This window comes from Cebus imitator, unplaced genomic scaffold (assembly GCF_001604975.1).
Source record: "Cebus imitator isolate Cc_AM_T3 unplaced genomic scaffold, Cebus_imitator-1.0 Scaffold51, whole genome shotgun sequence".
Classification (NCBI taxonomy): Eukaryota; Metazoa; Chordata; class Mammalia; order Primates; family Cebidae; genus Cebus; species Cebus imitator.
The window spans coordinates 9,163,285-9,273,441 of NW_016107366.1; the positions used below are offsets into that span (position 1 = coordinate 9,163,285).

The following is a 110,157-nucleotide window of genomic DNA, read 5'->3' on the forward strand; positions in this document are numbered from 1 at the left end:
CCTCGGCCTCCCAAAGTGCTGGGATTACAGGCGTGAGCCACCGCGCCGAAAGATTTTTAAATGGTACACCCGTATAGGGCACTTGGTATGAGTGAAGCTTGCAGAACCGGAAGCTGCTTGAGCGTCAGTGAGTGGAGAGTGAATGTGAAGGCCTAGCACAGTACCACCCACTACTGTAGACTTCATAAACTGTACACTTAGGCTACACTACATTTATTTTAAATTTTTTCTTTAATAACAAATTAACCTTAGCTTCAGTAACTCTTTTATTTTATAAAAACTTTTTAATTTTTAAAAACTTTTTGCCAGGCATGGTGGCTGACGCCTGTAATTTTAGGGAGGCCGAGGCAGGAGGAGACCAACCCAGACCCTTAGCTGGCACAGTAATGTGTATGCTGGCAGAAGACTTGAGAGTCGGGTCAGAGACAAAGGACTTTATCACTCATGGCCCAGGAAGCAGCATCAGTTTCATATCTAAGTCAGTAGTTTTACGTGCCCCTCAAAACCCACAGTGACGTCGAGGGCAGTGGGGGTGGTGCAGACGGATGACGCACATGCGGTGAGTTTGCATAATAGCAGAGGGACCCTGAGTTTAGGGAAATGAAATCCCTGATCTTTGCTGCTGTAAAAGTTATCAGAATCAAAATGGAGTCACTTATGTTAAAAGTGACAAATAGAGCTGGAGAAGGTCATGAAGAGACAGCTCGCATGCATAAGTTCCCTGATCACAAGAACTATCCCAATTAGCCAGGCATGGTGGTGCCTGCCTGTAGTTCCAGATACCTGGGAGGCCGAGGTGAAAGGATCACTTGAGCTCGGGAGGCAGAGGTTGCAGTGTGAGCTGTGATTAAGCCACTTCACTTCAGCCTGGGCAACAGAGGGATACCAGGATATACCGTCTTTTAAACAAACAAACAAACAAACAAACAAACAAAAAAAACTCTACCCTAAAAGACTGCAACAACCATCACAATCTACTGCAAGGCTATCTGCCCAGAAATTGCCTGTCCAACCTCAGACTAGTGACATCCTTATTATTGATCTTCGTAGCCAAGGATAATTACCTTGGAACAAGCATGGAATCCTCATTTTTCCCTTAAAATCTTTTGCTTTCCTTTACCTCCACGAATATGCAGATAGTTTACTATGGCATTGCAATGCCTCTTCCAGAATAGATAGCATTTTCTTTTAGAGAGCCTCTTTCTCTGTTTTTTCAGGTTGACATAAAAAAGGGAGACATTATTAGGCTGGACAGTAATCAGTCTCCTGTTCAAGACAGAGACACTAACTTCATGTTCCAAAGATGGTTGATATACCAACATCCCTGAAGAGACAGTCCAGAACAGAAGAGCAGCCAGTGCCTCTGTGTGCAGGGCATCCAGAAACACACCAGAGCCACGGAAAAGTCTCTCTCAACACAAACCTTCTCAACAGTGTTAATAGTTTGCCTATAGAATTGCTCGGATTTTCTATGTAGACAATCACATGGTCTATAAATATAGAAGGACCACTTTATCTCTTCCTTTCCAATGGTTTATACCATTTATTTATTTATTTATTTATTTATTTATTTATTTTAGATGGAAGCTTGCTCTGTCACCCAGGCTGGAGTGCAGTGGTACAATCTCGGCTCACTGCAATCTCTGTCTCCTAGGTTCAAGCAATTCTCCTGCCTCAGCCTCCCGAGTAACTGGGATTACAGGTACACGCCACCACTCCCGGCTAATTTTGTATTTTTAGTAGAGACAGGGTTTGCTATGTTAGTTAGGCTGGTCTCGAACTCCTGACCTCAAGCAATCCACCTGCCTCAGCCTCCCAAAGTGCTGGGATTACAGGTAAGAGCCACTGCACCCTTCTGATGACCAAGGTTTTCTGGGCCATGCTCTCAGGGTCCTGCTCCTTGGTCCATAAGAAAAATTCTCTCTTCCAGGAGGCTCTTCACCTCCTGCAAAAACTCAGGACACTCCATCAATGAGGCCGGACACACCAGGACGCCAAGAGAGGGCAGGAGAGGCATGACTGAGGCTGTGAGCCCATGACGTGGGATGTGGGGTTGTCATGCTTGTTAGTAGGTAGTGAGGTTGTGATGAGGTTCAGCTGGGAGGACTCTTTAGCTCTTGCCCTCCGCTAAGGCCTCCCACTGTATATCATCAACAATAAAAGGGATATTGTGCTTCCATAATTAGTCTTTTGCCTTATTCCCCAGCATGTTAGAATCTGGGTGAGGAAGAAAAGGACCATTTAAAGGAGACCTCCTTGAAAGCTGGATATCCGTATGCAGAAGAATGAAACTGGACCCCTATCTCTCACTATATACAAAAATCCAATCAAATGGGTTAAAAACTTAAAACTAAGACCTCAAACTATGAAACTGCTACAAGAAAACTCCCCAGGACATTGGACTAGGAAAAGATTTCTTGAATTATATCCCACAAGCACTGGCAACCAAAGAAAAAATGGGCAAATGGGAATACATCAATTTAAAACGGTTCTGCACAGCAAGGGAAACCATCAACAAAGTGAAGAGACAAGCCACAGAATGGAAGAAAACATCTGCAAACTCCGCATTCAACAAGGGATTAATAACCAGAATATATAAGCAGCTTGGCCAGGTGCAGTGGCACACGCCTGTAAGCCCAGCAATTTGGGAGGCCGAGGCAGGTGGATTGCCTGAGCTCAGGAGTTCGAGACCAGCTTGGGCAACATGGTGAAACCCGGTCTCTACTAAAATACAAAAGAAATTAGCTGGGCATGGCAGCGTGCTCCTATAGTCCCAGCTACTCAGGAGGCTGAGGCAGGAGAATTGCTTGAACCTGGGAGGCAGAGATTGCAGTGAGCCAAGATTGCGCCACTGCACTCCAGTCTGGGCGACAGAGCGAGACTCTGTCTCTACAGGAAAAAAAAATAAAAGAATATATAAGGAACTCAAGGAACTCTATACATCTAGTAATCTGATTAAAAATGGACAGAAGACCTGAATAGACATTTCTCAAAAGAAGACATACAAGTGGCAAGCAGGCATATGAAAAGCTGCTCACCCATCAGCACGCAAAGTGATCCTACCTTCATTCCACCTGCCTCGTTCCAGCAGCTGGCAGTTGAAAGGGTGGCATCCACCCACATTGAGGGTGGGTCTTCCTCTCCCCCTGTCCACTGATTCAAATATCAATCTCCTCTGCCCACATCCTCACAAACACATCTGAAACAACCTCAGCCATCTAGGTATCTGTCTATCCAATCAAGTTGACACCTAATATTAACCATCATACATACATAAGCAAATAACAATAAAGTAGCAAGAAGATGCCACAAAAATTGAGACATGGCATGAGAATAACAGAAGTTTACCAAATACTCAAGTAAAAGCCTATTAGTGAGTAACAAGCTAGTGTTTACTATCAACACCCCACCCCCTTACAAATGCAGACATCTGGAACATACAGGAAGGGGAGAGATTTTTAAAGAGAGGGAACTGCTTTCTAAAAAATTCAGTGATCTTGGCCAGGCTTGATGGCTCACACCTGTAATCCCAGCACTTTGGGAGGCTGAGGCAGGCCGATCACCTGAGGTCAGGAGCTGAGATCCAGTTTGGCTAACATGGCAAAACCCCGTCTCTACTAAAAATGCAAAAAATAGCCGAGTGTGGTGGCATGGGCCTGTACTCAGGAGGCTGAGGCAGGAGAATTGCTTGAACCCGGGAGGCAGAGGTTGCAGTAAGCTGAGATTGCATCACTACAGTACAGCTTGGGTGACAGAGCGAGACTCTGTCTCAAAAAAAAAAAAAAGAAAAAGAAAATGAGTGATCCTTTTCATAAGGACTAGAGTGCCTACAGGGAGTGTTGATGTTTAGAGTAAACCCTTCCTAATGTGGCCCAGGGTGGAGGCTGGAGTGTCTGCCTATCTCTACCCTAAGCCTGCTGGTTCATCCTCCCCCACTCAGTAAATGAAAGGGCAACCTAAAGACATCTTCAGACATGCAAAGATCAGAGAGCTTTCCTTCCATGCACCCCCTTTTAAAAGGTTATTTGAAAACATACTCCAGATAAAGGGAAATACGCAAGAAAGAGAGAGATAATGGATTCACAAAACAGTGGAATTAACCCAGTACCACAATGAATGGAAATACCAGAGGTCCATAAAGCCATCCATCAAAATTAGAATAGGAAGTCAGAGGGTTGGAGAAGAACGTCTTAAGAAGAAAAAGGGTTTCATTCAACAAATAATGTAATTAAGAAGCTGGAAGATTTTAATGACTTAACTTAAAAGGCATATGTTTCTTCTCTCAAGTAGAGAAGAGAAAAGCAATTAGAAACCCCAGGAGAACAAAAAGTTGTGTAAGGAAGTCATGGTCCAAATATGAAGTGAATTAAAATGTCATATGACTGAGAATAGCTGAGGGAGTGGAGGAGATACACTTGAGCTTGAAGCCTGGAGCATTTACCTTTGAGCAGCACTTAAACCGTAAGATTGTAGTTCCTTCTCGATGTGTCCCAGGATGCTACTTGGCTCTGTAGAGAATAATGTTTATATAATCATAATATTGTTTAAGAACACTTTATTGATTTTCAATACTTGAAATTCAGAGATAGACAATACTAGAACATTTTAATTATGGATATAGAACTATAAGCAAATGTCGCGGTTTAGCGAGAGGAATTAGGAGAGGAAGCGAGAGTGATAAAGGATGTCTCATCTTACACAGTGGGGAGTCAACAGATAGCACATGAAATTAACGACACAAGAAAAAAGAGCTGGAAATATCTATGTCTAACCAAACTCTGCAGGGAAGTGTTACCTTTGCTAAACTCATCTTTTTTTTTTTTTCTTTTTGAGACAGAGTCTCGCATTGTCACTCTGGCTGGAGTAGAGTGGCACCATCTTGGCTCACTACAACCTCCACCTCCCGGGTTCAAGTGATTCTCCTGCCTCAGCCTCCCAAGTAGCTGGAATTACAGGCAGCTGACACCGCACCCAGCTAATTTTTTGTATTTTTAGTAGAGACAGGGGTTTCACCATGTTGGCCAAGCTGGTCTCAAACTCCTGACCTCGTGACTTGCCCACCTCAGCCTCCCAAAGTCCTGGAATTACAGGTGTAAGCCACTGCACCCAGCTTGGCACCCAGCTTAAACTCATCTTTCTTTTCCATTATTTTCCCTTTCTTTTTTTTTTTTTTTTTGACAGAGTCTTGCTCTGATGTCCAGGCCAGAGTGCAGTGGCACAATCACAGATCACTGCAACCTTGATCTCCTGGGCTCAGATGATCCTCCCACCTCAGCCTCTCAGGTAGCTGGGACTATAGGTACCTGCCACCAAGCCCAGCTAATTTTTTGTGTTTTTTGTACAGATGGGGTTTTTCCATGTTTCCCAGACTGGTCTAGAACTTTTGGACTCGAGTGATCTGCCAGCCTCGGCCTCCCAAAGTGCTGGGGCTATAGGCATGGGTATTACAGGTATTAGCCACCACACCCGGCCATAAACTCATATTTCATAGTAGAAATTGTTTCAGACGCTGTTAGTTCTTCAATAACCACCCCTTCCTCTACCTTTAGTCATAGAACCCTTACAACTCAGCTGGGCACCAGCTGACATAGCTACCCAGACAAAAATTATATTTCCCAGCCTCCCTTGCAGCTACATGTGATTGGGTGACTGAATTGAGGTCAACCTGATGTTAGCAGAAGTGATGTCCCTTTCTGCTAGTTAGATTATGGGCATGACCATCTCTGACCTAGGCTGAGAGTTTTTTTCTTTTTGGGACAAAGTCTTGCTCTGTCACCGAGGCTGGAGTGCAGTGGCGTGATATCAGCTGACTACAATCCTGCCTCCCAGGTTCAAGCAATTCTCATGCCTCAGCTTCCTAAATAACTGGTCTTACAGGCACGTATCACCACATCTGGCTAATTTTTGTATTTCTAATAGAGACAGGGTTTCACCATGTTGGCCAGGCTGGTCTCGAACTCCTGACCTCAAGTGATCCACCTACCTCAGCCTCCCAAAGTGCTGAGATTACAGGTGTCAGCCACTGCACCCAGCCCAGGCCAAGAGTTTTGTCATAAATATTATAATGGTAGCTAACAGTTATATACATGATAACTACCCATCAGGCACCTTTCAAAGTGTTTTGCATGTATGAACTCTTTTAACCCAATGGGGATGTGTAGTCACTTCCTATTGCTGCTGTAACAAATTAACCACAAACTTAGTGGCTTAAAGCAACACAAAGTTGTTCTCCTACAGTTCAGACATCTAAAATCAGTGTGTCTTTCCTCCTGGAGACTCAAGAAAATCCATTTCCTTCCCTTTTTCAGCTTCTATAGGTCACCTGCATTCCTTTGCTCGTGGGCCTTTCCTGCTCCCACCATGACTGCTTGCTTCCATCCTCCCATCTCCTATCACTGCTCTAACCTCCTGCCTCCCTCTTATAAGGACCCTTGGATTTCATGGAGTCCACCTGGATAATCCAGGATAATACCATCAACTCAAAACGTTTAACTCAACCACTTCTGCAAAGTTCTTTTTGCCGCATAAGGTAACATTCAAAGATTCTAGCGATTAGGACTCAGACATCTTTGGGGAAATATTATTTTCCCTACCACAGATGGGTACTATGTCATCCTCTTTTAGAGATGATGAAACTCAGCATGGAGAAGCTAAATAGAATGCCCAGGACACACAGCTGGTAAGTGGCAGATCCGTGATTTAAACCCATACAATATGGTCCTAGAATCTGTTCATATAGCCAGCATATTCTTCCTTCCTGGCAGAATTCTGGCTTTCTGATGACCGTGGACTTGTCTGACCAGCCCTGGATAGCCTGCAGAGAGAAAGACACTTTTTATTTTTATTTATTTTTGAGACCAAGTCTCACTCTGTCACCCAGATAGAGTGCAGTGGCACCATCTCAGCTCACTGCAAACTCTGTGCCCCAGGTTCAAGTGATTCTCCTGCCTCAGCCTTCCAAGTAGCTGGGCTTACAGGCACATACCACCACTCCCAGCTAATTCTTTTAGTATTTTTAGCAGAAAAATTTAGTGGCATTTTAGAATTTTTGTACTTTTAGTTTCACTATGTTGAGACCAGGCTGGTCTCAAACTCCTGACCTCAAGTGATTCGCCTGCCTTGGTCTCCCAGAGTGCTGGGATTACAGGCACAAGACACCTCTCCCAGCCAAGAAAAACACTTTCAACTTTCAAAGCCACTGTCATTTGATGGAGTTCTTGGTTATCGTCGCTGTATTCAAATACAGGAGTCGATAGATATCCACAGAAGTAAAAATAATGCTTTCCTTTTCTTCTGAGTGGTTTGAATATTTTACAAGAAAAATGTGTTATTAATTTCAAATCTGCTTAAGTTGCAGGACAAAACTGCGGACCTGTCTATGTTGCACCTGGCTTAAACCCTCCCACTACCTTTGGGACAGATTGAGTTCAAAAGCCTCAGCCTGCCCTGGAAGCCAGCATTTCACTCATTTTTCGGTTGTTTGTTTGTTTTTGCTCCACTTCATGGGAACACTCTCAGACTGAACTAGTATTTGTTGCATACTAGTTTGCAACAGGACTTTCACCATGCCCACCCCTCACCTGTGCTCATGCCGTCCCCTCTACCTGAAATACTGCCGCTTCTTCCTCTCCCACTCATGCCTAGCTGTGAACTCCTATTCATCCCTCAATACCTAGCCCAAATTGTCTCTGGAATTTTTTTCTATTTATCTTGGTCTTTCTCTGTCCTGTTAAATATTTTCCTCAAATGTCTGGTGATCCAGGTTATAGTTTGAAACTCCCAGTTCCCACCTTTCCCACCATACGCACACACACATGCACACGCACACACCCCTCCTCCAGGAAGAACAGGCCCCTCCTTCTTTTCCTTCCCCCATTTCTGTGTCCCTGTGTCAAAATAATCACATCAGCACACATTTACTATAGCCATTGTTTATGACTAATATTACTTATTATTTTAGGATTTAGATCTTTAGCAGCCCCCAGCACCAATACGTGGCTCACAACAATACCAAATGTCCACTTAAGTGTCACGATGTCTGACAAAATCCTGATTCCTCTCACGATGACCACTTTGACTTCTTAAAGATGTGCATGTGTATGATTATGTCTGTCTCTGCCCTGCTGGTGCCCCAGCTCCTGATGCCCTGCACACATATCTGGTCTTAGGGAATCCTTACAAATTCTGTATGGCAAAGGTCCTTGTTAGTTTCATCTCATAACCAGTGAAGTGAGGCACAGAGAGCCTGTTAGTTTTCTATTGCTGCCATAACAGATTGCCACAGATTTAGCAGCTTCAAACAGCACAAAGCCGGGCGCGGTGGCTCGTGCCTGTAATCCCAACACTTTGGAAGATCAAGGAAGGTGGATGGTTTGAGCTCAGGAGTTCGAGATCAGCCTGGGCAACATGACAAAACCCCGTCTCTACAAAAAATACGGAAATTAGACGGATGTGGTGGTGTGTGCCTGTGGTCCTAGCTACTTGGGAGGCTGAAGCAGGAGGATTGCTTGAGCCAGGGAAGTCCAGGCTACAGTAAGCTGTGATTGAGCCACTGCTTTCCAGCCTGGGTGACAGAGCAAGACTGTAGCCCAGGCTTAATTGATTAAGCCTGGACCTGAGGTCCCTGGGGCCCTCCCTTGGACATGGGCATTTTGCCTGACAGAGGCTACTATAAGGTTCAAAATATGATTGATAGGTAGATAGATAGATAGATAGATAGATAAATAAATAGATACAAGTACAAATAAAAACGACACAAGTTTATTCTCTCGTGGCACTAGAAGTCAAAAGTCCAAAATGAATCTCATGGGGCTAAAATCCAGGGCGTGGCGGGACTGCATTCCCTCTTCCATGATCGCGTCTTCTCTTTCTGACCCCTGGGGCTCCCTCTTATGAGGACCATGTGATCGCACCGGGCCCACCTGCACAGTCCAGGATAAGCTCCTCATCTCAAGATCTTTAATTTAGCCACATCTGCAAAGCCCCTTTTGCCATGGAACATAGCCACAGGTTCTGGGGGTTAGGACGTGGACATCTTTGGGGTCATTATTCAGCCTATCCCGGAGGTGAAGGAAGTGACCAGCCCAAGATCACCCAGTAGTAAGCAGCAGAGTGGTGTCTAATCCCCATCTTCCTGACCCCAAAGCCTTGCTCCTGACCTCCCCTCAACACCAGGGGCGAGGCGGGGGTGGGAGGGAGGGGATGTGTTTTCAGTGGTTCTTGTGCTCTGTTTTGGCGCTGTCCCATTCTGCCCCCAGCCTGCCTCCACAGGCTCCATCCTGATGCATTTGATATCACGCTGTCTACTCTTCTCCATGAGGGTCTCCCCAGCCTAACCAGGAGGACCCCCATCTCTGCAGCTTACCTGGCCTCCGTGTTTGTTTGTTGAGTGAGTATGTGAGTGAGTGGAGAGACAGAAGGCTGCTGGCTTCAGCCCCTTCTCCCTGGCTCCTGCCACTGGCTTGAAGATGCACACTTGGCCGGGAGTAGTGGCTCAAGCTTGTAATCCCAGCACTTTGGGAGGCCAAGGCAGGAGGATCGCTTAAGCAGGAGGTGGAGGTTGCAGTGAGTCATGATCCTGCCATTGCACTCCAGTTTGGGCAACAGAGCAAGACTGTCTCAAAAAACAAAACAAAACAAAAAAGGAAGATGCTCTAGCTCTTAGAGTCACAGAGAATGCCTGACTCTGGGTTCTGGGCTCCTCCTCTCCTGGTGGCTGCCTGCCCCCTTCAAGCCACACAGACCCTGAAGGAGGAGGCCCATCCAGAGGAGAAGAGGCACACAGGCTGAGGACCTGGATATGGGGAACAGGTCTCTGGGTCCCTCCCTGGGCGTAAGCTCCCAGAGGCCATTGCTGTTGGCCCAAAGACCAAAACACCACAGCTGCTCAGTGGCCTCCCTAGGCACTGCCCTGAGAAGCCCCCTTTCCTCCACACAGCCCATCTCTGCTGGCCCTCCCCTCACCCAATCCCATACCTCAGCCTGCTGCCTGATCTCTGTTCTTCTACGAAGCACCTCTGCCCTGCCCAGAGTTTTCCTATCCACGTTCCCAGGTCTGTAGCGGCATTAGCAAGAGGAAACCCAATTATATTTCAGTTACTCTAGTCTTAGCCAGACAGAGGTTACTGCAAGTCACACCAGAACTGGGAGGGAAGAGGAGGTAGCAACTGGGGCCAGTGCCTAGGGTGACACTTGAAGATGGATATGACAGGGACCTGTGGCTCAGAGGCTCAGGATTAGATCAACAAGGCTGGGGCTGGCTGGTTCCAGGAAAGAGGTCATGTGGGCCCCTGTTGACAGACAGCTCAAGCACAGCAAAGGCTTGAGACCAGCCCTCCCTGGGCAGAGGAGGCGCCAGGGCTGGGAGCCCAGCCTGGACATGGAGGACCTGAGGTCCCTGGGGCCCTCCATTGGACATGGGCATTTTGCCAGGGGTTACCAGAGGCCAGTGCTGTTGTGCCCGAGGACCAAAAGCCTGCAGCTCCTTGTAGGCCTTCTAGAGCACTGCTGGTTCCTACCACCCCGCCCCCAGGATTTTCTCAGCATATACCCACTCTCTCCCATGCCCATCTAGGCCAAATAACTGGCCTCTCCCACCCTCAGGCTGTGGCTAAATAGGCCAGATTCATGACCAGAGAGGCTGCGAGGTCTAGTGCCTCTAGGCCAGAGCCCTGGCTCCTGCGCTGGCTTGAAACTACCTGGCCAGAGTCTGATAGGGGAGACAGAGAGATCTGTTGCTTGTGTGTGGCAGGAATCTCTCAGGACCCCTTGACCTGGGGAGCAATCATCTTTGGGGAACCAAAGGATAAAGGGTTGGGGAAGGTTGGCAATTGAGAGTCCTCTTGAGTGGAGCTGGGACTGGCTCTGTGAAACTGTGTCCTGGGGGAGCTCTCAGTCATGAGCTCCTCCCTACACAGACATGCACCAACCTGCATCATGACTGGTGAGCCCAGTGCCCACTCCGACCCAGGGTATCTGGAAGGCCCTGAATTATGGAGATCTGCATTCTGGGTTAGGTTCTAAGCCTGGGCTGTGCTGGGCTCGGCTGGTGCCTACTGCCCACACAGACAAACATGGAGCTGTACCTTCCACATCGCTGGCTGCACCTTGTTTGCCACAGCTGTCATTGGAGTGTCCCTGCACGATCTGCCTCCCATCCCCCCCACATGATGCATCCCCCTCCTCAGCCTGAACATAGCAAACAGTCACAGCTCCAGGTTGGGGAGAGAATGCAGGGGGGGTAAGATGAGTTATTGCTGTAGGAACAGATATACCAAGTTCCACATACGCACACTCACAGAGCTTTGCACACAAAGGCATGTCCACACTCACAAGCACTAGTCAAAGCCACAGTTGAGCATTCAGATCCACACTGAGAAACAGACACCCCCCACACATACACGTTCCTCATAGACAAAAAGCCCAAAGCACAGGGACAGACCAAAACCCAGACAGACACATCCCACCCAGGGTGATGCCAGTCATTAACCCAGAGCACATACCCTGCTCATATGCACAGTCAGACACACACACACACACACACACACACACACACACTGGATTCCCTAGACACACACCACAGCCCTTACTTGAATTCAAGACTCAAACACAAATACACACACATGCACACATATGCAGACACACATGCACACACACACACATCAGCCCCTCTTCTGAGTTCCTTCACTCCATCTTCTATCTCAGCCAGCACCTAGGGCAGACAGGACATCACCCACCATGCAGATGCCGTATCTGCCCAAGGACAAAGTTCTGCTTTGGGTTTAGCTTCAGTCCATCCTCCTGCTCTGCAGAGGTGAAGGTCACCGGCCCCGCCCCTTGTGCTGCTCCAGTTCCTCTTCCACACCTTCTATGCCTAATGGTGCATCTCCAGAGCCTTTGAAAAGGGCTTTGGCTGCAACGGGAAAGACCGTGGTTACATCCCAGGAATCGCCTCCCAGGAGGGAAAGAGTGTGAGTTTCAGAGGGTGACGTGTTAGGAAGGTCCTATCCCGAGGTAGGGAATGGCCAAGGTGACTGCTCGATGCTCAGGCAGTCACCCTTCACCTACCCTTGAGTGAGTGATTTCCAGAAGCCCCAACCTTCAAGCCTTTGCACTTACTGTTTCCTGACCTTGATTTGAATACCTTGCCTCGAATACCACAATCCCCCTTGCAGGGTTACCTTCTTATTCTTCAGGTCTCCATGGAGATGCTCCTGCTCCAGGAAGCCTGTTCTAGTGCCCTGGCTGAGTCGTCTGTCCTCCTGTGCCCCACAGTCCCCAGGTCCCTCGCACTCTCCCCACACCAAGGGAAAATTGCCTGGCTGTGCACCTGCCTCCTCCAGCAGCCAGAGAGACTTTGCAGGGCAGGGAGCCTCCATCTGGTGAGAGGCTGGTAGACCTGAGAGAGGCACAGGCTTGAAGCCCAGCTCTGCCTCTGCTGTGCGACCTTGGGCAAGTCATGGCACCATGTGGGTCCAGTGTCCTCATCTGTAAAATGGGAACAATAATAACTACCTCACCAGGTTGATGTGAAAATTAAACGAGATCAGGTATCATGTAGCTTTATTAATATAACTCATTGCTTGGCACATAACTTAATAAATCGTTATTTGTGGAATTAGTGAACCTCCACTCCTGCCCCCGCCAGCCTCCCTGTTTTGGGAGGGGAGCAGTAGGTATAACAAAAAGAATAATTGGGGGCAGATAGGATGGGGGAGGGGCTGGGAGATGGGAGAGCAGGGCTCTCTGGCATCGTTGGGAGCTTGCTGTTCCAGCAGCATCCGGCGCTGGGCTGGGCTGGAGGCGGTGCCGGCATCCTCTCTGTCTCACCCCTGTGATCCGCCTGTGCCATCCTCCTCCTCAGTTAAGTGAGGCAGCAAGGAGAGGCGGGGCTGGGCTCCACCTCTGCACTGTGACCCTCAGTAGCTGCCAGGTCCGCCGGCACACACTAAGTGCGCCCAGAATGCGGGGTGGCCAGGGCCATAAATGTGGAGTGAATGAGGATGGAGTGAATGAACGGATGGACGCATGAATGAAGGTGGGATGGAAGCGTGAAGTGGGAGGCGAGAAGGAACGAGCGTCTCCCTCCGCCCTGCGGGTCTCGGGGCTGGAAAACACGGAGCTGAGACCTGCTGGGGGCTCCCACCCCGCCCTGCCTCTCCCACCGGCCCCCCTCCCCGCAGCGCGCAGCCCGGCTGGGCCCGCGCCGAGCCACAGCCCGCGCAGTAGCCCGGGCTCGCGCTCAGCCCCTAGAGCCGAGGCAGCGCAGCCTAGGGAGGGGGCTGCCCCGGTCCCCTCCCGCAGCCCCGGACCCCAGAGGTCCGGCCTTCCCCGCAGGAAGGCGAAGTTCCCGGTGCCAGGTCCGGGCACCAGCAGCCGAGAACGCCTGGGTCCCGGAGTCAACAGGTGCGGGGTGTGGGGGACCCCCCAGGCCCGGGATGGGGTTCCAAAGGACCTGCGGCGAGGGATGGGGGGAGCCAAGATTCTTGGGTGGTAATCGGGGTGCTGGGAGACTCGCTCCCCGGCCGGCGCTGCTCTCCTCCAGGCAGGCTCCCGCGGAACGCCGAGTGCCCTCGCTCCCCCCGCCTCCCCGGAGCCCCCGCAGCCCCTGAGGTGCAGGGAGGTCCCGCGGACGGAGCCGGCCTGCCGGCGTTCAGTGGGGTACGAAGGCGTCCCCTCTCCCTCCCCAGGGGTCTCCGCAACCCTCCGGCACCCGGCAGGGGTCTTCCCAGGCCAGCCGGGTGAAGGAGGGGCTGAGTGCAGGAGGAGAGGCAGGGAGCTGGGCTGGCTAGATTTATGAATGGAGAGCTGCCAGCGCGCCGGAACAGCGGCTCCTGGCGGCCGTCGGGGAGCGTCGCGGCCCTGGAGACCCAAGGGGGGCCCCGCAGGGGGCCTGGACGCCCCCGTTGCTCCCAAGGGGTCGTCAGTCCCTCCCCGAACCACCCCCACTGTGGTGTGTGAGTGTGTGCGCGCGCGCGCGCGCGCGTGCCCACCGGAGGGTCTGGCAGGTCTGGCGGGTGGGATTTGGGTCTCTAACACCTCCATTGACCCTGTTTCCCAGCCTAAAATTAAAGCCTGTGAACTGGCTCAAAAAACATTTGAAATCGGGATGGCTTTTCCACTTAAATCTATGGTGTTTGGTTGGTTCGGACAGACCTGGCTTAGGAGCTTTGTGACCTTGAGCAAGGGACTCAATCTCTCTGAGCTTCCCTCTCATCTGCAAAGCAGCATACCCTAATAAGAGTAGCTGGAAACTTCCCCCAAACCACCTTCTCGTGCCAGGTTCTTGGTGAGGCATTTGGCATGCATCAGAGCTCATTACTCCTCATCTCGGCCCTGTAAGGTAGGTAGGGTTATCACCCCATTAGATGGATGGGGAAACCGAGGCTGAAAGAGGTCAGGTAAGTTACCTAAGGCGACTGGTGTGGAATTGGGATGCAACCCAGGTCTGCCTTCCTCCATCAATTTCATGACTGTGAGAATTAAGAGGAAACTTATATGCAAAGTGCCTGCCACACTCCCTAACATTTCCTTCCTTCCCTCTTTCCCCACTCTTTTCTTTCCTTCCTCCCTTCAGGACGTTTGGGGCTGAGACTCCAAAAGACCTGGGTGCAAGCTTCCAGATACCCTGAGGGGAGTGGACTGAGGGCTGGCCCAGGGTTCCCTCCTCTCCCTCCACAGAGCCTAGGATGCCCCTCTGCTGCCGCGCCTCCTGAGCTCATGGAGCCCTCAGCCACCCCAGTGGCCCAGATGGGGGTCCCCCCTGGCAGCAGGGAACCGTCCCCTGTGCCTCCAGACTATGAAGATGAGTTTCTCCGCTATCTGTGGCACGATTATCTGTACCCAAAGCAGTACGAGTGGGTCCTCATCGCAGCCTATGTAGCTGTGTTCCTCGTGGCCCTGGTGGGCAACACACTGGGTAGGTCCGGAGCTTGCCCTGCAGTGCTGCTTGGCATTCCCTGGGGACTGAAGGAGGGGTGTGTGGGGAGGGGCTTGCTGATTGGGCAGAACTAGGATGGGCGTGGCTCTGCCACCAGCTTCACCTTACCCTGCTGCACCCTGCAGTCTGCCTGGCCGTGTGGCGGAACCACCAGATGAGGACAGTCACCAACTACTTCATCGTGAACCTGTCTCTGGCTGATGTCCTGGTGACGGCCATCTGCCTGCCGGCCAGCCTGCTAGTAGACATCACTGAGTCCTGGCTCTTTGGCCATGCCCTCTGCAAGGTCATCCCCTATCTACAGGTGAGCTCTGCCCAGGCGCCCCTCACTACTCCTTGTCACACCTGCACAAAACCTACGGCCTTGCATAGGCCTCCATGACCCTCAGACTTGCCTTTCAGACAGGTCAGTGGCTCGCAACCCCTGAAGTGTCATCCTCTACTGCAATCAAGGGCAAGCCACCAGATCAGACACTCAAGGACACAGACACAACCCCACACACTCACAAAGATCCCCTCCTGGTCACAGTCACAGACATATACATAGATACGCGTGGACACATGTAGTCATCTCCAGGTACACAGGCACACAGTAGAGGAGAGGCACAAGCCCACAGAGACACTTACACAACACCCTGGGCCTGCTCCCCAGTCCCAAAGGGGCAGACATGAGGGGGCCTGACGGAAACAGCCTTCTCCTCTCCCTCCCGCACCGGCCAGGAGAAGCCCCAGTGATGGAAACCAGGATGTCCAGATGGTGTTAGTGGGGTGGAAGAAAGACTTCTCTCAGTTTGTACCCTTCAATCCACTTTCTGCACTCCAGAGGGCAGGATCCACCCCTGGAGGCAATGCCCGCACACCTCTGGCCCAGACTCATCTCTGCCTCCCAGAATGAGGATTTTTTTCCAAACAGCCTGGGGAAGGGATGGCATTCCAGGGCAGAGAAATGCCTGTTGGATTTCCCACTGTTTTGAAGTTTCCCACTCAACTAGTTAACTCTGGTGACCCTGAGCATAAAGACAGAAGGATGAGGGAATTCTGTGCCTCAGTTTCCTCATCTGCAACAGGGGGGTAAGAGCACCTACTTTGTAGGGTTGTTGTGAGGATGTTAAGAACAGTGGCCAGCACATAGTAAGTTCTGTAGGTGCAAGTTATTATTCACAGTAGGGGTGCTCCTACCATGTGCCAGGTCTGAAGCTGGACATTGTTTATACATGATTTCACTTGAATCCTGCCAGGTAGATGGTATATTCCTATTCTGCAGACAAGGCTCAGAAAGGATGAGTGACTTGCCTACATTTACAAAGCCAGTAAGTGGTGGAGTCAGGATTTGCCCTGCACTGCACCTGCCGTCAGCCTCCTCACTCACCTACTCTCCCACCTCTGAGTGGCCCCCAAAATGACTGACGTTGTGTCCCCATGGGCCAGGCTGTGTCCGTGTCAGTGGCAGTGCTGACTCTCAGCTTCATCGCCCTGGACCGCTGGTATGCCATCTGCCACCCACTATTGTTCAAGAGCACAGCCCGGCGGGCCCGTGGCTCCATCCTGGGCATCTGGGCTGTGTCACTGGCTGTCATGGTGCCCCAGGCTGCAGTCATGGAATGCAGCAGTGTGCTGCCCGAGCTAGCCAACCGAACGTGGCTCTTCTCTGTCTGTGATGAACACTGGGCAGGTAATGGTGGAAGCCTCAAGCAGGCATCCCCTCAGGTGGGCACTTCGGGAGCACATACCCCTAGGGCAGGCATCTAGCAGGGACCCTTCCAGGGTGGGAAATCCCAGGGCAGGTATCTCCCTAGAGGACACCCTAGGCTGGCACCTACCAGGGATATCCCAGGGTGGGTACCTCCTCTTATGTAGACATCTGCTCTAGTGTAGACGTCCTTCCAGGATGGACACCCCCACGTTGGACAACTCCAGGGTCTCTGTCATGCTGGCTGCATGGGGTCCAGCTGCTCCTAGGCCTTGCTTTGGACCTAGTCAGGACAGGGTGGCATTGTTAACCAGGGCAGGGTGGGGCTTGCAGACAGGGCCTGACTTTGAACCTTTTGACCCCTGCAGATGACCTCTATCCCAAAATCTACCACAGCTGCTTCTTTGTTGTCACCTACCTGGCCCCACTGGGCCTCATGGCCATGGCCTATTTCCAGATATTCCGCAAGCTCTGGGGCCGCCAGGTAAGGCCCACTCTGGTGTCCCCGTGTGGGCTGGAGTGGAGGGTAGGGGGCTACTGGCCTAATGGAGTAGACAGTCCTCTGCCATCAGCACATGCCATCTTGGCTGCAACCAAAGAGAGGGGAAGCCCAGAGACACGTCGAACTCAAGGCGAAAAGCGCTAGTGGCCACCCTGGAATGCAGTAGTGTAACACATCCTTCTAATAGTAGTGGCTGCCATGTATTGAACCATCCGATCCCAGATAGTCTCACATCCTCTTAACCATCATTTGTTGCCCCCATTAAATATATGAGAAAAACGAGACCCAGAAGATCAACATAACTTCCCCCAAACTACTCAGTGAGTAGATCAGGAAGTAAAACCCAGATCTGTGAGCCCCCACTGCTCAGTTTAGTACCACTGCAACAATAAGAATAGCAACTCCGTCTTGCTTGCCGAACTAGGCACTTTGCATCCAATGTCTTAACAACTATCTAACAAAAGAAGCAATGTTACCCACATCACAAATGGCAAATAAGGGCACCCACTTGCCAGAGCCGACAGCGGCAGAGCCTTCCGTTTCCAGGGTCTGTCTTCTTTCCTGCATTGCAGACTGACCCACAGTGGGTTTCCTAGGTTTTTGGGGGCAGGGGTGTTCAGAGGGCCTTGGCCTAGCGAGTGGGAGTCCTGGGTTGGTGTCTGGGAAGTGAGAAAATGCAGCCCAGAACAGGACCAGGCTCAGGAAGGGACTCTCACACTTGGGGATGTCACCTACATTTCACAGACAGTACTGGCTTGCACCCAGGCCATGCCGGGCAGTGGGTGGGGACACAGACTGGCTGAGACCCAAGTCCTGCTTGGGAGGAGCACGCAGTCCAGTAGGGCTCTTCCTGGGTAGCCAGCCCTGCAGTCCACCCACACTGATCATCTGCTCCCACAACCCCCCAGCCAAGCAGGGCACAGGCACAATCCTCCTCATTTGACAGACATGAAAGCCAGGCTGAGAAAGGAAAGTGAGGTGGCCAAGGTCACATAGCTCACAAACGTCTGAGCTGGCTCTAGACACATGTTTCCGGAACTATAGCACCATACCCCTCTGTTGTGGGTGACTCAACCGTCCAGTGGTAGGAGAGGCTTCTCCAGGGGCCCAGAAACACCCAGGGTTATGGGCAGTGGCCCAGGCCATTCCATGCTGCCCACCTGCTCACCCCTTGCCAAGGCCTCCCCACAGTCTGGTATGACCCAGAGGAGGCACAAGTCACCCCCACCCCTACCCTCAAAGATAGTGTTGGAGATTTAGAGAGGATGGATGGGCAGCTGAGAGGATGTGGGCTGGGGCCTTGTCAAGGGTCCCCACCTCTCTGAGTCTTAGTTGCTTCATCTATACCTAAGGGCCAATAACATCTTTCCACAAGGCATGTTGCAGGGGGTTTCACAATGAGCTAACGGAAAATCAAAGTCTAGGGCAGGCGCAGTGGCTCACACCTGTAATCCTAGCACTTTGGGAGGCTGAGGCAGGGGGATTACCTAAGGTCAGGAGTTCAAGACCAGCCTGGCCAACATGGTGAAACCCCATCTCTACTAAAAATACAAAAATTAGCTGGGCATGGGGGCACACACCTGTAGTCCCAGCTACTCAGGAGGCTGAGGTTGCAGTAAGCCAAGATCGCACCATTGCACTCCAGCCTGGGTGACAAGAGTGAAATTGTATCTCAAAAAAAAAAAAAAAAAAAAAAAGATACTTTATAGAAGTCTAGATGTTTATTTTTCCATCTTCTCTTTCCAGTGACAAGAATCTGAGAGGAGGCCTTTGGGGGGCAGAGCACCAGGGGCTGCCCGAGCCTTGTTCTGCCTCTGGAGCAGTGCCGGCTGGCTCCACAGCAGACTGGAGCTGCCAGTCTGAGTGCAGGGAACAGGAAACTGGCCAGCTGCAGATGGGGGCGCGGGGGTCTTTAAAATCCTTCTCTGGGACTGAGGCCCCCCGCCAAGCCCCAGGGACAGCCCTCACCCTAGGCAGTACCCTCCTCACGCTTCCCAGCTCTTCTGGGGGTCCTGCTACCCATGGCCAGCCTTCTGGGGGTGCTTAAGCCTCTCCCTGGACTCCTATATTATTTGGCGTCCCTGTCATTATAGCAAGGGGATTAGGTCCTGAAGAAGCAAAGCCGGTGTTGGGTAGGGTCGGGGATGGCCTGCCTGTGCTCATGTGCATATGTGATTATGCGTACATATGTGAGAATGGGTGCACACGTGTGTGTAGGGGNAAAAAAAAAAAAAAAAAGGAAAAGAAAAGAAAAAGAAAATCTATTGTTCACTCTCAAGTCCAGAGTGTCTTTATCATAAACATTAGGTTCCTTCCTCTTGCAAGGGCTTGTTCCCTTTGCCCATCTCCACCCTGCCTAGGGTCCAGCCTGGAGTGGGCCTCACAAAAGGCAACCACCCTCTCAAGGCGCTATACCCACCACTGCTATCTCTATGTGTGCTGGACAGATCCCTGGCGCCACCTCAGCACTGGTGCGGAACTGGAAGCAGCCCTCAGACCAGCTGGGGGACCCGAGTGCAGAGCCCCAGCCCCGGGCCCGCGCCTTCCTGGCTGAAGTGAAGCAGATGCGTGCGCGGAGGAAGACAGCCAAGATGCTGATGGTGGTGCTGCTGGTCTTCGCCCTCTGCTACCTGCCCATCAGTGTACTCAATGTCCTTAAGAGGTGAGAGCATGGGGTATGGTTGGGGTGGGGAGAAGTTTGAGGTTAGGTGAAGGAGCTCTCCTTGCTTGGGAGAAAGACCTGGCTCTATCCCTTCTCCACTGTGTGACCTTGGGCAGGCCAATTTCTCTTCTCTGAACCTCTGTCTCCTAGGGCTATCATGAAAATTCACACATTCATTCACTCAATCATGACATTTTAGGGGGCTGGAAATACAGTGAACAAGTGCACAAGACAGACCAAGCCCCTGCCTAATGGAGGCTGCATTCTAATAGGAGAGAAGGGAAGTACATAGAAAACTCAATGTATACGATAATGTCAGGCAGTGATCACTGCTGGAAGATAAACAAAATAGGATGGAGAGTGCCAGTGACAAGGGTTGGTGGGTTTTTGCTTTCGCTTTAGATATAATAGTTTAAAAAAAAGCAGTGGGCCAGGTGCAGTGGCTCACGCCTGTAATCCCAACATGTTGGGAGGCCAAAGAGGGAGGATCGCTTGAGGCCAGGAATTCAAGATCAGCCTGGGCAACATAGTGAGACTTTGTCTCTACTAAAATTCAAAAAATTATCCAGCCATGGTGGCATGTGCCTGTAGTTCTAGCTACACAGACTGAGGCAGAAGAATCGCTTGAGCCCAGGAGGTCGAGGCTGCAGTGAGCCATGATTGCACCACTGCACTCTAGCCTGGGCGACAGAGCAAGACCTTGTCTCAAAAAAAAAAAAAAGCCTTTCCAAGGAAATGACATTTGGGCAGAGACTTGAAGGAAGTGAGAGAGCAAACCATGTATGTGTCTGGAGGGACAGCCAATGAGGGCCACAGGGTGCCGGGGAGAGAATGCGGGCTACTGGACAGAAGACAGTCTCACTTGGAGATTGTGTTTGGCCACTTCCTGGCTGTGTGATCTTCAGCATGTCGGTTTACTTCTCTGAGCCTCAGTTTCCTTAATGGAAAGATGGATGATGTTTATGACTCACCATGTTGCTGTGAGGATGGATGAGAAAGCGGATGGGAAGACACAGGGAATCTGATGGTCAGGAGACTGGAGATGCCCACCGCAGAGCCTGACACCCTCCATGCTTAGAACCCCAAACCCTGGCCAAGACCTCAGATACAGAAGGCCAGAAAACTTGGATGGAAGTGGGCAGTAGGAACTCCTGCCCTTTACAGCTCAGGTTCTGTGAGCGGCACTCCCCCAACACGTGCACACACAGCTACCCCATTTCTGACACTCCTCAACCCTGGGCCTAGGGTGTTCGGGATGTTCCGCCAAGCCAGCAACCGCGAAGCTGTCTACGCCTGCTTCACCTTCTCCCACTGGCTGGTGTACGCCAACAGCGCTGCCAACCCCATCATCTACAACTTCCTCAGCGGTGAGCAGGCTGGGGAGGCAGCGACTGAGGGTGGCCAACAGTCCACGTGACAAGTCTCCCCATCCCCAAGCCAGGGCCCAAATAAAGGACGGTAGGCGAGGACGTGCCTGCTGTGGGCACAGTGATCCTGCTCTGGGAGGACCCACCCCAAGGAGCCCTGGCCTGAGTGGGAGACAGGCCACACTCCCCACAGTGGCCGGCACCTAGGATCCAGTTTTGCGATTCTGCAGACCAGTGAGTGAGTGGAAGGGCAGGGGCTAGGCCAGCTCGACCCCACTCCCATCCGGGTGCAGGCACAGAAGGACCTCCAATCAGCCCAGGCAGAGGAGTCCATCTTGCCCGGAGGGAGTCACACCTGTGGGAGGAAGGCGCTGGAGCCCTGCCTGAGGAAGGATCGCACAGTCCAGGTGTCAGGTTAAAGGAGGGTTGCCAGCAAAGACGGGCTAGACCTGGGGAAAGGGCTTCCCCTGCTCAGCTAGACACACACTGGCAGAGTGACCAGAATCTCAGGGGTTGTCCCCTCTGGAAGTCTTCCTTCCCAGCCGACCCACTCCCACTCCAGGGCTCCCCTTTCTGCTGTCCCACCGTGCCCACGCTCTCCCTCTACCTCCCAGTCTCGGGGTGGTAATGGCCCTGACGCTGAACTCAGCAGAAGTGTGACTCACCAGCCCTCTGATTTTGGGACTAGGCTTCTAAAGAACTGGTCCAGATGACTGTTCAAGCCTGGACAGAAATAATCTTTGAGGAACTATTAAAAGGTTAAAGAAGGGATCAGGAGTCAATAGTATAACCCTCAATGAGACTCAAGAATTACTCAGCAAGGCTGGCTGCAGGTTTCCAGCTCAGAAAAGAGAACAGAAGAGATGAGCCCTTTGGGGAGGGGAGGGCAGAGAGACTTCCTGACACATATGCCTTGGTTTGGTCTATGTTTACTAAGCACTTACTGTGTGCTCAGCCCTGTGCTGGGCACCAGAGAGGCTGGCAGGCTAATGACACATGATCAAAGGGGCTTCATGCTGACAAAATCTGTTTCCCCGGTATACTTGGGCTGAACAAGGTGGTATGGGTCGTATGGTGGTCCCTCCTTCCCTTCCTCACTCCCCCGCCTGCTTAAGAGAAGGGCTTTAGAATTCAAATTGGGTTTAGCTTCTGGCTGGGTGGCCTGGGGCAAGCCACTGTACCTCTGTGTATCTCATCTGTAAAGTGAGGATAAAGGACTCCAGCCTCTCTAGGTGCTGGGATGCTCTGGGGGACAGAGGCTGAGGCACCTGGCACAGCGTGACTGCCATATGCAAAAGGGTTGCTGCTGCCATCATTTTCATGATCAAAGGGCAGAGAGGGGACAAGCCTAGCAACAGATAGTGAGCCCACATACACACCAAGGAAGGCAGAGGTGACCTAAGGCCCCTGAGCCAGACACCACGTTTGAGCCAGCCTCTGAGCCAGAGCGCAGTCAAGGAATCAGATTGTCTCTTTGGGAACCCGCTCCAGGGCCTCTGTCCTAACTCTCCCTGGCTGCGGCAGCAGTGCTGAGGTGGCCTCAGGGCTCTCCCTCCCAGCTCTGTCCCTCCCTCCCCACCCCTCACAGGCAGCTTGGCTGGAGCTGCGTGGGTGTCCCTGAGCTCAAGGCCCCTTCCTGCTGCATCTGTCTCCTTATGGCTGTGTCTTTTGTCTCCCAACCAAGGCAAATTCCGGGAGCAGTTTAAGGCTGCCTTCTCCTGCTGCCTGCCTGGCCGGGGTCACTGCGGCTCTCTGAAGGCCCCTAGTCCCCGCTCCTCTGTTAGCCACAAGTCCTTGTCCTTGCAGAGCCGATGCTCCGTCTCCAGAATCTCTGAGCATGTGGTGCTCACCAGCGTCACCACAGTGCTGCACTGAGCGAGGGCTGCCCTGGGGGCTCCAGCTTGGGGGATCTGCCACTACCCCTCATGGAAAGACAACTGGGTGTGGCAAAAGGCTGGAGCTTCTGTCCTGGGTTTCTGCCTGTGTGACTCTGAGCCTGTGTCCCCTAAGCAGGGTTGATGTGAGGATTAAGCATGCTGAGGCAAGTGGAACGCTCCTTGTAAACTGTGAAGTGTTGCGGACATGATTATTGTTGTACTTCTCTCATTTGGCCATACCCCACCGTATAGTCTGTCCCCATCATCCTTCCAGAGCTTGGCCATCCTCCCAAAAAGCCCTTTCCTACCCAATTACAGGCCTTCCCTGGAGGCTGCTCTAAAGGTCCCAACAGGCATTTCCATCTGGTCCAGTGACTCCCTGAAGCCCAGGGCTGCACTTGGCTGGCTGTTTTGATGCCTGTGTGAACTAATCTGGGCCCAGCCTTTCTCCAGTGGGCCACAAGCACAGCCCCACCCTCACGAGGTGCCAAGGGCACACACCACAGACCCAACCTTGTTGGCTTTGTGGTGGATAAAACACTCTCCATGGCCACTTGGCACAGAGGCCAGCAACCCGAAGCAACTGTAATTAAAAGCCTGGCACTGAATGTTCCCTTTCCTTGTCATTGCACAAAATCTGTGCTGCTTAGGTTAGGAGCAGAAGAAGGTGGGGAAGCTGGGGGGAGGGAAGACAAGAAGGCACTAGAATGCTCTTATCTGCTGACCTCCCGCTACCACCACACAGGATCCCAGATGGACTCAGCCAGGCCTCGGCACACATGGTGCTGCCTCCTCATGCGGTGCCAATCCTGTGACGCCGGGACCTCGCTTAACAAAACTGTCTGCTCACAGGCCCAATGGCCTAGGGAAGGTAAGGGCGGCAGGGTAGGCAGACAGCAGGTTAACAGGCTGATTTACTGTTACCTTCTTCTTGGAAACCAGGACTTGCGTCTATTTTCTATGAACTCACAGGATAAAAAGACAAAGCCACAGACTTGGCCAGACACGCTCCGTCTGCCACCGAGATGACTTTAAGGCTGCCAAAGGCCCTGAGCCTTGTTGCCAGAGCAGGATGTGGAACACAGTCTGAAGCGCCACTCTGCTGAGGAACAGGGACATCTGGCAGGGGCCAGCTCTGCTATGCACACCACCAGGTCTGCTTACCTTGATTAATGGAGCTGTGGGCTCCCTCTGACCTCCCCCGTCAAGAAGGTAGGCAGAGCCTTGGTGCTGCCAGGGGCCCAGCTCAGGAGTGCTGAAGCACTGCTCTCCTAGGCACGCTGCTTTACCCAGAGCAGGTGAAATGTGTGGTCTAAGTACTTCACCTGCTCTCCACATGACTCACCAGCCCAGCTCTCTGTGGAGAGGACAGAGCCCCAGCAGCTGCCAGGAGGATGGGCTCTCCTGCCCATTCCACACTTCCACTGGCCTTAGGATCCAAAGCTGCTGGCACAGTGCATAGGTAGGCTTGGAGGTGAGTGTGCAGGATGAGGTGTGAGGGCTGACCCCCAAGCTCAGAACCAACCATCATGCTCACAAGATCAATGCAGGTCTTGGGCTCGTCAGCCTCAGCTGAGCACAAAGATGAGAGACTACAATTGGCAGCATCGGTTGCAGCAGACACTTGGTTCAGTGGGAACAAAGAAACAACAGGCGCTGCTTCCGATGGCTGCAGTTCTAACCACGCTCTGCTGGCTGAACCCAGCACCATGGAGGCCTCCGCCCTCCACTCTGGGGGACTTGAATAAACTGAAGAAAACTCAGGTGACCAGGATGCTGAGGGGGGAGATGCTCAGCAAGGGAATGCTCAAGAGCCCAGGGCTCTCTGGCCTAGGGAAGGGAGGACTTGGGAAATGTGGCATATAGGGTAGGCTCCACTATGTAGAGGGTTAGCGTGCAGAAAGGGTGATGTATGTCCTGGGTGGCCCCCAGAGAAAACCACAGCCAATGGTGGGGTTTTCAAGATGGCAGGATTTAGAATCCACATCAGGAAGATGTTTCTGCCAGTCATGGAGGAAATGGGCTGCCTGGAAAGGCACTGAGTTCTCTGCCACTGGAGGTTGGCAAGCAGAGGCCAGACTCACAGGGAGGGGGTATGAAGGGGATTTTAGCTCTGGATGGGGGCTGGCCTCTGGGAACTGGATTCCATCTAATGCTGGGATTCTAGCACTACAGCAGCCCAGAGAATGCAGCTGACCTGGCTAAGCCTGACACACCTGCTGGGCCTCACTGACCTGCAAAACAGTCATAGTTACTTCCAACTATCCACTGCAGGGAGGAGAGCCCTGCGCAGGGCCTCAGAGCTCTTACCTTTATCTCAAAAAGCCAAAAGATAATCACCATTACCCAGTATAAAGCCCCCTGGCAAACTAGAATGTCTGATGTCTTTGGCTTTTGACTGAAATGTGGTCAGCTCATTACAGACACCCGGTGTAGACTGGGTATTATGCTGATCTAAAGATCCGACTTTCAAGTACAGATGTCTGTGCTTAATAAAAATGGGGGAAAGTTATGACTTAATAAATGGAGTTTGTCTGGAAGATAAAACTGGGGCCTGAGAAAATAGAAAAGGCCAAGCTATGAAGTTTGAGGTAGCTGCTTTCAGCCCACAATGCCAGCCCTAAAACTGCCATGAAACAGCTTCCTGAATAGACCTCCAGGCCAGACTGAACTGAACCCGGCAGGCCCCCCCAGCTGGCTGTCCTACACTTAACTTCACTCTGGCAAATGAGAGGAGCCCCACACAGGCCATGCGCCCCCGAGCTGCTGCTTCCTGCATGGCTTGGTATACAGGATGTACTTACATAGTCACTGGAAGAATGAGTGGATGAACCTGTAGCTGAGAAATCATGGTGGAAAACATGGAACCCCAGAGTTTCAGCCTTTTATTGAAGCTTACAATTTCACTGGACTTTTGGCCCCAAATTAAAAAATGCAAATTAAGAAAAGTATTGGCAGGGAGAGGTGACCACTGTACCCTGGAGACCAAAGTTAGGCAGAGCATGGCAGGCAAGTGAGGGGTCCCAGCTGCAGCTGGCAGTACCTTGGCCAAAGATGCCCAGGGAGCAGATTTGTCTGAGCTCCCTGAGCAGGGACAGCCCCAGGCAGCTAGAAGTTAACACACAACTTAACTTTATGGGTGTGGTGGAATCCAAGCCACTGGTCCCATGGGCAAATCTCTCTCATGCTTGGTCAGATTCCACTTTGGAGAAAATGAGCTCACGTGACAGGATGGCCTGAGGGGTGGTGAGGGAACACAGGTGCTAATGGTAACAGGCCGATGAACACTCACCACTGGCACCAGGGTGGAGCTCAGCTGACTGGACACTAACTCCATTATCAGGACTGGTATCTCCTGCTCCTGGGGCCAGGCTGTGCCATTCAACTGCTCATGGCCATCAGGACATTCAGCCTCCATCCTCTCCTCCATCAGGCCCCTACCTGTGGCGTCAGGCCTGGTCCTCACTATTTGGTGGCTATGATGCAGGACTCTCAACCCTCTTTTGGAACAGTGTTGCATCAAGCAAGGGAGAATGTTCTTCTAGAGGGGCAGGAAAGGAAGAGAGGTCCACATGCTTCTCTCACTCTAAGATGGCAGGAAAGGTCCATGGTGCACTCCACTCTCCACAGATGGGTTGGGTCATAGCATCCGAGAAGCTGTCATGGTGACGAAGTCCTCGAAGCTGAGCCGAATGTTGCCTTGTACAGCTGTGTCCTTCTCCCGGAAGGCCTCTGTCAGCACCTGCAGCTGGGTGCACACCTGGATGAAGCGGTCAAGCTGCATGGCAGGATTGGCAGAGCGTGGGCAGTAGCGGGAGACCAGAAGCTGGGTGAACTGGGGGCTCAGGTTGTAGCCCATTTGGGACAGAGCTGGAGAAGAGGGGCACACAGACCAGACACACAAAAACCTACCATAAGCACCTCCATCAATCAGCAATACTGAAGCACGGCAGTTCAGGGGACTTCGAGAGGATGGGCACAGAAGCATAAAAAGGGCAGACACGTCCCAAGGGTCTGTCCAAGATGTCAGGTGCACAAGGGCCCTGTCTGGATGCTCCCCTTAGCTGGAAGCCCCTCATCCCTCTTTCCCCAAATCCCCATTATTGTCTCTTCGACTGAGGCTCATGGGATTCCAGAGATGACAACAGACTACCTGCAATCATCTCTGAGCCCCCAGACCACCTTGCCTAGGGCAGACATCAGACGCTGCACAGCAGAGGTAGGAGGACCCGCTCTGGAGTCGGTCCCTGGGCAAGTTGCTTAGCCTCACTATCCCTGTTTCATCATCTCTAAAATGGGGCTAATACTTAACTTGTAGGTTCTAGTAAGGATTAAAAGGGTGATCATGTAAAGCACGTAGCACAGTGACTAGCATGTAAAAAGCACTCGGTAAGTGCTATTTTGATAAAGTCACCACCACTCTGAGGTCTCTTAGAGCATGCTGTCTCTCCACTGGGATGCTTCCTTGCTTCCTCTGCTCAGAACTTACCAGGCCAGGCTAAAACCTCAGCTCTCCATTTGCTATGCAGGCCCTTGAGCAGGTTACCTACACTAAACCTCAGTTTTCTCATCTTTAAAAGAGAGAAAACAAGGGATTCTTCATCAAAAGGTGTGGAATTATAAATTGCACATGGGAAGAATGAATCACATAAACGTACTACAAATAGCAAGCATTTAGTAAGTAACAGTTTTGTTGTGGTTAGTATCACCCCTACCAACATCTATGACAAAAGCCGCGGAGAGCAGGTGATCAGTATCGGTCATCTCCCCTCCCCTCTACTGGGGGCAGATGTGGTGCGCTCACTCCTGCCCACAGTCCTCCTTAGTCTAACTGAAATCCATAGCCTGGGCAAAGGATTAGACTCTCCAGGGAGCGCTTCCTCCCTCCTGGGTGGCAAGGCTCCCTCTCGGGTCCTCCCCCCAACATCTTACTAACCTGCCTGAGCCCAAGCTGCAGCCTCCAGCCCTACAAAGTCAGTTTAGAACTAGGCCTGGGGCTCTGGCCTCAGGTCATCTTCCCCAACTGCAACTTTTAAAGTGCTCAGGGTCTTTTAAAGTACAACTTTTAAAGTTGGAAAAGAAACTGCCCACTAGCAGAGGTGGCAACAGACCCATCTTTCTGAGCCCTGTTCAGGGCTCTTTCCATTCAACATGCTAGGAACTGGAGAGGAAAGAGCCACCCAAGCAACACGCACTGGTCCTGTAGTCCTTAAGGTGCCAAGTTTCTGTTCTTAAAGGTCCCTGTGGCTGGGGCCATCTCATCCGGAATTCTGGGAGTCCTATCACCAGGGGGTGCAGCCCTGATTTTGGCCTCAGATGTTTCCTTGCCCTGGATCTTGGCTCAGTGCCCCAGCTGGGTCACAGAAGGGGTGAGGGATGCAGGCCTGCACTGAGATCAGCATTCTGTAGTGCAGGTGGACATTCAGTAACAAGAGGGGAACCCCTTGTTGTACCTTAGGGTGTAAACAGAATAGTCTAGCTCTGCCCCGCCCATCATGCCCCAGCCATGGCCCGCACCTTGCTGCAGCTCTGTGTAGCTAATGGAGCCCGAGCGGTCCCGGTCATACTGCTGGAAGAGGTTCTTCCACTGCTGGATGAATTTCCACAGGGCTGAGAAGCCGTAGACATCGATGCGGCCTGACTTAGTCTTGTCAAACATGTCTGAAGGTGAGAAGGGGAAGGAAGGGAGGAAGGCTTCAAGACTGAAGCAAGGGCCCCAAGCAGGCCTCACTGAGGCAGCCCTTCTCCCCACGCTGGAGTAGGCGACTTCACAGAACCAAGGCCTAAGGCCCAGATGCCTGCACCTGAGACACTCACATCAAGCGTTGCACTGGCCTCCTCCCCTGGCCACCATTAGCCCCACCCCATCCAGAACTGCATTTTCTCTGCAGGCTTGGCACCTGGCCCTCCCTGCTATTTTCTACCAGGAGAGGGAGTGCCATTCTGCAGAAGAGGAAACTGGTTAGCCTGTAACTAGGCAGGGTCTAGAACATAAGTAAGATCTTAGCAAAACAGCTCTCAGTCTAGAGAATCCCACCCTGAACCCAGCTTCCTCCTCGCAGTCCTTCCTGGTCAATGGATTTCTCCTCAGAATGTCTACCCGCCCACCTACTGCCCACTATCAGGTAGCTCTGCCCCAGCTCGGGCCCATGGGCAAGGCGGAGACTCACTTATCATCATGAGGCAGGTCTCATCATTGAACGAGGACCAATTGCAGTTGACCAGGGCTTGCTTCAGCTCCTTCATGGAGATATAGCCACTGTGATCGGAGTCCACTGACTGGAACCAGGAGTAAGCCTCAGGATCCACATTGGGAGGGGCGCCACCTGGAGGAAGGGGTGTGAAGGCCATCAACAGAAAGGCTGGGAAGGGCCAGCCTGGGTAAATTCCTGGCTCAGGTTTTTCCTACCCACAAAGCCTCACAAATTCACTTACCCTGCCTTTCATCAAGTTGACATTCTTACTCTGATGGAAGAGGAACTTCAGTGAAAATTCATGAGTATTTGCAGTTGACTGTTCCATGAGTCCTCTGGAGTTCTTGTATAGTGTTCCAGCCACTACTCTAAATGATTTTATGTTTTTAAGGAACAGGGACCCATATCCCTGTAGCATTTCAAGAATTCTCTGGAAAAGGTGAGCTGAGAGATGGGGGAATGGGAGGTAGACAGAAGTGTAGAAGCTGGTAAGTCTACCTTAGGACACTGAGTTGACTGGCCACAACAGGGGCCCCTTCACACAAGGACAGCCATGGGTAGTTGTGGAGGATGGAGACCACTGCCTAGTACCAAAGCCCAGTAAGAACAGAGGGGAAAGATGTGCCTGACTTAGGGATTAGACTGACCTCCTTGGATGGGAAAAATCCGGGCAGATTCTACCCATCTTCCTAAAACATCAGTGTCACAGGGGAGCAAGGGCCACAGACCCGAGGCAGAAGAGTTTCTATAACATGTTTGATCTGTGCAGTTTGTATAGAAGAGCTCAGGCTTTGGAATCAAAGTAGACCTAGATTTAAACACTGGATCTGATCCTTACTAGCTTATGTGACTTATGGCAAAATGTGTAATCTTCCGAGTAATGATTTCCACATTTCTAAAACAAGAGCATTTCCTCAGGATTGTTGTGATGATTAAATGAGGTAACAGCAAAATAAAATCCTTAGCAAAGAGCCTGGAATGTGTGCATGCCGAGATATCTGCACAGAGAAACGGATATTTAAACTGAGTTTCTCCCCATGGTAGGCTACATTATCATCTCCTGGCCAATAATCTACAGCAGGAGACACAGTCTGCACACCCACAGACGTATCAATATGGTACAAAATGGCTTAAAAGGCCAGTTCAATAATCTAATTATTGCTAGATTATTTGCTAATCTCCCCTTCCCTGTAAGAGCATTGTACATCCTCTCCCACTGCCTGGTGGCTTGCAGAGGGGCATCCATTCCCATCCTGCTGATGTCAGGCTTGATCGGGGGTGCTCTGGCCGAAAGAATGCGAGTGGACAAGACATACAGTATTTCAGAGAAGAAGCTTTAAGAGGCATTGTGCTTTACTACTGGCTCACCTGCTCTTTCTCTCTGCCACAAAGATAACATATCCCAAACAGGAGCTGCTCCTTCAGCATGGATGCCAGAATGAAAAGACACACAAACAGAAACTCAAGAGCCAACTAACAGCTGCTGGCATATAAGCAAAAGTAAGTAAGCGTGAGCAAGCAATACAGATAAATGCTTGCCACAAAACTAACTGACAGAATTCTCATTTTGAGGACACACACTGAAGCTGGAAGCAAGATGCTAAGGTGCCAGAGACCAGGCTGCCTGCCCATCCACAGGGAGGACAAGGGCTGGTCATGGATAACTCAGAACCACGTCAGATGTACCCAGGGCCCAAGATCACTACTTACCCTGTCCATAAGGCCCGGGCTGCTGGGCACCGTAGGAATTTGGAGGTGGCTGACCATAGGGGCCCCCTGGAGCTGCACCACCATATGGTCCTCCTGGAGTTCCAGAGGGGAACATCCCAGGATTGGGGTGTCCATAGGGCCCTCCACCAGCTGGTGGTCCATAAGGTCCTCCAGGGGCAGGACCCTCATAGCCACCACCAGGGGGTAGCCCGCTGCCATACTGCCCTCCACTACTGGGGGGTCCAGGGTAGTAGCTACCCGGAGGGGCTCCTGGCGCTTGTCCTGCAGCTCCTGGGCAGCCCTGCAGGAAGAGCAAGATATCAGTCAGAATGACGAGGCCAGAAACTATGCAGAGTATGGCACTTTACAGCCCTAAAGCACTTCTACCACTACCCTTTCAACTGATCCTATAGGTAGGAATGGAATTAAGATCTCACTTCAGATATGGGCAAACTGAGGCTCCCAGAGGAGGAACAGGTTACCCAAAGTCACACCGCCAATAACCTGCAGAGTCAGGGTGGAATCCTGCTCTCCTAGCTCTCCTTTCCTGCACACCAACGGGCTCCACAAGGGCTGGGATCATGTCTGGTTTGTCACTTTATCCCCAGCTCCTAGTGTATAATGGATGCTCAGTAAATATTTCCTGTAGGAATGAATAGGCAGGTGAATCAAAAAGAATTCTAAATGCCCATCCTGTGGTACCCCCATCTCTATTTGCTCTATCTGCAGAACTCACAAGGCAAATGCAGTCTCTAACACACACCCCCGACCCTCATCAGTCACCAACAACGTATCTATAGCATGGATTCATTCACAGCATGTCTTCCTTACCCAGTGGTAGATCCTGATGTAAAAACATTTCCCTATCCTCACTCACAACTCCGTGAGGCAGGCAGGGGAGACCCATTTCCTAAGGTAATACGATACAATGGTTTAAAAGGCCAGTTCAACAGCCAGGCATGGTGGCTCACACCTGTAATCCCGGCACTTTGGAAGGCTGAGGCGGGCAGATCACCTGAGTCCAGGAGTTGAAGACAAGCCTGGGCAACATGGCAAAATACCATCTCTACTAAAAAAATAAAATAAAATAAAAAATTGAGGCTGGGCACAATGGCTCACGCCTGTAATCCCAGCACTTTGGGAGGCCAAGGCAGGTGGATCATGAGGTCAAGAGATCGAGACCATCCTGGCCAACACAGTGAAACTCCATCTCTACTAAAAATACAAAAAAAAAAAAATTAGCTGGGCATAGTGACGTGCGCCTGTAGTCCCAGCTACTAGGGGGGCTAAGGCAGAAGAATCACTTGAACCAGGGAGGCAGAGGTTGCAGTGAGCTGAGATTTTGCCACCACTCCAGCCTAGTGACAGAGCAAGACTCAAAAAAACAAACAAAACAAACAAAAATTATCTGGGCGTGGTGGCGTATATCTATAGTCCCAGTGACTCGAGAAGCAAAGGTGGGAGGATCACCTGAGCCTGGCGGGGGGTCGAGACTTACAGTGAGCCATGATCGTACCACTGTACTCCAGCCTGGGTGACAGAGTAAGACCCGGTCTCAAGGATTAAAACCCAAAAGCTCATAGAAATGTACACTAAAAAGAGTGAACTTTACTATACTCAAAAAAAAAAAAAAGAAAGAAAAAGGAAAAAAAAAAAACAACAATCAGTTCACAACAATCAGTTCAAGAGTTCAAGTTCAGTGTCTGCCACTTACTAACTGGACTGACTTAATCCTCTCTAAGCCTCAATATTTTCTGCTGTAAAATGGGAATAATAATAGTAGCTACCTCTCAGGGTGGTATGTGAATGAAATGAGGCCAGCTATGTGAAGCACTCTGACACAGGGCCTGGCACAGAGTAAGCACTCAATAAACATTAACTACTAATAACAGCCTCCTACAGAGGACAAGACTCAAGGAAAGTCACACACAGGCTGTGTGGAAGGGCTGGGACCAGAACCTGGATCTCTTGGCTCTAAGTCCAGGGCATCTGTGCATTAGAGCATACATGGGGGCATTCCCTCTTATCCATCTTCCCACACCAATAGCCAAGGATCCCTGAGGCTTGGCATGTTCCGCTCCATCTCCTTAAATGGCTAGCACAGGACCCAGCAGAGCAGAGCCCCAATACATCTGCAGACAAGCTGAGCTCAAGGGCACAGAGGGCAGCTGGGAAGAGCTCTGAAGACAGAACCATCTAGACATGTTCTAAATCAACCTATAAGTGTAACAGTGGCCAACCCACTGAGGGCCTGGGCTTTCTCTTTTTATTGTGTTTGATAGCTTCTAAGACAATTACTCTTAAGGCTAATTGGAGGCATGGGGTTTTTTGGGAGGAGAACAGGAAGCAGGCCCTGCCACCTCCCCCAATCAGCACTCCTTGGGAGCTTCTCCCTAGAAGCCGTCAAAGCTGCTAGCAAGACTCCTTCACAGACAAGAATGGCTCAGACAGATCTCAATTTAAAACTCTGCTCCCATCAGCTGAGTTCATGACTGTGGGCCTGAGGCTTCATCTCTCTGAGCCTGCTTCCTCACAAATAGAACAATCCCTTCTTCGTTGGACTGTTCTGCAGATTACAAGAAATAAATGCAGCAAAATTCTGTTAGTTTAATTTTTAACTAAAGAATCAAATCTTTTTATAACCAACCTGGGCAACACAGTAAGATCCTGCCTCTACAAAAAATTTTTAAAAATCAGCTGGGCGTCGTGGTCCACCTGTAGTCCCTGCTACTCAGGAGGCTAAAGTCGGAGGATCACTTGAGCCCCAGAGCTGGAGGCTACAGTGAGCTGTGATGGTGCCACAACACTCCAGCCTGAGTAACAGAGCGAGACCCTGTCACAAAAAGAGAGAGAGAGACAGAGAGAGAAAGAAAGAATCCTTTGATAAAATAAAACTAATACAAGAAAGTTGCTCTGGCTGAAGTAAGGTGGGGCTCTAGAGCCCCAACCATATGAAGCCCCCTCCCTTGCTAGATTCTGAGGGGCTCTGAAGAACCCTCATAGTGACTGAAAAGACAGTCGGAAAACCACTCACCTAAGAAAAATAGTTTTTACAACAGTGCTTGGCATAAAGCAAATGACCAATAAGTCACAGCTGCTATTGTTACAACTATATTCAAGACTATCATCAGCAAAGTCCTGGGCCAGGTCCATTGTGGGCAGTGGGGTATAAAGGAGAGTGAAGCAATCTGAAGGAGCTCACAGTTAACAGGACTTAATATGGAGACACTGTGTCATGTCTAACAAAACAGCACAAGGAAAACAGGTGTTTGAGATGGAGACACAAGTCATGTGCCATAGGACTGCAAAGGAAGGAGGAGAAATCAGGGTGTGTTTCCTTGAGAGCGGCATTTGAGCTAGGACTTAAAGAATGAACAAGATTCCCAAGGGGTTGGAGAGGTGTGACAAAAGAAACATCCAGAAGACCAGGCATTTAACCTAACACCCTCATTTTACAGGTGGGGGAGGGAGCATACCAAGTCATGCCATGAGCTGGCAGCAGAGACAAGGCTGGACTGCTCTCTTGCACCCAATGACTCCCTATGCCTCCTGCTACAATGCTCCTTCCTTAAGTAGTAGGGCTCAGGATGCTGGCATAGGATGGAAAGGGAGTGGGGACTCTGCAGAATCTGGGCACACCCAAAGAACAGGCCAGAAGTAGCTGCCTCACTGTAAGTCCTGTGAGCAAAGCTATAAACTGTACTTGGCGCCTAGGAAAACCCACCTAGAAAACCAGCTAGGAAGCACCCCCAAGCTAACAAAGCAGGTGCTGCCAGGCAGGTTTTCTGCCCTTCTTGCTATCACATTCCAGATGCCCACTGCAGTCTGGAGACAATTAAACCCTTTCTTTTCTGTCCTGCATTAAAGACCTCCTGTGTAGTTTAGAAAGCACTCAAACACACAAACACTACTGGCAGAATCTTGCCAACAGCCTCCTAACAGAAAAAAGGAAGATGTTAGTTGGCCTCTTTTTCAGATGAAGAAACTGAGGCACAGAGCTGTTAAATGACTTCATTCAGCACATATTTTCAGAGTAATGATATTGTACTAGGCTCTGTGGTAGGCCGGAGGTCATAACTAAATGGGGTCCTGCACTTGAGGAGCCCACAGATAATTACGATACAATCTGATCAGTGTCATCAGAAAAATCTACTTATGTGATATAAAGGAAGCTTAGATGGAGGAATTTGTGCTGTGTGTAGAATGAATAAATGAACATGTGAAGTAGGTCAAGGAAGGTTTCCTGGAGGAAGTGGCAGTGATACTGGAATTAGTCCTGGAAGGATGCATAGACATTCTCCAAAAGGCAGGCAGGGAAGGACACTCCAGACAGGAGAAAAAAGACAAAGGCACAGACTTATGAATGAGCATAGTGCATTCAGGGAATGAGTTAAACTGCAGAGGCAAGAATGCAGTGCGAGCCCAGAAAGGCAGGCCCTTTATACACTCCTTGACCAAGCACCTCTCCCACTCCAGTTCAGTTAGCTGTGAGTTATCAGTGTCTCAGAGCAGTTTCAATCTGATCTGTCTAGCATCTCCCCCACCCAACAGTAAGCCCCCCAGGGGCAGAAACTGGGCCTCATTCCTCATGGTACCCCAGGGCCCAGGACAGTGCCTGGCACCTGCAAGCCTCCGTAAATATTTGAACAAATGAACATCACTCTAAAGAGTTTGGTTTGGGCTTTATGCTGCAGAAAACAGAGCACCACAGAAGGGTTTCCAATAGGAGAGGAGCGTGATCAGAGCCTTGTTGAGAGAAGTAAGCAGTGGCGGTGTGGAGGATGAGCTAGTGAGGGAGGCAGCAGCTCTGGTGCTGGGCAGGCAGGGCAGGAACCAGACGGCACACTTGGGGATGAAGAGAATGGAATGGATTCTGAAGCTATTTGAGAGACAGACCAGACATGACTTGGTGACTAATTAGATTAGCAAAGGGATGGAGAGGGTGTTAGGAAAGTGTTTAGAATGACTCAGGTTTCTAGCTTACACAAGATGAAGGAGGTGGAGCCAACTGAGAGAATCCAGGCTACACAGGAAGTTTGGGGAAGATGAGTTGGTCCCTGCCTCACAGAGGGTCACCAAGTGTCACTGAGCTGTTAGCAAAGGTCTGAACCAGAAATGAAAAACAGAGTCCCTGACTCCATGTTCTTTTACACTACTCCCTGCTGCCAGCCCTTTTTTAGCATTTTTCCCAGAGTATTTCAAACTGATAAACACAAGTTTGTGAAGGGGGTAAAACAGGAAGAGTTCAGTAACTGCAGCTTCTGAAGCAACACAGAAAAAAGGCTACACCTGATGCCCTGGGGGACTGGGGGCAATGAACATTTATTGAGGCTCTGCTAGGTGCTTCCAGTTCAATCAGCTCTCACTGACCCTCAGTCTTGTGAGGTAAGCACCATCATCTCCATTTTGCAGATGAGAACATTAAGGGGCAGAAAGCTGAATGACATGCCCGAGATCATGCAGCTAGAATGGGCGAGGTGGGATTCAAGTCAGGGTCTGCGTGACTCTACACTACCCCCTTTCTGTTTGTTCACTCGATACACGAGTGAGTGCATAGCATGTGTCTGTGCGACGGACTGTGCTAAATGTCTTTGTCAAATATAATGAATTTCTACCGTGGACAGAGGTAGAGAGGGAAGGCTGGCTTAGGTGATCTCTCAGAACTTTCAAGCCCAGAAATCAAGGAGTCTCAGAAAAATGTCATTCTTTTTCGTCCCAGCACCTCAACCCAGTTTGAGAGCCACGGTTTGGAAGATACCCAAAAGGCTCTCCAGTCCAACCTCTCAGTTCATAATGGAGTCTCTGTGGCACCACCGGGAATGTCTACTTGCACTCCCACAAGCAGTAGGGGGCTCACCTCCTCCCAGACAACCCACTCAGAAAGTCCTGTATCTTTTTTTCCAGTTCTGAGGACTCACTCTTCTACCCTCAAGACCCTTGTGAAGTTCAAAGATATCAAAGGCTGTTCCAAGCTGAGCCCTGATGACAAACAGGGGAGGGACCATTGCAAAGACAGGTTTGCACCCCAGAACTACCCTACAAGTATCCACGGGAGGAGGCAGGAAGCCCAAACTAAGGGGTGAAACAATCACAAGACAAAGGGAATGGTTCAAGCATTCACCAGCAGAGCCACTGCAAATAGGAGAGAAGCATGCAGCCAATAAACAATGAGCAAGGACTGTCCCCAGCCTTCAGTTACCACCTCTGTGCTCACACTTCCAAATCTTTCTCTCCAGCTTCATCACTCCTGAGCTACAGACCCACATATCTAGCAGCCTCCCGGACCTTCCCTCCAAACCTACGCCTCCCTGTGTTCTCATCGCAGTGAATGGAGCTCCATTCCACCTCATCATCCAAACTGAAAGCCTTAGTGCCCTCCCGGGAACCTCCTCTTTCCTCCCCTCTGTCACCTCACTTAGGCACCAGGTTTTTTCAACTCTACCTCCCAAGTGTTTCTCCGGTCTTCTCTACCAGGTCACAGTTCTCGTTAGCCTAGATTACTCAATAGCTTCACAACTGGTATACATGCCTCCTGTCTCTCCTGCTTCAATCCTTTCTCACAGCACCCCGAGGTAAACGCTCCAAAGCACAAATGGGACAACACTTCGCTGGCTCCCTCACTACTCTCAGAATGAAGTCACACTCCCCGGAAAGGCATACAAGGCCCTTTGGGATCTGGCCCTTGCTTACCTTTCTAGTCTATTTCTTACCCCTTTCCCCCACATCACTACAACTACACTGAACTTCTTCAAGTCCCTACAGAATACTATGCAGTCTTACTTGCTTCCTGGGCTTTGTGCAGCTATTTCCTCTGCTGGAATCATTCCTTTCTTCACTCAGCTAACTTCTACCAGTGATTCCGTTTTTGGCTTAAATATCACCTCTTTTAAAAAGTCTTGATGCACCCCTAGACTGAGTTAGGTATCTCACTCTCCCACGCTGTCCTAGTACCGAACACTTACTCCCATTTCATACTTATCACATTGCCTCTTCAACCTACATAACTGCATTACTCCTCCACTTGGGAGTATTTCACATGCCCAACACCATACCAAGCACTTTAAAATACAAAAAATTAGCTGGGCGTGGTGGTGTGTGCCTGTAATCCCAGTTACTTGGGAGGCTGAGGCAGGAGAATCTCATGAACCTGGAAGGCGGAGGTTGCAGTGAGCCAAGATGGTGCCATTGCACTCCAGCCTGGGTGATAGAGCGAGACTCCGTCTCAAAAAAAAAAAAATTGTCTTAAAAAAAAAAATTAAAAGATAGAAATAAAAAAAAAAGAAGGAAAAACTGAGTCTCAGACTTTTGCAACAAACTTCTGCAAGGGAGTGGCAAAGCAGGGATTTGAAGCCAAATCTCTGTGGCCTCAGAGACTAAGCTCTTAAGCACTGAAATCCACCAGCAGGTGCCCCCACAGGACCCAAGGGTGCTTGAATTTTACCACTCCAACACCCAGTCCCGGTCTGGGTACCCTGGACTGGAATCAGTGGAAAATTACAGGAATTTGGACTCCTAACACTAGGCTGGAATCCTCCAAAGCTATGTAGTGGGTGGAGGGGAGGCAGCACTGACTGAGATGCTTTAAACAACCCGTTTCCTTTCTTAGAACACCTGAGACCAGGAGGCGGCCAAGGGTATGGTAGGAAAAAAAGCACCATTTCTTTTTCTATTCCAGATTCCTCTCCCTGTGTTCCTTTTCAGTATTTCACTCCAAGAATAGCCCAGGCAGCAAGGCATGATGAGAGCAGTCACGGCAGCAGGAGCTGCCACCAGACACTGGCATGTACCAGGCACTAGCAACGTGCCAGGCTCCCTGCATTTCAACCTCATTTTAGCCCTTTTCACAGATATTATTTCTCCTTATAAAGGTGAGAAAGGTGAGGCTCGGAGCCCTTAGTTTGTCTAAGGGTATATAACTAAGTAATACAGCTAGAATTCTAGCACAGTTCTGTCTAACTTGTCATTGCTTTTAGAATGCAAACAAATCGTCCCTAATGCTTATTAGCTTATTAACATGTAGATTCCTGGGTACAGAACAGGTCTGAAGTGGGACCCAAAAGTGCGCTTTCTTTTTTTTTTGAGACGGAGTTTCGCTCTTGTTACCCAGGCTGGAGTGCAATGGTGCGATCTCGGCTCACCGCAACCTCCACCTCCTGGGTTCAGGCAATTCTCCTGCCTCAGCCTCCTAAGTAGCTGGGATTACAGGCACGCGCCACCATGCCCAGCTAATTTTTTGTAGTTTTAGTAGAGACGGGGTTTCACCCTGTTGACCAGGATGGTCTCGATCTCTTGACCTAGTGATCCACCCGCCTCGGCCTCCCAAAGTGCTGGGATTACAGGCGTGAGCCACCGCGCCCGGCCAAGTGCACTTTCTTAAACAAACTCTCAGGTGACTCTGAGGCAGAAGACCAACCACTGGGAAACAAGGCACTATGGATGTTTTCTCAGCCTGTGTTCCTCAGAAATACCAGAGTCACAAAAAGTGACCAGACATCTGAAAAGAAAGAGGGGACAGGGAGTTTCTGTGGTTAAACACGTTTAAGAAATACTGCCTATTATATTCCTTTCTGGAAGATTTACAATGTACATTAGCAAATTAGAATTTTTGAGCTGGGCACGGTGGCTCAAGCCTGTAATCCCAGCACTTTGGGAGGCCGAGGCGGGTAGATCACAAGGTCAGGAGTTCGAGACCAGCCTGGCCAACACAGTGAACCCTCGTCTCTACTAAAAATAAAACAATTAGCCAGGCGTTGTAGCGCATGCATGTAGTCCTAGCTACTCGGGAGGCTGAGGCAGGAGAATCCCTTGAACCCAGGAGGTGGAGGTTGTGGTGGGCCAAGATCGTGCCATGGCACTCCAGCCTGAGCAGCAGGGCAAAACTCCATCTCAAAAAAAAGAATTTTGAAAATGACTTGTGGTCACCATTATTCAGCTATACTTAACAAGAGTATTTCCAAAACTTTAGTTAACTACAGACTCCTCCTATATTAACAGTATCTATTAACATCTCACAAGACTCAGCAAGTGGAACGGAGTTTAGAACACAACGGCTATGTTACAATGCCTCCTAACTCCAGCCCGCACAGGCCTCTCTTTCCTATCTCTCTCTAAGAATGCAATGAGAGAAGCCCTAGGCCCTGGTCATGACCTCACCCTCACTTACTACGTATGACCTTTGAGAAGCCACTTAATCTCTTTGGGTTTGTTCCTTAGCAGTAAATGAGGGATAATAATACCTGCATGCCAATAGGGCCTTCATGATAAGGATAATGGAGGTCCAAATACTGTGTAACCGGTACAAGACTGCACTTCCTGGAAGGGCTGTTACATCTTTTGGCATGTGACTATACTCATTTGAGCACTATGTAATATACCAATAGAACTTGTTTTCCCACTTTTTCTGCATGGGTTTCATCTTCTAAATACCTGTATGGTGGCAGGCCTCTGTGGGCTTCATTTCCTCCTCTGTAAAATGAGGTTTCATCTTCTAAATACCTGTGTGATGGCAGGCCTCTGTGGGCTTCATTTCCACCTCTGTAAAACGAGGGGACTATTTTGAGGACCCTCTGGGCACTGGCCTTTTAGAAGTCTAGGAAAATCAAAATGCTGAAGGGCAACACATGTTACACCTTATCATATACCAAATGCTTCATAAGCCTCACCTCCTTCCTCTCCACAGCAGCTTTATAAGGCAGCCCCTATTATTCGGCCCTATTTTACAGGAAGAAACTTGGACTCAGAACGGCAAAATATTCAAGGGCTCACAACTATTTAGAGCCAAGATGTGAACCTACCTCTGACTCCAAACTGCACTTAAACACCCTACTATCACCCAACAAAGAATTCTGGCCACAGAATCACCTTGCTGTGGTATTCCTGGCTGAATCAAGATGGGCTGGGGAATAGGCATCTAAAGACAGCCCGGGTTCTGACCTTGGCCCTGCTGGCTAACTGCCTGGTGACTTCAGGTAAGTTCTGTGTCTTCTCGGGGTTCACTTTCCTAAAAGCGACATGGAGATGTTGAACTAAGTCAGCAGTCAAACCAGCTCACTTGTGGCGCCTGCTACAACCAGAGTTTCCTGATGAATGTGATGCAGTGTTGGGGTGGGTCAGGAAGCCTGGAATTTTATCCGACGCCCCAAATGAGAGCGATGGAACCAGAACTCTAAACGTCTGGTCACGGCTGATGGCCCCGCACAAGGCCCCCGTAGGAGCCTTGGGAAAGGCTGTGGAGCCCAGGCCAGGACCAGCCCGGACCTGTGGGGTCCAAGGTCCCCAAATCCTCGCGTGAGCGACGTCAAAGGGGGCGCGACACGACCTCCTAAATGTGCGGTCCTTCATGACGTGAGCCGGGCGCGACCGACGGTTCCTGTTCGGTTCTCTACAGCGCGAGGCCTCGCTGAAGCGAACCCATCGTGAGAATGGCGCAGAGAAAACGGGGAGAAAGAGTCGGGAGGCGCAGGGCCTGCGTTGGGCACGGCCCCTACCTGGATTCGCGGACCCCTCACACACTCACCTGCCGGTAGGGATAGCTGGCCATGGCGATTCTGTCGTCACACGCAGGCAAGGGGTGGGGCTTTCCGCTCTCAAACCCGCCCCTCCCCTCGGCTTTGGGGCTGGACCCGATCTGACTGGACGTCCCAGCCTGTCAATCTTGGCCGACGGAAGTGACGATAGGGGCGGTGGGAGGGTGCCTACCCGAGAGATTAGGAGAGTTAAGTGCCTGATGGAGTTTCCGGAAGTTTTGGTGGCTGTACCGGCGCTAGTGTTACTACCTTTCCTGATCTGGAGTGGGCCTAAGCCGTGGTTAGGTTTGGATAGGGTGTTGCTGTGGTAGCCATGTTATAACCTGGCAAATGGGACGCATGATAGTGACGTAGAGTGGCGTCTCCCCCGTTTCCGCAAAGGAGAGCAGGGGTGGGGGGAGGAGAGGAGAGGCGGCGGCCAGGCGGTTGCCCTGACAACGGGGATAATGTTTGTTTTATCACTTTCTAACTGTATCACCTTAGGCATGATTTTTTTTTTTTTTTTAATTTCCAACTTTTAAGATCAGGATATATGTGCAGGATGTGGTTTGTGACGTAGGTAAATGTGTGCCAGGGTGGTTTGTTGCACAGATCATCCCATCTTCTATTTATTAAGCCCAGCATCCATTAGCTATCCTTCCTGATGCTCTCCCTCCTCCCACCTCCCCGCACCCCAGTGTGTGTCTGTGTGCTCTCCTCATTCAGCTCCCACTTGTAAGTGAGAACATGCAGTGTTTGGTTTTCTGTTTCTGTGTTAGTTTGCTGAGGATAATGGCTTCCAATTCCATCCATGTCCCTGCATAGGACATGATCTTGTTCCTTTTTATGGCTGCATAGTATTCCATGGCATATATGCACCATATTTTACTTAGGCAAGTTATTTAACCTCTCTGGGTTTCAGTTTTCTTAGCTGACAGTAACAAATATGTAAATTTGAAAATTAGCTTACCGTACCTGCTCATACCCCAAACTTAGGTTCAAACCACTCCTTTCACCTGGACCAGCAGCCCTCCCATCTCCAGTCCTGCAAGGCTCAGTTCCACTTCCATTCTCCACCTAACCTTCCCACATTCTCCTTAGCTCCAGTTAGCCACTCTCTCTTGCCACTCTCCCTTTGCACTTGGTACTGTCACTGTGCTATATTCCAGCCTACCGTGTATAGGAGTTTTCTTCTGATGTTTTCCCCAAAACCCATTGCTCTCTCTCTCAGAAAATCCACCCAGTCTCTCAGGACAAAAACCAAAGATCATTCCTGTATGTCCTTTTTTTCTTCACACACTCCCCCACCTCTCTTATCTCCATATGCTCTAATTTAAAAATGTACACATCTGCTCTCTTCTTCCTGTTCACACTGTCACTGTAGTCCAAAACACTATCATCCATGCCTGGATCATTACAATAGCTGATTGACCAATGTTCCTGCTGTTACATGTAAATTTTCTTTTTTCTTTTCTTCTTTTTTTGAGAAAGAATCTCACTCTGTTGCCCAGGTTGGAGTGCAGTGGTGCAATCTCTGCTCATTGTAATCTCCACCTCCCAGACTCAAGCGATTCTTCTGCCTCAGCCTCCCAACTCTCTGGGATTACAGGCACACACCACCATGGCCAACTAATTTTTTTGTATTTCTAGTAGAGAGGGGGTTTCACCATATTGGTCAGGCTGGTCTCGAACTCCTGACCTCAGCTAATCCATCCACCTCAGCCCCCCAAAGTGCTGGGATTACAGGCTTGAGCCACTGCTCCCAGCCTGTTATATGTAAATTTTCAGTGCCGCAAGAGAAGTAGCACTCAAATGTAAATTTTCTCAGCAAGGCAATTTACTTCTATAGAAGGGTGCATCTTACAGATGGAGCAATGGCAAGCGCACACCTAAATACCTGAGTCAGGGGTTCTTATCCCTGACTTAAGTAGTCCCTACTGCTGTGTCATTGCCCTAGTGGCTAGGGTTGGACTGCAAAGTCTAAGCTAATTCCGATTGGCTGTCTTAAAGAGAGCAGGGGTATGAACCAGAGTGGCGGGGTGAGCAGTTTGTTGGGAAAAACGATTATGGAACAGGTAACTAAAGGTAACTCAGGTCAGAGCAGGTGACTGGGGGTGACTCAGGTCAAAGCAGGTGACCAGGGTGAGTCAGGACAGAGAAGGAGACCAGGGGAACAGATGTGAACTACTGATTAGAACTGATGGAAAAGGCGTTTACTGAAAGTACGAGGAAGTTAAACTTTAAAATGGAGGACAAAAAACTGAACATACTGACATGCTGATTATTTGAAGAGAAACTTAGAACTGATTGTATCCAATGCTGCTTTCACTCTTCTCTCCACACTCCATTTACTCCACAGGCAGCCAGAGTGATTATCTTATTCCTCAGCTTCAACTCCCATGGGGGCTTCCCATTACTCTTATAATAAAAGCTAAACTCATCCTAATGACCTTCATGGCCAAACATTCCAGCATCTCCAGCCTCACTTCTTGCTGTTGCTGTCCTCCTTGCCTCATTCCAGCCATGCTGGCCTGGTTGTGCCATTCTTGGAATGTACAGAGCTCATTCCTGGATGTTGGCTTTGGCTGGTCTCTGCCTGCTCATTCCTGCCCCCAGGTCTTTGGATTAGCTCTTCCCTCTATCTGGGACATTCTTCCCTTGACTTTGCACTGGTTGGCTTATTTTCCCTATCATCCAGATTTCAGTTCATGTGTCACCTGGGGTGGGGGGCATTTCTTGACACTGCTTGCCTCCAATGTTCCCATCATCTATCTTATTTTTTCATAATATGTGTCAGTACTTGAATTGTCCAATTTGCTTACATGTGTATTGTAGAATTGTCATTTTCTTTTGTATTCCTCTAACCTCAGCACCTAGAATAGTGCCTAGCATGAATTCAATGTTAGTGGTTTATTATCATCATGTACTGAGCCCTTACTGGGTGCCAGACATTGTGCTGAGTACTATGTGTTGTTTAATTTTCACCACAGTCTTTTGAGGTACATACTATTACCCATTTATAATAAGGAGCTGAGGCTCAGAGAGGTTAAGTGACCTTCCTATTATCAGAAAGATAAATGTGGCCAAACCCAGTGACTTATGCCTGTAATCCCAACACTTTGGGAGGCAGGGAGGAAGATCGCTTGAGCCTAGGAGTTCAAAACCAGCCTGGACAACATGGTGATACCCTGTCTCTACAAAAAATAATTAAAAAAAAAATCAGCCAGGTGTGATGCATGTGTCTGGATCCCAGCCACTCCAGAGGCCACAGTGGGAGGATTGCTTGAGCCCAGGAGATCAAAGCTGCAATGATCTGTGTTTGCACCACTGCACTCCAGCCTGGGCAACAGAGAGATTCTGGGGGTTGGGGGGAAGATAAATGGAGAAATAGGACTGGATCCCAGGTCTGCATTTTTTTTTAACTACTCAGTATTTAATAGTTAGTAGGTCGTGTCTTTATTACCTTTCTAACCCCCTAGTTCAAAAAATATTGGTGGAGTTGAACTTCAAAATTTCAGAAAGGAAGGTGGAGGGTCAAGGGGGTATTTGCTTAGAGAGGGAACAGGGACACTTGGCCTGCAAACTGGAGTCGTGTGACATACACTCATTTATTCCACCAACATATCAGCCCATTGAGTTCCCACCTCTTGCTAGGCGCTGTCCTAGGTGATGAGAATCCAACTCCTGTGAGAGTTATTTGCCCCCATTTCCTTATGCCCAGGAAAGGACTTAGGAGAACTATCTGTGGGAGGTCTGTGCTATTTGGGGGGATAGAGCATCCAAGTCTTTTCTTAGGCAGTCAGGGACTCGCCAAAGCCAACAACCAGGACTATGCCTCTGAGGAGCCACACAGGCCCAGGTATGTTTGTTTTGGAGGGGGCTGGATAAAAGAGAGACCAGGATCTTCCAAAGACTGAAAAACAATCAACTCCTTTCTAAAACCTCAACTACCTTAGGCAGACAGAGGTGGGTGGAGAAGTTCCTGTTATTGTTTCAGTTTCAGCCCCGGGGGAAAGCATGGATTCCAGCCTTTTTTTAGAGCACAGAGCACTTTCCTGAGTTCGTGGAAGCCCTGTGGTTGACCCATTAGAGGTGAGGTAGAGCTTGGTAATGAAAGGCCCATCCACTGAAAAATACTGCCTCCCCTGGAGACACAACCTCCCAGCGGCCACTTGGCTCTGTGCCAAGCTTCTGTATGGCTTACTGAGAAGGAATACCAACACCCACCTAATTATTATGGAATTAATTCTCTTTGATTCCAACTAGATCTAGTTCTGAAATTTAAATTCCAGTTGGATGCTGTGGATCAGAGGATGATTTGCAACTGTCCGCAGAAGCGACTGAGGAATGAGAACAGCAGATGTGGCAATTTGGCCACACTCCCTTCCATTATGGGATCATAAGGAGAGTACATTGACATTGTCTATTCCCATAAACTATTCAGGACAGCCACAAAAAAAGATCTAGTCCTTTGGGATCTCCAGCAAAAAAAAAAAAAAAAAAAAAAAAAATCCGTGGCCTGGCATACTGGCTCACACCTGTGATCCCAGCACTTTGAGAGGCCGAGGCAGGCGGATCACCTGAGGCTAAGAGTTCAAGACCTGACCAACATGGTGAAACTCCGTCTCTACTAAAAATACAAAACTTAGCTGGGCATGGTGGCTTGCGCCTAGTCCCAGCTACTCTGGAGGCTGAGGCAGGAGAATCACTTGAACCCGAGGGGCAGAGGTTGCATTGAGCCGAGATTGTGCCACTGCACTCCAGCCTGGGCAACAGAGCGAGACTCCATCCCCCACCTTCAAAAAAAAAGAGAAAAATCTAGTCATGTAAAGTGGTTAACAGACCCCAGATGAAGGAAGAGTCTAATTAGGTTCTGTCGAATTTGAGTGACAGAGGAAAATATTATGACAAAAAGGAAGATTTAAATTCCAGAAGCATCAAAGTTTAGATTTCTCTCTGCATAATAAATACGCAGCAGCCTTTTCTCCATCTTACTGAGCAGAGGGGTTTCTCAAATTAAGGACCCTCCAGTCCATCCTTCACACTGCCATCAGCGAACTCCCCACTCAGCAAACCTGACTTGACACTCCTTTGTGAGAAACACACTAGTGGTTTCCCACTGTGTCTCCCCTATTCATGCTCCAAAATCCAACCGCACTGTCCTGTCTCCCATCACTCAGCCTGCTGCACCCAGTCATTTCTGGGCCTTGGCACGTGCTGTTCCCTCTGCCTGAATCCATCTCTTTGTCTAGGTATGGTCAGTTTCCCCAGCTGTGCACTCCCCTGGTACCTGGCACTGTCCTATCCTACTTTACTAAGTGCTTGTTTAACTGTCTGCTCTCCCCGTGGATGCTGTAGGGGCAGGGACCATATCTGTCCAGTTTGCCTTGGGATCCCCAGAGCCTAGTACAGTCCCTGGGACAAAGTAGGAGGGGGAAATGGACTCATCAAGTTAGACTTTTCCAATCTGAGTGATCTGTATGCTGCCTTAAAAGCCTGGAGTAAGATAAGAAATGAAGACAGAAGGATAGCAGGGTTGGAACATGCAAAAGCTGCCTAAGAGGAGTGGAAGACACGTGCCCCTCCTTCCTTTCTCTTCAGCTTACCCGGCTCCTGAACTGATGAGCAAGATCCATGGATTTTTTGCTGACCACAGTAACAGAAGAGACTATAAAATTCAGCTTTCCATCTGGTTCTTCATGGTTCATGAAAATACAGCAATTTCAAACTCCAGGGAGACATGCATTCAAATCATGAAAGCTTAAACCTAGCCTGTCGTAGAATCCCCTAAGAGTAGCATGAATTTGACTCAGGAAGAAAAGTGAAGAAGGCATCATTTACTCTATAAGGATCGATTCCCTGGTGACCCTGACAGAGGATGAGTTTGATGTTTCCTCATAGCGGTTTTCCCCCTCTGGCCTTCAAAGCCAACCTGCTCAATTCCACAGCTGCTCCTTGCTTCTCTTTCTTTCTGCTGGCGCCAACATGCCCCTCATCATAAGGCTCATCATCGGCTAGTACTCGGCAGACGAGGCTGCAAGAGGAAGCTGGCCTTCCAATGGGAGTGCTTTCACATCTGTCCTCGACAATGGTCCAAACCCTGGCCGCCACTTCAATGCAAAAATGATGCCTTTGCTTTTTAATGTTTTATGTGAGAACCGGGGTTAACTGAGAATAGCTGGGGAGGGATGAAAAAAGAATCAGCTCCTCCTTTATCTAAAAACATCACATGAGACCTCGGGTGTGCTCAGGAGTCTGTCTGATTTCATTCTTCTGGCCACCAGCCCACCTTTGCTCCTGGCAGGAAAAAAAAAATAGGGCAAAGGTTCAGAAAAGCCATCAATAGGCTGGTCTCCTGGTATTTGGGACCCAACTAGAGAAGGGAATTTTCAGAATGTGCTAGAAATACCAGCTCTGCAGAGATTTGACAGCCGGTTTGAAGGCTTCAGGCAGTTTGGATAAGCATCTAGATTTTGGGTACATTTCTGAGCCTGCTCTGTGAGTCCTTTGAAGTGTATCCAACTTGAATAAACCTTCCAGATAGCTGGGGCCAGTGAAAAAGCTTTCTTTGGAAATCCCCCTGGAAGTGCCTTGTTGCTTTCTCACAGGGCAGCCAGCCCATCAGGACAAGGGATCTAAAAAGGAGAAAAGGAAGAAGCTCAAGAGAGAATGTTTCTGTAATGTTCAATTCACTGTCTTTTTTTTTTTCCTTCCTACGCTTTTTTTACATAGGGAGAAGGAGACAGCAGAGAGACCACCAAACTCCCAGTAGACTTTGAGGATCATGAGCTTAGATCTGTTCATGGCTTGCCTATGACCCCTTTGTACTGATACAGCCTGGCTATTTCTAAAGGCCTAGGCTAAGATGTACAGGAAAAGCACCACATATGTTAGAATAACGAAGAATAACAGGAGAAGTCATTTGCCCTCCAGAAATTCATTGCTGGAAGCCCTTATGGAGAGCTAGTGACGGGGCCATGCATTGATTCAGGCAGAAGGTTCCATCTCATTTCCCAGAGAAGCATTCCCTGGCCGCCTAGGCCAGAGCTGGAGTCTATCTTCTCTCCCGTTTGCACAGGTTTTCTAATCACAGAATTACTGGAGCATCAAGAAGCGCCTGCATGCTTAAAAGGGCTTCCAGGCAGATGAACACACCTCCGCACCGGGTGGCGTTTTCCCAGGGTGCAACCCGGACCAGCTCTGGGTCACACCGACGAGGTGAAGTGGATGGGCAAAGAGTGGGTGGGGTGCCGAACAATGGTTTACTTAGGGAATCAAATAGGCAGGAGCCTTTATAAGCTGGAAGCAGGGCCATCCAACCTGCGTTCGTTCATTCGAGAGGAAGGGCTGAATGATGCTTCTTCTCTAACTCAAGAGAAGTGAGCATAAGGACAGGGAACAAGGTTCCAAGGAGCAGCGGATCACCAGCCGCCCCCACGCAGATCATCCAGCAGCATCCTACAGCACCACTGGCTGACCACGAGCCAGGAGGGAAATGCCCTTTATTTTTTAACCTTTATTTTTTGGATACTGAGTCTCATCATGTTGCCCAGGCTGGTCTCAAAGTTCTGGCTCAGGCGATCCCCCCGCCTCAGCCCCTTCAATAACTGGGATTACAGGTGTATGCCCCTGTACCCACAATGCCCTTTTTTGATCCTGGAACTAAATGAGAAAAGTGGGGTGACAAGGAGCTCTGGCTGCAGGGGAACCCGCTGGAAGGAAAAAGGCAGATCGTTTTGTTTCTTTATTATTTAAAAAATATTAACAGCAATTAAAAACAACAACAAAAACATTCACAACCTTTCACAGAGTCCTATAAGCTTTGGCCATTTATTCCCAACGGAGTCCTTCATCCAAAGGCAGGTGGCGATTTCAGCCAAAAGGCCCCTTCATGGTTTTCATGGGTGGGTACTGCTGCTCCATCGGCATGGCCCCAAAGCAGTCAGAGGGGTTACACTGGCCAGCCTTGCCTGGCTGGCCCATGGGACCCGGGGGCCCAGGGATGCCAGGGATGCCTTGCTGGCCCATCGGTCCTGTTGCGCCCATCTTGCCATAGCCTGGAGGACCTTGAGGACCTAGGGAGGGAATGGCCACAAAGGGACAATCAGAGGACCCAGATCATGAGGGAAAAAAGCCATAATGCCATCAAATAACACCTTCCATTTGGTGACTGTTTCTCAAGTTACCACGTATTTACATGAAGACCTAGTCTGACCCTCACATTATTTTAACACTAACAATACCGCTGGCAAGTTTTATTTAGAGCTTCCGTGTGCCAGGCACAGGGCTGAGTGCTTCTGATGCATTATTCATTGAATCTGCACAATTTCCTGAGAAAGGAGCTATTGCCTAATTTTGTAGATGAGGACACACGCTCAGAGAGGTTGCACATCTGGTAAGCTGTGATGCTGGGTCTCAGAGCCAGGTCATCAGGCTTTGGCCACTCTCTTTCAGGCTAGATAGCCAAGACGCATCTTAGAGAGCACCTCCAGAGGGCTTCAAAGGCCTCCTTGAGGTGCGCAGCCAGTGAGGTGCTGAGTAGAACCTGAACTCGAGTTCCTCAGCCCCAGCTCCATGTGGCTGCCTCCCACTGCGTCATGCTAGCCCAGTTTAGGACTTAAGGACAGGCTCTGAGTCTTCCGCCCCCACATCCCCACAGGCCCTGGCAGAGCGTCTTGCACGCAGTGGCATTACTATAAATGGTGGTTGCTTGGCCTGCCGTTATTTGGAGCTTGACACAGCTGTGTCATCGGAGGATCAGAAAGAAAAGGGGTCTCTGCTGCTCTGGATTCATGGTCTCAAGTGGTGGCTTTTCCTACCTGGGGGTCCAGGAAGACCATTTTCTCCTGCAATGCCAACACCAGTGTCCCCCTTTTCACCTTTGGTGCCAGGCAGTCCTGGAACAAAAGAAATAAAATAAGTCCTATCCCTGAGCAGAAAAATGACACAGCCAGTCAGATTACTTGAAAGACACACACACATCCCTCGTATTCACAAGACACCTCATGGAATACTTTGGCCTGCCCCAAAGAACTACGTGTGTCCCTTGGGAACTGTAGGGCAGAGCTACCTCTCATTCCTGGCAAGCCCTGCCGTCCTTCTCTGCCAATCTGACCAGGGAGCCCAGGTGATCCGGGAGCGCCTGGCCTGCCCGGAGCACCATCCTTCCCTGGGGGCCCTGGTCGTCCCGGAGCTGCCGCCATCTCCATGGGGAACTGCATCCTGGAGGTGTAGTAAGCCATTCTCTCTGTAAAAAAAGACAAAGACAGGTCAGAGGGTCCCCCAGGGACTCAGAATGACTGCAGATGCTGCATACTGGTCGCTAGCATGGAGCCCACAGCAGCCTGCCCTCACAGGGCTGTCAGGGAAAGGAGTATGGGGGTAGGTCTCCCAAGTGGGGTCCCATGTCCTGGCCTCCACATCGCTCCCTATGGAGATCCTTCCAAAGCGCAGATATGACTATGGCATCTCTCTGTTCCAACACCCCTCATTAGTTCACCACTGGCTTCAGAATAAAGTCCAGATGCCTTGCTTGGCATTCAAGGTCTGCTTCCCAAGCAAGACGTCCAGCCCCTTTAGGACAGGGCCCGTGTTTTCCCCAGTCCCTGGCATATCAATGTTGGAAGAACAAATGAACAGAAAAAAACACTTCAAATAAACCACCCCAGCCATCTTACAGTGCCGCTTGCCCCTGTATTTAGAGCTCACTTCAGGCAGACTCGTTTGATACCAATTTTCTTGTCTGTCTCCTTTGCTCAAGTCAGGGCACAGGGAAGGCGGGAGGGAATCATTTTATCTCTGAACAGAGCAGGTGACAAGGAAGGTCTGAAGGATAACTGAACATATGCCTGTCAACCCCAGGCCTGTGAGTGTGTGGAGGGCAAGAGCAGGACATGGAGCTTTAAGGAAAAGGAGGCCCAGGCAGGGCAGAGAAGTCGCAGGGAAAGGCAGGCAGCACCCACTGCCACCCAGCTGGCTGCCAGTTACCATCAAACATTTTAATGATCTCTTGTCTGATGAACCTCTTGATTTCATCATAATTCACCATGTCTCCCTGAAAAAAGAGAAGAAAACCTGCCTCAATTATACTTCCAAACCTAGCACTTTCCCCTATGGAAATAAAGGATGGGGAGGAAGGCAGAGGTCCCAGGAGCCTCCCACAGATTTTTTTTTTTTTTTTTTGAGACAGAGTTTCACTTTGTTACCCAGACTGGAGTGCAGTGGTGCCATCTCAGCTCACAGCAACCTCCGTAGATTCTTAATCCAAAGTCCTAACCACCCAGAAATGGTACAAAACATCTTGTGCTTAAGCACATTTTTCTGGGGAGAGGGTCCTATCATCCCCACCTTTAGTTAAGAACCACCCTCTGGGAGCCATGCTCTTTCCCACAGAATGTTAACAAGAGCTTGGAAGATGATCCGTGCTCCACCCCACATGCCTGCTCTATGGGACAGAGCCGATGGCTGCCAGCCTTCCCCCTTACCATGGAGCCAGGCACACCAGGCAATCCAGGGCTCCCCGAGGGCCCTGGAGATCCAGGGTGGCCTCTCTCTCCTGCAGGGCCCGGTGGCCCAACAGGCCCCATGGAACCACTCTTGCCCGGCCCACCAGGCATGCCGGCTCTGCCCTTCTCTCCTGGCTGGCCCTTCTGTCCGGCAGCTCCTGGATCACCCTACAAGGTAGACACAAAGTCCTGTCAAATTGCATAGTGATGTCTCACCAGTCTGCCCTTTTCTCTCCATCCTCCCACCAGACCCCAGCATCTCCCTCTGGACTGTGGCCACAGCCTCCTGACAAGTCACTGGTCCTCCTAGAAGACAGTTCTCTGGTTGTTACTCCCTGCTTAGAAATTCTGATGGCTCCTAGGCCAGGCGTGGTGACTCACGCCTGTAATCCCAGCACTTTGGGAGGCCAAGGTAGGTGGATCACGAGGTCAGGAGTTCAAGACAAGCCTGACCGAGATGGTGAAGCCCCGTCTCTACTAAAAATACAAAAATTAGCCAGGCATGGTGGAACACATTTGTAATTCCAGCTACTTAGGAGGCTCAGGTAGAGTTGCTTGAACCCAGGAGGCGGAGGTTGCGGTAAGTCAAAAGATCGCGCCACTGCACTCCAGCCTGGGTGACAGAGCAAGACTCGTCTCAAAAAAAAAAAAAAAAAAAAAAGGAAATTCTGATGGCTCCCAAATGCCCTCAGGATAAAGCACTCACTCCTGGGCCAGGCATACAAGGCCATTCGTGATGTGGTTCTGATCCTTCCTTCCTCAGCCTCCTCTCCTTGCCCTCCGCCTCCTGCCAGACCTCACTGGTTAGATTCTCTGTTGTGGTCCTCCCAGCCTGGAATGCCCTTCCCTTCATCTCTTTCTACCCAGTGCACCCCTCCTGAGCTGAGGCCTCCTCGACTCCCCAGGCTGGGTTGGGTGCTTCTGCCTTTCGCCCACAGCGCTGTATCTCTTCGGCTTCTGGAAACTTACTATTCCCCTGTGTAAGTGGGACTGGTCTATTGTGAGCATCTATTGTTCAGGGACCTCGGTTTACCTGAGGCCAGGACAAGGGCCTGGAATGTGAGCAGGAGCAAGGGGATGCTCAGGAAATGAAAACAATGAATGAATGAATCAGTCAATCAGTAAGTAAATGAACTGGAGATTTCCTTTCCCCCAGCCACAGCTAATGACCCCAAGTGGGAAATTTTCAGACACTCTGCTGCTCCCAGTTCTGCCATTTTTTCCCATGCCCACTGGCCTTCCTGTGTCTCCTCTCTGTGGCTAAAGTGGTAACTTGGAGCTGGGCTGCATCAACTCTCCAGCTTCTCCTCCCACACCCGGCCAGTGCCCACTCACCTTGGGCCCAGGAGGTCCATAGAATCCCTGCTTTCCAGGGGGTCCCTAGAGGAAAGCAAGAGTCAGAGGTGAAGTCCGGGCAGCATCTCTGAGGTGCCCTGGGGAGGGAGAAGCAGTGAAGAGGCCCCTTCCACAGCCCGAGGCCCCAGGTGTGTCCAGCCGGGCTCTGGGTGAGAAAGGACCACAGCCTTTCTGCCCACAGAGGGGCTGACAGCTGGAAAGGAAAATGATGTCCCCAGGGCATGGCCTTGTTTAAGCATGTTGGCTGGACCCCCATCACAGATGAAGAGAGGTGAGAAGAAGTCGGAATGAGATGGCCAGTCTGTGGCATACCGGGGGGACTGGAAAGACCTGGTGCCCAAGAGATGTTTGTTTGGAATTTATTATTATTATTATTATTATTATTATTATGTTGTTGTTGTTGTTGTTTTGTTGTTATGGTTGTTGTCTCTTTTTGACCAGGTACGAGGTTTTTAAAAAGTAAAACAAATCTCACTCCCATCCTTGGCCCCAATTCTCGAATTCCTCTCCCCAGGACAACAAGGGTTAACAGTTTCCTGTATATCTGTCCAGAGATAGTCTGTAAACATTCAAAGGGAATGTTTACTGAATAAATGAGGGGTCAGGGCAAGGTGAGGAGCGGGAAGCATCCCCAAGGAAACAGAGAAGACCAGTACAACTGTACCTCTTTGCCAGCTGCGCCATCTGCACCAGGTTCACCCTGGGGAGTAGAGAGCAATGGAGACGTGATGAGCTCCAACCCAGTTTGGTGTCAGATGCCTCACATCGCACATGGGGCATGCCCAGCCCCCTGTTCCACCCAGAGGCCATGATCCTCCAGCCCTCACCCTCTGACGCCCTGGGTGCAGGCGGTGGAAATTTAGACCCCCCACCCCATACTCCAGCCTGATCCCAGAGCCCCAACAGCTCCCAGCCCCTGTCTACAAGAGCTCTATAAGGGAAGATCAGACCATGCCTGCCTTGCTGTGTGCTTGGATCCCGGCACCTTGCACATTCCCTGGTTCTGAATCTATGTTAAACGTTTGCTGAATGAACACATGAACAGCCTGAGCCTGCCCCCTCCCTGCAACCAGCAAGGCTGCCTCCCTGGGCCAGCCCCCTTCTGGGGGCTGCTGGGGAAGAGGACTTGGTGATTGCTAGGCAAGTGGGAGATTCATCCAGGGACCCTGGAGGCTCCTGAGCCTGCAAGGAGGGAGGCAGAGTCCTTGGTAAGAATCAGAGCCAATCGGCGTGGTAAGACTGAGCCCACCTGGCAGATGGGCCAATGGGAGTCAAATACCCCAGCCCAGGCTAGCAGCCCCACGGTCACTGCTGCTGCCCCCCAGCAAAAGTCTGCGTTGGTGGAAAGCATCCTGCTGAGTCCCAGGAGACCTGGGTCCCTGCCTCTGCTCTCCCAGGAGACTTCATCCCTGAGCCTGGCAATCAGTTGCACCTGATGGGGTTCACCTGTCTGGAACTTTTGAGAGAGGCAGATTTGCAGAGTGGCTAAGGACACAAGTTCTGGAATCAGGCAGGTTGGGATCAAGTCAGAGCTCTTCCACTTACGAGCTGTGTGACTCCAAGCAACCTACCTAACCTTTTGGAGCCCCAGATTCCTCATCTGTAAAACGTGGACAGTCAGATCCACTAAATGGGGCTGCAGCACAGATTAAGACAAAATGCAAGGCTGGGCGCGATGGCTCACACCTGTAATCCCAGCACTTTGGGAGGCCGAGGCAGGTGGATCGCTTGAGGTCAGGAGTTCAAGACCAGCCTGACCTGCATGGTGAAACCCCATCTCTACTAAAAATATAAAATTAGCCAGGTGTGGTGGTGCATGCCTGTAATCCCAGCTATTCGGGAGGCTGAGCAGGGGTATCAGGTTGCAGTGAGCCAAGATTGTGCCACCACATTCCAGCCTAGGCAACAAGTGAGAAACTCTGTCAAAAAAAGAAAAAGAAAGAAGAAAAGAAAAAGAAAGAAGAAGGAAGGAAGGAAGGAAGGAAGAAAAGGGAGAGAGAAAAAGATAAAATGCACACCAGATGCTTAGTCCACCACTCAGCATGTGTCGGTGACCAATATCTCAGCGTTCTGAGTAGGAAATGTGAGCTAAGAACTGGTTTTTGAGAACCTCAGGAAGTTACAGTAACAGGACTGCATTTCTGGTTCCTGACATTTAGCAAGATTTTCTGTGATTACCAACAAGCTCCCCTGGGGCAGGGGCAGGGGCAGAACAGGGCCACGCAGCCGAGGGGGCTGCAGAAGGTTGAGGCTGGTGCACCGTCACAGGCAGTGACCTCGTGGGCAGCCTGGCACAGCACTGCCTTGCAGGGCCTGTCCTTCCAAATTCGCATGATCCTCAGGCCCAAGCGCCTCGCTGCCATCCCGCTATGCTGGCAGCCGCTCCTTCCTTGGAGGCCCCAGATATGTCGTGCTGTGCTCAGCAGGCCTTGAGCCAAGTGACTCTTGCCCCCTGGGCTATGCTGCAAGATGTGGGGTCTTACCGGGGGACCAGGGTGTCCAGGGGGGCCGGGCTGGCCTGGGAGCCCTGCAAGGCCCCTTTCTCCGGTGGCTCCTCGGTCTCCTTTCAGACCCTAGAGAATAGGAAGGGAGACAGTGAGAGGAGAGGGAAGCAGGCAAAGTGGACCCCCACGTAGCCAGACAGATACCCCATCGTGTGCTGGGGGCCACAGGGAGAGGTGGCACTGTCCGAGCCTGCAGCAGGACTCTGAGATGACCTCCAGCCCTCTCCAAAGCCCTCTGCCACATCCTAGAAGGTGAGATCTTTGGGGGCAGGAGAGGCCAACGCCCGGAAAGGAGGGGATGAGACAAACTGTTCTCCATCCCCCCAGCTTCCTCGGAATGGAGCCCACAGCCAAGCAGGGCAAAACTCCTGGGAGGGAGGAAGGAGAGGAGCATGTTACTCACCACTGCAGAGATCCCAGCTGGTCCTGGCTGGCCTGGAGGCCCTGGTGGCCCCTAAAGAGAGATGAGTCAGTGGGACAGAAACAGGTTCTAATAGCAACACCCCGAGGAGCACAAGGCCTGACGGCAGGAACAAGCACTAAACTTCAGCAGCTCCGTTTCCTCCGGAAACCTTCCTTCCCTCTGGTCTTACACTTGAGCTTCTGACAAGATTTGTGCCCAGAGCTGAGGCCTGGGGGACCCTGGGCACACAGGACCCTCCCTCCAACCCAGGCTGAGTGGAGCATCTGGGGCTGTGCTGAGCGGGATGACCCGAAAGCCATGGCCAGCGGCCAAGTGCAGAGGACAAAGGCCTGGGGAGTTACTGTCGGCGTAGGCAGCCACTGAGACCCCTGCTTCCCTAACAGCAGCCCACTTCCTGCTGTCCTATGGAGGAGGAGCTGGGGGCCTGTGTAGCAGGGGGTGAGGGGTAGGGGCTTGTCACTGACCCCGACATCCACAGGGACAAGGAGCTGACACTTGTCGCCCAACACTGGGGTGCCCGGAACTCCAACACCCAGACATTCCCCGCTGCTGCACTGGGGCTGCGTCTGAAACGCCCTCCCCCAGCTCTGATGCCTACATCCACGCCTCTGCGGTGCAGCTCAAAGGTCACCTCCCTGGCCAGAGCGACACCTTCTCTGAACCGCCGGGGGGCACTTGGGTCTCTCTCAGAGCGCTTCCCTTCACACCCCCAGGTGGCACGTTCCAGATTCATCTCCAGTCTCCTGAGGTGGAAATGTCCTGCATGGAGACAGCCACGCCGCAGGGCGAAGGGGCTGGACAGACGGACGTGAGAGGCGGAAGCCTGCACCCTGTCGGCCCCAGCACCGCACTGAGTCTCCAGTGGGGCCACGTTTCTGAGTATGCCACCCCGTCACCCGTCACATGAGGGGAACCAGCCTCGATACGACATTCTGAATCCAGGGCCTCTGGACCCCTTGAGATGCGTAAAAATAGAGATGGAGACCTGAGAGTTCCTTTTTTTTTTTTTTTTTGGTCGTGAACTATTTTTAACGTTTCCAAAAGCCTTTTGGAAATTATTATGCAGCCAGCCACAACAGGGCTGCAACAAAATGCCAGTATCTTCGCTTTTCTCTGGAGTCCCACCAGCCCAGTGCTGTCACTCTGATCAAAGGCACCGCCTGGCAGTCGTCTGTGTTAGCGATGAGTGAAGTAGACAGAAAATTCATTATTGCTTGATAAATATCCTCTCCAAGTCGCCCTGTCTTGGAAAACACTCCACCTATTTACCCAGTTGCCCAAGCCAAATGCAGGAGTCATCCCTGATTCCCCTCTTTATGTCACTCTGTCTCCCCAACCCCAATCCAGTTCATCAGCAAGTCCCCCGCCTCCAGACACCTCCCAGATCTGACCACAGCTCCCCGTCTCCACCGCAACTATCCATCCACGGCTTCCGTGCGTCTGTCCTCTCCCACCCCTGACCACACTGAGAGGGCCGCTCCTATCGCCACCATGTCCTTCTCCGAGCTCAGCTGTCCCCTTGCTACTCACAGCTTTCTCACTCTACACTCCAGCCACCCTGCTCTTTTTGGGGTTCCTCAAACACCTCCAGCTCCTCCCTGCCTTGGGCCCTTTGTACCTGCTGCCCCCTCTGCCTGGAACTCTTCCCCTAGACTGCTCAATAGCTGCCTCCTTTTATTCAGGCCTCAGCTCAAATGTCGCTTCTCCAAGAAGGGTTCCTCCGAAGTCACCTCCCTGGCCCTCTCTGTGACAGCGCATGGCTGCCTGATGCTTTCATGTTGGGTCTTCTGTTTGCTGCACCTGCGTGCCAGCTCTGAGATCAGGGACCTCGCCTTTCTTGCTCACTGCTGTTGCCCCAGCGCTTGGATTGCTGCCTGGCATGGCGCAGGTGTTCCATGATTATGTGTTGACTGAATGACCTTCATCTGATAAGTGGACTTGAATGTGCCCAGAAAATAAGAAAATGACGAAAAGCCTGGAAACCACAGAAGGAGCGGCCCCAGTGCTGGGCCAGTAGCTCCCACATGGGAGCCATCTAGCTTCATGGCGGGGCAGCCCCTGTGGCTAGTTCCTTCAGGTCATGACAGCCTAGGCACTGCCACCCACCCCGCCAAAATGCTACCTCTCATGGAGACAGAGACGAAATTGGTTCAACTCACAACATGGCCGGGGGGACCGGGTCTTCCCTGGGGTCCCATGGCACCAGGTTCACCCTGTAGGAGCCAGAAAAAGGATAAAATGACACAAACTGACGACTTGCACCATGTGGCTGTCGGGTGGGAGAGGGCTGGGCAGAACAGGTGTTAACGCCCATGGCCAAAGGAGCCAGGTGATTCCCAGCCTCCAGACCCATGCCTCTCAGAGAGTCAGGTAGAGAGGGCAGACCCACAGCCTGAGCAGGCCAGGCCCTGCCTTTTTAGGTTGGTGACCCAACAACCTCCAGGGAGCAGAACCAGTTACAACCCTTAAGAGGAGGGAGAAAGTTCGAGAGGTGCAGTGGTGGGTGAACCCCTCCCAGAAGACTGAGGTGGAAAGCAGCCACGGAGCAGGAGAAAGCGGCTGCACCCCAGACTCTAAAGAGTCCAAAGGCAAACTGAAGGCAGCCGTGTGGCTCCCTGGCCCTTACCTCTGCGCCAGGCCGGCCAGTGCTGCCAGGGGGTCCTGGTTTGCCACAGTCACCCTAGAATACAGAGAGGGCAAGCAGTGGGGGCACGCCAGACAGTCACTTGACATCCCTACCCCAGGTCAACCTCACATCAGAGTGGCCCTGCCACCTGCCCCAGCTTTGGCCACCTCTGCTGCCCTCCGGCTGGTAGACAGAGAAGCTCTGACCCAGTCTGCCAGGCACTGCTGGCCCCAGGAGGCTCTGATGCTGGGATGGCCTCTCTGCCCAGGCTGGGCTGCCATGTCTGCCTGGGGGCAGGCCTTCAGGAGAGCAGAGAACCTGCTTGGCAGAGGTCGGCAGGCCCTTACCTTAGGTCCTGGGAGGCCGGGATGTCCTGTTTTCCCCTTAAAGCCCTGAAAGAAAAAGCAGGGAATTCTCATGTCCTTCACGTCAACTGGGGGCGTCTTCCCACTCCTCCTTCCTCAGTATAAACAATTCAAACCCATCCAAAGTCACAGCATGGTCCACGGAGGGTCTAGATTTGCTGTTGCAGCCACCCAGGCAGATGCTGCAGCATCGCAGCTTCCAACTCCTTCCTGCAGCTCAACTTACCGGTGGCCCCATGAGTCCAGGGGGGCCAGCAGGACCAGGGTCCCCCTAGGGAAGGAGACCAGGAGGATTGAGACAGCAGTTTTGCCCAGCTTGTACCCACCTCATCCCACTGTCCTCCCCTCTCCAGGCCCTCTGCAGCTATCCTCAGATGGAGGGAAGAATCTAAGCCTGCTCAGCCTCTGACTGGCTGTGGATCCTGTGACTTCCAGTCCCTCTCTGGGCCTTCGTTTTCCTTCTTTGGGATATATAAGGGGGTTGACTTTGATGTTCTACCCTTTCCTGTGGCCCCAGCCCTTTCAGATTCCCCAGCAAAACCCAAGGAGCAGGGCTTGCTCAAGTCCTTCCCTGTCCACACCCTGATCCTTCCCGAAGCCCAGCCTGGGTTCCTCAGCTGTCTGAGTTTCTGCAAACATACTGCCTTCATCATCTGGCCTTTGGTGAGACCTAGCTCGCCTACCCTGCTTAAGGCCACTAGGAGAACTGGAAACCAAGGGGCTGTGGTGCCACTGGGGAGCTGGGGGCAGAGAGAGACACACCGAGGAGGGCACAGGTGCCCCCGACAAAGACGGGGATGCTTCGGTTCTTTCCATCACGGTTTCCCTGACTTTGACACTCCAGGAAAAAAGGAGAGGAAGGGGTGCCTGCCCTCCCGGCCCGTCATCTCACCCTCAAGCCAGGCTTGCCGTCCTTCCCATCCAGACCATCCAGACCGGCAGGGCCCTGGAAATAGGAAATAGGAGACATGGCCCAGCCCCTCGACTCTCTCCACCCCTCCACTGTCTCCCCCCAGCACGCACACACACACATACACGCACACACATGTGCACCCCACACGTGCACACACACCCCACATGCCTGCCAGGCTGAGAGGGCACACACTCACCTGAATCCCAGGAGGTCCCGGTGGCCCAGGGGAGCCAGGCATGCCTGATGGGCCTCGAATCCCTTCGCTGCCCTGGAAACCAGACCCCCCACAACACCAATAAAGTTAGCAGGGCTTTGTCCCACCGTGGAGACCAGGCCCTGGGTCAAGGGTTCTGCTGCTGGAACAGGACAGCTAGCTGGCTTCTGGGCCAAGTCTGTCCCTGTCTAACTGCATATGTGCCACACGTCTCCTCCCCAGGAGGCTCTGTCTTCGTGTGCAAAGCATCCCCTTTCCTTGCTGCTCCCTGCAGAAGGGACAGGGCATCTTCTCCAGTGCTGACCTAGGGGCTGGCATGGCAGGGGCTCAGTAGCGTGTGCTGATCTGGAATCTACACGGGCTCAATCCACACGGGCCTCCACAGTGCACCTGGTGCCACGTGGGCTCTGAGTCCTCGAGATGAAAAAGTGGACACCCCTGTCCTCAAAGAGCTCACAGTCCAGTGAGGGTCACGGGCCCAACACAGGCAGGGGCAAAGCAACAGTCCATGTGTTCTGCGTGGAAAGGGGCTGTGGGAGCTCAGAAGAGGGAGCGGTTCCTTCTGACTGGGAACCAGGGAAAGTGTCACAGAAGTGTCACCAGATGCTAGGCTCTGAGGAAGTCTGGGATTGGGCAGGTGGAGGAGAAGAGCACATGCCAGAGGGAACCTAAGAGAAGGATAAAGATTTGCAAGTGGTCACGTGCCTAGCCTGGCATGTGTCTAGGGTGTTTAGGGGAGCCCGTGGGATGGGTGGGCAGGCAGAAGAGTCACCTTGATGGGTGGGGCCCCTGAACACTGTGCTAAACTTTATCGAACAGTCAGTGGGTTTTCAGCTGTACTTCTCAGAGCGCTGGGGGCTCCTAGGGGAGCCTAGAAGCTGGGGGCATGAAGTGGGGACTGAAGAGGGGGGACTCCAGGACCCCGACTGTTGTCTTAGCCAGGGCCGCTCCAGTGGCATTTGTTTTATAGATTGACGTTTTTACGTTTCCTTTTATATGATAAAAAGACTCAGGGACTACAAAATAAAGTCTGAAAACCCCTGCTACAGGCACTGGGAAGCCATCGAAGGTTCAAAGTAGAGATGAGAACTGATGCGTGGATTGGAATGTTTACCAGAAAAGGCGGGGGGAGGCAAGCAGCATAGCGGGGAAGGTTGCTGCATTCTCCCAGTGGGGAGAGGGCAGCTACCCTGGATCAGTGGCTGTGGGGTGGTCAAGGGACGGCATCCCACTGGAGAGACCCAGCAAAGGAGAAAAAGAACTTGGGGGGCATTGCAATGCCACCAGCCACCAGGAGGGGTCAGCACAGCCCCAGCCAATATTGGCCCCCACTGGGAGTTGGGATGAAGAACCACTGGCCAGAGGTTTGGGATTGTCTGCAATGACCAGCCTAAGGAGAGCAGGGGCTGCAGGTCCTCCGCAGGGAAGGGAAGTGAAGGGAGCTGGCAACCTCGACTGTCCCAACCGTGGCTGATCAGCATGGGCTCTGCGGAGGTAGCAAGGGACCTAGGTCCTCCTGGAGCTGGGAAGGAAGTCTCAGCTCAGCTGCTAACACTGCTATGTGCCCCTGGGCTGCCCCAAGCCTGTGGGCATCAGTTTCCTCACCTGCACATGAGATGTTCATGTGTGTGCTCTCAGAGGAAAGACGCTCTCCTCAAGGCTGTAGGCTCCTGCTCGTCCCTTTCGACCCAGATCCCCCCACCCCAAGCTCAGGGGCTTCTTACACCATCCACCCAGCACATCTAGGGAGCCCAGAGGTTGCACTGAGGCAGGGATGTCAGCCCCAAACCAAGGCAGAGCTGTGTCTCCAACATTGATCAAACCAAACTTAAGGGCAGCCAGCCCAGGACTCCCCCGACTGCTGCTCCCCGCACCTTTGTCACTAGGCAGGACATAGGCCACCCCCACCTTTTCTGGGGCCTTGGTCACAACTGGAGCACTACCCAGGAGAAGCGCATGCCCCTTCCACGTTGGTGTCCTCCTTTGGGACGCGCTTTCCCCTTCTCTCAGCTCCTTGCTCCTCCTCGCTTAGGAGAGGAAGGCGGCCTGAGCTGCCTGTCGAGTTCTGCCTCTTCCCCCTACCTCCCTGCTTTCCCCCATCCCAGCAGACATGGGCCTAGGCTGCACAGAGGCCACAGGCATCCTGGGCCAAGCAGACACCCCGAGGAGCCTGCTGGTCTGCTGCAGGCCCTGTCACCCTCCGGTAGTCACTGGGCCCATCCTGAAGGCCTCTTTTCCCAGCCGTCATGCAATTGGGTCAGTCTTGGGATTTCCCAAAAGCCTGTTGCTAGGGGTGGGACAGGGTCATGGAAGCTGCATGGCTCAGATCTGTGACTTTGGCCAACCAGGGGTCCTGCTCACCTTCTCTGCTTGGGGGCCAGGTGGGCCAGGTGCTCCAACTTTGCCTGGGAATCCAGGGGGACCCTGTATCAATAAAGGGGCAGGCAGGAATGAATTGGGGCTACAGGGGGAGCTCCCCTTCTTTCTTCCTTCTGTGCATGATGCACTGTTGTTAAAGCAATTCATTTTGACTTCCTAGAAGCACCACCCAGGAATATTACGTCTGCCTGGCCTGCCGGGCTGAGGCCCACCCAAGAGGCTGCGCTCTCCAGGTCCTGGTTCCTGGAATCAGGCCTGGCCACCCAGGCCGTTCTCCCGTGCCTCTCCCTTCTTCTCCCCAGGGCCATCCTCCCTGAGCCTGGCCTGGCCAGGCCTGCCCCTCCCAACGAGACCACATCAGACAGAGCCCGCTTTGTGTCTTCTTCACTCACCGGTGGGCCCGGAAAGCCTGGCTGGCCTTGAAATCCCTAGGATGAGAAGCAAGGGACAGTGTGCTGTGCCGCCACTCCCCCTCCTGCCTGGCTGCCCAGGTGGAAAGAGTGACAGGTGAGGGCACCCTCAAACTCACGGGCTTTGCCCTCCCTTCCGCCCACCATGGCTGGCAGGTGAGGCTGTGGGCATGAGGTAGGTCACAGCCCAAGGACAGGTGGGATGGGAAGACTAGAGCCGGTGACCACCAGGGAGGAGGACCCAGCCCCTTCCCTGCCTCCCTGCAGCCAGGTCCCAATCATCACTCACCTGGTCGCCCTTCTCACCGGAGTTCCCTTGGGGTCCTCGCTCTCCTCGGGGACCCTGTCACTCACAGAGAACAATGCAGCTGAAACCTAATCCTCCTGCCCTCAGACCCCAGGGGTCCCACATCCACATCTCTCTGCCCCTCCTTCACTCACCGCTGGGCCTGGGGGGCCTGGGAGGCCTTCAGATCCTGGGGGGCCCTAAGACACAAAGGAACAGAATCAGTCACTCCACCTGGGGAGGTGAAGGGTGAGGCGGGGGTTCCATGGGGGACTGCACAGAACAGAGGCGGGCACATGCGGGGAGCCCCTCTGCCTGGCTTGCTCAGGCTTCCTCTGTCCCGCCTGAGCTGCTGGCCCGGCCTCCTAACTTGTCCTGCCACCTCCTGGCTCACTGCAAGCCAGCCAGCAAATGGCTGCCCTCTTCTCCTCTAGCACCGCTCTGATTATGTCACTCTTGCTCAAACACCTTGAGCGGCTCCGTCTGCCTCTGAGTGGGGCGCAGGCTTCCCACCAGCGCTGGCCTCTGAGGCAGCCTGTGGCCTGCACCAGCCACCCTCTCCCACTTCTCCTCCCCCTCTCCTTCTCATATTCCGTCTTGCTCAGTCAGACTGCTATTCCCTGACACACTCTATACCCTTATGTCCCCAGGCCTTTGCACCCTTAGCACGCTCTCCCTTCTACCTCAAATGCCCCTTTCCCCCTTTCTAGGTCCCCTGAAACCTTGCCAAATCCCTCGATGGCTGGAAGCTGTTCCTGCAGTGCCCCACCTGGCCTCTCCCTCTGGAATTCCCCAGTACAGACAGCCTCAGGGATCCCTCCCTCTTGCTCATCAACTCTCAGCTCAAATGCCACCTCCTCCGAGAGGCCTTCCTGCCCCTCCGCCCTGAAGGTGCCGAACACCTCTCTAGCCCTTTCCCTTTCCCTGCCCCACTTCCTCCATGAGTTCCAGCCCTTGTAGCTCCTACGCACTTGCTTATTCATCCAGCAGCTGCCTCCTCAATGGCAGGGCACGAGGGCAACTGCCTGCCCTGTTCACCCAGACACCCTCAGAGGTGAGCCCAGCACCCCACAGGCCCGAGAAATATCTGTTACTGAGTAAATGCTTGATAGGGTTTGCTGAATCCCACTGAGGCCGCACTGAACTTGGTGAATCAGCAAGGCTGCAGTCCCAGTTTGGCTGATCCTAGATCTGAGGTTTGTGAGATGTGTCACCAGATAGACATGGGTTCAAGTCCGGGTGTCACCACTAACTCACTCACTAGCTGCAGGTGAGTCACAGCTTTGTCACTCTGGGGACCCCAGTGTCCCCATCTGGTCACAGCCCAGCTCCTGTGCTCAGCGTGGGGCCTGGCAGGCCTTGGCTCGAGGGTGGCGCTGTGGGGGCTGGGGCCACAGCGAGGCCCTCCCTTGCAGGAGGCAGAGTAGTGCTTCTGCGGCCGCCTCCCAGCCCCTCCCCTTGGCAGCCCTGTGGGGATTCTCCTCACAGCCTCCACCTCCGTGGGGCCCAGACTGTGCTGCCGGATTGGGGGTGGGGGCAGCAGGGGTCACAGTGCGCCTTCTCTGGCTGCTGCCAACTCTCCAGCCCCAGGCTCTGCGGCTCCACGTGCAGCCCTGCACCCGCCGCCGCACCACTGGGACTCACCGGCTCTCCTTTCTCTCCCGCTGACCCAGTGTAGCCACGCTCTCCCTTGATGCCCTGACAAGTGGCAAAGAGAGAACAGAATTAGCCCGCAGAATTAGCCCGTCAAGGAGCCAAGGCAAGGAGTGGAGACTGCAGCTGGCACCCAGACCAGCTCTGGGGGGATGGCACCGGGGTGACCGCTGGGTGCTCCAAGGCTGCCATGCCTCCCACCTGCCACGATGCCCCCCAAGCCCCGAGCGGAAAGGAGGACACCCACCCAGTGGCTTCTGTAGGGGTGGCTGTCTCTCCAGTTCTCCCGCCGGCCCCCTTGCCTCCCCCCACTCTGGCCCCAGGAGGCCGATCTCAGTTCTTCCTTGTCTGGGCCTGGCAGAGTGCTCCGAGCAGAGTGGTGGGGCCAAGCCACACTACCAAGGGGGCCTACGGTGCGGGGAGGGGCTGAATGCACTTTCAGCCAAGGAAGAGGCTGAAATGCCCAGGAACGGGGAGCCCGCTGAGGTTGCACAGCCTGGCCCTGTCCTCACCACCAGCCCAAGCCTCTGGTACCCCACACCCACTCCCCAGCAAGAGTCCCCTTACTCACAGGCAGTCCTGGGGGACCCATGGCACCTGGGTAACCAGGTTGCCCTGGAGGACCCTGCAAAGAAAGGCAGCCAGGCTGGACAGCCCCCAGCATTTCCGTCCTCCCCTCCCTGGGTAAGAGGGTGGCCAAAGCCAAAACCTCTGGGGCTGCCATCTAGCAGGCGCCAGCCTGCCCCAGCACTGCCACACTGGGCCATCTCCCCAAGCCCCAGGTCCCCTTGGTGGTGACCACCACCATGGACCTGGGCTGGGGAGGCAACCCCCAGCCTGGCCCAGACCCTGGGAGCTGAGCCAGAGCAGGGGACCCAGGGCACACATGAGGACCAGGGAGGAGGGTGTGGGCAGGAATGCTGAGTGCCCCCAGGGACGCTGCTGGAAGACAGGGGCTGTGCGTCCTTCTGGCAGGGAATCAGGGCACATGGAGATCGGCCTCCTTTGCTCCTGGGGGAGTGCAGAAACCCCACACTAAGGGAATCCCCGCAGAGGAGCAGAGAATCTCAAGGAGTCCACCTCCCAGCTTCCACCCAGCAACCACCCCTCGGAGCCCAGGCTCTGCCTCCCCAGCTCTTCCTCCCTTTCCAACCCCCACTCCAGCTTCCTCTTACCGGCTCCCCCTTATCTCCAGTCAGACCCGTGAGGCCTCGCTCTCCTTGAAGGCCCTTGGAGAGAAAAATCATGAGAAACTACAGGAGCGGGCGGTCCCCACCCAGCCCCTGACTCCTTCCCCCTGCCCACAGCCATCTGTTCCCACTCCAGGCAAATGTGGAGGCCATAGAGGCTCTCCTAGTGTCTGTGGCAAGGTGACCTGTAAGGGGTGTGCTCCAAAAGGATGACTGGTGGACGTGTGAACCCCCACACATGGGTGCCTTTCAGGACACCCTTCAAAACAGGTAGCTGTAGAAATATGCCCCCCGGGGTGTGGTTCTGGGAGGGTACCTCTCAGGTGCCTGTAGCTGGTATGCCCTGTGTGGTAACTGACTGGGGTATACCCCTAGGAGGGTGACAGATCAGATGTGTGCTTATTCTGAAGGGCAACTGTCAGGAAAGGTACCCCAGATGGATGCTGCCACCAAAGTGTATGATATCATCAAACACCCAGCACTTACCTGTCCAAGTCCCCCACCCCAAGACAAAAATGACCTTCTTGGAGGGATGCAGGGGAGAGACGAAGGAGGGCTGCCTCCAGAGCAGTCCCTGTCACTTTGCAGGGGGGGAGGGCATGTCACTTTCCACGAGAGCCACAGCCCCACCCCTAATTCTTCACCCTGGCCTTTGCAGGTGCCTCGCCATTAATGTCACCCTTCCTGCCCCTTTCCCCTTCGTCCCCTCAAGAGACGGCGCCCAAGCCTTTCCACGACACAAGACAGATGGCTAGACGGACAGATGGCCCCTTCACCCAAGCAAGCAGAAACAGACAAGACCCGGCCAGAGATGAGGACGTGGGGACAGATGGATCTGTGACAACCAGGGGCCCTGCTCCCTGAGCCTCCATCACCATGCCTGGGAGGAGAGGAGCCAGGCCCCAGGAACACGAAACCTGACACACAGGAGGTTAGTTTCCGTGACCCAGGAGGAAGCAACAGTGAGGCTGGGGGTGATGTAAACACACCTGTGACGATGACGAAGGCAGAGCAATTAACGACACCTGGCAGAAGAAGCCGGCCAAGGTGCCGGACACAGAGGGGCAGGGCGCACGACCCTCAGAAACCCAACTGGCTGGTATCACACACCCTGCCTTGGAGCGGACTGGGACTGGAGCCAAAGAAGAGGAAGGGAAGAGGAGGAAGCTGAGAGTTTCCTCTAGCACGATGGAAAGGTGCAGGCAGGGCTGCCTTTAAATCCCTGGGTGCCTCTGGACGGCCCTGCCAAGCAGCAGGGCAGCAAACCTGTGCCAGCCTGCAATGTGAAGCTCTGAAGCTTTGGCATCTCTGCTGGGCTCTAAGCCAGGTGCCTGGCAGGGCCCCAAGAACTACTTTCAGCAAATCTTCAGGCAACTCTGAAGGTGGTGAGAAGCAGAAGGCAGAGTGAGAAGGCAGGAATGGAGAGGCCCCTAGAGGCACCAGCTTAAGAGGAAGGTTCACGAGCTCAGGAGGACTTGGGGGAGTGCTGCAGGATGGTGCGAGAGATGGAGAAGAGGGCGGAACGGGGGAAGAGGGACAAGAGGAGGGAAAGAGCACAGGAGAAGGGGGAGAGGAGGGACTGGAGAGGAGTCAGAGACTGGGAGGATGTCCAAGCTGCCGGGACCTCAGAGAACCTGTGTCGTTAGCTACCGTGCCTGAAGGGGGACAACGAACACAGAGGACAGAGGTGAAGTCATGACAGGAGGGGAGCGGAGCAAAAGCCACAGAGACCTGGCTGACGGGGGAGGGGAGGTCGAGCAGCGCTAGGTTCTTACAGGCAATCCGGGGGAGCCAACAGCACCAGGAAAACCTGGGGGGCCCTGGTGGGAGAAACAGGCAGGTCACATCTCACAGGCACAGTAACCCTGGGGCAGCCTGGAGGGCACAGTCTGGGGCCTGGGGGTCATGGGGAGAGGAGGTCATGGGAGTATTTTCAAGGCAGCTAGAAAAGAGACTCCTTGAAAGTCTTGGCCCGAAAGACAACTGCTCCTCCCCTTGGCTCCGGGAAGAATGGCTCCTCCATTGGCAGGGCTGCAGAACGGCTCGAGTGCTTCCCCAGCCTTCCGGAGTCTAACGAAGACTTGGTTGCAGCAGAAGCTGTTTCTTTTGGCCTTGCCCACCACGCCTGCCACCCAACCTCCATCTGTGCCCCGAGTCGGGGGGCTCCCTGGCTCTAAGATGGCTCCCACCAGCCATTTTCTTCTTCAAAGAAAGCCTTTTCAGTTCCTTCAGCCTTCCCTAGTCACTTCTATTTGCCTGCCATGTCAACATCACAGAGGACTCCAGAGTAGATGCCCTGGTCTGGTCTTTGTAGATTTACCCTAGCAATGGCCTTACAGAGCAAGGGAGGACAGTTCCATCTTAGCTCTGAGCCCTTGTGGGGACTGGCATCACAGGGGCACGGAGAGGTCTGGCCGGCATGCCACACGCTTCCCTGGCTGCAGAGGCTGTGAGCCTGAAGCCTAGGCCCCCTGCTGAGGGTGGCCTGGGGCCACCATGTAAAGTACAGCAGGGAGTGGGGACAGGGAAGCAAAGATGTGCCCCTGAGGACCTTCCCTAAGCAGGACCACAGGCAGTGGGCAGAGCAGGGCGCTTCCAGGGCATTCGGTGGTGGAAGAGCACAATCTTTGCAAATGCTCTTCGGAGGGACAGGAGAGGGCAGTGGAAGTCCCCTCCTCCTTCCTTGCCCAGCCTTTTGGGGACAAGGCAGCCGAGTGTCTGAGTGTCATGACCCCTTTGACAGCCTTTCAAGCAGGCCAGGGCACCACAGATACTTACGATAGGGCCTGGAGGACCTGGGGAGCCCCTCATGCCAGGCGGACCCTGCAAAGGAAGCCAAGGGAAATAGATGAGGAGGTCCAGGCCCCATAGAGCCGCTGGGGTCCCAGCAGCCTTCCTCCCAACTTGCCAAGGCCAAGGTCAACAGACAGAGGCTGTTGTTCAAGCAGGACCACTTAGCTGACGTTAGAATCTTTCATTTGGTTCATTGAGTCATCCTATGAACATTCATTGAGCAACTATTATGCACCAGGCACTAGTCCAGGGGCTGAGATCACAGCATAAACAAAATAAATTAAAACCCCTGCCTCAAATCACTTACATTCCAGGGGAGAGATGGACACTGAAAATAGAACAGGACTGGCACATAGTTGGTGTTGAGTTGACACCTGTGGAATGTTCCTGAATGAAGTCACTACGCAGGAGGTTGAATAGTGATCAGTATAATGCAGACCAGGGTGACTGGAGGCTCTGGGGCTGGTGTGGGGTTCAACTTAAAGAGGATGGTCAGGGGAGGTCTCTGAGAAAGGGACATTTGAGCGGAGCTGAAGGAGTGCAGGAATGAGCCCCGGAGAAGAGTGTTGCAGGCAGAGGATGCAACTTGGTGCTGGGGAGAAAGAGTGTGTCCTGCCCTGGGTCCTGTGTGTCTCAGAGGGGCCATGTGCCAGGAGAGCAGATAAGCCCAGAATGGTAAGAGGCATCAGTCATGTGAGGCCTCGGAGGCCCCTGAAAGGTCTCAAAGGCAGACAGGGTCCCAGCCCCCTTGAGGATGAGGCTCCATCCCTGGTCTTACCTCTTCTCCTCTCTGGCCTGGCAGTCCGGGAGGACCAGGCAGGCCGGGGCTTCCAACACAGCCAGGATCTCCCTCATTGTTGTCACCCTGGAGAGGGCCAAAGATGGTGAGAGTGAGCAGTCAGGGCCTGTTCCTGCGGGGCATGGGGCATGGTTAGGGGAGAAAAGGCGAGGCACTCACCCGGGCCTCTTCGGCCCGTGGACGCTCCAGCGACAAAAAGCACTGCAAGGGACAAGGAGAGGCACTCTGTTGGGTGAGGCAGCCAGGGAGCCCTCCTGCTCGGGCCACCCCTAGCCCAGTCGTTCCTACCTGGGCACAGGTGTCGAGGCCTGGCACGCCGGGGATGCCCTGGTCTCCCTTCTCTCCCTTCTCCACGAGGTATGCTGGGTGGGCCCTCTGCCCCTGGACACAGTCTCCGCAGATACTCTGAGCAGGGAGTGGAGAAAGGAGTGAGGCCTGGGTCAGGGAGGCCAGGATGGGCTGACTGGGGAGCCCCGCTGAGAACCCAGAGCCGGGCTCCCTGCCCCACAGGCTTCCCTCCCTCCCCAGCCGCATCCCTGCGGCTGCTTTGCTCCATCCTCGGGGGACCCACTCCCAACAATTGGCTTTGAGTTTCCTCCAGGAAGAAGCTCTGCTAGAGCTAAGCCAAAGCCACTTTCCAGACAGGCGTGTGGGCGGAGGCGAGGGGCCCGCAGAGGGACCATCTGTCCCGGCTGTTCCTGCAACCTGCACCCACTGTGAGGACAAGCCACGAGGAGTGAGCTGGAAAGGCTGGCTCCGAATGCCAGCTTCTCTGCCCAAGGGAGCAAAGGCACAGCTGCGGGAGGAGCCAGCCCTTCCCAGGAGCCCCTGGGATGGATCTCGGATTGCTCACAGGCTCCAGCCCAGCTCACGCCACCAGAACGGTCTCCCCACAGGAAAGGGTTTAACCTTCTTTGGGTTGCAGACCCCCTTGAGAGTTTGAAGGAAGCCAAGTGTCCTTTTCCCAGAAAAATCAAACCCACTAGTGAAAACAAGCCTGCAGTTTCTGAGGACTCAGGAGCCTGGAGCCTGTTTGTGGCCAGTGTGGTGTCCACAGATAACCAGGCAGGAGCCCCTCCTCACCTTCACTGCTTGCTGCCAAGCCCAGTGATAATGGCTGTCATTTCCTCAGCACCCACGATGCTGGGCATTGTACGTAATAAGCCCTGCACGTATCACAGCCCATCCTGATGGTGCAGTGACGCAGGGAATCTTATAAGCATCGTGGAGATGGGAAAGCCAACACTCAAGAGAGGCAGCATGACCTGTCTAAGGAAAGTGGGAGCCTGGAGTGGCGTGGGCCTGTCCTAGGCCAGAGACAGCGCTCTCTCCCCAGGGCTCCTGGACTGTGGGTGCAGATGGTGGCTGGGCTCCAGGTCAGCATGCGCCAGGGCGCCATCTGACCCCTTCTCCACACTATGTGCAGTTTCTATTTGGGGCCCTGTGCAGAGCACTTGATGAGGAAGCCAGCAGATGACACATTGCAGGGAGAAATGTCAACTCCTAGATTTGGAGTCCCACCATCGCTGCCCAGGCACTGACAGAAGCAGAGGGGAGAAGAGCTGGGGGTTTCGTTGCCACAACCCCACCGTGATCCAACATGTAACTGATGCTAAGTGGTTACCCCAACCTCCTCTGGCTGCTTCTGGAGAATCTGCCATTCAGAGCAGGGGAGGGGTAGAGAGTCCCCATGCTCTGCCCTGACCAAGGCCCATCGGGGTCACGGGATGTCCAGGGCACTGACTAGCCAGTGTCAGGAGAGGGTGGCCAGGGTGAGGGGGGCTCTGGAGGCCAACACATCTGAGGATGCTGAGCTGGAGGAAAGTCCAGGAACGTAAGGGCCTCCTTCAAAAGCCTGAGGGTGACCTGAGGAACTCCTGTGCTCTCGTTTCTAGAGGTGGCTAAGCAAAGATGGGCTGTGCCACCCTTGGTTCCCAATAGGAACTTCTGCTCAGTTTGGGAAGCCGGACCAGGTCACAGCCCTCTGGTGGGGTGTGAAGGCTGTGTACAGGCCCTGGCACAGGCTGACTCTCTGACCAGGTCCCAAGTCCCCTTTCTTGGACTACCGGAAGTGCTTCTCAAATCCATATCCTCCCTGGATTCTTTCTGGATTGCCTAGAGAACGACTGAAGCCTTCTTCAGGCCACACCCAACCTCACGGGCCCTACCACTGCACTTTCACCCCCTCTGCTTTGCTTTGGAAGCTGCTGGGCTCGACCGTGCTGTGACTTGGGTGCTGCAGCGTCTCCTTGCCAGCTGCTGCGGGCAGCCTTCGGGGCTGGGTTCTGCCAACAGCATCTGCCATGTGGGCACCTTCACAGGATTCCTTTAAGCACTCATTCAGCAAATGTCACCCGGGGGCCTGTTATAAGCCAGGCACCAGCTAGGCCTTCTTAGACAGATGTCTGGAATGTGTATTCCCTGCAAACTGCTGCTCTCTCTGCGAGGTGCCACACAGCTGAGCACTTACTAAGAGAATCCCCTCAGGAGACACCCCCGCCAGCTCACACTTCCCTCCTGGGTACCCTCTTACCTTAAGGAGGTGCTGTTCAATTGGTAAGGATCCCTGCAAGAGACAGATGTGTGAGCTCAAGCAGGTGAGGGGAAGGGACAGGGAGACTTATGGGATCAGGTGGAGCTTCGGGCCATGTCATGCACCTTCCAGCCTCACCAGGGGGAGAGAAGAGGGACCCCCACTGCAGCTACTGGGCCAGCTTCATAGCCTGATCAGCCCTGGAAAGGGCAGGGAAGGGGCAAGGACAGGGAGTCCTGGCCGGTACCCACCAGTTCCGCAGTTAGCCCAGGCTGCCCTGGCAAACCGTTGTTTCCAGGCACTCCCTGTAGCCAAGAAGAGACACGAGTGAGTGGGCTCCTTCTCTCCAGCCTGCTGGTCAGCCTGTTTCCTGCTCATCCCCCCGCCTCCTCTTCCCCTTGTCCTGCAGAGCTGAGAGCCCTGGCTGGCACAAGGCTGACATCTATTCTTGGCTTAAGAGCCTCTCGACCCTTTATAGGGAAAGCCAAGGAGACCCAGAAGAGTGACCCCAAAAACAAGTCCAACAGCAAGTGTTTCCCCCACGCCTCAGAGGAAGGTCAGAAATTGAGCAGAGTGTCTTCCATGGAACTACTCTTTATTTCTGTGCTAAATCATTTTTCTTTATTTTCTCTTTCTCTTTCCTTTTCTTTTTTTTTTTTCTTCTTAGAGATGGGGGTCTCACTCTGTCACCTAGGCTGGAGTACAGTGGCATAATTATAGCTCACTATAGCCTCGGATTCAGCTTAGGTGATCTTCCCACCTCACCCTCCTGAGTAGCTGGGACTAGAGGTGCTCACCACCACGCCTGACAATTCTTTTGTATTTATTGTAGAGACCGGGTCTCGCTGTTTCCCAGTCTGGTCTCAAACTTCTGTGCTCAAGTGATCCTTACATCTCGGCCTTTCAAAATGTTGGGATTACAGGCGTGAGCCACTGTTCCCGGCCTACTTTCTCATTTAATCATCACAGTTATCTTGTTGAACTAAGCGTTGTTATCTCCACCTTAAAAATAGCACAAAGAACCTAGAGGAGGCTGGGTACCGTGGCTCATGCCTGTAATCCTAGCACTTTGGGAGGCTGAGACAGGCAGATCGCTTGAGGTCAGGAGTTTGAGACCAGCTTGGCCAACATGGTGAAACCCTGTCTCTACTAAAAATACCAAAATTAGCAGGGCATGGTGGTGTGCACCTGTGTTCCCACCTACATGGGAGGCTGGGGCAGAAGAATCACTTGAACCCAGGAGACTGAAGTTGCAGTGAGCTGAGATGGCGCCACTGCACTATCATCTGGGTAACAGAAGGAAACTCCGTCTCAAAAAATAAAAATAAAAAAAAGAACCCAGAGGAGTAAGTAACTTGCCAAAGGTCACAAGTTGAGCCAGGCACTGGCTTCTAATTCCTCTTTCAACCACGGTTCCAGCACCATTTCTCAGACATCCCCAGAACATTCATGTGCACAGCAAGGGCGGGTGCTTGCCAATCAGACTCATCTAGATACAGAATTCTTTTGGTAAGTTATTTGGGGGAAAAAATTCTATGCCTCAGTTTCCTTATCTATAAAACAGGGATAGTTTATGGTGAGGCTTCAAGGAGACAATGGCTGTAAGGATGCAAGCTACCCAGACTCTGTTCCCCTTGATTCACGAGGCACATTTGCATATTAAATACTCCATGGATGCAGGGAGTATGTTCCATTTTGAATCCCCAGTGCCCGACATGGAGGAGGTGCGCATTAAGTACGTGTTGAGTGAATGCACCGCTGCTTAGCCTGCTCCTCCCTGCACAGGATTTCCTTGGTGTACTCTGAGATCTGGCCTTCCTTCAAGTCCCAGCTCCCAGTAATGGAACATATCACCAGCCCCAAGCAATTTCCAGGCAGGCTCTACCAGGCCTGGGTCAGACCTGGAGTCAGCCTCCCGCCAGCCCCCTCTGGTACCTCCCTGCACCATCAGGTCTTAGAGCAGTGCCTGGCACAGGCAAAATGCTTTGAACATGTCAATTCTTCTCCTTATTATTATTTTTTACCTATTTATTTTTTTTGAGACATATCTCTCTGTCGCCCAGGCTGGAGTGCAGTGGTGCACTCAGCTCATCGCAACCTCCGCTTCCTGGGTTCAAGTGATTCTCCTGCCCCAGCCTCCCAAGTAGCTGGGGTTACAGACGTGCACCACGACACCCAGTTAATTCTTTTTGTATTTTTAGTAGAGATGGGGTTTCACCATGTTGGCCAGGCTGATCTCGAACTCCTGACCTCAAGTGATCTGCTGGCCTCAGCCTCCCAAAGTGCTGGGATTACAGGCATGAGCCATCACACCTGGCCCAAACATGTTAATTATTATGCCCTAAATCATTACTCATCCCCTGCTTGCCTCTCCATGGCCAGTGCCTCAGTTCTAGCCTGATACTTTGTAATTGTTTTCCTGACCTCCCAGAACTAAACGTTTGATGTATTGTCCTACTGCTGAAGTGAAGAATGCAGACTGAGTTTAAACCTAGTCTCAATAACCTACTAATTGCCTGTTGCCTCAGGTACCTTTCTTAACCTCAGTGCCTCGGCTTCCTCCTCTGTGAAATGGATTGAGATGAAATGAGATAACTAAGCACTAGGACCATATGGCCCTGGATGAGTAAGTGCTGTACATCCCTGAGCCTGTGTCTATACTTGAAGAAAGGAGCTGCTCGGCCCTCCTGTGTCCCACCTGGCATGGGGCAGGTGTCTGTTAGCAGCAGCCTCGCTTGGTCTCAAGCACTGGCACTAGATGAGGACTTGGGTGCCTGGGACCAGACTCAGCAGTCACTTCTTTCTGCCTCATTCCCCCAGCATGTCTTGGCAGGGTGCACACTACATCAGCTCTCGCTTATTAATGGGTCACTTTGAAATGACTCTTATGCTTCCCCAAGCAAACTGCAAGCCCTCTGCAGACGGATTCCTGTTTCCTGGCAGTGTGGCAGGAAGCCCCAGACACTCGGCAAATGTGTGGCTACAAATAAGTGGCGTGGGCTTTAGTTGAGCACTTCCAATGGGCTAGAGAGAACTGGAATCCTGGCAGAGACTCTCATCAGCAACAGCGGCTCACCAGAGCAGACTCCCAGCACAGGGTGGCAGGGGAGGTGTGCCAGGGTGGTGGGGGCGGGAAGGGAAGATATGGAATGTAACAAATCATTGGGGCAAGGAGGAGTAGCTTGTAAAAGGCTTCCATGTGATCCTGCCCTGCTTCTTCAGGTGAGAATCACTCCCTTAGGAGCTGGGAGCCAGACACACAGAAAGAGGTGTCTGTGCCACCTAGAACCTCCAGAAAACACGGCTTGGGATGCCAACCGCTGGGAAATGTCCTGCAAAGCGTCAGAAGAAGGCAGAAAGTGCTTTGCACGGGGAAGCCTTGGTCTAGCATTGTCAATTCCTAGCCTAACACACTATATTTTATTTATTTATCTTGCTTATTGTCTGCTCTCCTATAGAATATAAGCTCCAAGAGGGCAGGGATTTTTATTTTTAGCCACTACTGTAAGGCGGCCTTAGACAAGATACTCTATCTTCCAGAGCCTCAGCTTGTCCAGCCGTGACTAGGAATAATAATACTGCCTTCCTTTTGGGGCTTTTATGTAAGGCTCAAATGAATGAAAGAATGAATGTAAACGAATAATAGCAGTCATCCTCATTACAGTGATAGCTAATGCCTCCTAAGCATTTGTCATATAAATAATAGATAATAGGCATGGGCACAGTTCTATACACTTCACGTGCATTAATTTGTTTAATACAAAAGCCCTATGAGTTAGGTGCACTTAGCAGAAGAGGGCAGTGAGACACAGAGAGGTTAAGGAACTTGCCTACCATCACACAGCTAGCACATGGCAGAGCTGGGGTTCAAGCTCAGGTCACCTGGCTCTGGAATGCACCCTTTATTCACAAGGCCACACAGATCTTGGCTCCCAGTGCTCTCCCCTCACTGTCTCTGGCCTCCTTGCGATTCTCCAAACACATCAGGCACCTCCCCACCTCTGGGGCTTTGGCTGGCTGCGTTCTCTGCCACAGAGGCTGTCCCTCACAGCTTCTCTCCTCACCGCTTTTAAGTTTTGATTCAAACATCACCTTCTTTTCGGCACATTTTACAAATACTCCTCCTGCCCTCATCCCATTTTCTGTCCTCACTCCCTGCTTTACCTTTCTCCTTAGCACGTATCACTTTCTAACACACCATATTTTATTTATTTATCTTGCTTATTGTCTGTCTCTCCTACTAGAATATAAGCTCCAAGAGGGCAGGGATTTTTATTTTTAGCCACTACTGTATTCACAGCACTTTAAACAGTGCTGGAAAATAGCATGAATGAGCGTTGAATGCTGCTCCAAAACGGCGGGCCGGGCTCTGAACCAGCATAAGGGATTATTATCTGACCCAGATTCTGGGTTCCCGGCTGCTGATGCAACAGGGCATTCCGTGAAACAGTGCCGGGAGTGCACAGAGCCTGGCCTGGAGGGTCAGTGGGTCCTCCGTGCCACCCTGCAAGGCGGGTGAACAGAGGAGTGAGAAATGGCATGCGTGTGTTTTGGGGGCAGGGGAGCAGCGTCCTTGTCCTTGGGGTCCAGCCTGGAGCAGCCACCCTGACTGCAAGAGTTCAAACTCCTCATTCTCTTGTCCCCCTTTACCTGCAGCCCAGGTACTCCAGGGGGGCCTGGTGGTCCGGGAATGCCTGGTGGACCCTGCGGGAGAGAAGAAAGAGTCAGAGCCAGGAGAGAGCTCTGCCCTATGGCTGAGAGCAGCTGTTTAGGGGGGGCAAGCCGTGGGGCACTGGCGGAGAGACAGAGGAGACAAGCGACACACACCTGCGGGCCCGGCTGCCAGGAGCTGCCCGTCCACATTCCCGGAGCACCCTGGGTGGGAGTGGGGGTCGCAAAAGAAGGGGAGAGGTTATAGGCGACGTCTACACCAAGCGCAGGGCGGCGTGGGAAGGTGGCTGGCTGGGGCGTGAGGCCCTGTGGGGCCCTTGCACACTGGCACCAGAGGAGGCTGAAGCTGGTCCTCTCCCCCAGGCAGGGGGAAGGCTCTCAGTGCCACTTACCGGCATGCCAGAGAAGATGACATCACCTCGAGAGGGGCAGGAGCACTCCCCCGGCTCGCCCTGAAAAGACAAGAGCCTTTGTGAGGCCTGGACAAAGATGAAGGGCCCCCTGGAAACAGACGTCAGAGAGGCACAGGCGCTGTAGAGATGGAGAGGCCGGGGTTTCAATCCAGGATCTGCCCCTTAGGATTGTGCCCTTGGGCTGCCCTTCCAACCTCTCTGCACCTCAGCCTCCGCGCCTGTAAAATGGGGACAGCAATTCCAAGTGCATAGAGTCTCAGGAGGACAAAAAGGATTCGTGTACACAGGGGTCCTGTCGCATAGTGATTATTGAGCAAACGACAGTCCTGCTGTTACGATCGCCAGTGATAACCTTGTCTGCGAAGCGCAGGTAATCTTGCCTTCGGTATGCCTGCAGCCTCACTCCTCTGGGCCCACCCTGGCTTCCATGCCCTTCTCTCAGGGGCCCCTCACCCCTCTGCCCTCTCATCACTAGTCCTTCCCAGCTGAGTTCCTGCCCCATCCTCTGACTTAGCCCCCATTTGAAAATGCAGCTGCCCTCTAAGGGGGCCCTGGAGTCTTCCAGTCTCCTGTGATGCTGGCTGAGTCCCAGGCCAGCAACCAGGTGAAGTTGGGAATATGCGGAGCCCCTGAAACCAGGGAGCTGGGAGGTAACAAAGAGACCAGGATGCCTCCTCCACTCCCATCCTCCAGCCCAAGGCAGCTTCCAGGTGCACAGGCTCCCCTGGTTGGAGGTGGGAAGGCTGGAAGGGCTGCCAATTCCCCCAGAATTATGGGTCACAGGTCCTGGAGACTCACCTTCTCTCCCCTTGATCCCTTTTCACCCTGCAGGGAAGAAACACAGGAAAGTGAATGCATAGGGGTGCCAAGGCTGGGCCAGCCATGGCTTCCTGCTGCCCTGAGATACTGTACTCACTGGCGTCCCTCTGGCTCCAGTCTGTCCTTGCTGCCCATCACGGCCCTAAAGGGAGAGAGTCCAGAGTCAGCGGGTGAGACTGGGCGGCGGCCAGCCATTGGGCCTGCTGCAGAAAAGGGCTGTAGGACAAACAGAAGAAGCCCCAGGCTCCCCTGGAGCCCAAGGCCCATGTTCCAGGGGAGGAGACCAAGGCATGGGGGAGGAAGAAGACTGGCATTTCCCGAGCGCGTCTGGGTACCAGCCACCTGCTCAAGTACCTGTCAGAGAACACTGAAAGGAAACCCCCTCCCAGCCCAGCAGGACAGTATTGTTCTGGTTTTCAGGTAAGGAAACTGAGCCTTGAAGAAGCTTCATCATAGACCCAACGGCACTGCTGCAGCCAGGCGTGTGTGGCCTGAAGTCTCTGCTCTCTCCTTCCTCCCTCTAGTGCTTGATGAGCTTCCTCCCTATCATAAAGGTTAGCTCTATTGACCCAACCGGGAGAAGGGGGTTTTCAGCCCCTATTTTACCCACAAGAAATTGGAGACTTTAAGAAGCTGTCACTTGCCTAAGGTCACAACCCTAGTGCGTGTGAGGCTGAGACTGGGAAGCCTGTTGGATGGAATTCAGCATGAGGAGAGGTCTGGAACATTCTCCTGAATAGGAAAGCAGCTTGGGCAACGGCATGGAGTCCGCTCAGGCCAGGAGAGGTCAGTCTGGCCACACAGAGGGTGTCGCCATAGCTGCTTTCCTGGGGGCTCCTCCACCCTCACACCTGGGACATGAAGCTCCCTGAGGACCTGGCCCATGTCTCTCTTTTTGTCCTGGGATTCCCTGGGACAGGCAGGGACCCTGGCTGTCCAGCTCTGCAGGGCAATACAGACTGGCTGTGTGGGCTTGGGCGAGTCCCTGCCTGCTTTGGACATTGGAGCATTTTCCTATCATTAATTCCCCATCTGGAATTAGAATTTCTCTAGGGATCCGCAAAGATAGAAGAGGATACAGTTCGCTGGGCTATTTTTAACATTACCAAAGCCCCAAGACAAATTATGCATTTGCCCACCGCCTGGCACGGAACAGACTGGCTGAAAGGTGGCATGCATTTGATTTAGGCTGCAATTAGATTATCTCGTAAAATTCTAGCAGGTTCATGTGGAGTAGAAGCTGACAACTATACAGGTCCTTAATGACTAAAAATGAGAAAATGCACTTACGATTACTTACTCTGTGCAATTTGTTCAACAGACACACCTTTTAAAACATGGGAACCACTGGGGGAATAGTACAAAGGGAAGGTCTTTCCAATTACGTTGGAAGTGGTTGCTGGTGTGGGTCTGTGCTGTCTGATACAGTAGTCAATAGCCACATGGGGCTATTTAAATTTAAATTATTTTAAATTAAATGACACTTAAAATTGAGTTCCTCAGTCACACTAGCCACATTTCAGGTACACTCAGCAGCCACCTGTGGCTCTCCTTTGGGGCTGCCCAGGCCATCCTGCCACATGGGTCACTGTCGCCTGTAGGCTGGGGCAGGCAGTGCAGCCATCACCCCGGTCAGAGATGGGTGCAGAACACAGCATTTCCATCCTCATAGACAGTTCTCCTGGGTAGCACTGGTCAGATGTTCCTCATGACGCCAAGGTTTGAATGGGGATGGGCTTTGGGTCAGACAGACCTATCTCAAGTCCCTGGCTCTGCCTCCTTACCCTCTGGCCTTCAACTTCCTGATCTATGAAGGGAGTTCCCTTACAGGGCTGATGTGAGGAGGAGTACATGAATTTCTGTGTTTAGAGCTTAGCACGGGGCCTCAGCATGATCACTATTCAAAAAATGCTGGTGATCATTATTGCGTTGTTCAAGCATTCCCCTAAAACAGTGAGGGTTCCTTGTCTGAGGCTGGGCTGGGCTGAGGCCTCTCTCCTCCCGTCCCCTGTGCTGCTGGGATGGGCAGGGTCAGCCCTGAGCCCCCTTCGCAGCAGCGACATCATTGGTTTCAGCAACACCACCAGCATGGAGCACAGAGTAGACTCACCGGAGGCCCAGAGACACTGGCCCCAGGAGGTCCCATGGGTCCGGTGGCTCCTTTCACCCCAGGAGATCCCTGTGTAAGAGAGGGTACAAAGGTTGCGGGGGAAGAACTGGAAGCCAGCTATAACTCAGCAGCTGAGACACATCCCAACAGGTCTTGGGTGGCCCTCTGATAGGCATCACTCGGTCCCCATGTCCCCTGTGCCTGCTGCTGGGGCACTCTGGAACACTCCAGGCCCGATGCCCATGAGGCAGAGGCTCACCTGGGCACCCTTCTCTCCAGTGGAGCCAGGTGGTCCCCGAGGTCCTGGAAGTCCCTGCAGATGGAAGCACATTTAGTTAACCTGTATCCTAGAGTGGCCCCCTCCCCCTGCCATCCTCCTCCAGGACTCAGACAGACGTACCTGAATGCCAGGCAAACCCGGGGCTCCAGGCTCTCCCTGCAAGTCAGAAAGGGAAGACTGGGGCACAGCAGCCGCAGCCAACCAGCCCCACTGGCCCTGCCACACCGGCAGGCCTGGTCTGGGTGGGGCAGCTGCCAGCCCAAATTCAGAAGAGCTCCCCAAGAAGACCCTGAAGGTCTGAGAGGCTGGGGTCAAAGGCAAGTCCCTGGCAGAAGTGACAGCAGGCCTGGGCTGCAGTCTGACCCCTGGTCCCAGAAATAGGCCCTGTGCATCTGGGGGCAAGCAGAGCCTTGCAGTTTGAGAGCAGACGGAAGTAGGTAGCTGGCTAATGGAAACGTTAGGGGCAGGCAAAGGCAAAAGGCTAGAGACTCACCTGGGATCCCTGGACTCCCCTTCCTGGAGGCCCTGGCTCTCCCTGAAGAGGCAAAAGGACAGTCCCTGGCTCAAGATTCCCCAGTCACCTCTCACCCTTCTCCCCGGCCCCTTCTCCTCCAGCTTCTCCCTGCCCTGCATGCTGCCTCCAGTTCCCACTCCAGGCCCACTGCCCTCATGGACCTCCCCAGCACTCCCTTGCCCATGTCCCCAAGACTCACACATACCTGCACGCCTTTCAGTCCTGGGGGCCCTTGAACTCCTGGTAGACCGGGTTGGCCCTAAGAGGCACAGGTGGCCCATGGAGTCCCAGCAGGGGAAAAGGGGGCAGGAGGGAGAGGTGGCAAAGCCCAGGCAGGGAAGGGCCAGACAGCGGGCAACTCACGGGTTTACCGGGTCGGCCTACGCCTTCGGGGCCCTGCTCTCCTTTGGGCCCTGGCTGCCCAGGCCGTCCTGCCATGTCGGTCACTGTCCCCTGAAGGCTGGGGCAGGCAGTGCAGCCATCACCCTGGTCAGAGATGGGTACAGCCGGGAGCGCGTGAGCCAGGGCTGGCACCCAGGCCAGGACGTCCTGCATGCCTCTGAACACTCTGCCCCCTCGCTACCCCCACCTCAGCCTGGGAAATCCAAACAGGCCCCTGACACTCCCGGTGGAGGAGAAGCCCCGAGGAGCCGCCACCCAGGGATTCCGACATCCGTGAAGGCCCCAGCGGCCCCTGCAGTCCTTCCCTCACTGCAGCGCCACCTGGTTTTTTGTTTTTTTGAGACAGAATCTCCTCTGTCGCCCAGGCCGGAGTGCAGTGGCATGATCTCGGCTCACCGCAACCTCTGCCTCACAGGTTCAAGTGATTCTCCTGCCTCAGCCTCCCGAGTAGCTGGGACTACAGGCATGTGCCACCATGCCCGGCTAATTTTTTTGTATTTTTAGTAGAGACAGGGTTTCACCATATTGGCCAAGCTGGTCTTGAAGTCGTGACCTCGTGATCACCTGCCTTGGCCTCCCAATGTGCTGGGATTACAGGCGTGAGCCATACCTCCTGATTTTTTTATGCAACAAACCCTCCCCCAACCCCAGCCACCCCGCCTGACTGACCTTTTCTCCTTTTGGCCCCGCGGGGCCCCGAACTCCAGGCTCTCCTGACAGCCCTGGCCGCCCAGTGGTGCCCGGCGTTCCAGGGTCTCCAGGATTCCCAGCATCACCCTGTAAGGAGTGGGGTTCAAGGAAGGCAAGGACAGCCCAGCGGGGGGCAGGTCACCCCCTGGGACCTGCAGGCACTCACTGGGGCTGAGGGTTGGGGGCAAGGGAGGGAGAAAAAGGAGGCAAGGAGGGCATCTAAGAGGATGCCATGCCCACCTGCATGCCCACGGAGGCCCTCTCACCTTTTGCCCCTTCAGTCCACGCTCTCCAGCCTTGCCCTGAGGAGAAAGCATTTCCAGCACCCACTTACTCAGACCAGCCACCCAGAAGTGCCCAGCACCACGTCAGGCCGGGGAATACAGCAGTAAACGAACAAACAAAATCTCTGCTTTCATGCTAGTGAAGCAATCTTGCCCAGGTTCAGAGGAGAGATTTGTGCCAGACGCCTTGCCTGGGTGACCTGGGCAAATTAGCTCATCTATTTCCGTGCCTCAGTTTCTTCAGCTGTCAAATGGGGATGATAAAAATAGTATAGGCTTCTGCCCTGCAGGGATCCTGTGAGGTTAGACAAGCCAATGTGTCGTGTGCAGCAGGGCCTGGCACTTAGTGTCCACTGTGGCAGTGCTGCCTGTTACTAGGAAAGCACTAGCAACGATAATCACCACATGGCAGCTACCACTTCCCGAATGCCTATGGTGTGCCACTAAGCACTTCACGCACGCCGTAACCAAGCTGTACCACACTCTGTGCAGGAAACAGAGGTTGAGAGAAGGTGACTTGCTCAAGTCAAAGTCTTAGAGGCAAAGCTAAGATTGGAACCCAGGTCTCTCTGGTCCTAGGATGGCGCTCTTTCTGCCCACTCTGTCCCAGGATAAAGGGCACAGACCTGTGAGGGCAGCTCCTTCTGGAGACAGAGACTCTGACCCTGCCACATCCTCCCCACTACCCCCACTGCCCAGGGAGTCAAGAGACCGAGGCAGGACCCCTCCCCTCTCCTGAGCCCGGCCCGCATCCCCACTCCAGAGGCCCCTGCCTATATCCCACCTCACCTGTTTTCCTGGCAGGCCAAAGCCTGGACGCCCAGGCTCCCCCTTCTCTCCGGACGTGCCAGGCAAGGCCACCACACGGATCTCCCCATCCTGAAGGTTGGACAGTGCTGGGCACGGCTCACAGGGCTCCCCCTGCCAAGCAAGGACACTGAGTTAGGGGGTTCCCCTAGCCCTAGTGCCAGGCTTGGAACCTGGGGCTGGGGAATGTCACCGGGTCTGACACGGTACCTCTGCTGGGCAAGGGGGTCTCTCAGGAGAGGTAGAGGGAGAACAGGAAAGAAACAAAGGTAAGGCTGAGTCATCAGGGGTCTTGGTGCCTTGCTGAGGAGTGAGACTCTGGCTGACAGGCAGCAAGGAGCCCAGAGGGTTTGAAGTAGAACCTGATGAGTGTCTGTCCAGGAAGTTCACCCAGGCTGCAGCATGGAGAATGTCCCCAGACTCACCTTCGCCCCTTTGATGCCTGCTGGTCCCACTGGTCCTGGTGGCCCCTGCATGTTAAGATGCCACAGGTGATGCCCAGCGTCTGCCAGGGCCATGCCTATCAGCTCTCCAGCGGTGGGCAGCCCTCCCACCTTGTCCTCCCCCAAGCTGTCACCATCTAAAACATACTTACTGGACTGCCAGCTGGCCCTGCCTCCCCGAAGTTACCCTGAGAGAAAGCACAGACATCATGATTAAAGAGGGGATGGGGTCTAGGTGCTAGAGCAATCCCAAATCCATAACAACAAAAGCAGCCCCTCGGGATGTCTAGACTGTCCTCTCATTTCCAGAGAGGAAGAGGGCTTTCCCAAGGTCCCCAAGGGAGTCTGTGACCAGCCAGGGGCTAGAAGCCGTATTTCTGCCCCCCGCATCACTTCATGGAATCCAGCCCCACCCTCAGCCCTGGCTCAGCACACAAAACCGTGAGTGCGTTTTTCCAACAGCTGCTCATTGGACACCTTTACACCCAGAGCACTGGGCTGAGGCACTAGACAGCACAAGCAGCCAAACAGCAATGCCTGTTGAGCTCGCACACGCAGAACTTTTAAAACCATCATTTTGAAAGTGGTACGTACTATGAAGGAAATAAACAAGGTGATGAGACAGAGTAAGTGGAGGTGCTCAGAGAGGTGTTAACGCTGATTATTACCGGAAGAATGAGAATAAGGTCATCCAATGAAAGAATAGGGGGAGGGTAGAGAGGAAAAACATCCTACACATTTCTGGTGGGAACCGCAAGTATACAATCTGACCAGCGGGAGTGGTCCGGACATAGTCCCTAAGAATAAGGTTCGCGTGGCTGAAGCACAGTAAACCAGAAGAGAAGAAGGGGAGGAAGTGGATGAATTTGTGGAAGATGGGGGCTGGGGCATCCGGGGTCCTGCGCGGCACAGTGGAGCTATGGTAGAAAGTAAGTCACAGAAAGTCTCTAAGCAGGGAATTACTGATTCTTTTACAAAGCCACATCAAACTACCGGGTGAAGGCTGGGTGCGGTGGCTCATGCCTGTAATCCCAGCACTTTGGGAGGCCAAGGAGGGTAGATCACTTGAGGTCAGGAGTTTGAGACCAGACTGGCTAACATGGCAAAACCCCATCTCTACTAAAAATACCAAAATTAGCTGATTGCGATTGTGGGCACCTGTAATCCCAGCTAATCAGGAGGCTGAGGCAGAAGAATCGCTTGAACCTGGGAGTTAGAGGTTGCAATGAGCAGAGATCACACCACTGCACTCCAGCCTGGGCAACAGAGCGAGACTCAGTCTCAAAAACAAAAACAAAAAGCTACCATGTGAAAACCAGACTACTGCAGGTCTGCAGTGGCCACGGGTAGGCCAGAGGAGATTCCACCATGCAGGAGACAGGCCATGGGGACGCAGACTACCATGGCAGTGGCGGACGTGGAGGGAAGTAGAGGGGCAACGGAGCCATCATGGGCAGAGCTGTCAGGGCTCCCAGTGGGCTGGAGGGAGGGGACAGTGTGAGGCATGAAGGACCTGAGGACGACCGCAAGGCTGGGCTTTGAGGGGCCGGCTGTGAGCTGATGACTGAGATGGAGAAGCTGGGAAGAGTTGCCAAAGAGGGGAGGAGGTGCAAAGGTCCCATGTGCGACGTGACCTGCCGGCTTCGCCTATTAGAGTTGAGTCTGCACATATACTTCAGTGTTTGTCACATGTGTGCCCTCGTACATCCACAGAGCCCCTCATTTGGGTAACACTACATCAGAAGTTCAAGCCTGCCATTTGTCTCCAGTGAAATCATAAACAGATACATTCACACAGGCACTGAAATTGAGTGACCTAGTGGAGTCGTGAAGATTACAAGTCTCTGGAGCCAGGCTTCCTGAGCTCAACCCCAGCTCTGCATCGAATCACCTGTGTGACTGTGGGCAAGTTACTTGGCCTTTCTGTGCCTCTGTGTCCTCATCTGTGAAATGGGAATAATGGAGCACCTACCCCATAAAGTCTGGGAGGGCAAAACAAGTAAATACACTTACAAGATCTGGAATAGTTCCTGGCACATAATAAGCAATTAAGAAGTGTTACATATTATAAACATTGTAAGGTAATCTTGAATGTGCTTAATAGTTTTAAATTATCATCACACCTACACTAACGAATTCTCTTACAGAACATAAGGACTCTCAGAAATAAATTCTTTGATTCCAGTCTGCAAAATACTAGTAAATTAATTTCACTGTGAATTTACCATCTGAATCGCTTGTTTATATTACCCTTATTCCCCACGCACGCCGTTCCTACCCTGCCTCCTTACCAAGATGCCCCAGTATCCCTGACATCTAACTCAGGTCTCACCTTCTCTCCTTTCAGCCCTGGCGCCCCAGCTGTCCCCTGAAAAACAACCAAGACAGAGTCACAGCATCTCCCCATTCCCAACCCTCCAAGGCTCCCTGGGTCCCAGTGTCCAACCAGAAAAAGAAAGGCAAGATAGGAACTATGCCCTTCAGGTAGCTGGACAATTTCTTCAGTTAGACAGCTAAAGTTAGAGGTGCCAAGAGGAAGTTCCGGGGCAAGGAGCCTGGGGCAGCACAGGGATGGAGGGAGGGACCAGGGGACAAGCCTGAGACACCTGCCTCATCCCCTCCTTCCTGATCCCCACCCTGAGACCTAGGATCTGAAAAGCCAGGGAGATCACCAGTATGGCAAGGATGGGCTGAACTGGTCTGAGCTGGGAGAAAGTGGTCACTCACCGGAAGGCCAGGCAAACCGAAGCCAGGGGAGCCCACCTCTCCACCGGCCCCAGTGGAGGATGCAAGATGCTGGGCCCCTGCAACCAAGCCGCAGGACAAGCAGGGCTCCCCCTGGGGAAAGAAGAGGAAGGATCAGAAATGCTTCCAGATAGGCAGAGGAGGGCGGCCAGGACAGCGGTGTCCCTCACCTTCTCTCCTTTGATGCCTTGGATGCCAGGGTCTCCCTGCAGGGAAAAAAGGTTTGTGGGCTAAGACAGGGCACGTTGGAGCACCCCAAACGCCCTGGCCATATGTGAGGACAGCAATGTCACACACTCAGGCCATTCAAACACCTAGGGGTCCCATGGGGTTCAAGGCCAACACCCTAGAGGCAGGGTTCATCAACCCATGTAACAAGCAGGAGCGTGGCAGGGGAAGGAGGCCAGGTGAAGCTACCCCAATAGAAACTTCCTGCACGTACCCGATCGCCTTTTTGTCCGCCAGTTCCCAGGTGCTCCTGAAAGAGGGGGTCTGTGAGAGAGGGGGCCCACTCCTTTCCTCCACCCCCAAAATACGCCCAATCCTAGGGCACAGACTCACTCACAATGAGGGTGGGCTCCAGCCCAACTTGCCCAAAAGACATCCTAGAGTCTCGTGGAGAGCCCTGGGAGGTTGCCATGGAGACCTGAGGTGGCACTCTAGCCCAGCCCTGAGCTCTATGGTTCAGACCCCTTACCACCATAAAAGCCTAGACTCTGCCTGTAATCTCTCTGTAGCCAGGAGAAGTACCCAGTCCCTCTGCCCAATTCCTCTCTAGGATCATGCTCCCAGGTTTCTTTGTGTGTTGGGGGAGGTCCCTCAATGGTCACCCTGAGCACTCACCCTCGCTGGTGCGGGGTCACCGGGCTCCCCGTTGGGCCCTAGCTTTCCAGGGAGCCCGACAAAGTTCTGGAACCCTTCAGGCAGTGTTGGGCACACTTCACAGGGTTCACCCTAGCAGAAGGGAGAGACTATGAGTGGACAGGGTGGGGCTGAGACCCCCAGGAAGGCAAGGAGCCTTTTGTACACACCAGCCCTGGACATTGGACCCACCAGTTCCCCACCCCCAACATCAAAGTGGACATCAGGAATGCTGCTGGAGCTTCCTGTTCAAGTGACTCATTCATTCACCACAAGATTCCAGGGTCACACAAAACTACATCCTCGCAGTCAGCCTTAAAACACAACTGTGTCCTACTGACAGGCAATGGAAACGGGCTATGAGAGAAGCTAACTGACGGCACATTCACAACCATGTGTGCGGCGGAGGCAGGGTTTGAACCCAGCAAACCTCCAAGCCAGGTTCTTTATGAACTGATCGCACAAGGACATCAGAGGAAGAAAGGGTGGGGGTTCCCCGAGGAAGGTCCAGCACCCCTAGGCCTAGGGCCCTTGATGCTCCCTGTCATTTGCAGAGACGGGGGTCCCATTCCCACCCTGATCTAGGCAGCCAGGCCGGGGACTCACCTTCTCTCCCTTCACACCTGGCTTCCCCTGTTAGAAAAGAGTCAGTGGGAATCAGTGCCAGGGCCAGGGCTGATGTGCCCACTGAGGGCCCAAGGACCTAGCCCTCCCTCTGGAGGCCTTGGAACACCCGACCCTCCCCAACCAGATTGGGGGTCACTCACAGGTTTCCCACCAGGGCCTTCTTTTCCTGGCATCCCAGAGCTGCCCTGTGGTCAGAAGGAAGGTTAAGTGGGGAGCCTCCTGGCCAGTGCGACCTCGGCGCATTCCCCCTCCCCACCCGTGCCCCTCTTGATGGCAGAACAATCTCTGCCAAATCTCCTGGCGCCATTGGCTCCATTTGGTCGGTTCCTGTTGCCTGCCCTCCGTGTCTAACCCAAGCCATGCTGGGTTTCAAAGGAAGGGAGAAAACGAGGCCTCTGTGTGCCCCTTCACTGGTGCACAGGCTAGGAGGTGATCCACACAACCCCAGGGGAATCACAGCAGTCACACAGAAATTTCCAGGGCTTTCTGCACATCCAGGCACAAGGCCCTCAAATGAGCTTGGGCCCTCCAGCAAAGTCTGCTTTGGTCTTGACAACACTTAGGCCTGCCCACCCCCATACCGGGAACGCAGGCCAAGGTTCCCACCTCAGTGAGCCCCCGGATGTGGACAGGGCACTCCCCACCAAGGGGCCTGGCCAAGCCAAGCCCAGCCTCCTCCTCCAAAGGCCCGGCCTCCTCCCTGGGACTTGCTTCCCCTGTGGGAGGCCACCCTGGCCCCTTCTCCTCTCTCCTCCTGCCAAGCATGGAACTCTCCGAGTGCCCACACGCCTACCTCTGCTTACCTTGTCTCCCTTAGGGCCTGGCGGGCCACCTGGATCCCCCTGAGGGCAGAAACAGAGTCAGGTGGAAGTTTCCAGGGACCTCTCACTACAGCAAGATCTTCTACCGGCACCCTCTCCTCCAGCCAGGAACCCTGGGACAGGGCTTTATCCCCCCCAGCCAGAATGGGAGAGGGGTCTCTGAGAAAAGGACAGCAAGAGAAGCAAGGGGGTACTCACTGGGGTCCCAGGCAGTCCTATCCCAGGGGGTCCAGGGAGGCCGGGGAGCCCGGGCTCTCCTGCCAGCCCTTCAGGCCCAACAAAACCAGGGTCCCCCTGGCACGAACATAAGGTGGGCATCAGAGAGCTGCCACCTCAGCCCTGCCACCCCATCTCCACCCCACAAACACCCACAACTCACCTTCTGCCCTTTGGGTCCAATGACACAGATCTCTCCAGGCCGGCCCTGTGGGGGGTTGGGGGGAGGGTGTAGGAACAGCCCTGAGGCTTGGCACTTCCCCATGGGGACAGGTACATGCCTGCCTGTCTCACCCTCCCCACCCTGCCCCAAGCCGGAGCCCACCCCAGTGCCCTGAGATCAACACATGTCAGTCTTAGGGTGTTAGAGGTTCAGGTTCTGGGGCTGGGAGTGAGGAGCCCTGGGACCAGGTCCTTTTTCTGTCCCCTTCTTGCTGTGCTTCCTGGGGCACAGCCCCTCCCTGTCCTATCTGAGCAAGGGGAGGGAGCTGGATTCTGAAGGTTAAATCCCAGCATCCTCAGACCCCATGCTGGCGGTGGCGGTGGGGAAGGGTCCCAGGAACCTACATCCCGGCCTGGCTTTCCCGGTACGCCCTTGATGCCTCCGTCGCCCTTCTCGCCTTTCTGGCCCTGGGGAAGGAAGAAGCAAAGCAACCAGGATGAGGGAAGGGACTGGGACAGCCAGGTAGCTCCACCTGGGGGAGGGACAACTGCCTTCTAGAGCCCTGGTCTCTGTCTCCCCTGAGGGTGAGCGGCTTCAGTCAGCACAGGAGGGTAGACAGCAGGAAGAACTTCCAGACCAGCCAGGCCACTGGATGAGTCTGTGGCATTCCCCGCCAGGTCGGCTGGGCATATGGACCAGGCAGGATGACCGGGATGGGTGTGGGAGGGTCCTGCCAACCCCATGCTCACTGACACCATCTCCTCCGAGAACCCGGCTCCTTCTTCCTCATGCCTGTAGAGCCCGCAGATCTCCCTGGGGAGCCCGCCCCTCCAAATCCAGGCTTGTTACCTTTTCGCCTGTTGAGCCTGGGAGTCCTGAGGGTCCCTGAGATGAGGAGGGGACACAAAGGAAGGGGGAGTGAGGTAAGGAGGGCGAGGAAAGGGAGGGTGAGGAGGGAGGGTGAGGAGGGGGGGGGGAGGAGGGGGGGGGAGGAGGGGGGGGGAGGAGGGAGGGCGAGGAGGGAGGGTGAGGAAGGAGGGTGAGGAAGGAGGGTGAGGAAGGGGAGGGTGAGGAGGGAGGGTGAGGAAGGTAGGGTGAGGAAGGAGGGTGAGGAAGGAGGGTGAGGAAGGAGGGTGAGGAAGGGAGGGTGAGGAAGGAGGGTGAGGAGGGAGGGTGAGGAGGGAGGGTGAGGAGGGAGGGTGAAGAAGGAGGGTGAGACAGGGAGGGTGAGGCTGGGCCCAGGACCCACCACCCCTGCCCTATCCCCAGTCCCACACTCACCAGAGCTCCCGATTCCCCCTTCTCTCCCTTCGGGCCTTCTGCACACTGAACAGGGGAGCACAGTGTTGAGGGGGACAGAGGGTCACTGGATAGGCTGCCAAGTGCACAGCACCTCCACAGGGGCTGGCCCCATATCAGCCCTGAAGCAGGCATCGCCTCCAAGTCTTACCTGAAGCGGGGCATCCGGGGAGATTCGAACGCAGTCATTGCCCTAGGGTAGGGAACAAAGGATCAGGGGCAGGAACTCCCAGGGAAGTCCCCTAGACCTGCTGTGAGGGGGATAGGCCCAGGAACCCCATAGTCCTAAGTATCCCTAGAAAAGAGAGGCTTCCACACCCAAACCCCTAGAAAAAGACCCTGGCCCTCACCCCCAGCCCCTGATCTGGGCCAGGCTGCAGGCTTTCTGCTGGGATGACAGGGTGATGGCTCACATCCCACCTCACCCCAGGGCACAGCTGGCAAGGGTCCTGCCACGGGCCAGGCTGGGACACTTACCTGTGCTCCCTTCTCTCCCTTGGAGCCTGGCGGACCAGGCAGGCCCCGCTCACCTTTCCCTCCCTGAGAGTGAAACCAGAATGGAAGCTTGGACCACAGGGTGCACATGGGAGCCTCAAGGAGGCTCTCCCCACCCCTGGCCCCCTCCACCCTCCCACCATACATGGGTGTGCAAATGTGCACACATGTGAGTAGTGTCCACCGCTCTACCCCCACCGCACATAGGCATACGGATTCCACACGCGTCCATCCACAAGGCCTCCCACCCCAAGAGGCTATATTTGGCAAATCTGCCGTCTCAAGCAGGGGATGTCCCATCCCCCACACCCGTATCCAGCACATCAGCTCACACACAGCACGGCTGGAGGATACGGACACGCATGCAGGGTGGCAGAAACCCATGCTGGCTGAGCGTCAGGCTGCCTGGCTTCAAATCTTGTACTTGCTAGCATGTCACTCAGAGCAGGTCATGTCACCTTTCTGAGCCTCAGTTTCTTCAGCCATAAAACGATATTGACGAGCACACACAAGCACAACCCATAGTTGCGTAGGTTCCCTCCTGATGACTCACAAGCTCTGAGGCCTCGTTAGGCCCACAGGCCTATGGGTTGAACCCCAGCCTTTGTGTGCCACACGTGTGCAAGCATGTGTCCCAGAGATGCACGCAGCCACACCCACACATAATCATTCTGACACACCCAGTCAGACATATGTGGGCACAGCTGGTCCTCAGTTTCCCCTGAAGTAAAATGATAGCAGCCACCCTGTAGGCTGAGTAGTGAGAGGGCTCAGAAAAGTAAGAAGTGTGCACAGGTGTGGCCCAGGGCCTGGTGTACAGTAGGGCCTCAGAAAAGGGGCCGCTCTTAGCATCTTTGTACACACACAACCCCCTACTTTCTCTACCACACATACACCTAATTGCCCTACACACATACAGGCTCAGCTGGCCCTGATATAAACACACAGCCGCAGGGTCACATGCTGTGGGGATGGCTGGGGGTGCCAAAGAGGACAGGAAAGTCCTGTTCTCCGTTACGACTCACCTTGGGGCCAGAGGGAGCAAGCGTGACCTGAGGGGACAGAGGAGAGGGTATCATACTTCCGGGAGAGAGAGAAAACCAGGGGCCCAGAGAAGTTAAGCAATTTAGATGGGGTCACACAGCATGGTAGCAGGACCAGCAGCCTGTATCCCAGCCTCCGTTCTGCCTCCCAGGCAAACCAGCCAGCTGACTGCATGTCCTCAGGCTGCAACATTTCCAGAGAGTCCAACCTGCCTCCTCTAACCTGCCTGGCTTTCGTTAGCTCTGCCTCCCAGTTGCTGGAATAATACGGCTGCTCGGTTTCCATGGTAACCCCTGCACATCTGGGGACCATCCGCCTTACCAGATTTGGTGGGGGGCTGAATTGAAAGAGGGGCAGGGAGCAGAGAGGGTACTCCTAATATCCCCCAAAGTCAGGGGGCTTGGAGCTGAGGGTAGCTGGGGTTGTGCCGTTGGTGAACCAATGTGGCAGGTCAACTCAGAACGTCAGGCCACAGAAGAAAGGTGACTCGTGCTGCCTATGGAAAAGGCACAGTTGGGTGCCAGCTGGGCTCACACTGAGCCCCTCTCCCTTGCCCTTCTGGACCCCCAGAGGAAGGCTGGACCAAGTCCAGCTAGAAAGGGATACCAGGCCCGGAGCCAACACTGCAGGCCCTCACCGGGCTCAGCCAGCCCTTCCGCTTCTCTAAGCCTCCAGGAGAACGCAGGAAGCCTCCACCAGAGCAGGCTAAGACCTCATGGGGACTGCAAAGCTGGGATCAACAACCAAGGCCCTGGTCCTGCCGGCCCCCACCCCATGCCCATGCCCTGAACCCCAACACACTGTGGATGACAAGGCAGATCACAGGCTTTCTTCCACACAGCCCTGCATTGGGGGGGATGGAAGTGGGGGTCAAGCCCGGCTCTGGGAGATGGGCAGGGAGGGAGTGTGGAAGTGCACAAAGACCCCCTTGTCCTCACCCGGGAGACTGCCAGCCAGCTCTAGGCAACATCCACTCCCAGCTCTTGCCCACTCCACCCTGCACACCCTCCATTCACTCACATTGCTGTTCCGGGCACCATGGACACAGGGCGGGCACTGAAAGGGAAGAACAGGCCAAGAGGTCAATTCTGAGCCCCTGGGGTGGGCCTTCCCCACCTCCACCACCGCCAGGCCCACAGAATAGCACGCATGTCTTAAGTGGAATCTGAGGAGAGCCTGAAGACAGGAATCCTATAAAACAAGCCTCACCCGTCATTTCCCACCCACCCAGCCCCATAGCCATTTTTCAGATGGGAAACTGAAGCCCAGAGAGGAATAGCAATATGCCCCAGGTCACACAGCATGCTGGGGCAGAGTACAGCCCAGAATAAAAGGACACCATGGCTGAAGGCTAGGCTCTCCCCATGATGCCTGTGGCCATTTGCTGCCAACTCAGCAGGAGTGCCCTCCAGGGCTACCTATCCCCAACCCAAGGAGAGGTAGTGGGTAGACAGGACCCAGCATTGGGCCCCCAAGGAATGCCGAGAGCTGTGTAGTCAGCTGGCACCCTCATGCTCAGGCTCTGTGACCAAAGCCTGGTCCAAAGGGTTCATGCTGGCACCTCCCCTGCTGCCATCCCACTGGGAGGCTTACCTCATCAGCTCCTGTCTCCCGATGGACCTGAGGAAAGGGTGGGGGGGCGTGGGAATGGGCAGGGAGCTCAGGGGGCCTAGCACTGTTTCCAACACCTCTAGCTCCAAACCAAAAGGAGTGGGCACTCCACAGAGTGCCAGGCACTGTATCCATCTCAACCCCATCCATCCATCTTGATCAGAGCTGGCACCTACATTTCCTAAGCTCTGTCCAGGAGGTGGGAAAGGCAGGAGGAGAGTGGAAGCAGGGCACCTTATCCCTGGGGGTTTACAGGGGCACAGAGGGCAGACTGAGGGCACGTGGCCCCCACCCCCGCCTCTACCTTTGCTCCCTTTTCTGCCTTCTGGCTGATTCTTCCTGTCAGCTGGGCATCCACCTGGGCAGACAGAGCAAAGAGAAACCCTTGAGGAGGGGGCAGTTCTGAGGCCCATGCTGGACAGGGGCACCCAGGCAGGGGGCATGGATACCAGGTATCCCCTCAGCCTGGCATCTGGCACCTCCCAGGGCTTCAAGGGCCCACTCAGGGCCCTGTGGCTGCCCCAACAGGTCCCCTTCCTTTCCCCCCACCCACCCATGTGATGTCAGAGCAAACAAGACCATGCATCAATGGGATCCTGTGTTCCCGTAGCCCAAGGCTGGGCAGGATGCCCGGGCAGGCAGGGAGACTGCCCAGTCGGAGGTGGGGCTACGGGAGGAACCAGGCTTCCGTGCCACCTCTAAAGAACCTGAGAGTGGGCAGGGCAGCTGGCCATGGTGCTGGGTTAGAACCAGTCTGGCACTGGCTGGCGCTGGGGCACAGAAGAGTGAGCCATCCCTGGGGGAAGCAGTATGACCTGACCTCTGATCCCAGGTATCTCTGTCCTGGAGAAACTGCCTGTGAGGGACAAGCCTGGTCCTGCCCTCATCAGAAGAGTTTGGATGACATCCGTGAGGGTCTAGGCAGTGCCAGAGCTAGATGGTACCATTCTCAACACCCATAGGTAAGTGGGCACAGGACCACCCAATGGGCTGCCTCTGCCTCCCTGAATCCTTTAGGGGTGGTGTACAAATGGGGGGCTTCCAGTGCCCTCCTGCCCTGGGCACATGACCAACTGACCCTGGCAGCAGACGTCAATCAGGTCAGAGGAGGGGTATCTCACTTGTGCCTGCCTGTGCTGGCATCTGCCTGCCCTGCCCACCTACCTGGCTGTTTTGAGGCTCCTCCAGGCAGAAGCAGCGGGTGTAGACCTTGCCTTCAGTCTGTGGATTGATCTCGATGAGCTCATTGCTCTGGGTGTCCCGGCGGGCCTTGGAGGTCTCTGGGGGGCACTGTTCAGTGGAGGGGCAGGGCTAGGGTCAGTACAGAAGCCGGCTCCTCCTAAAACCTCCAGGCATCACCTTCTAGACCCTCATCTCTGGCACAGTGTATCCCTGGGCAGTGCGAGGGCTGGGCCACTCACCCCTGCCGGTAAAATCTCACAGCAACCCTCCTCCAGCACGAGCTCCGGGTCACAGTAGATGTGGGCCTGCTGAAGGTCAAACTGCAGGGGACACACACATCAATTTCACTTCATTTTATCAAATAGCTCTGTGTCCCGGCCCCTAAGGAGGCACAGAGATGTCTCTGCCTCAGGATCTGACCTCAGGGTGTTTCTGGTCTGGCCTGGGAGACATCAAAAATGGAGCTGTCGCCAAAGGCCGAACAAAACTGTGCGCACGGGAACGAGGGAGAGCAGGCCCAGAGGAACAAAAGAGGAGGAGGCTCCATTCATGCTGGGCTTTGAAGGGCTGGTAGCTACACGGCAGATGAGCATGCAAGGAAAGGCATTCCAGGTGGAGGTGGCAGTGTAGCCGAAGGCACAGCAGTGTGAAAGTACTAGGTGAGCTGGGTGACAGGGTGGAATTGATCAGAGCAGCGCTGCATGCAGAGATGTAAAGGAAGACGATGCTGCAGACACTTATAGGGACCAGATCATGAAGGGCGTTGAATGCCAGGTAAATATGTTTAGGCTGCGTTTGGAGGGCAATGGAAAAGCAGGGGAAGATTCTGAGCGGAAGGACTTGTTCTGATGCAGATTCCAGGAAGCTCATTCAGGTTCCCAGAAGAGAGGAACAGAGGTCAGGGCCTGACCCAGCACTCACCGAGACAGGCTTGCCCTGCTCAGCATCCAAGCCGAGAAATACATGGCCCATGGGCCGCAGGGGTCTCCAGGGCCCCAGAGGCTGGGAGGAGGCTGAGCTGCAGTCCACATGCACAGAGGCCACACGTCCAGCCACACTCAGCATCAGCTTGTGCCAACGCAGGTCGAAGAGCTGGGGCACTGGGAAGACGCAGGACACAAAGTCGCCGTCCTGGCCCTGAGCCCTGAGCTCCAGGCTCCGCTCTTGGCTATTGACTTCCAGGGAAATCTGAATGGAATGGAGAAAGGGGCAGGACAAAGATTAAGAGCTCCAGAGTCCCAGCATGGGCACATTCAGGGCCCCCAGGCTCATTTCACAGGAGGGGAAACTGAGACCCAGAAAGGGAAGAACGCTGGCTGGGGTCAAGGAGCTATACATCCTGAAAAAAATGAGGCAGGTACCAGTGGGCTGGGGGCAAACTTGAAGGTAGGCACAGGATGGAGCAGGGAGACCCCAGAAATCAAGCCAGGAAGAAAGTTGGGCTGGACTGGTATTACCCAACGCCCTAAGAAGCAGTAAGGGCACAGGGGAGGTTCACCTGTGGGTACCCATCTGCATCGGTCACTTGAAACAGATACCACGTCTTCTGGTAGGTGTGTTTCTTCAGCAGTAGTGTCAGCACCAGGGCAAACTCCTCTGGGAGACCCCGAGGGAATACTCGTCTGGAGATGGAGCAGGCAGGGTGCCCTGAGGCTCCGGTGAAGTCCCAATTACTGCCCACCCTGGGCCCTCAGGATTGCTGAGCCTACCCAAGACATGCACAGGCACTCAACTCGCATCATATATACATTCATTCACTCTCCACACCTTCACTGAGTGCCTTCCACCTGCTAGGTGTGGGTCTGGCTGCTGGGAATCCAGTGGTAAAGGCCAGGCACGGTGGCTCATGCCTGAAATCCCAGCAGTTTGGGAGGCCAAGGCAGGAGGATCACCTGAGGCCAGGAGTTAGAGACCAGCCTGGGCAACATGGTGAAACCCCATCTCTAATAAAAATATAAAAATTAGCCAGGTGTAGTGGTGGGCACCTGTAATCCCAGCTACTTGGGAGGCTGAGGTAGGAGAATCACTTGAACCCAGGAGGTAGAGGTTGCAGTGAGCCGAGATCATGCCACTGCACTCCAGCCTGGGTGACAGAGCAAGACTTGGTCTCAAAAAACACACTCACAATCACTTCTTGGCCTTTGGGTTAAGATCAAGTGTAAAACACGCACACACACACACACACAGAGTGGTGAAAATACGGAGGCAGTGCCTGCCCTCATGGAGCCTTCAAGTCTGATGGGGCCAGGGAGGCCATGAGCAAAGAATCCCACAATGGCTATTTCACTGTCGCATTGCAATTGAATAAGTGCTTCCAGCGAATCCAGGATACCCTGGGTGAATAACTGGGCCTAGGGTGGAAGGAGAGATGCTGAAAAAGCTGGAAAGAGTTCAGCATGACTAGAGCAGCAAGAGGGAAAAAACAGCATTTTGAGAGCTGAGGTTGAAGAGGCAAGCAGGGGCCAGACCACCCAGGGGCTTGTGGGAGTTTGGACTTCACACATGTGGGTGCACACACTCACATGTATGCGCGCGCACATACACACACACACACACACACACACACACATACACGACTCTTGCCAAGTTCCCACCCACATCCTGTGTTCTCACAGTGCCCATAGGGTGCAGATCTGTTCCCACCCACTGCTGGCCAGAGACAGGGGAGAGGCACAGAAGGTAGGTCTGCCAGGTGCCCCTCTCAGCCCACCCTGCAAGCCTGGGGTGGGGGCCAGGTTGACTCCTGGCAGGTGGTGGGATGAGATGACCCACAGAGAGGCCCCCGGGCTTAGGCCCCACATCCAGAGTTGCCAGGGAGCACGGCTGAGGTCAGTGTTGATTCTCGGTGGTCGCATGGATGGCTTTACCGGGTGGGCTGGGTCACGGGGGCTGCCCCCAGGCGCAGGATGAGAGGCCCCTTGGGGTTGCGGATCTTCTTGATGGCAGACGTCTTCATGAGGCTGAGTCGGCGAATGAGGTTGAAGCCTTTGGGGGAGACACCAGGTGAAGAGCTCAGCTGAGCAGGTGGAGAGGGGTACAGATCACTCCCAGAGGAAGGTCTCGGGGTCGGCAGGATGCGATGGATGGGCGCTCACCAGTCACGTTGGCTGGCAGGCTACTACTGTGTTCCAACTTGAGTCCTTCCTGCTGTGAAGGTGGGCACTGTGCACCTGGAAGAGAAGGGGCAGGGGGGTATTAGGTGCACTCAGGCCACAATTGCTGCACAGTTGGACGCTTGGAGAACCTGGGAGGGAGCAGGTTTATAGTCCTCACTCTGGACATCAGCTAGATCTGCCTTTACCACCTGCCTTCTGACCCTGGCTTTCCGGGGAGGCGGAAGGCCGCCCAGCATACAGTTGAGAAGACTGAGGTCCAAGACTGAGGTCTGGGCCAAGGCCACTAAGTGAGCCGACAACAGAGAAAGCCCAGAACTCCAGGAACCCAAATCTCCCAACACTCCAGGTCAGGAGCTAGGTCGGAATGGGAGAGAATACACGAAACTCTAAGCGGTCCTCGAGCTCGGATGGAGTGGGGAGCTGTGTATTTACACATGTGCCCTCTCATGACATACACCCAGGTAGGGGGCAGAGGAGCTCTTCGGGGGTGAGGAAATGCCACAATCATGCACACTTTGTGTTATGTACAATTATATGTACATGTCTGTACATGTGGGAGTTGTAGCCATCCTGCCACCAGGGATGACCTGTGCAGCTGGCACACGTGCTCCCAGCAATGGGAACTTCCTATGTCCAAAGTAGACGAGCAGGCCAGACACAAGTTTGAGCCAACAGAATGAACATTTACCTGAATAACCACCTTGTGAAACAGCGAGAAGAGACTAAGGGTCTGAGGAGACCACAAACTCAAGGGTACCACCAGGGCCTCGGAGCTCCAGGCAGGGCACATTAAGGGGTAAGGGCTCCCAGAGAAGGAGACAGCTTAATTCAGGTTTCCAAAGCCCTGAAAGAACAGGTGGGCAGCCATGGGCTGCCCTCTCCTGGGGCTGACTGAGCGGAAGTGTTGGGGGAGGTGCTACAACAGGAATGACAGAGACCAGAATCAAAAAGGCCTTCTCATCAACGCAGAGGGATAGGTGGGAGAAGACAGTGAAAACAGTTCCTAGAAGCTGGCCTCGCACTCCTGGCTAGACTGGCTGGAAGAAGGAATCCTGTGTCCCTGGGTCCTGGTCCCAGTGACCCCACTGGACTCTCCCTCCCCCAAGTCTGGTCAGAAAGACCATCACTGTCTTCAGCATCACAGCAGCAGTGGGTGACTCACCCCTTGGCAATGGGCCCAGATTCTTTACAGATGTTGAAATTCTCTGCCCCATCCCCCGAGGGGACCCGGTGAGGGAGAGGAGAGCAAAGCTCACGCACACACAAGCAGAAACACATATGTGCACATACAAGGGGCAGGCAGTCACACTCACCCCGGTGCACAATCCCTGTCACTTCAGCTCCTTGGTTTTTCTGCCTTTCCTAGCTGGATTTGGGTTCTAGGATTTCTGTTCCTGCTTGGCTAGGCGGCTGAGCTACTGAGCCCAGAGGGCACCCAGCAAGGCCAGGCAAGTTGCCCGGTCAACTTCCCCTGGCTTTGGGCCCTGGAAAGCTGCACCCTCTGTCTCATCCAGAGTCTGGGCCTTGGGGCGGGCCTTTTATTGGGGATTCAGGGCCAGCCGTGGAGAAGGAGAAGCACGTGAGCTAGAGGGATGGAGTCTCCACCATGAAAAGGATCTGCGGGACTTGGGGTTCTCTGGGGAGGCGGCGTCCTTCTGCTGGGTGAGCTCACTGCCTGTTCCTCCCCACCCCACTGGCCCAACCAGCAATGTGTCCACAGGCTTGGCTTATGTATTGGGGTGGGGGGTGTTCTCTTACACACAGAGACACAGGAATACCTACAAATGCATAGAACCAGTCTGAGAGACAAACACAGATGCTCAGAGACATAAACGTATGAAGACACATGTGCACACGCTCTCCAGCTGACCGCGCACAGGCTCAAGGGTGCCCACGCCCCAGACCACCCCAAGCCTAGCCCCTAGACTCTGCTATAACTGCCCATACAACCATACATACGTGGTCACATATGTGCAAGGACCCCAGCACCCCAGGAACCCAGTTCTGCAGCTGTGATACTCTGAGTCTCCTGTGTCATCTCACCTGTATTTGCCCCATGGCTGAAGGTAGCCCAGAGGCCGAGCAGCCACAGGCCAGGAGCCCAGGATACCCACATCCTGGTCCAAAGAGGTCAGCTACAGCCACAGCACCTGAAAACCACAGAGACCGGGAAGGCGGATTTCTGAGTTCACACAGCACAACTCCACATGTGGGCAAGCAGTAGCCAGCCCGTGGGGCACTGGTATTGGGGTGGCAGAAGGTCTGGCCAGGCATCAGTCTGTCCCAGGGGCCCAACCACAGGCCTTGGGCTAGGATTTGGGCAGAGGTGATATTCAAAATATTTAACCACCGGTATGGCACGGATACCAACCAGCCAGAGCAGAAAGCTGCCCACTGCACTGAAATCGTGTCCAGGCAGCATCCGGCCTCGCCAGTGGATACTTGCTGGATTGAAGAGAGGTCTAGAAAGTCTTAAAAGGCCAGAGAAGTTGGAATAGTGATGGGGGCTTAAAACAGAGGCTATTCATCAAGACACATGGAAGACTTTCAACAGCCTAACAACTTGTGCACTGTCCTGGTGTATATACGGGCCTGATACCTTACTAGCTGCACCCGACTCAGCCCAGGCAGCCCTGCCAGGCACCCACAAGGTCAGGGGCTGGTGACTGGCCTGAGACTGTGGGCTACAGGCTTCCACAGGCAGTGTGGGGGCCACGGAAGCTTTCCCCATGGGTACAGTGGACAGGAGAACAGGTCTCTAGGGCTCAGGCTCTCATAGCCAGCGCCCCGCTGATGGATGCTCGTCTTTTAGTTTTATTAAACCCTGATGGATGGGCCCAGATAAATCAATGCAGGCTCAGCAAGCGGCCAGCAGAGCCATACATCATCTGGCCTCCCCCAGGACAGGCAGCTCACGTGCACAAACATAGAGTCAGGCAGCACACGCAGATGCACAGCTACATGTACATCAGGACACATATGTGGTACCAGTGTGCACACACACCTATCTGCACACAGGCATGCTCACAGAAACATATGCTCGCTGATAGACCCAGACACAGCAGCTTGCATATACCCACGTGTGCGCAGCCAGCCTAGGACCACCCGTCCCGTAGGTCTTCCTGTTGGGAAGTTCTAATGCCAGTCTGACCTCATTCCTTCCAACTCTAATGGAATCCGATTTTCCTTCTGTCAGTCTTGGATAGGAAATGAAAACAAAAAGGACCCCTTATTCCAATATATTTGGAGCTAGGACTCCAGCCCCCTTCTCCCTGGGACAGAACTGTGCCCCCAGCCTATTCATCCCCCATCCCACCTCTCAAACCCTATCCTGGCCTTCCCCTCCTGCCAGCCAATAGAAGGGCTTCCAGCTGTGGGCCGCGCGTGGGTGCGTGTGGAGGCGTGAGGATGGGTGTGATCCTGTCCCCACTCCTCGGGCTCCAGCCAGAGTGGAGGGCTACAGGGACAGAGCCAGAGAAGCTTCCAAGGAGACCGCTCACCTCAAAACCGAGGCATAGATTTGGCCGCAGGGACAGTCAGAACCAGGTTGGAGTTTAGAGCTCATCTCGCTCTAGAGAAGACGAGCAAAGCCCAGGGAGGGAATGCCACTTTCCCCAGGTCACACAGCAAGTCAGGGGCAGAAAGGGCCTCTCAGCCCAGAGCCCTGAGGCCACCCACTGTATCCCCACTTACCAGTGGCCTGGGATCCCCCCACCTCACTGAGCCGTCCAGGCAGCAGCCTGAGGAAGCAGGGCCCAGGTTCCTCAGGCCCTCTGGGAGTTCTCCATCTCTTCCTGAGGGTCACGGGTCCCCAGCTTCCTGGCGCTCGAGCTCTCCCGGCTGTCTGTCTGCTGCCCCGTGCACGCCTGCCTGCCGAGGACTGCCGGCCACTCCGGGTGGGGGAAGAGGGGCGGTTCCAGGGGGCTGGGGACCTGCCAGGGACACTAATGGAACACAGCTGGACCGGCCCACCAGGCAGGAGGAGGAGGAGGAGAGCTGGGAGGGGGCTCCAGCGCCAGCAGAGGCGGCTGGACTGCGGGGTGCATAGCCCCGCCCTTCCCCGGGTCTGGCCGAGCTCCCAGGCCCGCCCCTCGTGCCTCCCTGCCAGGTGAGCCAGCCTCGAGCTAGGCGGGACCCTGCGTGCCCAGAGCTGCCCTGGAAGGGGGCTCCTGTGAGCCCTTTAAGAACCAGGCCTGGAGTTTGAAGTGCCCTCCTATCCAAGTCCTGGCTGGGACCCCAGAAGGCTGCGGGGGTTATGGGTGGGGGAAGGAGGTGGAGGGAGAGGGATAGAGACCCTCCTCCCAAGTGCGTGGCACCCATGGTGTGGCTGCCGCCCAAGCCTCGGTGGTCAGCTTTTTCCAGTTCCTCGGCCTAACATTCCCAGTCAGTCTGTCCCTAGTCTGTCCGTACTGGGAGGAGGAGAGCACAGAGGAAGGGGAGGAAACCCCTCCCTCCCCTGTGCTAAATTAACCCCCTCTGCTCTGGCCTGACTCCGAGAAGCCAGACTGAGGGAGTCTTCTTCCTCCTGGCTCCATGAGGTTGGAAAGGCTCAGATCCCTGCCCCCTGCTCTGGCTTTGCAGCTCCAAATGTGCAATGTGACCGTACTCCGTTTTCTCATCTGGAAGATGGGATCGTGAGAGCACACGCTCGTGGCCTTCTGTAAGCCGGAAATGGGGGAAAGGCTGTAAGAGTGCTTAGCACGCGGTCTGGCACATACAGGAGCTCAGTAATTATCTGCTGCTATTACCGTTATCGCTGAGATCCCTGGCGGGGACGGGACTGGATTTCGAGCCTTTATACCAGCACTGGGGAAGGAGCTGCTTTATTTTCAGGGTTCAAGGACGCAAGAGGAATTGAGCTGGGCTGAAAGATTGGAGCTCTGAGGAGGAAGGAGAGGGTCACATCTCCAGTTCTGTCCAGAGGCAGGGCCGCGGACCAAGGTGAACCCCCCACCAAGGGTCCCCTCCCCGTGGGCTGAACCGAGGCTGAGAAGCCACAAAGTAGGTTCAAGAGGCCATGAGACGCTGGGCTGAAGAGGGAGAAACTGAGGGCCCCCAACTGAGGGGTGCCCTGTCAAAGCAATGGGCCCAGCGGTGTGGCCCCAGCTAACCGGGGCAGGGGAGGTTGGGGGGACAGCCCTGGGATTTCCCACCTCCAGACCCAGAGGCGCTGAGTCAGCAGAAACCCCGACCACACCACAGAGGCGTCCGCTGTGGTCCCAGTGAGGAGCCAGCCCCAGATGTGGCAGTGGCAGCGGTGGGGCCTGGGAAGTGCTGAGCTCAGCGGGCGGGAAGCAGAGGGGGTGGGGCCTTCTGAGTACTCTGGCCCTAGGGATGGGCAGGCACAGGCCCCACCTGCCCTGCTCGAGGGTGCTGCGCCGGCGGTGGGCACTTGGGAGAGGTGGGAAACACATGTATGTCAGGCTCTGTGGTGGAAATTCACGTATGCTAACTCGTTCGATCTTGACAACCACGTGAGGCAGAATTCCATTTTTATTCCCAAACATGCAGCATAAGAAAAGCACAGCTTGCCCGGGACCCCACAGCTAGTCAGCGGTGGAGCAGGATCATGTCCAGCCAGCCCGGACTCAGCGTGTGTTCTCAACCCCGTGCCATCCTGACAGCTCCCACTGCGCCCACACAGGGCAGGTGGCGGGACAGGGGTGGGAGGGGTGGGGGGGTGGGGGGGGAGGGGGGGAGGAACCTGAGAAGGGAGAGCCAGATGCCTTCCCACAGCACCCCAAGGGTACTCACAGGGACAGCCACGCCTGCGACACACCTCACACCTAGAAACACTATCATAGAATGTGCCATGCCCCTTCCTCCCTTCCTCCTAGGTGCACACATCCAGAAACACGAGGTCACGTACGTTCTAGCACAGCACTCAGGTGTGCAGACTCCATATGCATGTATAGGCATTCATGTTCACATAGACACACCCTGGCCCTAAAACACACACCGCGGAGACGCACAGGAGATGCCTCCACATAAAAGATACACAGAGACACATGTAAGAGCCCGGATTACCCCACAGAAGTATATCCCTGGACACACCCAAACACAGGTGCGTAATTCTCAGAATGCATGCACACAGCGCTGCATATACTTGAATGTGCACACACAGACACATGCATGTACACACAGACATGTGTGCACACAAACATGCATGTGCCCACAGGCATAATTACTCAGATATGCAGCACATACTTGTGTGCACACATAGGTGACCACACAGACTTGGCTCCCAGAGAAACACCCACTGAGACATGAGCACACCAACACAGGTACACATATGCATACATGCAGCCATGCTGACACATTTACATGCATGCAGCACCAGAAAGCACTGCATGCCAGCAAGCTGGGTATCCCCAGGGGCTGGGCTCAGTGCCCTCACCCCAGATGGCATCACCACGAGGTAATCAATGCTGCTAATCACTGCCAGCTGCCCTGGAGCCTGCGTGCTGCTGCTGAGTGGGGCTACCAAGGCCTCCTGGACCTGGGGTAGTCTGCCCAGATGTTAGCGGTGCCCAAGGGCCTCCGTCCGCACTGGGGAATCCCTGTCTGGCAGGGCAGACCCTGGGGCTGGGGCAGGGTGAAGAGCCAACACAGGGGCTGGTCCCAGAACAGGCCCAGGAGCCCCCACGCATTCAAGCAGAGATGGTTTAAAGGCCTGAGGCTTGCAGAGTGGACCGGAACCCCCATATGTACAGTGCACACCTGGGCCCAGGCATATGCGCATACGGGTGCACACACAGACACATCACACGTGATTGATTACTCTTCACAGATAAGCTCTTCCTGACTTCCTCATCCCTTTAAATGCCACCATAATTCATTCTGATGCTCAGGCAAAAACCTGAAAACCCTGGCTCCTTCCTTTTCCCTACCACCCCCATCCAGTCCTGTCAATTCCACCTCCCAAATACAGCCCACGTTCATCCACTACGTTCATCCACTACCCAGCTACGACCCTAGCCCAGGCCACGATCATCTTCTGCTGGGCTGTTGCAAGAGCCCCCAACTGGTCTGCCTGCTGCCTGGGGGCCCCGCTACCCCCTCACTTCCTACCCGGCAGCCAGTAAGGCCTTTTCAAACCCCTATCAGTTGGCTTCACTCTCTTGCCTCCCTCTTCCTAGAATAAAGCCCCAAATCTGTCCCTTGGCCTTGCCAAGTCCTTTATGATCTCGCCTCTGCCTTCCTGTCCACCTCACCCCAAAAGCTGTAGCCTCCCACTCACTTCCTTTCTCAGCCCTGAAGTCACTAGGTTGACTTTCCCCTTGTGGCTTGTGCACCAACTCTTCCCCCTGCTGGGAAGGATTTGCCCCTCATCTTTGCCAGGCTGGCATTCTGATATCCAGGTCCTGCCTCCTCAGAGTGGCCTTTCCTGACCACCAGGTATGAGGAGCCGCTAGTTGCTCCCCATCACATGATCCTGGTTTGGGTTTTTTTGTTTGTTGGTTGGCTTTGCTTTGCTTTTTTTGAGACAGGGTCTTATTCTGTCACCCAGGCTGGAGTGCAGTGGTGTGATCATAGCTTACTACAGCCTTGAACTCCTGGGTTCAAGCGATCCTCCCTTCTCAGCCTCCTGAGAAACTAGGACTACAGACTGGTGTCACCACTCCTGGCTATTTTTTTTTTTTTTTTAATGTAGAGGCACAGTCTCGCTATGTTACCTAGGCTGGTCTTGAATTAATTCCTGGCCTCAAGTGATCCTCTTGCCACAGGCTCCCAAAGTGCTGGGATTCCAGGCATGAGTCACTGTGCCCGGCCTGCCCTGTTTGAAATCTCTACATAGCTCTGGTATTTGTTTGCTTGTTGTCTTTCTCTACTAATAAGCACGAAAGCTCCATGAGTGTCACTGTCCACCAATAATACCGTCCTTCAGCTGAGCCTGGCACCCTGCAGGCACCCACGATTGAATGAATGGCTAAATGCACGCAAGCACTGTCCAAGCACACAGACACGGACGTGCACCGCAGGAGGTGTGGCATCAGCACACAGGAGTATGCATGTGCGCCCTCATCTGCAGACACCCGGGTGCAGCGTCTGGGGCGCAGAGGAGAGACAGAGAGCAGAGGACCAGGCTTGGTCCTGCTTGGTTTCTCTGAGTGTGTCTCTCTCTGTCTCTGTCCTCTGTATCTGTGTGAGATCTCTGTGGCTCTTTCTTCCTTCTCAGCGAGTCGGGCCCATCTCCAGCTCTGTCCCTCGGGTCTCTGTTGCCCTCTGGCTTGGACCCTGTGTCTCTAACTCTGCATCTCTGCGTCTTTGTGCCTCTGGTCTCTTTTTCTCACACTTGCTGCATCTTTACACTCCTGTCTTCTGTCTCTCTTTATCTCTGACTTCCCTGTTCCTATCTCGCTGTGCATTTGTATCTCTCTTCACCCTGTCTCTGTCTCTGTGTGTGTGTCTCACTCATTCTCCATCTGCCCGTCTCTGTTTCTGGGTCTGGTCTCCACCTTGTTGGCTCTAGATCTCGGCCTCTCTGTCTTTCCTTCTCCCTCCCTCTTGCCCTAAATCAGCTGGGCCACTATGTCTCCACGGCTGTCCGCGTCCCTGTGGCAGAGAGACCCATATTTCATCTCTGACTGGCAGCTTTATGGTCATATTGGGAAGGCCAGTGCTCCTCTCTGATAATGCCCACCTTCCCTATGGGGCCATGGCAAACTCCTCACTGAGACCTAGGCCCTGGCAACCTTCCCCAGCCGCCAGGGCATCCTACTTCAAGCAGCTCTTGTTACCAGACACCTGCTTGGTTTGACCATCCTGGAGCTGCAAGAGAGGTGAGTCCAGAGCCTGGTGGGCCCTGCTGTGGATGTGGCAATGGCCAGGAAGGTGGACACTGGGGGAGGGAGACACTCCAGGGATCCTGAGCCCCAGCTTGGCTGCCCCTGGGCTTTGCCCATTTGTTTTGAATGACTCACAGAGTTGTGGCAGGCACAAAAGCCCTAGGTGCCAGTCTTACCTCTATCCACTGTGTGACCCTGGGCCCTGGCCTCCATGTGGCATACAATCCCAGCTTAACCTACCTACCTGGTGTGTTACAGCATCTAAAAGAAACTGGCCTAATTATTCTGGCCAGTGGTTCTCCACAGGGGGCAACTTTGCTCCCAAGGGACATTTGGCAGCGTTTGGAGACATTTCTGATTGTCCTAATGGGGGAGGGGTTGCCGCTGGCATCGAGAGGACAGAGGCTAAGAATGTGCCCACCATCTTCCAATCCCAAGACACCCCTGACAGTCAGAATTATCTGGTCCCAAATGTCTGTGGTGCTGAGGGGCAGAAATCTTGTTCCAGGCTGGTCGAGGTGACTCACACCTATAATCCCAGCACTTTGGGAGGCAGAAGTAGGCAGATCACTTGAGGCCGGGAGTTCGAGACCACCCTGGCCAACGTGGTGAAACCCCATCTCTACTAAAAATACAAAAATTATCTGGGCATGGTGGTACATGCTTGTAATCTCAGCTACTGGGGAGGCTGAGGTGGGAGAATCACTTGAACCTGGAGGTTGCAGTGAGCCGAGCCGAGATCGCACCACTGCACTCCAGCCTGGGTGACGGAACAAGATCCAGTCTCCAAAAATACAAAATAAAAGAAATCCCTCTCTGTCCCAAAAGGAAGATTCTGCTCCTCAGAATTCCCATATTACTTCGCCTTCTTTAAACTCTTAATCATATTCTAAGCAAGGGCTGGATCATGAGAAGACTCAGGACACCAGAGTTGGAGCCCGGCTCTTCCTTTAATAACAGCAGCTAACGGCTGGGTGTGGTGGCTCATGCCTGTAATCTTAGCACTTTGGAAGGCTGAGGCAGGTGGATTGAATGAGCCCAGGAGTTCGAGACCAACCTGGGCAACACGGTGAAACCCCGTCGCTACAAAATAACACAAAAATTGGCTGGGTGTGGTGGTGTGAGCCTGTAGTCCCAGCTATTTGGGGGTCTGAGGTGGGAGGATCACTTGAGTCCAGGAGGTCAAGACTTCAGTGAGCTGAGATGGCGCCACTGCATTCCAGCCTGAGTGATGTGGAGAAACTCATGTAGTCTCAGCAACCACAGGAGTACCTAGGGTTGTACCTTCCCCATGCTGAGAATGAAGAAGCTTACACAGCTGACAAAGCTGGAAGCCTGGGCTTGAACTGGTCATTTTGAGACAGGCCCACAGAGCAGGGTCCTTCTGGGAATGAGCTCACATGCAGGCACCTGGACAAGCCATTTTCCCTCTTTGAGACTCCTTTTGCTCATCTGTGAGATTGGATTCACTATCTCATTTAACCCCGCCGCAATTCACAGAGGTAAGGTGCTGCTATCACCCCGCTTCACAAGGAGTCGAGATTTAAGGCTGGGGCCGGTCATGGTGGCTCATGCCTGTAATCCCAGCACTTTGGGAGGTCAAGGTGGAGGGATCATCGGCAGTCAGGAGTTCGAGACCAGCCTAGCCAACATGGTGAAACACCATCTCTACTAAAAGTACAAAAATGAGCCAGGCATGGTGGCACACACCTGTAATCCCAGCTACTCGGGAGGCTGAGGCAGGAGAATCACTTTAACCCAGGAAGCAGAGGTTTCAGTGAGCTAAGATCACACCATTGCATTCCAGCCTGGGCAACAGAACGAGACTCCATCTCAAAAAAAAAAAAAAAAAAAAGAAGAGGAAGAAGAAGAAGATTTAAGGCTGGAAAGTGGTGGGACAGAGATTGGACCTCCGCTCTGCCTAATCCCAGGGGCCATGAGTTTAATCAGGTCACACGCGGTCCCCCAAGTACAGTAAAGCAGGAGGGTAGGAGTTCCCAAGCTTGGAGGACTTGTTAACACAGATTGTCAGGCCCCACTCTCAGAGTGATACTGATGTTGTGATGTTGTGGACCCAGGGACCACATTTGAGAACCCCTGCAGGAGAGTATGATGTTTGATTACATGCGTGTAGGTTCAAATCCTGACTCCAGCTCTTACTGCTTCTATGACGGGGATATCACTTAACCTCTTCTTCTGCGTGGGAGATAACAGCAGTGCCTATCACTTCAGGCTGCTGGAATGATTAAGGGAGATAGTGACAAAGAAAAAGTCCCCCACATGATGCTGGCACCTAGTGGACTCTCAGAAATGCTTGCCAGCATGAGGATCCCTAACCCAGGCAATGCTCCCTCTCTCTGGACAGAAGAAGCTCCCAGAGAGCAGAGAACTAACACATCCTCTTCTCCTACCTATCAGATATCTCTCCAGGCCTAAGCAGAGCAAGGACAAGATGCCATCTGAGATAAGCCCAGGCAGGGCAGCGGGATGTGGCTCACGTCTGCCTAGGTGTTCCCAGGGGCTCCTGCCCCGTAGCACAGGTTCTCCTGGAGCAGAAGTGAGGCTGGTACATAGGCAGCCGTGAGAACCCCCAGACTGGCCTGGCCCCCAGACTTCCTCCAGACCCAATCCCACACCTAATGACCCTAGCCCTTCAGGGCAAGAATGGCATAGCTTGCTACCACCACACCTTTATCCAAACATCCCTTTGGCCACTAACCAACACAAGTCAGTCCTGCTGTGCTGTGTGACCTTGAGCTAATCCCTAGGCTCCTCTGAGCCTTACTTTCTTCACCTGTAAAAATCAAATAAAAGCCAGGTATGGTGGTTCACACCTATAATCTCAGCACTTTGTGGGGGCCCAGGCAGGAAGATCACTTGAGCCGAGGAGTTTGAGACCAGCTTGGGCAACATAGTAAGACCCTTGTCTCTACAAAAAAAAATTTAAATTAGCTGAGTGTGGTGTTGCACGCCTGTAGTTCAGCTACTCAGGAGGCGGAGGCAGGAAGATCTCCTGAGCCCAGGAGGTTAAAACTGCAGTGAGCTGTGATTATGCCACTGCATTGCAGCCTGGGCAACAAACAGAGATCCTGTTTCCAAAAAAGGCAAATAAGAGCTCAGCATGGTGGCTAAAGGAAGGGGCTAAGGGACTGTAGCTCCAGGGTAACTAGGTTCACATCCCGCCTCTACAACTTACTAGCTGTATCACTTTTTTTTTTTTTTTTTTTTGAGACAGAGTTTCACTCTTTTTATCCATTTTGGGGTGTCTTGGGGAGTTTTTGGCTCCCTGCAACCTCTGCCTCCTGGGTTCAGGCAATTCTCCTGCCTCAGCCTCCTGAGTAGCTGGGATTACAGGCACGC

At 53.4% G+C, this 110,157-nt stretch overlaps 3 protein-coding genes across 9 annotated transcripts; 1 reads left to right on the forward strand and 2 right to left on the reverse strand.

Annotated features, from left to right (window-relative positions):
- The first annotated feature begins 13,258 nt into the window (after window positions 1-13,258).
- Window positions 13,259-23,034, forward strand: HCRTR1 (hypocretin receptor 1). The gene is made up of 7 exons (XM_037738248.1): window positions 13,259-14,917; window positions 15,064-15,242; window positions 16,367-16,610; window positions 16,997-17,112; window positions 19,578-19,792; window positions 21,038-21,159; window positions 22,844-23,034. The coding sequence occupies exons 1-7, from the start codon at window positions 14,719-14,721 to the stop codon at window positions 23,032-23,034; spliced, it is 1,266 nt and encodes a 421-aa protein (XP_037594176.1). The 5' UTR covers window positions 13,259-14,718.
- Window positions 23,035-25,900: 2,866 nt separating this feature from the next.
- Window positions 25,901-41,819, reverse strand: PEF1 (penta-EF-hand domain containing 1). Of its 2 annotated transcripts, none has more exons than XM_037738247.1 (5): window positions 40,802-41,165; window positions 30,941-31,241; window positions 29,207-29,362; window positions 28,554-28,697; window positions 25,901-26,906 (listed from the first exon to the last, which is right to left on the reverse strand). In XM_037738247.1, exons 2-5 carry the CDS (start codon window positions 31,053-31,055, stop codon window positions 26,677-26,679), a joined length of 645 nt encoding a protein of 214 aa, XP_037594175.1. In that variant the 5' UTR covers window positions 31,056-31,241; window positions 40,802-41,165; the 3' UTR covers window positions 25,901-26,676. The 2 variants fall into 2 exon arrangements, with proteins under 2 accessions (XP_037594175.1, XP_017383372.1); XM_017527883.2 differs by lacking the exon at window positions 40,802-41,165 and adding an exon at window positions 41,457-41,819 and having other exon boundaries at window positions 25,902-26,906.
- A 7,357-nt stretch (window positions 41,820-49,176) lies between these two features.
- COL16A1 (collagen type XVI alpha 1 chain) lies at window positions 49,177-102,208 on the reverse strand. 6 transcript variants are annotated; one of them, XM_017527885.1, is made up of 72 exons: window positions 101,702-102,195; window positions 100,052-100,158; window positions 97,988-98,062; window positions 97,760-97,877; window positions 96,391-96,514; window positions 95,814-96,080; window positions 95,132-95,212; window positions 94,875-95,000; window positions 94,015-94,068; window positions 93,693-93,719; window positions 93,120-93,155; window positions 92,081-92,107; window positions 91,038-91,100; window positions 90,712-90,753; window positions 90,543-90,587; window positions 90,111-90,146; window positions 89,666-89,728; window positions 89,262-89,306; window positions 89,081-89,176; window positions 88,865-88,903; window positions 88,202-88,246; window positions 88,041-88,067; window positions 87,417-87,527; window positions 87,016-87,051; window positions 86,744-86,779; window positions 86,556-86,666; window positions 86,161-86,196; window positions 83,981-84,016; window positions 83,811-83,855; window positions 83,368-83,499; window positions 82,561-82,596; window positions 82,274-82,381; window positions 81,566-81,688; window positions 81,408-81,461; window positions 81,182-81,223; window positions 80,809-80,844; window positions 80,668-80,721; window positions 80,409-80,477; window positions 78,396-78,440; window positions 78,278-78,304; window positions 77,459-77,518; window positions 77,223-77,270; window positions 77,046-77,099; window positions 72,647-72,700; window positions 72,396-72,428; window positions 70,151-70,267; window positions 70,022-70,063; window positions 69,842-69,928; window positions 69,049-69,093; window positions 68,046-68,090; window positions 66,256-66,309; window positions 65,652-65,705; window positions 65,072-65,125; window positions 63,583-63,627; window positions 63,431-63,484; window positions 63,124-63,159; window positions 62,714-62,776; window positions 60,335-60,406; window positions 60,118-60,171; window positions 59,452-59,496; window positions 59,208-59,252; window positions 58,861-58,914; window positions 58,394-58,447; window positions 56,214-56,264; window positions 55,790-55,879; window positions 53,971-54,006; window positions 53,286-53,330; window positions 51,930-52,118; window positions 51,433-51,499; window positions 50,516-50,692; window positions 50,265-50,342; window positions 49,177-49,520 (listed from the first exon to the last, which is right to left on the reverse strand). In XM_017527885.1, the coding sequence occupies exons 2-72, from the start codon at window positions 100,122-100,124 to the stop codon at window positions 49,318-49,320; spliced, it is 4,851 nt and encodes a 1,616-aa protein (XP_017383374.1). In that variant the 5' UTR covers window positions 100,125-100,158; window positions 101,702-102,195; the 3' UTR covers window positions 49,177-49,317. The 6 variants fall into 6 exon arrangements, with proteins under 6 accessions (XP_017383374.1, XP_017383375.1, XP_017383377.1 ...); XM_017527886.2 differs by lacking the exon at window positions 87,016-87,051; XM_017527888.1 differs by lacking the exon at window positions 77,223-77,270 and having other exon boundaries at window positions 49,179-49,520.
- Between the last annotated feature and the right edge of the window lie 7,949 nt (window positions 102,209-110,157).

Excerpts from the sequence above, each read along its gene's own strand:
- HCRTR1 (XM_037738248.1), top strand. The coding sequence starts at position 14,719 with ATGGAGCCCTCAGCCACCCCAGTGGCCCAGATGGGGGTCCCCCCTGGC. Across the intron at positions 16,611-16,996 it reads CTGTGATGAACACTGGGCAG|ATGACCTCTATCCCAAAATC; the intron begins GTAATGGTGGAA and ends TGACCCCTGCAG. Across the intron at positions 21,160-22,843 it reads CATCTACAACTTCCTCAGCG|GCAAATTCCGGGAGCAGTTT; the intron begins GTGAGCAGGCTG and ends CTCCCAACCAAG.
- PEF1 (XM_017527883.2), bottom strand. The coding sequence starts at position 41,480 with ATGGCCAGCTATCCCTACCGGCAG. Across the intron at positions 29,363-30,940 it reads GCCCGGGCCTTATGGACAGG|GTGGCGCCCCTCCCAATGTG; the intron begins GTAAGTAGTGAT and ends CCCTTCCTCCAG. Across the intron at positions 26,907-28,553 it reads CTACACAGAGCTGCAGCAAG|CTCTGTCCCAAATGGGCTAC; the intron begins GTGCGGGCCATG and ends CCTCTTCTCCAG.
- COL16A1 (XM_017527885.1), bottom strand. The coding sequence starts at position 100,124 with ATGTGGGTATCCTGGGCTCCTGGCCTGTGGCTGCTCGGCCTCTGGGCT. Across the intron at positions 70,064-70,150 it reads GCCTCGACACCTGTGCCCAG|TGCTTTTTGTCGCTGGAGCG; the intron begins GTAGGAACGACT and ends TGTCCCTTGCAG. Across the intron at positions 58,915-59,207 it reads CCGGCCTCCCAGGACCTAAG|GGTGACTGTGGCAAACCAGG; the intron begins GTAAGGGCCTGC and ends TCTGTATTCTAG.